General features: G+C 44.4%; 1 protein-coding gene and 1 long non-coding RNA gene across 2 annotated transcripts; both read right to left on the reverse strand.

Annotated features, from left to right (window-relative positions):
* Positions 1–29,893: 29,893 nt before the first annotated feature.
* Positions 29,894–115,825, reverse strand: CYYR1 (cysteine and tyrosine rich 1). The gene is given in 4 exon segments (XM_048293636.1): positions 29,894–32,158; positions 46,171–46,328; positions 113,075–113,177; positions 115,478–115,825. Coding segments are annotated over 4 exon segments (492 nt in total). The 5' UTR covers positions 115,566–115,825; the 3' UTR covers positions 29,894–32,015.
* On the reverse strand, positions 35,571–42,455 carry LOC125321210. The gene is made up of 2 exons (XR_007201480.1): positions 42,096–42,455; positions 35,571–35,627 (listed from the first exon to the last, which is right to left on the reverse strand). It is a non-coding gene; the product is annotated as an uncharacterized LOC125321210 (long non-coding RNA).
* Positions 115,826–144,179: the final 28,354 nt, after the last annotated feature.

Here is a 144,179-nt window from a genome sequence, read left to right on the forward strand (position 1 = left end):
TGCAAACACAGCTTCAGTGTAGGCAATGCCCCACGCAGCAGAGTTTTTCGTGGTTTAACCTTCATGCAGCATAAACATACAACTAAACCATTAAATGATGTTCAGGTTAGTGAGGATCCAAAAGAGGAGGAAGAAGTTGGCTTCTTTCCTAGTTTTATGGGGAAGATAGCCTTTGGCAAGGAAAGGATAGGGCAGACCTGCACTGGGAAGGGATTTAGCTGTGGGGACATCAGCTGACCTGCACAGGTCAGGGACGAGGAAGAACATTTTGTCTTCTTCTGAAAAAAAACGGATAAAACTAGCAGGAACACAAACTTGTGGAACCCCAGGAAAGAAACATTTATGGAAATATAAGCCATGTTTTACTTACAATTAAGCTTCTGCAATTATTCGCTCCCTGCTTAAACTGTGGGAAGCATTATGGCAATTAAACAGAATACACTGTAAGACATAACTTTCCTGTCACAGTCTTTTTTCTGGGGGCTGCTTGTGGCAGGAGCATTTCAGGTATTTGCACATTTTAAAAAGGACTTTTGTTCATTTGTTCTTTATTTCAGTCTCAGCAATCTTCAGTTGAGGGCAAATGGGAGGCCAAGGATACATGGATGCATAATGATCACAAGCTTCCAGGAAAGCATCAACTTTATCACTTTTGGTAGGGAAGGCAGAAAACAACCCTTTATTTTTACCAAGACAGATATAATTTTTGCAGTTCTGTTTGTACAGTTTTATTGGAGATTCTTTTGAAAATCTCAATAGGAAGGAGAGGAAAAGATGGCTTTTCCCCAGAAGCTAGGAGAACCTGAAAAAACCTGCATAAAAAGGAATGCACTGTTCAAGAGAAGTCTGCAAGCTGGCCTCCCACCTCTTTGAGCCTAATTCAGTTGCAGAGAAACAGAAAAATAGTGGTCCTTGAAAACTCGAAAGAGTTCAGACAATTACACCAGTTCTGCCAACCTTCCACAATTTCAGACTTCTTAGCAAGAACAGTCTCCTTGGAAATGAGCTCCCAAGGAAGTTATGCCAACCTGCATGGCCATATGACATATGTGCCCTGCCTGTGACACACCTCAGCAGCATTACCTCTGTCCAATCTCTCCTCTCCACCAAGCAGCTAAGATCTGCTCCTTGAGCATCCTCACACTTGTGACCACTTTGGCTGTGGCCTTGACACAAGTGTGGGGTGTATTCACTGTGCTAATCCTGCATGAGTTCAGGCACAACCTGGTCTCCTCTACAATAATCCCTGTACAGTGTGGTATGTAACTCAGTAAATCCTGAAAAGCAGGACCAAGACACTTTGATATGTGGAAAAAGGTCTTGAGAACAAATCATCCACATGAATTAGTCTCTTACCTTTAGAGGCTCATCACCAGGTGAGACACCAGTCAGGTCTGGACTTTATCTGACTACTTTCCTTGAGGAAAGATGAACTTTAGCCTCTGTCAGAGTCATCATATTCTCCCCTGCTTCTGTTCTCTGGACCACAAAGACTTGAGTTCCTGCAGGTTCAAATGGAGACAGAAAAAAAATCTAGAGGCGTTTTTCCCCCCTTTTCTGCCTGCATCTTCAGACTTTTTGGTGATTTAAGCCAACACAGTCATGTGGCAAACAATTTTACAGTGCTAATACACAGATACAGAGCAATCCCCAGTTCATGAAAGTGTATGTGCCACAAAATACAGTTTTACTGTTATTTGCCCTGTCATCATTTTTGCAGAATGCTTTGGCTCTAAAGGAAGATTATAGACAATACTAAAATTAAACAGCAACAGGATTAAAATAATGCTGCAGAACTAGAGAAAGGAGGAAAAAAATTGCCTGAGTAGGATTGTTAAACAAAACAAGGATATATCTGGTTGCCCTCCAAGTGAGTGCCCTCCAAAATGCCCATAGAGCTATACCATCTTTTGTTTAAACCACTTATCTTTGCCCTGAACAGTAATTTATTCCTGGACTGGCTGAAATATTAAGTCCCGGGTGTTGCCCCTGTGATGTTTAGGCAGAACATACTGCAAATGCAGAACAACTGCTTGTGTGTGCAGGTCTGAGTGTCAGAAGTGCTGAGGAGGGTTTTATGAGAGGCATGCAACTGTATCAATCTAGAGTGAAGCAGGAGGACAATTCACTGTGACAGGGCTTCACCTGGTCCAGGGAGCTGACCAGCCTTGCTGGTGATGGGTTTCCTTAGGCTATGAGCTCTACTCATCTTTTCACCAGGGGAGTCTCTTCCAACACCAGTACTCACATTTTTCATTTTACTAAGCATGGGCAGCCAAGGCAAGCCTTTCTATACCCAGGCCCTCTGGTCTTCTAACACTCCTTTGGGTGAGAAATGTCCATCCTAGAGGGAGTGCCTTGGGGCAAGAGATAAAGCTTTAGGAGAGCTTTAAGGGGGCTTGCAGAGTGCTCAGTTTTTGCTGGGGATCATAATTTCTTCTGCCTTCCACCATCCATAAGTCAGGTTTGGGGTGATGCCTTTTCAGCCCTAAAATCACAACCCAAACAAGATTAAAATGATCAAAAGCAGTTACCATTTATTGAAGGTCCTCCAGGTGCACTTCTGGCAGAGCGCACAAATGATAATAGGGTTCTGACACTTTTATAAGTTTAGCAAATTAACATAATTGACAAGAATCCCCAGTTAGAAGTACGGTTAATGAAGCAATTCCCTCTCTTGGTTTGGCCCCCTGCTGAAGCCTCCCCCGTGCTTCTAGCCCTACATTGTTTATGTCTAAATACATGGGAAAGTGACATGGCCTTATTCAAAGAAGAAGCAAGATTAGAATAGGATTCCAGGAATGTGTTTGTCTAACAAAGTACTAAAGTTAGGTAAGAAACTATATATACAATAATAGTCTACAGAGCTATGAATATATGAAAAGTATATAAAAAGCAAAAATCTTTTGGCATCATGAGAAAACTCACAATTTTTTTTTTGTCAAAAGCAATTGTTTAAACACACACACACAAACACACACACAACTCCTCAGCCCTTTTCCCTGGTTGTTACAGGTAATGTAAGTCCAAGTGATGTGAGTGGCAAAGCATTTTGGCTAGAAGACAGGGGCACAGCATTTCATTAATCTGTTAAGGTTATTTAAGGGCCTCCCCAAAACTGTACCTGAGCCACTCAATGACTTCAAGTGGTTCTGTTTTACAATACTCCTGTATGTCATGGTTTTGACACTGGGAAAACACCAGGCATCCACGACAGCCACTCACTTGCCCTCCCCTGCTACAGCTGGGCAGAGGAGAGAAAAAAAATACTAAATGAAGGGTTCATGAGTTGAGGTAAGGACTGGGAGAAAACACTCCAAGAGCAAAACAGGCTCAGCTTAGAAGTACAAAGTGAATTTATAACTAACAAAGTCAGAGGACGATAGTAAGAAGTAAAATAAGCCCTTATAAACACCTTTTTCCCCCCAACCCCTCCCTCCTTCCCATTGACAGCACAGGGAGATGGGGGGTGGGGACTTTGGTCAGTTCATCACCCGAGATCTTCTTCCACTACTCAGGGAGAGGAGTCCTTCCCTTAGCTGTGCCATGAGGTCCCTTTCCACTGGAGACAGTTCTCTGTGAGCTTCTGCTGTGTGGTTCCAATCTCACAAGCAGCAGTCCTCCCAGGACTGCTGCAACATGAATCCCTCTTAAGGGCAGACAATCCTCCCAAAACTGCTGCAGTGTGGGTCACTCTTCCATGGGATGCAGTCCTCCAAGGACAGGCTGCTCCAGACTGGAAGCAGGGCCTCCCCCTCTCTCCACTGGATCACAGCCTCCTCCAGGCATCCACCCGCTCTGGCATGGGCACCTCCCCCACAGGCTGTGGGTGATGCCTTAGGTTTTAAATTTTATATTTTTCAAATCCTGTACTGCTTGGTGTGTAACTCTGAAGTTTCTTGTAGCCTGTTAATTTCTGTTCTCTCATGCTAGGTAGACATAACAAAGCCTCTCCGGGCCTGCTCTTCAAGGACACCTAGACTGTCCTAGGCCCAAAAAGTATAAACCAAAGAGCCTCTAAGAGGGGGGCAAGCTGAGGGGAATTACATCATTAAACAGAGGCTTTAATTGGAGAATTAACCATGATATGCAAATGAACCAAACCTATAAAAGTGTGAATAACTTGTGACCTGTCATCCATCTTGGGGTCCATCTTGGCAATAGCTTCTGGCTCCCCAGAGGGTACCTTTGAAGGCCTTTCAAATAAATACCTACCTTATTCCCTTACTCCCGTCTAGTCTCTGTTTCTAGGAGGCCTCTCAAGGCATCATGAGTGGATTTCTGCATCTCCCGTGGACCCTCATGGGCTGCAAGGGCCAGCTTGCTTCACCTTGATCATCACCGCGGCCTACAGAGGAATCTCAGCTCTGGTGCCTGGAGCACCTCCTCCCCCTCCTTCTCCACTGACCTTGGTGGCTCCATGTTGTTTCCCTCACATGTTCTCACCTCCTCTTCTCTGAAAAAAACTGTGCCCCACTTCATTTTGATTTTCTTCTTAAATATGTTATCACAGAGGCATTACCACCATCTCTAATTGGCCCAGTCTTGGCCAGTGGCATGTCCATCTTTGGAGCCATCAGGGATTGGCTCTGCCGGACATGGTGGAAGCTTCCAGCAGATTCTCACAGAAGCCACCTCTGTGCCCCCCACCACTACCGAAAACCAGGCTGTACAAAGCCAACACACTGTAATATGGAGAAATGCCATCCCTCCCAGGGATGGCAAAGATTAGTTGTTGAAAATCACAGCTGCAGCAGAATTATGAGAAAAAGCAAAGCACATTCCAGGTGATTGTCGTATTCATTCAACTATCCTATTAAAAATCACATATTTGGAGAGGAAAATGGGGGTAAAATAATGAGGGAAGGAGATATTAATAAAAAGAAAGGGACCATGGGAAAGAAAGATTTATCAACTGATTTTACTGTGTAACCAGGCAATTGCTTTCCATTTTGCCTGCTTGAGAGTGTCCCCTGATGCATAACTAAACTGGCATTTGGGGCATGTTTTCATATTTCATTACTGCTGCTGTGAATGTGGGATATTTGGGAACGAGAAGTGCTATTTGATGAGGGAGAAACACCTGACACAGAGGACAGTGAGACTAAAACCTCTGGTTACTGTTTTGAGAACTTGTCCTGTAAATAGGTTAAGCACTGATCCCTGGGCAGCTGCTTCTGAACACTGTGAGCATATGTAGCTCCAGGCACTGTTTAAATTAAACTGAGGCACTGGGACTCAGATTTTTGTTCTGGGGAAATGGCTCACAGCTTCAGGCACTTGGGTTTCAGAAACCCAGGCCAACTCAAATTGAACACACACACACAAAAAAAAAACCAGAACAGAAAAGTAAGAAAAGGAAAACCAGCCATCCTGCAAAGTGAACTAGCACTACAGTGTCGCAGTACGGTCGCGAGACAGTCGGCGATGAAAGAGACGGGGCAGATTGCTTGGATGCAATAAGCCGATTTTATTGATACAGGGTCGGGTTTTTATACCTTTCAGTTATATAAGCAGTTATATAAGCAGCAATCACTATAACAACCATATCTATGTTTCTTAATAACATTGCAAAACTAAAAGCTAGCACTAACTATCACAGGTACATACCAAGCATACCTTTTATGCTGACTGTTTCATTATAGGCCTTACTGCCTGCCACGGTTTGCGGCCTAGCAGCGTTAGCGCGTCTACTTCTGACATGAGTTTAGCAGCGCTCTCACTTCTGCTTTCTAGCTGTATCTCCACATCTCCCCCTTTCTTATCCACAAGTAAAATTTTCTTTGTTGACTTATCGATCAGTCTCTGAACACATTGCAAAACACATGGCAGACAAATCATTATAAGCAATAGCGCGGCTAAAATATAAATTCCTGCTTTAGCTAAATGCTTAAGCCGGCCAGTGAGTCCCCATCCTCCAAGTATGCTTCCAAGCCAGTCGTTATCATTCATAACTCTCAATTTGTTAACACTATTCCGAAGGGCTTGGATGTTAGCATGGATAGACAGGGAGTGATCAGACGGGTTCATGCAGCATAAGCTTCAAATTCATCACAGCCGTGTCCATGCGCTAAAAGCAAAAAATCAATTGCAGCTCTATTCTGCAGTGTAGCATGTCTTACGCTATCTACGTCTGTTAATAAGCCTGTTAAAGCAGAGCTAGTAGCATTAGTTTGTTTTGCAAGCCAGCAGCCAAGGTTATTCAACGTTTTCAAAGCATGAGCCGTTCCGATGCATGGAATGATAGATGCAAACACTCGGGCTCCCAAGTTCCAAGATTGAACATTATCATCACAATCTTGGCTATATGTGTGTGTGCTGCGTTTTGCTCGCACCAGTTTATGCAAGGAAGGCAAGTTCCTTTGAAAAGAGTGAAACATAGTTAGTCGTCCAAAAGTACAGGGACCTCCTATAGCTTTGCCTGGTATTCCCTTCCATGCTCTGTTTCCACATATCAAAAATATATTGTCTAGCAGTCCAATAGCATCACTTCCAGGAGTGACTGGTTGGGGCAATGTATGATTACACCAGGCAGAAGCATTGGTGTAAATTCCTGTTCCTGAAACATCTAAGCCAAATTTTCTGCTGGGGCGGTTAGTATAGTTTAGATAAAAACATGCAAAAGACTGCATAGACCCAAAAATGTCCAATTCTTGGGGCTGCATAGGGAGAGAGGGAAAATTAAGGACCTTATTTACTCCTAAACCCCTGTTGTTAGAAAAGTACCATCCGGCTGATTCTCCAGCCCTTTTTCGCCAACTTTCTTGGCACCACCAGGTTGGCTCAATTCGGCCTATGGCAGTACACTCCCTTCGAACTGTCAAATTGAATAAAGTATCCCATTCACTTTTCACTAAGGGCATAGCCACCAAACAGGTCTGGAAGGGGTCACCAGGGGAGGTCATAGATAGGCACAGCGTAGACTCATTTAAAGATTCAGCAAGTGTAAGCCAAACATTACGTTCTGGGAGGGCTGGCATTGCGGCCACTTCTCCATCGTCGAGAAGGAGCCCTACTAAGAGAGCTAGTCTGAGAAGGCATGTCTGTCTCCCAAAGATACCATTGTGGAGGCCAGCCATAACCATATCCACACACAAATTTTAAAACAAGACAGTTACTATAAGATTGGCATAAAGGATCACAACGTGGACAATTGCTACGGCGGCGATGCGATATGCAATACTACCGCTTTTGACACTTTCGACACTGACACAAAACCCACACTTGATGAAAGTAATTTTTACAAATAAAACAGGGAATAGGATTGCTCTCAAGTCCGAGTTTCTCCTTAAACCATTCCCAGTACTGTTCACGGAGAGAGACTTGACCTGCAATTATATTTTGTACTTCTATTGGAGTGGGTCGTCCCTGGAAGTCAAAAAGAGGTGTGAAGTCAATAAGTCCTCTGGAATTAAGTAGAAGCTGACCGAGCTGATGATCGGAGAAATCAGGAAGAGGCGTAACTCGAGGCAGAGGCTGGGATGGCCGGGGTCTCTGCTGATAGTGTGCCAGGGTGATCGAGATCTTCAAAGTCCTCAGGAGAAGCTTTTAAGGATTCTCTGAAGGGTCTCACACTCTTGGCTGGGATCCACCTCGGGCCACTCTCTGTAGAAACACAGGCAAAACCCCTTCCCCATGTGATGAGGGGATAAGGTCCCAGGATCTTACCTGTTTCTGGGTCCTTAACAAGGACTGGGGCCTTCTGTTTGACTTCTAACTGTCGGTTACTGCCGAAGTGCCTTACAATTGGGGGGTTGGGATCCATCAGGGAGCAATTTAAAAAGTTGAATACATACAATGCTTTCTGCAAGCGTTCAGCTGGGGTAGCATTCCCCATTCCCCCTTTCTGTTGTAATAAAAGACGTTTAAGTGAACTGTGGGCTCGCTCAATAATAGCTTGGCCCGTGGAGGAATGAGGAATCCCCGTTTTGTGTGTAACTCCCCAAAGGGCAAGGAAATTTGCAACTCTCTGCGAAATAGACGCTGGACCATTATCAGTTTTAATCTGTGAAGGAATTCCCAAGACTGCAAAGGCACTAGAAAAATGACGGCAAACATCTCTTGCTGATTCTCCTGTATGACAGGATGCAAACAGAACACCTGAAAAGGTGTCTATAGAAGAGTGTATATATTTAAGTCTGCCAAATTCAGGAAAATGAGTAACATCTGTTTGCCAAATTTCGAGGCTCTGGAGTCCTCTAGGGTTAACACCTCCAGCTAGAGAAGGAAAGGAGTGCCTTTGGCAGTCTGGGCACACAGCCACAATGTTAGAGGCTTGGCGAGAAGACAAAGCAAAAGTTCTCGCAAGTGCAGCAGCATTTTGATGAAAAAATGAGTGGCTGATTTTTGCTTGGGAAAAGCGATCAGGGACTACTTGCGCAGGTAGCGTAAGTAAATCCGCTTGGCGTTTCCCTTCTGCAATGAAACCAGGTAAGGTAGTGTGAGATCTAACATGCATCACAAAATATGATTCTTGCCTGTTATCTAAAAGAAAAACAAGCTGTTGTAACCAATAAAACAAATCTGCATTAGGCACATCTTTCAACACAGCAGCTTCAGCTCTTTCCACTAGTCCTGCAACATAAGCAGAATCAGTTATTAGGTTAAAAGGAATAGACCAGCGTTCGAAGGCTCGTACAACGGCCGCTAATTCAGCAATTTGAGGAGATCCTGAAACAGTGGTGACATCTGAGTCCCATCGGTTGAGATTCGAATTCCACCACAACATCACAGATTTGTGGCTGCGACCTGAACCATCCGTAAAAACAGTTAATGCTTGCAAGGGAATTTCGCTTCTTTTGGGTCGTGTTAGAAGATTGAATCCTGCTGCTACAAGCTTGTGTTTCGGGGGGTGTGTGGAAAGTTGTCCAGAAAAGTCGGTAAGAGCCATCTGAAACACTTCGGACTGTTGATAAAGCCATTGTAAATAAACAACAGTAACAGGCAAATAAATCAAACAGAAATCAACACCTGCAAGTGTAACAAGTCTCTGTCTAGCTTTTACAATAAGCAGAGCAAACATTTCATGTTGAGTACTGACAGTTTTGGACATGTGATGTGGCAGAAAAATCCATTCAATAATTAATAGAGGGTCTGGCAAGTTAGGGTCCCACTGAAAAATTAAAGCATGGGGTTGCTTAGCTGGATTTAAAATGATTAAGGAAAAAGGCAACTCCGGAGCCCAACGAGCCGCTTGCCGATTTGAGATAGCATCAGCTACCTTTTGCAATGCCTGGCAAGCTTCCAATGTAAGCTGCCGAGGTGATAGTAAATCAGGCTCTCCTTTTAACAGAGCAAACAGAGGGCTCAAGTCTGTGTTTGAGATTCCTAACAGGGGACGAACCCGATTAATTGTCCCCAAAAGTTTCTGAGCATCATGCAAAGTAGAAATGTTTGTTTGAATTTGTAAAGGCTGAGGAGAAATACTCTGGGTCCTAATTCGCCAGCCCAGGTATTTCCAAGGGGGTTGATGCTGAATTTTTTCAGGAGCAACACAAAGTCCTGCTTGAGTTACAGCCTTACTGACAAGGGCTAAGGCTTTCTCCATGACTTCTTGTTTTTCTGCAGCAATTAAAATGTCATCCATATAGTGATACAAAAGAGTATCAGGCATATCTAAACGAATGGGACTGAGGAGCTTTGCAACAAACCACTGGCAAATAGTGGGGCTATTTTTCATGCCTTGGGGCAGGACAACCCAGTGATACCTTTGCAAGGGTGCCTGCATATTAATGCTTGGGACAGAAAAGGCAAATTTCGGTGCATCATCAGGATGCAAGGGAATGTCAAAAAAGCAGTCTTTTAGATCAATGACTGTCAAGTGCCAATCACGGGGTATCATGGTAGGAGATGGGAGACCAGGCTGAAGGGCTCCCATGTCCTCCATAGCAGCATTAATTTTGCGGAGATCATGGAGCAAACGCCACTTGCCAGATTGTTTTTTAATAACAAACACAGATGAATTCCAAGGACTGGTAGAGGGGACTATGTGTCCCTTTTGAAGCTGTTCCTGGACCAATTCAGTGAGTGCACGCAGTTTAGGCAATGGTAGGGACCATTGATCCACCCAAATGGGTGTCTCTGTTTTCCAGGTTAATTTCAGGGTGTTCCGTGCCTCAATGGTCCCTATTAAAAATCCGATTGAATTCTGAAACCCCATTGTGAGAGTACATCCCATCCCCATAATACTATAGGCACAGGTAGAACAAATGGCCTTACAGAGGCTGTGTGGTTTTCTGGTCCTGTTATTTGAATCAAATGGCGACTTTGATAACTGCGACTACTGCCTCCTATTCCAGTGAGGGCCATAGGCACCTCCATAAGGGCCCAGTTAGGGGGCCACTTATCTTGAGAAATGACAGTAACATCAGCTCCAGTATCTAGAATACCAGTGAGTGTTATTCGCTGTCCCTGCAATGACAGGGTGCACTGACAGGTAGGACGCTTATCAGAAATTGTTTGTGCCCATAGTATTTGCGGGGTCATTACAAAACCAGGCTCTCTCACCTTGGTATTACATTTTTCTACAATGGATGGTGAATCACATGGGAGAGGAATTAGTTTAGCGACACAGGTACCCTGTGGAATAAAACATGGAGGATTAGAGGTCCAAGCTATGATCTTAAGTTCATCTTTAAAATTTAAGTCTATAACTACAGGGAAAACAGAAAGTCCTAAAAGGCTGTCAGAGGACTTTCCTAAAAGTAGGGCACTCTTTTGTGGTCCTAGTGGTCCAAAAATTTCTGTAGGAAGCAAATGAATAGAAGAATTGTTTAACGTTACTGTGGTTGAGGTGTGTAGGTCCAATCCGGCACTCTCTGCGGTTGCTGGGCGAAGACTTGAGGGACACTGCTGCTGGACATCTGCGAGGCTGGCATCTGAGGAGCAGGCATCTGCAGGGCAGGCATTTGCGGGGCAGGCATCTGCAGGGCAGGCATCTGCGGGGCAGGCATCTGCAGGGGCGGCTGAGGCATCCGTGTCAGAGCGTGGCGCCGCCGTCCCACGCCCTGGTTCCAGTTTCCCTGGTATCCTTGGAGCAGGTGACCTTCGGAATCATACTTAGAGCGACATTGGTTAGGGAAATGTGGGCCTCTACAGCACCGGGTGCACATCCTGCTAACCATCGTCACCCCAGGTTTATCTCTTTTTGGAGCAGGACAGTCTCTTTTCAAATGACCGGGTTTGCCGCAGCTGAAACAGACTCCTGAAGTTGCAGGGGGCCCTTTCATGGCTGCAAGGGCTGCAGCCATGGCTGAACATTGGTGTTCCAGGATGCCAACACGATTGCATGCCTCAATCATTTCGACTAGAGTGGGATTCTGGTTAGGCAGAGACTGAAGGAGTTTTTTACAGTCTGCGTTGGCATTTTCAACACCAAGCTTCAACAGCAAAATTTCACGAGCTGCTGCGTTATCAATTTGGCGTTCGAGCGCCTGTTTAAGTCGGTCGATAAACTGCATATAGGATTCTTGGGGCCCCTGGACAACGGTCGTAAATGATTTCTGAGGCGTCTTTGCATCAGGGACCTTCAGGAAAGCTTGGCGAGCCGTGTTTCGGACTCCTTCAAGAGCTTCCTAAGGAATGTCTCGGGCTTGGACATTAGGGTCGATATACGGTCCTGTTCCCATAAGCTGTCTAATTGTAAGGGCTGCCAGGGTCTGATTAGCATGACCCACATAAGTTAGAAGCAGATCTTGTAGACCTTTTTCCCACTCCTTTTCCCATAAAGTGTTTTGAGCGGGAGACAGCAGCAGCCGTGCCAAAGTTTTAAAATCATATGGTGTCATAATATGAGCTGCAAGCACAGAATCTAGCAAAGTCACAAAATACGGTGAACTGATGCCGTGCTCTGTGGCTGCCCGCCGAAGCTCTTTGATCTCTGAGAAAGATATCTGTTCCCAATGGGCATTCCGTTTTCTCGGTCCCTTATACAAGACCGGTGTCACAATCTTGTCTGCAAAGTCTAAGTCCCCTTCTTTTAATGCTTGTTGTTTCAAGCGAACCCAGGTCTCGTGAGGGTCAGGGGGAAATGGCTCTTTTTCAGGGTCAATGGATCCGGGGTCAAAAGGATCCTCTCCTTCATCCTCGCTGCTGTCAGCTGGACCATAACCAGTGGCAAATGCTCTTACAGGTCGCGAGGAGCCCTTCTCCTCAGGAACTACAAAAGCTCCCGCCGCTGTTTTTGTTGCAAGGGGGGCTGAAGCTTTTGGTGAAGAAGGCAGAGTCTTTTCAGATTGTAAAAAGTTCTGAGGCTCCGCTTCTGCAGAGGGGGGACAAAGGGCATCCCCATTACCTTTAGCAAGAGATTTTTCATGAGCTTTTAAAGCTTCAAAAATTATTTTCCAGGAGGAAATCATTTGTGCTGCATTTTTATCACCATTAGCCGCAGCATTCCAAAGTTCCACTCCTACTTTATCCCATAAATCTGCCATAAAAATCGTGGACTGGGTTACTCCTTCTAATTTAGAAGCAGTCCATTGAAGTATAGTTTTTAAATCGTGCGCAGGCAAAAATTTGCCTTGCTTGTCAAGCAGCGTAGATATAAGCACAAGCACGTCTCTTTCTGGGGTGGTTGTCCCCTGACCCTGGCCCATAGTTCCCTGCAGCGACTCACCTCTTTTCCAGAGGATCAATTGCCGGCCGGCGTGGCTCCCGCTTCTCCCCGCGGCTTAACCACAGTTCCGAAGGCTCCCGCTCCCCTGCGGCTTAACCTTCGGCGAAGTTACTGAAGTTCTGCAGGGCGTTGCCAACTGTCCCGTAGGAGTAGCCCAGTCCTCACACGGAGGCACCAGTTGTCGCGGTACGGTCGCGAGACAGTCGGCGATGAAAGAGACGGGGCAGATTGCTTGGATGCAATAAGCCGATTTTATTGATACAGGGTCGGGTTTTTATACCTTTCAGTTATATAAGCAGTTATATAAGCAGCAATCACTATAACAACCATATCTATGTTTCTTAATAACATTGCAAAACTAAAAGCTAGCACTAACTATCACAGGTACATACCAAGCATACCTTTTATGCTGACTGTTTCATTATAGGCCTTACTGCCTGCCACGGTTTGCGGCCTAGCAGCGTTAGCGCGTCTACTTCTGACATGAGTTTAGCAGCGCTCTCACTTCTGCTTTCTAGCTGTATCTCCACACTACAGTCCCTTTGGTATCTCATAAATAGGGTTATCAGCAGACACCTTTGAAACTCAAGCAAAAGCCATGTTTAAATGACTATATTAATTATACTTCCCAAGTATGTTCCTGCTCCCATTTTAACCAAGTTTTCTTTTGCAATAAACCCTAAAAATCTAGACATTTAACTACCATCTTTCAAGACAACACTCATTATTATATAGGAAAAGCAGATTTAGAGAGCTAATAATAATGCATAGATTGTTTTCTTAAGCAAAAAGAATAACTTCATAATGTGTTGCTCGCAATAAAGAGTAAGTTTCCAATTTTGTGCAGCAGTATTAATTACTGAGGAGAGAGAATGAAAACAATCACGTGAGATTAAGATTCTTCTGAATCATGGCAGAGAAGATAGAATGCATCTCCTGGATAAAGAAATTATGTTACAGGTAGTAAAATGAGCAGGCAATCTTCAGTGATGCCTGCCTCTAACAGTTCTCCATATGACTCCTTGTGGGCAGGCCCAGGGGAGAGCCACTTATGGCAGAGTGATTATTTCAGCTTCCCAGGTTATTATTGCACAACTTTTCCTGGAGTGAGGGGATATTAACTATTCCACCTCTTCTCTGTGCTGCAGAGAAATTAGGCTTCGCGTCACCATGTAATATATGCATAACAAATATTTTTTTATTGCAAAAGCTTATTTGATCGGAAAGGATGAAAAATGGCATGCAGAAGAGAAAGGATGTAGTGTATTACTGCTGGGAGAATGATACATTTCAAATAATTGATGTGAAATAAGATTGCCATCAAGAAAGCAATGCAAGAACCACAGATTCTCATAGATGAAAGACCAAGGTGAGAGCTCTGCATGTTGCAGTGAGAGTATTTTCACCAATTTTGGTGATTCTGCCATTTTCCTGGGCAGATCAAGACAGAGCCCCCAACAGGGTAGCACAAGCCAGTGTTACCAGGGCTGGGCCATTCTGCTCTTTGGCTAATACTGCCTATTAGGAGCCAGTTCTTTAATTAACATACACACATTTTGCCCATAATGGAAACAGTTTGTGAAGGCCCTGGGATCTTGAGGAATATGCTGCAGGTTGCCTCAAGATAGTTGTCTTCTCTGAGGTGGCAAGAAACCCATGTCCATAGTGCTGACACCTGCCAGTCATCCATATTAAAAAAAAAAAAATTAAAAAGAAGGTTCTGAAATACTAACTTTCTCTTTAAAATGCAGGGAGGTGACACAACCTCATGCTTACGTGGCATTCACAGAAATATCTCTCCTTTTTTCATCAGCTGAAAAACTTTCTTCTGCCAGGCTCTGCAGAGATCCCAAAATGCGCCATTGTTATTAAGTGACAAGAACAGGGTCAAGCAGGAGAGAAGCTCTTCATACTCTAAATTTTAGAAATGCTTTTTTAAAGTCATGGAGCTAACTGTCCCTCCTAGAAAGATTACTAAAGCAAACATGCTGGGTTTTTATTCAGAGCTGGGAGGTAGACTCTGCCATACAGCATCTGTTTCCTGCCCTACGAAAGGCACTCCTTCCGTGCCCTATGGGGCGCAAGGCTTGCCCATGCCCACTTACAGCACAGAGCTTCTGTTAGGAGCTTCTATTTAGCTGTCTTGGTTTGAAAGGGGCTGTGGGGCAGGATCTCTAGTGTCTGGGGCTGTGTCAGGCTCTGGGGCTGTGTCAGGCTCTAGGGTAGGAACTCTACTCTCTGGGGCCATGTCAGGTTCTGGGGCAGGATCAGGCTCTGGGGTAGGATCTCTAGTCTCTGGGGCTGGTGTCTGGGTAGTTATCCAAACCAATGTCAGCTTATCCCTGAGTGCTAAGTAGAGTAGGCCTACCAGCACCAGTTGGTTAGTACTCAGAGGGATTCTAAACCCTTCGAAAATTGGTGGGGTGGGCCCAAAGAACTGGTTGAGGGGTTGGGAGAAAACTTCCCCTGGTGTCATTTCCTCACAGAAGGTACCATTTTTAACACAACCCCGAAAACATGCACTTAGTGTGTGATAGCCCTTTATCCATGTACCACATTCTGGAGGAAGTTAAAAACCCATGAATTCCTCACCTTCTCGACCCATAACGCAAGCTGGATAACAGCAATGGTAGCCTTAGTCAGAGGACCCATATTCAAGTAAGGAGCTGCAAAGGGGAAGAATATAGCCACGACCACCTGCCACCCGAACCAGGGTAAAGTAGACCACATAGTGCTGCCTAACAAGGTTCCTATATCCAGAACACAAAATTAAGTTATCCAGGAACTGTTATTCCTTTTTCACCTCTCTCTCTTAATGCCCTCAGGCCCCACGGTTGGGCGCCAAGATCTGTCTTGGTTTGAAAGACAGGTGTCTGCTAAGGAAGGCAGAAGCCTTCCTTGGAGTGGCAGATGTAACCCCTTTCCCTCTGAGTTATTATAATTTTGAAATCAAGGGCTTTTAGGCAAAGATGTGGGAAATAGGAATAAGTTCTTTACTATTATATATATAACCAGTCAAACAAACAACAACTATGGCAGTAACAGCAAACAATCACAAACTCAGTCCCAGCCTTCTCGGCTGTCAGGACCTTTCCCCTTGGGTGCAGTTCTGCTCGCAGCCGGCAGGGGCGCTGGCGGCTCCCGGTGAGCAGGGCAGGTGCGATGGTTTCCCCACGGCTGCAGGGGGCGCTCCGGAGCGAGCTCGGGGAGCACGCGGCACCAGTGCCCTGGGATCCCGGGAAAAGGATGGAACAAAGGCTTCACGAACCCCTGGGCAGGTGGCCCCAGTGTCCGGCCGGACCCTCGGGAACAGCTGGCTGGAACGGCAGGCTGGAACGGCAGGGATGAGTGCAAATCCCGGGTGGCAGACATGATGTATCCAAGCGGGGAACCCCCCGGAGGTCTGGGCAGGCAGGGCGAGCACGACTACAACGTAGCGAAGGCTGGAAGCAGTGGCAGGGCAGGGCGGCCACGACCTGGCTCTGACTGGGGCAGGGAAGGCGGCTTTGGGACCCCAGTGTTTTCTCCAGCAGAAAGAAAAGCAGCCGTAGGAAAACCAGCTTCCTCTCTCTCTGGACGCCGAGACCCAACTGCCCACACTCCCAGGTGAAACAAAAAAGAGCAGCCAGGTCCTTTGTCTTTCCTTAAGCACTCAGCGATCAGCGATTTGTTCCTTTAGCAACATGTATAGGGGGGGAAAATTCCTTTAACAGAAAAAAAACCTAGGACTAAACTAAAACCCCAACATTAACCTTGGTGTTTCTCCGAAGTTTCATACAACAGAGAAACAGCTGCTGCCTAGAGGTAATGACATAACATCTTGCCCTTTGGAAAATACCAGCTAATAAGAATGTATGTACTCATTGAAAAATGTTAAGAGAACATTCTTGTTATTAAGAAAAAAAGATATAAAATATACAATGATTACATTTAAATCCTTATATTATGCTTGTGGTGGTGCCTTAACTTGTATTTGGGGACAAGATCTCATCTGTCGTATCAAGTCAAAGCCACTGGAGGCTGAGCTGACTCTGGAAGAAGACATCATAGAATCATAGAATGGCCTGGGTTGGAATGCACCTTAAACATCATCTAGTTCCAATAATCATGTGAATTTGAACTTTAAACAAGACAAGTATCTCTCCAGAGGAACAGAGGGATTCTACCCAGTACTTGCCTTTTGCTCTGGCACCACTGAGCCTCACCAAACTCCTCACAGCACTGGGAATGGGGAGCTTACACAAAAAAAAAGCAGCAACAAATTGCTATTAGTGACAACAAACACAGTCCTTTATTTCCAAAATTCTGTGCTTGTTCTTCACTAGAAGAGCCAAACAACCTTTAAGGCAATGAATCATAGAACCATAGAATGACCTGGGCTGGAAGTGACTGTAAAGCTCATCGTGTTCCAATCCCCCCTGCCATGGGCAGGGACACTTTCCACCAGACCAGGTTGCTCGTAATATCCAATCCAAACCTACTGTTTGTCAGTTTGAAGCCATTCCCCCTTGCCCTGTCACTCCAGGCTCTTGTAAGTAGGCTCTCTCCATCTTTCCTGTTGGCTCCCTTCCAGTACTGGAAAGCCACAATTAGGTCACCCCAAAGCCTTCTCTTCTCCAGGCTGAACAGTCCCAATTCTCCCAGGCATTCCTCATAGGAGAGGTGTTCCAATCCTCTGATCTACCTGGTAGCCTCCTCTGGACTGGTTCCAACAGGTCCATGTCCTTCCTGTGCTGAGGCCCCAGAGCTGGATGCAGCACTGCAGGTGGGGTCTCAGCAGAGTGGAGCAGAGGGGCAGAATCCCCTCCTCTCCCCTGCTGCCCACAGGGCTTTGGATGCAGCCGAGCACATGGCGGGTTTCTGGGCTCCCAATGCACACAGCTGGAGCATGTCCACCCACCAGCACCCCCAAGTCCTTCTTGTAGGGCTGCTCTGGATCTGTTCATTCCGCAGCCTGGATTGGCATGAGGGGTTGCCCTGACCCAGGTGCAGCACCTTCCACTTGGTTTGTTAAACCTCATGAGATTCCTATGGGCCACTTCTTGAGCTCATCCACATCCCTCTGGATGACATCCCATCCTTCATGTGTGCCACATGCACCACTCAAGTTGGTGTTATCAACAAATTTGCTGGGGGTGCACTTGATCTCTTTGTCTGTCATTAACAAAGATATTAAACAGCACTGGTCCCAGTATAGACCCCTGAGGGATGCCACTGGTCACTGATGGCCACTGGGACTCTCAGCCATTGACTACAACCCTGTGAATGTGACCATCCAGCCTCTTTTATATCCATCTAACAGTCCACCCATTGAATCCAACTCTCTCCAATTTAGAAAGAAGGATGTTGTGGGGGACCAAGTCAAAGGCCTTACAGAAGTCCAGATAAATGACATTCAGCTTTTGTCCTAGCTTGGGTCTTCTTAGGTTTGTGTCTGAAATCTCCCCAAAAGGAGAGTAATGTAAGAGCGATGTACAGAGTTTCCTTGACTTTCTGGGAAGCATTTTTAAGTATTAGACAGTGCATGTGAAGCAGTACCACTTTCCTTTGGTGTAACTACAGTATAAGGTCCTGAAGCCTCATACAGTTACTTCCACCCAGGAAGAACGCTGCATTGTAGCTAAATGAGGCCAGTAGAAGCCCTAATTATATGCTAAGGAGTGGAGAAAGGATGAAAAAGATCTGTTATTAATGCAGTTATTAACATAAAATAGGAATGTTTCAACTCAGGTTGAAGCATGAAATCAGAAAGAAGATACTTGGTGGCATGGAGAACTGAATGCTGCATGATGGGTAGCCCCCAAATCACACACCATTGGTCCCTGATTGAGAAAAGAGGAAGGTTCTTTTCTAGAGCAGATGTGTTGGATAAGGTTTCTTACGGAGTATGCCACAACCTGGGCTTGGGCACCTGACTTGGGCAAACTGACTGCCCAGTGACAGCAAATGAGCATAGGTCTCACCGCATACTATTTACATCTGCAAGGGTTTTTTATGGTGTTTTCTTGTGCTTGCTTTGATGTGACACAATGAAGGACTGTATTTGTGGATGATCCAGCCAGCTTTTGCTGGGATTTTACCTGTCAGAGCATTCACATTCCTCTCTGCTCACCTTCTGGAGAGGAGAAATTACACTCATATCAGAAGAGTTGGGGTGAAGGGACTTTTACTCTTGTACTCATACTTTAGCTCAACTGGCAGCTTTCAGAGGAGAGGGAGACGGAATTGATGTGTGAAAATCAACTACGGACATAAAAAGATAATTTGCCAAACTGCCTGCTGATTCAGTCTCATTAACCTCACATTTCTGTCAATGTTTCATGAAGAAGCTGGCATATCCCAGCTGGATAAGAGGTGACAGCCACCAGGGATGGAGGTAGTCCAACAAGTGGGGCTGGCCTGGGCACCCATAGTGTGTGATGGCCATGCAGACTGGGCCCACCATCTCCCCATGCCCCAGAGTCCCTAGTGCACAGGGTCCTCACCAAACACAAGTGACACCGTCACAGGGTGTGAGGCACTCAGTGCTGTGCTGTGTTGCAACTGTGCAGCCATCAGGATCCATGCCATTCACTGCATAAAAATTGAAATTGCAGCTTTGGTTCAAGTTTAGATGGAAAAGGAGCTCTTCCTTTCTTCAGCTCAGCTAATTGTAAAAGACTGTGTCTTTGCTCTGTGAAAAATGGGAATTTGCCTATGTTTTTTAATCTGTGAGATGGCTAATTATTCCACTGAAAAATTTTGTGTGGGGGAGTAACTCCTGTTGTTGCAAAGCGTGGTTCAGGAAAGGGAAGTTGCTGTCAGTATTGTAACAAACAACTCTGACTGTTTATTTCCACTTGATTCTGCACTAGGACTTGTTATTAGCTTAGCCTGTGGTAAAACAACTTACTTTTTCCCTTCCTTTTTTTCATCAACATTTATTCTAGTCTGGAGATTTCCTGAACAGATGTATTACACAATAAATCTCAATTTTCTGGAAAGCTCTGCGAAGATGCAGTAGATCTCATTCAATGGCAAAATTAATTTACCACAAAGAGCAGACAATCTGATCTGAGCTGAAGACCCCTCTGCCCCTTCCCAGACCCAGTAGTTCTGTGAGATGTGCAGGCAGACATGTGGCAGGATTTCCTGCCTCTGACTCTTGCATGGTGCCTCAGTGGGTCTGCTGCAAATTCCCAGGAAAACTATGGAAGATCCTCAAAATCTGCCTTGGAAGAACCCTCTGGGTGGATAAGGAAGGTAACAGGAAAAAACTGTGAAAGCTTGGACATGAGTTCATCTCAGCTCAATCAGGCCACAAGTCCAAAGTAGGTGGAAAAGTCTACTGTATTTAGTGATTAAGTACTTTTACCTCCAGGTGTTGAAAGTTTATTCAGCATTCAACAATCACAAAAAATACAGGGGGAAAAAAATCACTTATTTTCCCCAAACCACAGTCCAACTGTTCATTTCTGGGTAAACAAACCAAATAAAACTGTCCTTTTCAACTGGTATTCACCCTTCATTTATCAAAAGACAACCTTCTTGTGGACTGTCTGTTGGATAGCCTACAGCATCAAGTACAAAGCAGTGGTTTTAAATTCCTTCTGGTCTTGATAACTCCCCTGCAGCATAACAGGGGTAACAACCCTTCCTCCCACAAGGGGGCTTAGGGCAGGTTTGGTGGCCTGCGGTCATCACAACAACTGGTTCTGTGGCATGGTCTTGGCAAAAGGTTTAGATAGTTTCTGTATCACACTGCAGTCCAGGAAAAAATTAAATTTCAAGATCAGAGTCAAGCTCAGAAATATTGCACAGGTCACAGGTAACATGTTAGTTGCTAGTGGAGCCAAATACACCTTGAGGGTGTTTCATTTCCGTGCTAGTGGATGCCAGGGGCAGTGGTCCCACCATGTGGTGCTGTGTCCACAGAGCCTCTGCAGAACTCCCATCATGGGTCTGACTGCCCTGTCCTCTCTGCCACCCTGCCACAGATACAGCATGTGGAAATCACACTTCCACATTGCCATGCAGACCTCTCCTGAAGTCTTGTCAGCACACTTCAATGAATGATGCTAGCAAGAGACTTTCACCTGTCAATCTTGTATTCAATATTACTGCAGGCAGATCTGAATATTTTGTCATGTCTGATGACATTTCCAAGTTCAAGTCTTCACTCAGACCCTAACTGATGCTGAGTAATTTTCTTCCTGAATTACACAGACTACCAAATCATATGTAAAGGAAACCATTGGGAAAAAACCCCCTATTTTTGATTGCATTGTCTCTAATAAATAGAGACTGTGAAAAGGTACTATGTTCAATATCAATTATTTGTATTTCCAACAAGTAACTGACAGATCCTCAAGTTATGACTTCCATCCATACTGGCTATAAAATACGGTTTTCACTGATTGTAATGTCTGTTACTGGCTGTCAATTTAAATATATATATCATGTACCATGCAATAGAAGCTGACAATAGTAAGAAACAACACTTGACAGACGCTTGGGAAATACATAAGCAAGAGAAGACTGAAAATTGTTGCAGATCTTTATCTGTGGCTTCTTGCTTTTAAACACTGACCTCCAAGATATGCAGAAAGATTTATCTGCACTTGAAAATTTCCAATACCTCCTGTTGTGTTTCCTTTTCATACCCAGGATAAATTAAACGTCTCTAAATTTTAGATCACATTATCATATTTTAAAGAAGCAGCATTCAAGTCACTCTTGCTTCCCAGCATGAGAAATTCCCTGTAGCAGAAATCCTTGGCTGTCATTTTTCAGCCCTTGTACTCAGGGTAGACTCAAGCCAATGACTTGAAATGAGGAAGTTTTCAGATGAAGCCCAGGGTAGATTTATAATTTTGTTTGTTTAGCCCATAGAGCCACTGAAATTGGCCTCTCATAGCAATGTATCATTCATAAAGGAAGGAGGATTTTGGGGGTTTTTTTCAGAAGCCAGGAAGTCAAAGAAACTATATCAACTCTTTGGTAGGCAGGCAGATATGGACAACTTAGGCAAAGTAACTATACTGTCTCAAAAATTTACAATCTAGAGATTGCAGAGCTGACCATTTGATGCCCTAGCAGTTCCCAAAGCATTTAAGCAGATGCTCAGAGCTGTGTCCATTCCTTTCGGGCTCCATCTACACTGTCACCAGACTCTGCAGGAGAGCAAGGATAGGCAGAACCGCTGCCAGAGGTCGGCCTGCACTCCCCTTTCTTACTTTTGGGCATTGAAGAAGCAAATGGTAGACTTAATTGCCTTTTTAAATTGCAAAGGTTGAAAATACCTGCTCATCAAATTGATATAAAATGAGTAAGCATATTTCTGAAGATTTTTTTATTCTGTAGATCCCACTTTGTTTAACCCAACTTCATCATGCTCACAAGTCTTATGTGAGAATCATGCTGAACAAGGGTGAAGGAAAAACAGACATGTTGCCCTCCCCAGGCCAGAATTATTGTTCAGTTGCAGACAGAACCAATCACAGTTGTCCTATTTTCTTTATGAAAACTCTCATCAAGTATCATGAGATATCTCTCACCATAACTCTCGTCTGAACTATCAAGATCAAAAAGACTCTATTTTACTACCCATGGATGGAGAAGCGCTTTAAAACTTCAGTGAATCTTGAGTTTCAACTAGCGAGATGCTTTTTTTCCTCATTTCCCACAAAGCTAAGATCTAAGCTCTCAATCAGCCCCTTTTATTATCCTTATTCATGTCAGAAGGATCACCATCCAAGCTTACCACTGAGTAGATCAGGTTTCAAAAGGAACTGTCTTCAACAGCTTTCAAAAGGAACTGTCTTCAGCAGCTAGAGAAAGAACAAACATAGGTTGGGCTCCTGATCTTTTTTTAAATGAATATGACAGGTGTGGAAGGGATAGGAACATCATGATGCTACTCTTCTGGCTTCAAAGATAAGCATCAATAAACCTGCATGTGTATGTTCTGACTCTTCCCAGGCTTCCAGATGAATAGGTCAATCTTACCTTTTTGCAGGATTCCAATCCCTGGGACACTCAGCATTCTCTCTCTGCACCACATCACCAGTCTCACTTTGTCTCCAAATTCACTCACAGAAGCTAACCAGAAATTAGGCTGAACAATGAACACCAGCAACCAAAGGGAAATACTGATTTTAACTTTAGATTTTTCAGTGGAAGTAAGTATTGATTCTTGCCAACTTGTCTCACTGCCATGTCCCCCATTCATTTTGCCATCCTATGGCTGCCACACACCAACCTCAGCAGAACCAGGGAGCAGCCACTGGTGCCTTGGGGAGGACTCATGGCTGGGGAGAGGGAGACCACTCTAGTAGGGAAGGCTTCCTCAACTGCCCTAGTTTGATTGTATCACATAGTGAGAGCTGGTGGAAATTTTGTTTTACTCTCACTGTCTCCCAGATATGTCAGTGTCCTGGGGTGACTGCATGATACCATATTCCCTATCATCTGCCCTATGCCAAACATGAATCCCGTGCCTTTCTGTACCTTTATGAGAGAGAGGGGAGAGTTGGTGGAATTCCTTCGGCGCTGTGTGCAAAATACAGATAAGCTCGCTGGCTTCTCCTGCCTGGCTGCTCCACTTCTGCAGCAGGGAAGAGTTATATTCCTTTGCTTTTTTAGTTAGCTTCTCGTACATAAGCTGAGGAAAAAATGGGTTTTCCTGGGACTTTGGCTTCTTCTTCTTCTCTTCTGGACTGTTCAGCAACACCAGAACATCATGTAGGAGACCCTACACCTTCATCTGGAGGGCCCCATGCTGAAACCCAGCTCCGGAGAGGAGAAATCCACACCCACAAAGGACTCAGAAATCTACCCAGGTTCTCTCCACAGCGAGAGGTTTTATTATTTAGCATTATTTTTTTTTCCTGTGCCTGTGTGCACTTTACTTGTTAAATAAATAGGGTTTTTTTCATTTTCCTCTGAGGAACATTCTTTCCGAACCTGATGGGGAGGGATGGCTGTAACCTGCCTTCTATCAGAGGATGTTCATTTTGGACGTTCCTCTGAATTTGTCTCAAACTGGGACCATTTATACCACTACAGCCTCTTGTAGATGAAGGGGAATATACTGCAATAGCATAGCTGTGGCAGGTATCTTACACAAAGGTCCAGAGTCTGTTGTTAAGAAGCCTGTTGTGGTTTATCTCCAGGTTCATTATGTGCACACACCTATCAGCTGATTTCCCAATCCTGAATCAGAGGCCTGATCCCCCACCCTCCACCTCAGGGAAAGAGCATTACCAAACAAGGAATAATGCAGCACATACGTATTTATTTTCATTCCTAAATCTCAAGAATTTAGCTGATAAGGTCTCAGCTAAGGCTTTGTAGTGGAGACTGCTCTACCACAGCAGTTCTTTGATGAATGCCTGCAAGAACTATGCCTTGTTTTTTAAACACAGAAATAATGATGACAACAATTGACAAGGGCAGCCTGAGGTAATTCCATAGATTCTCATTATGTGAGGTAGGAGGTGTAGAAGCAACCTATTAACTGTCAATAAACGGCAGGTACTATGGCATCCCTTTGTGTCCTGGCAAGTACTCAAGTACCCAAGCCCATCACCGTAACAAAGCAGCTCACTGCTATGATAGTTGGCCTCAACTACGGCCAGTCACAAGTATTCAGTTTTATTGCACATGTATGTGCTGTATATCCTGCTGTACAATCTATAATCTATAATCTATCTGTATAATCTGTAGCTATTGATTTGTTGTTCAAGTTACAGGGTATAATGAGTCTTATTACATGGGTTTGCTGGATTCCCAGCATGCATTACCATTTTCTTTAGGCACAGCCCAGTCATCAGCAGCTCACCATCTGTGTAAGACCAGGGGACATTAAATATCTAAAAGTTAAGCCAGGAAGAGTATTATACCTCAACAAAAGGATAAAAACATTTTTCCAGTTGAGCCATTGTTCATAATGGTCCAGATGTAAAGGAGGGGGCTATAGGTACCGAAATCACATGGCAGCCTCATGGAATATCTGGGCTTTGCAGTTGCACAGATGCCCATAACACACCCTCCCCTCCTCTTAAAGATGCTCTACAATGAAGGGAAAGATGAGCATCCAAAAAAGAGGAGACATGCTGTCAACTCCAGAGCTGGCAATACACAGGGAAAAAGCTAAACCAGAAAGCAGATGTGGGCTGACATTTTTTTCCATTTCCCTTTCTTCTTTCTAAACTTACTGAGCACATTTGGATTCCTGGAAACAGAGGAAGCATCACAGAGTTTCATCACAATCCAAACTTGAGCTGAGGGTGATCTTGGGATGGCTGCCAAACAGCTGTCCTCCCTCCCCTGCAGAGGAGGCAATGTTTAACACCAGAGTATAGATTATTTGATGAACCAAGCCTCCACATAGTGGTGATGCAAGGGGCAGGGGTCTGCTTGGAAGATATTCTACCGTCCAAGGTAGATCAACAAAAATAAAAGAAGAAAGAAAAGAAACTAAAGAAAAAGCTCTTTGGCAAGCAGCAGTAAGGATGCAGCCCTGAAGGATCTGGAGGGAGCATGTAAATAAGGGCAATGAGATGAGCCACTGGTAAATATGTTGTAATACAACAAAGATGGGACAACCAGAATAAACTGGGGAAAGGTAGTACCTAGATTAGTTCCTGTAATGGACAAGTTCTCGTCAATATAATGTGAGATCTATTGAGAGAAATCTGGAGATTGCTTACTGGCCACGAAAAAATGTTTTTGCCCATGCTCCTGAAAATGAACGTGACATTGATATATTGCAAAGCTTATGAGCTAATGTGGCCAGTTTGGCAGTAATGCCAGAAAGGAGGACTGCCTTGAAATCTCCCACAAGGCACGTTTCCTGTGGGTGAGCAGAGGGATCAGGTGAAGTTGCAGGCTGGGGAAAGATCGGCATTACACAGTTTCCAATGTAGCCTCCCTCCTGCAGGTTTCAGCTGTCTAAAATCAGCTGCCTTTGCTGGCAGCAGGCCAACTCACCTCCGTGAAGGAACCAGCTCCATATGCTAGTCTGACAAAAAATGGCCACTATCTTCAGAAATACCTAAGTCTTTGGCTTTCCTTTTGTTTCTGGTGGCTTTAGTCCCGTCTTAGTTATCATTGTGGTAGCAATGGCATCCAAAGCCTGCCCTTTTCTACTCTTCACTAAGGATGTGAATACTAATGGTACATAGCATAACAAAAATAATGTTTCCCATTTCCAGAGCTGTGTGAATATTGACTGTCTAATCTTCACCGCAGACCAGACAGATAAACACTTCTGCTCTAGTTATTGCCTCCAGAACCTTAACTGACATGGTCCCGAAGCTGGAGCTCCCCAGATCCTTCTCTGGGCTGTTCTCCTGGCTGCATGGCAGCTCTTCAACACATTCCCAGCTCATTGCTCCCTTCATACAGTGACAGTGAGCTGTCCGATGAAGCTCATACAGAACAAAAAAAGTCTTGGCCATTTTGTTTTTCTGCATTTCTCTTTCCCTTTTTGAAGTCATGGACCATCACATCTCTTTTTTTCAGTCCTCTGCTTGCTGTACACCATTGTCACAACAGAGTGGGAACAGGATTTACAATGGGTGCACCACAAGTCAGGCTTGGACAAGGGCTCTGCTTTTTGGATCTCATACATTGCTGCAATATAAAAACTATGACTACTGTTCTGGGTGTAATCATAGGAGCTGCTTGATATGAAGTCCTGGTCATTTTTTTCTAACATTGATGTCTTAGTAAAGCACAAGAAATAAATTCAACTTCCCTTAATTCTTTTGTGCAATTTCTGCCTCAGGGTGTTAGACAATATTACTGTGTGCTGTTAAATACCTGTTGTGTTTTATTCCATGGTGACTAAAATAATTATTTTTATAGTTACTAAAGCATTTGGAGAATTCCCAGGTGTCAGAGACTGAAATGTTATAATTTATAACTTAAACATCTTCATGAAGGACTTCTGCCTATTATAGCAAAACTGTATAAAAGAACTGCAGAGAAGACTACCACGCCCTAAGACTCCAGACTGCACTTTGATGGAGATAAGGTGACTCAGATCTGGGCTGGGGGAAGAATACATTCACAGAGGGATCAAGCTTAGCACCTTCAGGGTGGAGACCGCAGCCCAGGGGCTATCAGCTGCCAGGCTTGAACAGACCCTCACACCAATGGGTGGGGGGAGGAGAGGTTTTGGGTGTGTGGTAAAAAGCCTCTGGTCAAAGGCAATGAACGCCCATCCTCTGCTGTGTAGACCAGCTCAGCTGTAGGGCCCTTCACCCCAGGAAAAGCCGCACCCATGTGAAGGACAGCAGAGGGGGTGTCGTGGCCCATTAAAGGCCCCCCACAAAGGGGTCCCCAGAACCAGCACCAGAGCACTGCAACACGATGCAACAGATCCACAGTGTTGCAAGGGACAGTGTCAAACTTGTCCTCCCCAGGGGAGGCACCTGGTCATTCCCACCTGGCCCAAACGTAAATTAATCCACAAGATTCTACACTTTTCGGTGGCTGGGGACCCTCACCACTAAGAAGACCAGACGGAGGGAAGCCATGAGACATCGTTGGGACCCTCAGAAGGGTGATACGTTTCTACCTAACCCCTGTCACTCTCCCCGTTTCCCCACCCACGCACACTTCTTTTACTATTTATTTCTTTTCTTTTTCTTTCTCTTTGCCTCTTTTACTATTAAATAAAATATATCAAGTTTTTTGGCACCAACATCTAAACTCGTTTGGTTTTAATCATGTTTTTTGGGTATATTTAGTACCTCTCTGGGTTTGATCTGTTTTATTCACAGAGGCTTAGTTTCCTTTGGTTTTCTGTGTTAAACTGGTTTGTAACACCAGGATGAAAGTGAATACAGAAATGCCAGATGTTTACTGTTCTAATAGACAGCCATCAGTGCTTTACAAACTATCCCCTTACATCCAAAAAAATAGCACTGTGATTTCACAAATGGTCTTGAGAACATTTGCTATAAATTGAAAGACTCTATTTCTGCTATATCAAGAACACTGTTAATATTGACCAAGGTGCTTTATGGAGCAAACTAATATTTTCATTTTGGTACTACTGAAAATCCAGTCTACTGTACTACACTGGTAAAACTACATCTTTCAAAGCTACCAACAGTAAAAAAGCAAATTGTTACATTTTTCATTAATTAAAAATGGCTTATAATAACATTAATGATCCTTTCATCGTCATATGTAGTTTAGGCAATGGCAGCCTACCACATTAACTTCCCCTGGCATTGCCTCGGCCTTCTAACTCCTCCAACTGATCATTACCTAATTTGTAAAGTCTCCCAAATGGGTCATTAGATCTTTAACAGGCATGTCCTCCTATTTGGTATATACCCTAGAAACAGTAGACTGTCAGAGAGAGAACTGGTTTTGAAGTAGCTCTTCCTGGGGGGGGAAAAAGTTAAAGAAATGCCAGATTAAATCAAGTTTGTGAAATGCATCGTGGCTTGAAATATCCCTCATACATGACTAAATAAGACATCACACAGATTTTTTTTTCCCCCACAAACAGGACTGGCATCAAAGCATGTGCCAGCATATGCCCTTGTATGCACCTGCAACTCCTGCTGCTCCCAATCTCTAACAGAAATCCTGTAACCAGGCAGACATCTAGTGTGCTAAACTAGGAACCAAGGAGAAAGGCTCATGGGACCAGGCCCTATATTCCTCACATGGAGACCTTCGCTCTCTGCTTCCCCAGTGCAGTCTAGAAATTATGAACCAAAGTCAGGGCAACCTGAGACCACAAGAAAACCAGCAGCATTTGGTCCAAGTCCACAAACTGCCCAGGGTAATGCTACATTCACCAGCCAAATTTGTGCTAATATCCACTGCCAAATGAGAGAAGCAAAGGATCCTCTGGCCTTTCTCAGCTATAGGTTACATTTTCAGGTTTGTTTTATTATTTTTTTTCTTATTTTACAGTACAATGTCTGGCATGAGACTGAAAAAAGTCAATGTGACTAAGTAAAGACTCTTTGTACTAATGCATTCATCTGCAAGCTATTCATATGAAACAGAATAAATGACCACTGGCCGGCAATTTCTGCACTGCAGAACTTTGAATATGGAGATGTTCTTTGCACACAAAGAATCATGGCACCACAGAGTGGTTTGGGTTGTAAAGGACCTTAGAAATCATACTGTTCCATCCCACTGCCATGGGCAGAGACGCCTTCCACTAGCCTAGGTTGCTCAAAGCCCTGTCAAACCTGGCATTGGACAATTCCAGAGATGGGGCATCCACAGCTTCTATGGGCAACCTGTGCCAGTGTCTAACCATCCTCACAGGGAGGAATTTCTTCCTAGTATCTAATCTAACTCTATCCTCTGAAACCATTCCCCCTTTTCTCCTACATGCTCTTGTAAATACAAGTGCCACTCCAGTCTTCTTGCAGCCCCCTTCAGGTATTGGAACACTGATTTTTTTCAACTAAACTCAAATAATAGAACTTTACTATTGGCAAATGCTTCCATTTGTTTCACAGCAACTTTTTTGTTCTATTCTTTGTTTTATAAATCACTCAGACTCCATCCTGCTCTCTGTTTCTCTCAGTTCTACTTCTTTTCAATGCAATCATCACCTCTTTTAGGCTTCTCCATACTAGTTTTGCTGGGTTTGCTGAAAGACCAATACTTTTATGTTTTACATTCTTAGCAAGAAAAAGAGATGTGCTGTCCTTTGAGATTAAAATTACTGTCTGGCATGCCCCAGTATATGTGGATATGCAGAATATTAACTATACAAAACTGAACATTCCCAGCACTGTTTTAATAGCAAACAAATAGCTCTCGAGTACTACTAAATTCTCAACTTCCCATTTCCACAATTTTCCCTGGAATAAGTCATGTAAACCTTGTAGGTACTTTGGTCACTATGTCCTTTATGCAACATCATCAGAGGAAACATGTAATCGCAAAGCTGAAAACCAGAAAACTCTGTGATCAAAGACTTTTAGTAATTTTCCAGAAATTTCTTTTTATGCAAGAAATTTGTTTCCTAACTTGTTCTAGAGTAGGATTTACAATCTATAGGATAATTTTCTTCCTCTGTATTTTTCAGAAGACTGGATTCATCAAATACAAACTGCTCTTTGATTTGTGTGTCTCCATGTTCAGCACAAAGAAATGAAATATGAGAATGGGAAAGTGACAATACTCATTATCTATAGGTAACTTTTTGGCACCAAAATATTATCCAGATCAACTAAAACGTGCTGAGGTACTACCATAAAATGATGCAGTAGGAACTGGGTTCTCTGCAGGAAAAGCTATGTTTATTCTGTTCTTCATGTAGGTCACCATGTTGGCAGACACATCAATACCCCAGCACGTGGTTTTGAGTAGGGACTGCCAAAACACCGCACACAGAGGATTGCTCTTCGTGGGAGGATTTCAACTGGGATCTCTTGAGAGGTCAGGGTAACAGCTGAAATGTCACAGGATGTACCCAGAGCAGAACTAATTGTAAGGATAAGCCAGTTCAGGACTTGTCACCTCTGAACAGCAAAATAGAAATGAGAATGTAACTCTCCTTTCTCAGAGAAGACTCCAAGGAAACAGCAGCAACCAAACATCTGAGATGCAGCTCAGTTTTCCTCTGACCGGGTCACAAGCACCTTGGTAGCTTCTGGACTCGGCATGGCCAATGGCCACTGACCACAACACAGATCTTCTGAACTTACACTGGCAGGGACTGATGCCATTTGCACTTCAAAGTGGAATTTCAAGGGGTAAGTTTAGTCAGCCTGGAAAGGACAAATACAACTGCAAAATCTGAGCAAGAACAGTCAGTAAGGTCTTGTTCCAAGAATGTCTCTGAATAAATTTTATGCTCAGTTAAAGGTTGCTTCAGTTCTTCCCTGAATCAGTACTGAATACCAAAACCACCAGACTTAGGGGATGATGAGAGTTTGATTTTACTGGGATACAGTATCTCCTTTTTGCAAGCTGCTTTTTTATTTGTTACTACATGGATACACTTGAAAAGAACAGACAGGCTACACTGGAAGATATTTAAATACATTCTGATCTCTGTGAATCAGCAGTAACCTGCAGCTGATGCCACAGCTGTAGCACTCTCAAACTCCTCAGACACCCAACTCAAACTAAGAGCATTCAGTACTTTTAAATCCTTGAAGAGACCCACTCCTTGTGGTTTGCATATAAACCCGAGAAAAATAATAGTCTTAATGCTGAAAGATTATGCTTTAGGTAATGGAATACTCTATTCTGAAGTCAAATAGCTGCTGCAGAATTACAGTTAGCTTCGTAAGTACATGGAACATTTTAAATCATAAAGATCTGGACTGCATATAGTAGAGAATAAGTAAGGTTGAACAACATGCATGACAAATACAAAAAGTATTACTTGGTCACCTAAAGTTTTAAAATGCCCAAGACAATATTCAAAAGTAAGCAGATGCTCACAGTCTCTACCCTCATCTCTTTGCTAAGGCTGAACATCCTCATTACTGATACATAATATGATTTTAAAACCCTGGTTTTATGCAATTGAACTGAAGTAAAATCTATGATGTTTTAATATTTCTTTTGCATTTCTTCTCCCACTTGTGAGTTTTGCTGATTCAGTATTTTTATACTAAAATCAAAGTATCATTTGCTGATATAAAAGGCATTTTAGCATATTTCCAATGTATAGAGTATTAAAGTCCAGGTAAAAGTTAATCAGCTATAAATTAGAGTATTTCACATACAAAAATTTTCCTTATGTTAACATTTTAGTTCATAAACTAGTCACAAACTGCTTAAAAATAGGCACTTAAAAAAACTGCACTTGGCCAAAAATAATACCCATCATTTTTTAGTTACTAAATAACTCTAATAGCACTTCTCCTTGTAACATGATTATCAGACCAATATGCACAGTGATCATTGGGTATTACCAGCTGTAAGTAGAAACAGAAAACAGTTTCAATCTTCCTTGTTCTTGCTTATTGCCCCCATTTCAAGGAAAGGCAGAGCAGTTACCTCAGGACAACAGTTGCTGTTTTCCCCCAGAATAAGCCCCAGCAGCTGCCTCTTGCTCTTTTGAAACAGCTTGTTGAACCATTTGCACCACTTACACATTCCTACATGGGAAGAGCCCCACTTCTATGTGCTGCAGCTGAAGCTAAGAACTGGTGTTAAGCGCTACTCATCAGACATTAACTTATAGGAACTGTTTCTTTGGTCACATGTTGTTTAATCATGAAACATGATGGCCCAGAGTGGACAGTATTTTTATTCATCCTGAGCCATGGCAACCTTTGCAAGTTATTTCAATACCTGGCCACATATGTTGATGCAAAACCCAGTCTTATTTGTCCCTGAGCCAATAACATTGTCCCAATAGTGCTGGCTGTTTCAACAGGCAGTCAATATCCATGTGAAGTCATGTTAATTATTTCCCTGAATATCCAGGGATATTGGGTATGGAGGGGGGTGGGGGATACTGTATCACAGTCTGTGAGGTTGGAGTATAAGGTGGAGGTAGGTCAGCTCAGTACTCCATTTCATATTCATAACTGTATGGTGGTGGAGGCACTGCAATGGGAGAAAAAAGAAGACATAGTTAAAAACCTGTTTTTCAGATGCAGCCTTCAAGTATTTTCTTGCTGACATCCATCCATGCAGACTTGCATGCAACTGATATAAAACCTCCTGGCAATGCATTCTTTTTTTTTCAGGCTGCCATTATACAGTCAATTCATATCAATGTGAGTCATTGTTTATTGCCCTTTCCTTCACTCCTTAGCTGTTTGCCCACCAACAGGCTCTGCTAGTTACAGTGTTTGAGTACCTGTAATGGCAGATGATACCAGGCAAATGTGGCAGAGCTAAACTTTGTCAGGGTGTAGTGGTTTTGGTTCAAAATATTCATTACTTACTTATTTTCCTTCTGTGAGATAAGAATTAGGAGAAAGCAAAGCAGGCACAAACCTTAAACAGTTGCAGTACAACGAAAGAGTTTTATTACTAATAGAATTAAAAGTAAAGAGAAATAACAAGAAATTAAAGTGAATCCCCCCTCCCCCTTTCCAGCACTTCTCTCCTTTTACCCAACTCACACAAAGGATAACAGAACATGGGATGTTAGTCAGTGTTCCAGTTCTTGAAAAGTCTCTCTCGTATGCTTAAGGAAAAAAGGGTTTTCTTCAGTTGCATGTGGTTCCCAAACTGCCACTAACAGCAGACCCACCCGGAAACAATCAATCTGCTGTGGTGTAAAACATCTCTCCCATGAAAAATCTCACAGTTCCTTCACACTGCAAGACATGGGACATCACATGGGGTTATTAATCTTTTTAAGGATGAGTTATTTTGGGCCTGCACACAAAGGCTTTCTTCGCCACAAGTCTCTAAAAGCCTCTCACTGCTTCTATATAGCCTGGCATAGGCACTCTTCACAATCTTCACAGGCCACACGTGAATTCTTCATCCCCCCATGTACTTCAAATGGATTAAAGAGACAAACAGTTTGTGATATTACAGTTTCTTACCACGCCACGCAAGAAGGTTTTTAAGCCACGCGCAAGAATCGCGGCACCGCCCTCTTTTCTCCCGTCGCCATTTTCAGCTTCATCTCACATGACTCACTTTCTCTGACTCTGAAGATGCCATGTTGAAGAGTGTTCTTGTTCAGGCTTTATGGTAGAAAAAGCCTCGGTCCCTCTGTGCTGCTGGCTGCATGGTGTCCTCTTCAGTTCAGCACAAAGTGTGCTGGCTGCAGAATGGAGGATACGCCGGCTCCCGTTGACTCCGCCAGCTCTGCATGGAGAGGAGAAGGACCCGCCTGTCCCCAGAAGCCGCGCTGGATGGGTTTAGCTGTGAGCAGTCCATGGCTGGTTTTAGCTGCCTGCGGCTCTGGGACAGTCCCCCCCAAGCGACCCAGGGTCCGTGCCGCGGCGTTGGGAAAGGGGGTGTCTTGGTTTCGAAAGACGGGTGCCTGCTAAGGAAGGCAGAAGCCCCCCTTGAAGTGGCAGATATAACCCCTTTCCCTCTGAGTTATTATATTTTGAAATCAAGGGCCTTTAGGCAAAGATGTGGGAAATAGGAATAACAGTTCTTTACTATATATATTTTTATATATATATGTATATAACCAGTCAAACAAAACAACAACAACTATGGCAGTAACAGCAAACACAAACCCAGTCCCAGCCTTCTCGGCTGTCAGGCCCTTTCCCCTCGGGTGCAGTTCCGCTCGCAGCCGGCAGGGGCGCTGGCGGCTCCCGGTGAGCAGGGCAGGTGCGATGGTTCCCCCGCGGCTGCAGGGGGCGCTCCGGAGCGAGCTCGGGGAGCACGCGGCACCAGTGCCCTGGGATCCCGGGAAGGGATGGAACAAAGGCTTCACAAACCCCTGGGCAGCCGATCCCAGACTCTCGGGAACAGCAGGCTGGAACGGCAGGCTAGAGCGGCAGGGAGAAGCGGCAGGCACAAACACAAATCCCGGGTGGCAGATGAGATGTATCCAAAAGGGGAACCCCCCGGAGGTCCACGCAGGCAGGGAGAGCAGGGCTACAACCCAGCGAAAGCTCGAAGCAGCAGCGGGGCAGGGCAGCCACAGCCCGGCCTCCAGCAGGGCAGGGAAAACGGCTTTGGGATCCCGGCGTTGTTTCCCGCAGAAAAAGAAAAAAACGGCCAAGACGAGGAAACCGCAGCTCCTTTCTCTGCAGCTCCTCTCTCCCGATGCTCAGAGCGAACTGACCCCACACCCAGGTGTAGACAAAGGGGTAGCCAGGCACGCCCCACCCCCCTTTTTGTCTTTCTTAAGTACAGCTATTTGTCCCCTAGCAACATGCCTATGGGAGAAAATTCCTTTAACAGGAAAAAAACTAAAACTAAACTAAAACCCCAACAGGGGAGAAGGGGCAGTGGCCCCGGCCCGGCCCGGCGGGGCCTGGAGGCTCAGAGCCCCCCCACCTTCCAGCAGGTGAGCTTGGACAAAAGGGAATTCCCGCCCTTCCGTGCGGTTTAAATATGTAAATTGTGAGAAGTGTCATTAGTCTAAAAGACTGTCCATTAACTCAGGTTCAACCCACTACACAGGGAAAAAAGGCTGGGTGTTTATCAGATCCATTCCCTTCCAGCAGCAGCAGGGATTTATGTCATGTCAAAATTATGGCAGTCAAGGTTCTTCATCTCCACAGACACCTCAAACACCTTCTGGATCTCCAGGTGTGTGATGTGCCATGCCATGGCAAACACATCAGCATCCTGCCTCCCAGGGCAAATGCCAGATTTCTTAACATAGCTTGGGCTGAGGAAGAACAAAGCTTTCACCTTGTTCATACCAATGGAGACATCTGAGGAGAGCCCAGCATTTGTAAACTGGGTTAGGCATTTAGGATACAAGAAAAATATTCAGAAGTAGCTGAAAACTTTTTCTCAACTACTTCTAATAACTTTAAAGAAAAAGGATTCATTCAGTGACTAAAGAGACAGTAAGCGATGCAGAATGATAGCATGGTAGGAACTAAAGGCTCTGTATCAACATCCAATTAGAGTAGTCTCTACAAATTTTAAGGTCCAGAGTCTGCTCATGTCTCCATTTATGTCACCGGAGATCCTTTCCTGTCCCATCCGTAGGTGTCTCAGGCAGACTGGCAGTGAAATAGCACTAGTATAGAGTGGAAACAGAAACCTAGGATGTTTGTGATGGGGGAGAGAGACTCAAATCCCAGAGTGCCATGAAAAGCTTGCCATGCTCTCTTGAACACTGGGCTATTACAGCTGGGGTGGGGTCAGTAGCTCTGACCGAGGAAGCTGTGACTGGTCCGGAGAGATGGTCCCAAAAGGAATCACCTTCTCGAGGCCCGGTGTCTTCCCTCAGCTGCTAGCTAGGAGGGCCTGTGCAGAAGCTGTCAGCTCTTTAGTGATTGTCAGCTCATGATTTCAGCTTAGCTCTGCAGGGCAGCCTCCACGTCAGACCAGGGAGAGAGATGAGAGGCTCGTGTAGCTGGTTCCACACAAAGTAGCTTTATTGTTGGTTTGTACTCCAGCGAAGGGGAGGCTAGGGATAACAACGTAGGAGGCAAGAGAACATAAGTAACACAATAATAATTTCAATGAATGCCCACAAAGCTCCCTTAATCAAAGATGCAATTCATCCTGTTATTCCCATCATCCAAAAAGGTCAACGTGGATAAATTTCATCTTTGGACAGGGATGGGGCTTCTGAGAGGGAGTATAAGCAAGATTTGCTAGCTTTGTGGTGAGAGGGGAGGTTTTGGGGTTTAAGGAGGTTTGACAAGGGTTGAGGGAAATGGGGGTATTTTGGGGTAAAAGGGGCGGTAACATATAAACTAAGGATCAGTTTTTCAGGCTGTGTCTGGCCTACGGCTTGACTTTTGCTGTAGCTTCTTGTTCAGCTTTCTGTTTCGTCTGCTGCTGTGTGGTGGAACGATCTTTTCTCTGGTTGGTGGGCATTTGGTGACGTTTTCATCTCCATGCAGAGCTGGTCTGGTTTTTGTATTTGACTCAGGAGAGTTCTTGTTGGTGTTTGTGGAAGCAGTGTTCGTAGGGCCTAGGTATGGTTCTATATTTTTTCCTGGGAACCACTTCGGGCCAGATGGTAGCTGGACACAGGCATAGCCTCTCCCCCAGGTAATCAATTGGAAAGGCCCAGAGACCTGGTGTGATTCTGGGTCCTTCACCAGCACTGGTGGCTTCTCTGTGAGCTTAGCCTGGGTTGAATTTGAGAAGTGGTGGAGTACTGGGGGGTCAGGCTCTGATGAGGTACCATTTAGAAAGTTAATGACGTAGAGAGCCTTACAGAGTCTTTCAACAGGAGACAAAATTTCGGTTTCTCTCCGTTGCTGATTGAGGACTCTTTTGAGTGTTTGGTGGGTCCTTTCTACGATGGATTGTCCTGTGGGATTGCCAGGTATGCCTGTCTAGTGTTTTATCCCCCACTGGTTGAAGAAATCTTCTAACCTGTGAGAGGTGTAGGCAGGCCCATTATCTGTTTTGATTTCTTCAGGGACTCCCAGGGTGGCAAAGGCAAGGAGAAAATAGTTGATGACATGGACTGCATTTTCCCCTGCGTGGGCTGATGCAAACGCTGCCCCAGAAAATGTGTCGACTGACACGTGCACGTATTTGGATCTCCCAAAGGATGGGAAGTGGGTTACATCGGTTTGCCACAATTGGCAGCTGTTCAGACCATGGGGGTTGACTCCGGTACCCATAGATGGTATTTGGTAGTTCTGGCAGTTCAGGCACATTGCAATGATAGCTTTTCCTTGATCTTTTGAGAGCCTGAACATCTGACGAGGGCAGGAATGTTTTGGTGAAAAAATGCATGTGACAACTTCGCCTGGGCAAAGATGTCAGAGACGTTTGCAGTCTCTGCTGGCATGGCCAGTGCATCTGCTCTCCTGTTCCCTTCGGCAATGGGACCAGAGAGGTCGGTGTGTGACCTCACATGCATAATGTAGTAAGGCTGTTTTCTGTGGGAGATTAAATGAATTAATGTAGAAACCGATTGGTATAATTTTTGGTTGGAGACCTCTTTTAGAAAAGCATGTTCAGCCCTCATAGCTATGCCAGCGACATAAGCTGAATCTGTGACCAAATTAAAAGGTTCATCTTTAAACTTCTCAAAGGCTCTGACAACACCTGCTAACTCGGCAATCTGTGGAGATCCCTCTACTATTTGGATATCAGACTCCCATTTTTGAGTATTGGGTTGCCTCCAAGTCATGACAGACCGATAGGACGAGCCAGAGCCATCTGTAAAGACAGTCAGAACTTTGAGAGGTTTTCTACTTTGGATTAATTTTGGAATCAATTTAAAAGCTGCATCACGGTAGAAAAATCTATGTTTTGGCATGTGAATGGAAATTTGGCCTGTGTAGCTATCTAGGGCAAACTGGAGGCTCTCATTGGTCTGGAGCAACTGCTTTAGATCTCCAGTGGTCAAGGGCAAGTATATGCATGTGAACTCACACCCTGCGAGAGAGCGGAGACAAGTTCTGGCCTTTTTTATTAAATGTGCCATTACTTCTTGGAAGGTGGTTAATGTCTTTGTAGGTTGATTGCTTGTGAAGACCCATTCAAGTATCAGCAAAGGGTCTCTGAGTTGAGGGTCCCATTGGAAGATCAGTCCGTGTAAATGGGAAGCCTTACCCAAAACTGCAAACTGGAGAGGCAAGCTGGGTTCGACACAATGGGCTTGGCGTGAAGACAGAGCTTCTTGGACTTTGGTGATGGTATCTCGGGCTTCAGATGTGAGGGCATGTGGAGAGTCCAAGTCTCCGCTGCTGCTGAGGAGGTTGAAGAGGGGAGTAAGGTCTTCTGTTGTGACTCCTAGTAAGGGGCATATCCAATTTATGGATCCGCACAGGCTGTGTAAGTCCCTTAGGGTTTTGGGATCCTCTTTGATGGGGAGTTGCTGGGGTATGATGGTGCTCTCACAGATCTGGAGGCCAAGGTAAGTCCATGGGCTGGAGTGCTCCACTTTGTCCTCACGGATCTCGAACTCTGCTTCTTCTATGGCTTCAATTGTCTTTTTAAGAGTTCTGCCCAAATAAGTTTTTTTCTGATGCACAGATTAGGATGTCATCCATATAGTGGTGGATGATTGCTTCCAGGAACAGGCTTCTGATAGGGGACAGAATGTGGGCAACGTACCACTGGCAGATGGTCGGGCTGTTCTTTATGTGTTGTGGGAGGACGAGCCGGTGGTATCTTCTGAGTGGGGCTTGTTCGTTAAGAGAGGGGATGGAGAAGGCAAACCGTGGTGCGTCCTGGGGATGGAGCAGGATGTTAAAGAAACAGTCTTTTATGTCTATGATGCCTAGCATCCAGTCTCGGGGCAGCATCAATGGGGATGGCAGGCCGGGTTGGAGGGGGCCCATGTCTTCAACGACCTCATTGATCTTCCGTAGGTCATGGAGTAGTCTCCATTTGTCTTTGCCGGGCTTTTTCAGCACAAAGACAGGGGAATTCCAAGGGCTCGTGGTCTCGGTGATGTGACCTTTGGCAAGTTGCTCTTCCACCAGGGCTTCCAACGCGTGGAGTTTTTCTTCTTCAAGGGGCCACTGTCTTATCCACTTTGGGTTGTCAGTCTTCCAGGTGAGCGGGGGAGTAGATGCTAGCACACGTTTTTCAGTGGCCCCAGTCGGAAATCCTGGCTGGGAATGGTGAGGGTGGCACTCAACTGGGAGAGAAGGTCTCTGCCCCATAGGGTGATGGGGGCCCTTACCACGAATGGTCGGGTGGTCGCTGTCTTGCCCTCGGGTCCTTCAATGATGACATTTCGTTTGCTTCTCATGGATACTGCAACTCCACCAATCCCAGAGATCATACCTGCCACTGGCTCCAGTTCCCAATTCCCTGGACACTCGGAGGGGGCGATGATGGTCACATCTGCTCCAGTGTCCAGCATCCCTGGACGGTAGATCCTCTCTCCTTTACAGAACAAGCTGCACTCTATAGTCGGTTTGTTTGAGCCTGCAATCTCTATCCACATTGCTGTTGGATTGAGAGGGAGCTGTTCTGGGCAGTTCTGTGAAAGTAAAAAGGCTTGTGCAATCGGTGTTCCCTGTGGGAGAAAGAAAGGTGTGTCCGTGCAGCAAAGCTGGACAAGAATCTCTTGTCCAGGGTGCACTGTTTGTATCTCTGGTAATACAAAGAGTTGTTCTGGACCATGGAGGGTATCGCTTAGGATAAGAATGTCCCATGGGCCGTTCTGCGGTCCGTACTTTTCTGTGGGGATACAGTAAAAACTCTTGTCAATAAAGTTAAGTGGCAGTGATGTTACCAGTTGACATCTGGTTCTGATTGGTAGCACTCCGTGTGTTGGATCCTTCTCATGTGTTCTGGGATCGCCTGGGATGATGGTGCCGGCTGAGGTCCAGTTGTCTGCTCTCAGTGATCCGATGTGGGTGGGGTAGTATGGCCTTTGATTTGTTATCTGAGCGCGGGGCCTTGATACCGCACTTCGATGGAAGTTTTTTGAATGCTGCTGGTGCTGTTGCTGTCTCTGGTGCCTTTGGTACGCGGCACAACGGTCCTGGGTGGGTGACCTTTGTGGGCAGTCCTTTATAAAGTATCCAAGTTCACCACAATAGAAACAGTGGGCATTCTCCTTAGAGACTGCTGCAGCAAATGCACCAGAAACTCCCTCTGTGATGCCCTTTACAACTGCTTGGGTCATTGTGTTTTCTGTGGATGTGTGTCTGGTACAGGTCTCTACCATTTGGTCTATTGTGGATTCTGTGTCCATGGGTAGGGCCGTCAAAATATTCTTACATTGTTCATTAGCATTTGCCATGGCAAGTTTATCTAAAAGTTCCTTTCGTCCATCTGGACTCTCTATCTGTTTCTCTAAGCTAGCTTTTAAACGATCAACGAACTTAATGAAACTTTCATTTGCTGACTGTTTGATGTTAGAGAAATATTGTGTAGGAACAGAATCATCTAGAGTAAGGAGCAGCGATGTCTTTGCTGCAATAGCTATGTCTTGTAATGCTACTTCAGATAAGGTTGTAGCTTGATCTGAGGGTTTTTGGAGGTCACCTTCTCCAGCCAGTTGTTCTATTGTCCAATCTGTCTGGTTTGCATCTTTGGCATAAGAGTCAGACAATGTTTTTAAATGTCTCTTCCAATGCCTTTCCTATAACATATATTCGGCAGGGGAAAGGATGCAATTAATAATGTTTTTAATATCATGTGGTAGTAATGTATAGGCAGAGAAGGTGGCTTCTAATAAGTTTCTAAAGAAATGTGACCCTCTCCCATGTTCTTTTGCTGCCTCGCAAAGCTCTTTGACTTCTTTGTATGCGATAGGTTCCCATGTTTTTGTAGTTGATGGACCACCCCTCCTCCCTTTCCCTATAATGACTGGGAAGGCTGAGATTTTCTGGGCTAGCTCCCAGTCTCCCTCCCGGTTCGCCTCCCTGCGTGTCTGTGCCCAGTGGTCCTCTGATTCAGAATTAGAGCTGCTGCTACTGTCATCTGAAAATGAGGGCTTGGCTGTTGCAGGGCGGGGCTGTGATACAGGGGCCGTAGCGCGGCATTTTTGAAATGCCAGCTTTGCTTTAGCCAGGGCAGGAGTAGCGGGGGGTCGGGGGTGTTTTGAGGGATGGGAAGGGGGTCTGTTGTGGCAACATGGGGCTGGAGAGGCTGTACAGCAGCAGGTCGTTTGGGGGGAGGTTGGGTTGCAGGTGATGCCGGTTTCTCAATTTCATGTGGAGTCAGCATGGGCTGCAGGAGGGTGTGGGGCGGTGGTGGGCTTTAGGGCAGGAGCGGAGATGGGGATTTTGCAAGAACCCGTGGTAGGGGGAGGGGGGAGTGTAGGAAGAGAGGGATTAGTAGCAGGGATTGCGTAAGATGTAGCTGTGGGGGGAGAGAGCGGGTCTGGCGGCGTTTGCCAGGGTGGCAGGGCTATTGGCGGTGGGGGGAGGGGGGAGGGAGAGTCTGCTCCATGTGCGGCAGCCTGGGGCAGTGGCGTGGATAGCTGCATTCCACCAGCGGCGAGAGGGACAGACGCTGGCGGGGGCTGTGACGCTTGTTCCATGCCCCTCAGTGCGTGCGCAAGGCTGTGTGGGACCAGCCCCGTGTTGTACCATGCCTGCTCTGTGGGTGCAGGGAGGGGCAGCGGCGGCGGAACGCATTGCTGGGACGGGGCCGCCATGGTTAGGCCCGCGGGAAGCAGGGACGCGGCAGGGAGCAGAGACACGGCGGGGTGCAGAGACGCAGTGGGGTGGGGGGGGTCAGAGGCACCGTGAGCCGGTGCAAGAGGGGGAAGTGTGGTGTCGTGTGCGAAGGATTGCGAAATACCAGGGGGATTGGGCTGGGGGTGGCTCAGAGCCGTCCATCCCGGGGAGGGGGGATGGGTCTGGGGGTCTCGTGTGCACTGCCTGGGGGGTGGCAGCAGGACCGAGGGGGCAAGCAGGGGGGTTTGGGTATGGGAGAACTGCTGGGAATACAGGATTGGGGTAGGGAAGTGGGGCGGCCGGCGCCCCAGCCGGGCCAGGGCCGGGGCGGCAGGCGGGCTGGCCATTGCCGGAGGTGGAGAGGGGGAGTGGGAGGGGGGAAGGGCAGAGAACGGGTTTGGCTGGGGTGGGTTAGTCGCACAACACGTTTTAACCATTAAATGAAATAAAGGAATGAATTTGGAACCAGAGAGGTTTCCAGTTGCTTGAGAGGAATAGAGTTTCTTCCCCACTTTGTCCCAGAACGGATCAGAAAGGACAGAGTCTTTGGTGGCATCAGGAAAACTTTGAGATATCCAATTAGTGAAAGATTTGAGATTTTTCTTAGAAAGAACACCTTTAGAGAATTTAAAGTTGGATTTTAAGAAAAAGGTTAGAAGAAAGGGGTATAGGTCTCTCTCAAATTGGGAAAGGCTGGGTTTAGCTTGCCTATTTCCCATTTAAGTTCCTCCCTCAGCAGAAAAAAGAGAAAAAAACCCAAAAAGGACTTAAAAGTTTTTGCGTGCAAGAAAGAGAGGAGAGCCTGATTTGAAACTCACAAATTCCGTCTTCTGCTGGGGCTGGCTCCTGTTGAAGTCCAAAAACAGTCTGCTGGGGGGATGGTCCGGCCAGTTCGATCCTCAGGGGTTTCTTCCCCAGGTGAGAGAAGCGAGTGTCTCGAACTGTCCCCCTCCAAAAGGCCATGCTTAAACGTAGGTCCTTTTTTCAGAGGATCAGCACACGAACAGCTGGTTCTGTCTTGGCGTGGTCAAGACGCAGCTCAGGCCAGGAATCCAAGGTCCGGGGTCCAATGGCTGTTTGGACGCCAGTTATTACAGCTGGGGTGGGGTCAGTAGCTCTGACCGAGGAAGCTGTGACCGGTCCTGAGAGATGGTCCCAAAAGGAATCACCCTCCTGAGGCCCGGTGTCTTCCCTCAGCTGCTAGCTAGGAGGGCCTGTGCAGAAGCTGTCAGCTCTTTAGTGATTGTCAGCTCATGATTTCAGCTTAGCTCTGCAGGGCAGCCTCCACGTCAGACCAGGGAGAGAGATGAGAGGCTCATGTAGCTGGTTCCACACAAAGTAGCTTTATTGTTGGTCCGTACTCTGGTGAAGGGGAGGCTAGGGATAAGCTCTCTCTGCCCTCGCAGGGGCAGAGGGCTAGCTTTATAGGGATACAGGGGGTGGGTGTCAGAGGGTAAAGGCCAATGGATTACAAAGGATCTGCATAGGGTTTCACAGAGGATTCTGGGTCTGTCTTCTTCTCTCCATAACTGAAGAGTAGCTGCCTTCCCAGGGGGGTCCTTCTGGGAGATTGCTCAATCTCCTTATCTCAGCAGACGTCCCTCCAGGGCAGTGGCTGGGCATACCCTACACTGGGCTGCTGCTGTGCCTGAGGCAGAAGGATGAGCATCCCCACACCTGCTGTTCCTGTCCAAAACAGGTAATGACAGGGGCAGTGTTGGCCACAAGCCATGCAGCCAAACCAGGTCAGTCATTACTCCAGAAGTGTTCATGACAGCAAGGAACACAGAAAATATTTCCAAGCTTCCCCATCCTCCAAAACCTGCTGCTGCTGCTAAGAGGAAGAAGTAGTCAAACTGATATTTGCACTAGAGACCTTGAGCGTGTAGCATCAAACTGCCTAGAGATTGAGATATAAGGGTGAGTCATTGCAGGAGCAGACTTGGGGAGGAAAAAGTTACAGCCCTGGAGTTTTCATTTTGTTTTTACAGCTTTCAGCAACTATTCATTTTTGAAGTAGCTCTTCAGCGATTCATGGTTGAGAGTAATGCCATTTTCTTTCATACTCATCTCTCTACGCAAAACAATGTTGAAATGATAAGGATGATTATAGATGCTCTCAGTCTAACTGGAACATAAGGGTGTGAGGGAGAAAACAGATATTAAGACTGGTATGATAAAGAAATGCATTAAAAATATTGCATAGCTTGCCTATAAGTATACGTAATGCACCTGAGGTTTGCCATAACCTTTGCAACAGGAGGGAATATAAAGGCAGGGGATCTCTAAGAGTGGGATGACAAGGCTTCATGCAGTAAACACATTTGTGTTTTATTACAATGAACTCCCAAAGTTATCCCAAGGCAATTGCTCCTGGATTTGTAATTAACAATGTCACTGAATTGCATAAACACCATTATGCTGCATCCAGGATCTGCTTTTCTCTTCAACAATGTGGCCACTTTCACATGGTAGGTGCGGAATCAAGGCAAATGAGCCTTGCAGACCCCAACTGGCTTGGTGCCACCTCCTTTGGTGCTCCTAGAGTAGTGCAAGTTTGAAGCAGCCGGGATGGGGTCTGTGGCTCAGACCCAGGAAGCCATGACAGCTCCAGAGAGAGCTCCAGAGAGAGCTCCAGAAGGAGAGCAAGGGACAGTCCCCCAGAGGTCTGTGGCGATCCCTTGACCGCCGGGGAGCCTTTGCAGGGGGTGCCTGTCTCAGCAGGCTGTCAGCTCTTTAGTGATTCAGCGGGAGCGATTTCAGCTCTTGTCCTGTGAGGCAAACCCCAGGCCGGACCAGGAGGAGAGAGACGAGAGGCCCGTATAGCAGTTCCGCATGGGGCAGCTTTATTAGCCTGCACCCTGCGAAGGGAGGCTAGGGAAGAGCTCTCTGATCCCACAGGGGCAGAGGGCTAGATCTTATAGGGGTACAGGGGTGGGTGTGAGAGGGTAAAAGCCAGTGGGTTACAAAGGATCTGCATAGGTCTCAAAGAGGATCATGGGTCTGTGTCCTCTCTTGCCATAGCTGAAAGGTGGCTGCCTTTTCCACGGGGATTCTGCTGGGAGGTTGTGCAATCTCCCTGTCTCAGCAGGCCTCCCTCCAGGGCAGAAGCTGGGCATACCCTACACAAGTTGAGAAGTGTGATGCAGTGGGTGGCTCTACACCAAGCTGGCTCATACATAGCCCTGTGTACCAGCTTGCACTCACTTCAGACACAACTGCACTGCCCCATAGGCAAAAGGGGTCCCTACTGTCCCCTGGGATGCCCCAGACCCTGTGACAGCTCTGGCTTAGACCCTGTGCCTTCCCTGCTGCTCCCTGCACCTAAATAAACATTACATCAAAACAATTTTATCCCACAGACAAGCTTGCATTGAGCACGTCCAACACTCGGCTAACTTTGACCAAGGCACAAACATGGCCTCTGCACCGTGTCCCTGCCTGGGCTGGCTAGATGATCTCCAAGGTCCACTCTGTAGGAACCCAGAGTGCTGAGAATATTTCTCTGTCTGTTTTTAAGGGTTCTTACCCCCCCAAACAACACTGTTTTAGCTTCAAACCTTGGAAAAAATTACCGACAGTCAGACAACAACTAGAAAATACAGTGGTGTGAATTAGGTGATAGACTACTATGTAAGATTGTCACAGGGTGAAAAATTTAGAGGTTTTAGGCTTCTCTTTGTAGTAAATAGATAAAAGTAAAAAATATCAAAATGGAGGATTGTTGTTGTTCTCTAAACCTTCTTCTTCTTCTTCTACTACTCCATATTCTGCAGTAAAAGTGCTTTGGAATGATTGGATAGAAAATTCCGCAGTTCCTAGTCGTGTTACTGAATAATTGGTAAGAAAGTGAAAATAATGTACATTTTTAGTAACTATTGGCTAAAATATCTTTAAAAGGCTATGTAAATCTTGATAATTGGGCTCATTCCTACTTTTCTTCCTTCTATGCTGTTCCTCTGATAAGACTTAATAAACAACTATCTGGAAGCACTGAAACTAAAGGAGACATCTCGGTTTATCTTTGAAACTCTTTGCAAGGACTTTCAGCAAATTCTCTCCCATCAGGAGAGACTTAATTTATGGCATGGTAAAGTGTCACACTCAAACCCAAAGCATTCTAAGATTCTATAACCATGGTCCAAATTCATATTCCAAGTTCCAGTTCAGGCATGGTACCAGGTGGACGCAGAGATGCAGCACTGCGTCCTAGCCACCAGTCCCTCCTGGGACACACACTATGGAACACCCTGCAGAGATGCCTGTGTGCTTTTGCAGAAGTTACCTGGGATCCTGCAGCACCCAGCAGTGCTTGTGATCTCTGGCCGAAAACTAGTCAGCTCAGGTTGCATTAGACTCCACATCACCACTCAAAGCCTTTGCACCATGGTCCACAGACCTTAATGTCCAGGTTTTCCCATCTGTGATATGCCTGGTCCCCATTATATTGGACAATGCAAAGGAGCTGGCTGTACATGAACAAGAACAAATACAGAAACCAGAACACAAAAGAAGAACAACTGATCTATTGCCAGAGAGCCTCTGGCACAGGGAGAAGGTTTGTCCTGCACAGTGCAGCACTGCCCTGAGCAAGGACTTGACATGCTCCTGTAGGCACCATGAGCCACCCAGCTATGAAGTGTGTCACCTGGCCAGATCTCCTTAGCCTACTCAGCAGCTGAATAAACCTGCCCAGGCAGAGCTGCGCTGCCAGACACTGTGCACTGAGCTGTCCTGCCTTTCTCAGCAGGACTTGTGCTGTTCCATCCGGACTGAGAAGAGCCTCCTGCTGCAGTCACATTCCCCATTTACTGTGGAGCCGTAACTACCCAAGGATAACACTCCTGCCATGAGCACAGGCACTCTTGCAGGACTGCCACTTTGCTTCCTTACTTGGGTATGTGTTGATGGTATTGATGTGCATTGTTCTGATAACCTCTACTCGAGTCCCATGGCTGCTCTTCATGCACATGCAGATGCAGATGGCAATCCCAGCAATCACTCCCATTATAAATACTATGCCGAAAACAATTCCGGCTATTGCTGTGCCTCTGCAAGGGGAATGGAAACATGCAGTCAGACTCAGAAAAATAATGTTTACAAAACATAATTCTTTTCTCAAGAGAAGCCCCTATTTGAGAAAAAAAACCAACATATTAATTACTGAAAATGCTGCAAATTTTGATCCATTGAGGCATGTGAATAGAAAAAAATTAAAGATCTGAAACCAAAATGAGAAACTCTTTCAAAGTCACCTTTGCAATTGTGCCAGATCACTCTGCTGATTTACCATATATTAAATCCTCCCGTTCCAGGGCCATCTGAATTTATCTACTTTTAAACACTATGAGGAAAAATTCCTTCCCTTTCTCCACATAAGATCTTTTATTTTTTTCTGAAAGGTATTGGTATGATTTTCTTTTGAAAAGAAAGCCTAAGTTATCCCTAGCAATATATTTCAGAAGCATCCATGTGCATGATGTACTTCTGTAGAGTATTGTCATTGTTTTATCTAAGTCAAAAAGTCTTTCTGCTGTGCTTCTGAGCCCACAGATTAAGGAGAGCCTCCTCTTCTCAAGGCTAAGCAGCATGAAGCAAAGCAACACCCATCCTTTCACACTGCTGCTGCTGCAGCCAGCACACATATTTGAGGCTTAAACAATTTCTTTTAAAATGGTCCAGAGGAAGGAATTTAACTCAGCCCTGGAAGTAATGAATCAGACTTTCCTTGAAATTTTAATATGGAGAAAGGAAAGAAAGCCTTATTGCACTCTCACATTGGAGAACACCCTTGAAAAACCTCCAAAAATGTCACTAAGAGACACTGAAGAGCTTCCAATAATACTAAGAGCAAAATCAGCCTGTTGGGGTCTCCCCCTCTGCCATGAAGCCCTGGGAGAGGGGCCCTGGGGGGGAGACACGGGGTTTCCCTGCCCCTAGTCAGCCTCATTCCCGGTTGGTTGGTTTGTGTTCCCCTTTGTGGGAAGGACCCTGGGGTCCCGTGACTGGGGGAGTTCCTGAGCACAGCTCCGGCCATGCGGCTGGAGAAATAAACATATCTGAAACATCTACCAAGAATCTGTCCACGTATACTTCTTTTCCAGGGGACTCCTGGTTTGATATATGCGTGTTACAGTAGTCCCCACTGTAACATCAGCCTTTCTGATGAACCCTGTTTCATGCAGGTTTGCTGTCAGCTACAGGCAGTGAAGCATATGTTCTATGAAAGATGGTATTTATAGCCTACCCTTTAATGAAAAAAGCCCAGTGACTTGCCAGAAATATTCTTACTCTGTGCATGTCTTCATCTTTCAGCAAAGACTTAAAATTGCAACCTTGCTGGCAACCTTTCTACTGGATATTTTAATCAATCCAAATTGATAGTTTGTCAGCATGAAATAAGCCTCACTAGGAATTATTGCAATGTAGAGAATAAAACAGGCACTGCAATACCACAAATATTAAGAGGAGTCTAAACAACATAGTTTAGATTTCCAGTACAAGCATGGGAAAACATAGCAGGCCCAATTTTCAAAACGTTGATAGTCTGCTTGCTTCAAAAAACTCAGCAAAGAGTCAGGATGGGCTCAATACCTGAAAAATGAGACCTTCTATTTAGGACCTAAAATGAATTTAAGAGCTTGTTTTTAGGCCCCAGCTATTCAGGAACTTGGCCATGATTTGCAGTACAATCACTTAATTGTACAGCCTAAGTAAACACAGACCATATGGTTTCATAATAAATACACTGCCAGAGAGCTAAATTGTTTTCTGCTGTTCTGTAGCAAAGAATGAAGAGTATGCAGGGAGAGCAAATCTGTTAATATTTTGCAGAATGTATGAAGATCTAATTAACAAAACCCTAACTCATGACAGCAAGCACCTGGCCATAAAACCAATACTTCAAAACACTGATGAGATCAAGTGCTTTGTATTAACTACCATGAGTAACTGAGAAACACAGCCACAATAATTTGCATCTAACAAAAAGGAGTTCTGATGCTCTTGGAAGATGTGACCAACATTATCACTACCTTGAGAGAAACTGTCTTAGGAGACAATAGTTTGATTCAGAAGACACTTTAAAACTATACTCTTTTCATTCCAGAAGGTTCTCTAATAGTATCACAATTTAAAAACTATGGTACCCTTTTTATAAACAAGGGATTCACTACTACTTTTGCTACATTCACTTAGTGAATGAAGCACTGTGAGCACTGCATTAGAGTTGCAGGGCACTCCCTTATGCAGAAATAATCCCTCTCCCAGCTGGATTCCCAGCAGCAGAACCAGTCACTGCTGACCACTGGCCTCCAGTCCTGCACTGCTTTGTTCATGGCTCACTGCTGCCCAGCTCCTGCATCCCTGGTGCACTCTGCCTGACTGATCTGCTCAAATCCCAGAAACCACAACATTTTCTTGTGCTTCCAATCAGCTGCACCCTGAGAAAAACTCAACCTCCATCCTTAAAACTCACAGAAGCATGTAACACACAGCACATGTTACCTTCCCAGTGCTAAATTAAAATTCCTGGATTAATAAAGCCCATTGTAAACACCGTTTAAATAGTTTGCCTCCACTGTTTTCAAAGGTAAAGGCATCCTAGTTGCTCCAGAAGTGCTCAGCCAGATTCCATACTCCATCTGTGCTGAGAAACAGGTTGCACTCTTCATGGGCAAGATGCAGCTGCAGAAAGCCCCTCTGCATCTGCCTCCACCTGAAACTCAAAATGGGCTGAAGTCCACTGTTGGAAAAGGCCTCTCAGCCTGAGCACAACTATACTGTTTCAGAGGACTTAGGGAGATGTACTCTTTCAAATGTATATAACAAAATACATTTAACTCCATACCACTCTCTAATGGTGAGTCAAAATGTAAACTCACCCTGACTCAGAAACCTGCCCTTAAAGCCCCTCACAATGACCCCAGTGAAACCAGGAGCACATTGCCTCCACATATCAGGCTGCATCTTCTCAGCATCAAATCCTGGCAAGACAATGGTCATGTAGCAGCTTTTCTGGGCACACAGCACAAAAATAAATGTTTGCTCATTTTGTGGAAAGCCTATGACTAGAATGTATGAAGAAGAATAAGCATGTGTTTTTTATGAAATGGTAAGGTTTCTCTTTGCCCTGTTACAGAATTTTTGAAAATAAATATCCTATAAGCAAATATGCTCTATTATTAAAGTCTGCTTGCCTTGTCCCTCTTTCGTTCACTGATGTTCTAAATATTAGTATAGAGACACGGAGGGATACAGTGGTTTTAGAGCTGTTCAAGGGAAAGTGCCTAAAGAAAAAAGGGACACTGTAAAGCAAAAGAAGACCTAGAAACTACACAACAGAGTCACAGAGCAACTAGGAAGTTTGAAAAAAAGGGATGATTTTGAAATTGAACAGTTTTAAGGAAAAACATTACGCAAAATCCTTCACAGAAACAAAGCTGTGGATACAAAATGCTGCTAGCAAGGATTTTCTTGCTATTTTCTAAGTCCGTGAGAGACTTTTCTCTCTCACAGAAGAGGTAGCAAGAGTTATGTAAACAATGAAATGCCTGCAACCTTGAGAAGTCTTGTTGATAGTATAGTAGAAAAATATTTTGACAATGGATGTTTTAGGATTCTAGCCAATCACCCCCAAGGGGTGGCTGATCCTTTGTCCAATTAGACTATGAAGAAAAAAGTCTATAAAAGAGCTTGTAAAATAATTAAATCAATCAATCTTGCTGCACAATTCCTGCCTGCTGGATCTTCTCTCCTCCTCCTCCCTACGGCTGCGGGACACGGTAATATACCCTAGGGCTTTTTAATATCTGGTGCCGCTGACGTGGCCTGCACGCTGCGATGTGTCCTGATGCTGCGAGCCAAGCTGAATTTCTCTAGAGGTACACTGTTCCCCCTCTCACCCCCATCCACAGGCTGTGCCAGAAATTCAGGATAGTAGTGACTCCCCAAAAGGGGAGATCCAAGCCTTCCCAGTGTATGAGGCTCTCCCAAATTCAGGGGAGCATGACAAGCATGAGGTGATTGCTTGGAAGGTTGCCCAGGATCTGCAATCCAAGGTGGCACAACATGGGCTAGGTTCTGCTGAGGTTGTGCAGATAATAAGGGTGATAAATACAGATTTGCTTTCTCCATCTGATATTAGACACTTAGGTCAAATTCTATTTCAATCTATACCATTTACAGTTTTTGAGAATACCTGGAGAAAGCTGGATGACAAGGCTACATTAGGGAATATGCAGCTCTCTGCTACTGATCCTAGACAGACAGTGGGGACGGATGCTTTGATGGGGACTGGTCCCTTCTCTGACCCCAGCCTACAGGGTACTTTGTCCTCTAGCGTCCTGCAGCAAGCTCAACAGGTCGGCATGGCTGCTGTGTTGAAAACCATAGAGTTGTCTGCTCCTAGAAAGCGATATACTGAAATAGTTCAAGGGAAATCAGAGTCTCTCTTTTGTAGAGGAAGTTGCTGCTTCTCTCAAGAAGCAGGTTGAAGATGACAGGTTAAGGCAGATGGTGTTAAGGCAGTTAGTGAGAGATAATGCAAATGAAGAGTGCAGAAAAATCATAAATGCCTTAGCACGGGACCCTGACGTAACAGACATGGTCGAAGCCTGCGCTAAGGTGGGATCTGGGAACCAGAAAAGGTCTGCTTTGGCTGCATTCCTGCATCTTCTGGTCGTGAACCAAAGCAACCAAAACAGGTGAAAAAATGGAAGCGGCCTAAGCCGAGCCAAAAAGAAAACACACCAATCCCCCAGTGCAAGAGGTGTGGCAGGCCAGGGCATTGCTCAGACTACTGTAGATCCCTGACTCATGCCGATGGTCAGCCTTTGTCGGGAAACTTCCGCCAGGGTGCAAGGAGGGGGAATTGCTCTCCGATGCAGTCGCTCCCCCAGAGAGTGGCACAGGTACAGGCACAGGCCTACCCAGCCACCCTAGAGACAGCACCCACGGATCAGATGGGTTTGACGTCCACACCGCAGTCGTCTTAGACTCTAGCGGTATTTATAAGGTTCCCTTGGATGCATATGGACCTCTAGCCCAGGGATCCAGTGCGATGCTGGGGGGAAAACCTGATGTTGCCCATCAAGGAATCTTAGTGCACTCAGGAGTTATTGATGCTGACTTTAAAGGTCAGATTTGCGCTATGGTCTCCACGCAAAAACCCCCTGTAACTATTCCTGAAAAGACCTGCCTTGCTAAAATAGTGCCTTTTAAGTCTTGTGTTCCCAGGATAGAACAAACCCACGAAGATAACGGCAGTGGATCTATGGGACTTCCGCAGGCCTTCTGGACTGCAGACATCTCTGACCAAAGGCCACAGATGACATGTACCCTGATCCTGCCGAACGCCCGTCCACCCCGGACTCAGCTTCGAGGTTTGATTGATACGGCTGCTGATGTAACGATCATCTCCTTCTCTGCATGGCCTCCCTCATGGCCTTTAGCCCCGGTGGGATCGGCCATCGCAGGATTAGGAGGATCCACACAGAGCTATTTAAGCAAACGGCCTGTGGTGGTGAAGGACTCAGAGGGGCACACAGCTATGATTAGGCCTTATGTTACTGCCACTTCCCTTAACCTTTGGGGGCGGGATGTGTTGGCAGCTTGGGGGGTATGGATTGGGACAAATTTTTAGCAGGGGTCACTGTGCGTAAAGGTGCACAATATCCTACACTGCCTTTGCGGTGGCTGACTAACATACCAATTCGAGTCAGGCTCTACGTAGTTGGTTGAATTAAGGGCTGTTATCATGGCTTTTCAACAATTCTCACAGGAACCTTTGAATTTGGTTACTGAAGACGACTAGAAAAAGCTTTGTATACAATCAATCACCTTACAGTACCACAAAATTCAAATAATCCTGTTATTCTGAATCATTTTCTCTCATTGAAGTCTTCAGGCGAGACACAACTGCCCCGGGCAAAAGTCTGGGCACGGAATTTACTTACTAACCAGCGGGAAGACCCGCATGAGCTTATCGTTTGGGGTTGTGGGTATGCTTGCGTTTCCACAGATACTGGGGTACGATGGTTACCTGCAAAATGTGTTCGCCCTGAGGCAGAACAGGCAACCTCCAAATGATGACCAGAGCACCAACCATCCAAATGGCAACCAGAATGTAGATCATCAGCCTAATGACTCTTCTGATGTGACCAAGATGTCAACCATCAGGCAGATGGTCCTTCTACAAGCAGAGACTGGGATGGTCCTTCTACAAGCAGAGACTGAACTTTAAATTTCTTGTTATGGAGTCAGATAGTTAAAGCCTTAAGGATATATTTAGAATTAACAACGGACATAAATTTCTATTTCGCATTAATAGTAGAGTTGTTATCTTATCAAACAAAAAGGGGGAACTGTGGATACAAAATGCTGCTAGCAAGGATTTTCTTGCTATTTTCTAAGTCCGTGAGGGACTTTTCTCTCTCACAGAAGAGGTAGCAGAGTTATGTAAACAATGAAATGCCTGCAACCTTGAGAAGTCTTGTTGATAGTATAGTAGAAAAATATTTTGACAATGGATGTTTTAGGATTCTAGCCAATCACCCCCAAGGGGTGGCTGATCCTTTGTCCAATTAGACTATGAAGAAAAAAGTCTATAAAAGAGCTTGTAAAATAATTAAATCAATCAATCTTGCTGCACAATTCCTGCCTGCTGGATCTTCTCTCCTCCTCCCTACGGCTGCGGGACATGGTAATATACCCTAGAGCTTTTTAATACAACGCCAATGAAGAGAAGAGAAGAGAAGAGAACTGCCACAGAAAAATAATGCATGGAAAAATAAAGACTGAGAGAGGGAAAAGTAATTTTAAAGCTGTGGAAAAGTCAAGAGACACTGTCAAGATAAAAATCAGATATTTAAAGAAGAAGCTTTCCTTCTGTTTTTAGCAACATCCCACTGGAAAGAATAAAAATCTCATTCCCAGCTTAACATTTCTGGCCCAGACTAGTTCATTCATTTTTTAACTATATCACTTGGTGGATTTCTTTTCTGAAGATCTGTCCAGCCTTGACCTAATCTCAGGTAAATTTTAGCATCCACAGCCTCACATGGCAAAGAGTTCCCCAGCTTAATTATAAAAGAATCATATAGCCACAGAATGGTTTAGGTTGGAAGGGACCTCAAAGACCACCTAGTTCCAACCTCCCTGCTATTGGCAGGGATGTCTTTTACTAGACCATGTAGCTCCAAGCCCATCCAAGTTGGCCTTGAACACCTCCATGGATGGGACATCTCTGGACAACCTGTTCTATTGCTTTGCCACCCTCTCAGTAAAGAATTTTTCCTAACATCTAATCTAAACCTGCTCTCTGTCAGTTTAAAACCATTATGTATCTGACAAACTGTCTCCTCTGCGACTATTCTTAACTGAATGCCCAACAGTTTTCTCTGAGACTCCTAGCCCTCAGCTCATCATCCAGAGCCCTCAGCTTTTCACCCACAACCCTCAGCTCATCACCTACCAGCTACCCCTTTCTTCACTGCCCATGATTTTACCGACCTTTAGAATCATGCCCAGCAGCCAACTCTTCCCCTGCAGAAACTCGGTTCCTCTTGGCTGTTCTGCCTACAGGGATTGCTTCATGCCTTGAAGCCCTGGCCACTCCTCACTGCACTTTTTCTCAACCTCTTTTGTTGTTTTCTGAGAGCATGGTATTAGATTTGTTTTTTCTTGACCGTCAAACAGTCAGGTTTTATGGCACTATTTACCATAGTACCAAGTCTCATTTCTGAGAGTAATGTCAGTCCAGAGCCTACCAAGTTCTCTGGGAGCTTGGGTTGTTTTCCCCTGGATGCAAGATACAGTGTTTGTGGGCCCTAGATTTTCTGTCTCAATGCCTGGACTCCTGTCCTCTGCTGCAGGACATAGGCTCAAGCACAGGTGAGCTTGAGCCACCAGTTTTGCTGAAACCCAGCTCACTCTGTAATACTGTATCAATCAAGAAGGGACAGTGCTCTGCACCAGAGATGCATTTATATTGTTATAAAGGTCTTTTCAACTTGTTATTGCTAATGTTAGCAATTTTACAGCAATTTGATCAAGTATGGCAAGTTGTGAGAAGTATGTGAGGATCAATATTCACGCTCTGTCTTCACAAGTTTCATTACGATATCACTGCAAGAAAGATGTGCCATTCTCAGACTTTTGTTTGCTCAGCTGATCTCTTACATCTCATCATCTTTCCTAATTTCCAATACCTTATTAATTCTCCAACTAATTTATTGCCAACTCCCTGTATCTATGATTTGCTGGCACTGCATCTCTAGAATAATGTTAATAATAATGTGTGCAATACTTCGGAAAATTACTGCTAGTATTAATAAATGCCTTTTAATTTTTTCCCCCTTTAAGGCATTTGAAAAGAAGCTGATAAGTGATTTTTAAAAACTCACTCTCTGAGATAAAATAAAACAAAAAAAATCAATGATCTTTGGTATTCTGATGCAGACATTCCTTTTTGGGGAAAAATACTCTTTGGACTCTTAATCAGACTAAATGTGATTTGGAGGGAGGCAGTGTTGGACTATTTATTTAATTTGGTTGGCAAACCCCTTGGTTACTTGGACCGATAACAGAATTGCAGCAGCATCACATGCTATTTTCTCTGGCCTCCACCAGAGCAGGCAGACTTGTTCTGGGGCATTTGCGCCTCCCCACTCCCCTTATTTTCATAAGGATAAAACCACGTAGTGAGTGATCCTCTAAGAGACTGGTTTTGCTGTCCAGATTATTTTGGCTGGGGTACCTTGAGAACCTCATAGCAAAAGATGGTGGAGGAGTGACTGAAGCAGTTGGGGTACCCCATGGCTGAGCAAGCAGCCTTCTCAGCAGAGTTTTACAGCCCTGGAAAAAGGGGTACACGAGGGTAACGTGGACTGAAAAATCAACCAACTTGGAAATCAGTTAAGTAGTCAAGCTAGCTGCTGCTTACTGTTTTAAATTAAATAATTAGTTTACAGAGTGGCAACAGAAATGGACCAGGCTTGCCTTTGAGGCTTTACTTTGCAAGGCGTATTTATACAAAATTCCATCTAGTACTTCTTTTAAATATGCTTTTTATCACAGTGAGGAAGGCAATGATTGTCTGCTTCCATAAACAAATCCTGTACACCTATGTTAAAACTGGGTACAGAGTACACTTGGACAATATTTCCCTTCTTTTGCTCCTATGTGGTTGTATTTAAGGTGTGTTGTTAATATTTAATTCCTTCCAAATAGTTTCCTCTGTGCCATTCCCTCTCTGCCTTGCTACATTTGCTGAACTCAAGCACCAATATACCCAGAGCAGGAGCTGTCCAAGGAAAAGATAGTGGGTAATCATCCTGGTTCCTCAGCTTCTTCCCCCAGCTCCATGTGGACAGATCACCACTCTGAGACTGCTCCATAAGCTACATAATCTTACAAAGGGTTAAAGGACATACTGCCCATCAGTACTGCCAGGCCTGAGCAATAGGATACCTTCTACAGCTTGTTAAAAGGCTGCTGAGTCACTGATGCATAACTGTTGCACAGTTGCAAAACTAGAGAAATATCATATAATCTGTAAACCAAAAGGATATGTAATTACAGCTTGTTCTGGTTTGTGCTATCATCAGACAGACTTTGCAGAAAATTTGCCCTTTGAAAAATATGTAGACAGTTTATCCTTACTTCCTTTATGCCAAACCATATGCTTTTCTCCCCAACACACTGCCAGATGTGCTGCTTGCCTGCAGTGCTGCAATGTGCTTCAAGTAAGCAATCCTGGAAAAGCCATGGTATCTCCTACAGTAAAGTGAGTAGAGACTTCCTCTAGCTGGCTCCCAAGCTGCTTTCCCTGCCTGAGATCTTCCTGCACCCCTGGACAGAGGGGTTAGATGGAGGGATGCCATCTCTTCCACCCTGCTTATGACTCAGTGTAGGCCTGGCCCAGAAATAATTTTATGGATAGAGGGAATGATGCATGAAACATAGTTGGGAGGAGCATGCTGCAATACAGCAGCACAATACTTACTATACAGGAGTGTTCTTAACAGATCAGGCTAAGCAAATACATTTTAATCAGCCCATCCTGTCCAGCATTTTCATCCAACATGTGCACACATGCAGATGCTGGCTTTGAAACACAGAGTCTATCTGTCTGGCAGTTCCAAAATTTCAGAACATTGCTGCAATGGGGAAAAACCCAACCCAAAATTTTGAATTAAAACAAGAGATTAAAAGAGGGCAGAAATACACAAGTAATGAATAAGAAACTTTTTTTTTCACCTTTCATGTGAAAGAACACTGTTTAGGGTATTGCAAAATTTCCAGTTACCACTTTTCACCCTCATGCTCTCCTCTGTCCGTTTATTGCAGCAGCTCCTGTCACCTTCTCAGACATCCTGTTCCCTGCAGTCATGACCTCCCCTCACTCTTTAATGTGCTTTACATGCTTCCCTAGAAAGGAAATAGAAGCCATAATGCAATTCCCACTTTCCAACATATTCCTTGCTGTACTCACAAATTCAAGGCCCAACCTGATATTTCCTTAAATAGAAAAATATGGCTCAGCTATACCTAATACAGCATTTGCTTTAATTTAGGGATTTTTATTTTTTATTATTGCAGTTTGCACTGCTGGCTGGCCCTGCCATATAAAATACTTCCTGAATCAACAGCAACAGGAGAATCTGAAATCACTGCCCAATTTCCACCCCTCTAAGCATCAAAGCACGAGAGAGGTCAGGATGATATAGTGGGCTTCCAAGAAGACTAAAAAGTTATTAAACCCCGGTTACAGATAACTTTTGGCTGTTGGGTTACCGCATATAGATATCTAGGAGAATCACAGGATCATGGTATTTCTAATAATTCTTAACATGCTCTTTCTGACACTGATTTTACTTCTAGTAGCTTCTACAAACTCCATGAGCTGAGTGCAGGTGAATCCTGCAGCTCCCCCCCTGGGGAATTCTTGCTGGAGGAGCCTAAGCTACTATTGTGACTTCTGAACATCTTACCAGTTAGATCCTGAAATCTCTGACCTATCGACAGCCAAACCTGCATGGTTTTACCCAGGAGTATATCTACATGGTATTTTTACCCAGCCTGAAGCCAAACCTGTAGAGTCACAGTTGCCAGAAAGGTTGATAGTTCAGCACCTTTTGGTGTATCTGCTGCCTGCTTTGTGCTGTAACAAATCCCCAGAACAGCCACCCAATGTGATTTTGATGTGCCAGGGAACATTCTGCACAGAGATGACTGATTTTTGGTCAGTGAAACAGCTGTGCAGACACTAAAGGAAAGGGTCAAGAGATGGAGCTTTTAACATTTGCACCAAGGCAGAATATAAGTGACACACACAATAACTGATTTTTAAAAAAGGAAGAACTGCAATGGCTGTAATCAGTAAGAGCGATTCTTCAGTATTTCAAAGTCAATGGGCTAAACAAGGAAAGTAAACGCTAGATATGGAAACCAACAGAATGCTCTGCCATGCTCCAGGACATCTTCAGAGCCCTCCCTATATTTCCTTGCTGCGCCAACAAGCAAGCTATCTTATCTTGTTTCACAGCACTCTATCCATTCTAATCAACTTCAGCTGCAAAGTTTTGCATAACAAAGGCCGGTCCTTCCTGTATTTAATTTTCTCCACATAAAACCATTTTCTTTGCAGCCTTTTGTGTGCCATCCAGCCGCTACCACAAGCATTGCAGCATGAGCTGTTGGTGATGCCAAATGATTTTTGCCTTTTCCTTTTATATATTCTCTGTATTCTTTAGACATGTATTTGCAGCTCTGTAGCTTATTCTTGTATCTGTGGCTGGTTTTCCCAGTACTTTTCCCTACCTCTTCCCTAGGCAGAAAGACAAAACATATTTCAGAGCTCCAAGCCCCAGGGGCTACAAGGCCCCTATCCTCTCTTGGTTCTTTCTGGGAACCAAGGCCAAAAACCAGCTCTTCGAGACACATTTTCATAAACAAAGTTTAGTTTCCATCTGAGGGGGGAGGGTTCAGAGAAGGTTGAATAGGGGGAAATTGCATGATGACTTACGTCTCTAATTGGTGATTTTTGTCAATTATGCTAATTTGCTGAACTTATAAAACTGTATTCACCCCATGGGGGGGTGGGCATTTTGTGGACATTTTCCGTATCTGCCCCTAGAGGCCTCCAATAAAGACCAACCTTATATTACCTCCTAAACTAATATTATCTCGAAAGTGTGTTGTTTTATTTCTAGGTTTGTTAAGGCATCACTGGCAGAGTTGAGAGATAACCATCCTCTGCTGCCATATTTCCTTCAGCTGGAACATCTTTGTTTCATTGGTTTCTTAGTTAATGAAAGAGTATTAAATGGTTGGTTGCAGAAAACCTCCCAGCTCTTAACATGACAATCATACCTATTTATTGCAGCTTCTGAAAAATAACAACAAAATAAAAAAAAAAATAGCTGCAGCACTCTCCATTTCATTTAGGGGGCACAGTGAAAAAGGATAAACTTTTCTCAGTTGTTAAGAGCTAGTCCCCAGACAGGGCATCCTCCAGGCATTTCAGAAATGCTTGTGCTAGCACAACAGAAGCCAGGTGGCTTAGAAGGGCAGCACTGGAGAAAACTTCCGCTGCCCATTCAGGGGGCAGCACTAACTCATACCAAACTCAACTGACCATGTATCTCTGGCTAAAATGCACCACTGAGTGAATCAAGATAAAAACATATTATTTCCCTGACAGTTAAATCCTTTCCATAACTGGGTTGTCTTTGAGAAGCAAAATGCCACTAAATATAACTCCAGAAGATGCAGCTCTTCTAGGCTGTGACCTTGGACTTTCTTGGTTTCCCTTAGGGTTTCCGAAAGAAGGCTATGTTTCAAGGCTTCATTCTCAAAATACTCTTAACAGAGGCAAAAGCCCAAACTTGGCATTCAGTCCATGTTTCATTTAAAATTGCATGCTTCTGTGTTTCTGGCTGAAGATCTCTTTCTTGATTTTGGAAAAGTTGAGCCCAACAGAAATACATTTTTCCTTCTTGGTGGTCAGCTCTGAAGACTAAAGTAGCCTAGAAGCTAATCTAGTATCTTATGTAAATTGCTAAGACACATTTTTAATATAGAAAGATTCTGCCTAAATGCAACATAGCCCCTAAATAAACACTTAGTGAATCATTGCAAGGAAGTGCACTGTCAGCTCCCAACAGAGAGAGCACAAGCCGAATGTGAGAGAAATGAACACCACACTGTTCAGAGGGACAAACCACCAAGCAAATGCCACAGACCATATATTACAAAACCAATTGAAGCTCTTTCTTGTGTGAACTGAAATGGAAGAGCATCATAGAGACACTCATCCCTGAAACGCTCCCTGCTCATTCACCCCATTTTTCTTGAATGCATAATTTTCCTTCAAGGGGGATTACAGATCTTCCTCTGGCATCTTAGGTTATATCCTCATCATCTATTTAGAAGTGGCATGGGACCTAAGATCATCCAGAGCGGGTTCTTTCCAGGAATACATGCTTTTTCATAAAATGCTTCATTCTGAAATAAGTACTGTCCTCTGAGGGATGAGGAGACACCTGAGTGCAGCAGTGCCAGGAATGCAAACCATTTTTATCCACATCATCACTGGAAAAGTATTGGAGTGAAAGCTCCTCTGGACCTAGGCCCAGAGGAAAGCCAAAGCACAGGGGTTGAATTAAAACCTGTGGATAAGCCAAGGTACATGAAGTCACACCAAAGTGAAATAGAAATATAGATTTTTAACTTTTAGTAGAAATATATACTAAGTGCTTTAAACATCGAAAAGCTGCAGCAAAGAGATCAGTTTTTACTACAGCAGTGTTACCTTTTCACAGAATTTCTTTACTTTAGACAAAACATAGATAGAACTATACTGTTCACATTTTTCAGATAGAGTGTTCACATAAACAATACGAGCTGATAGAAACTATATATGCGAATCTGTGTAATACCTATGTAACACTTGTGTAAGTCTTACGACTGTTAGACCAGGATAGGTTAAGAAAAGAAAAACTAGAATCATGTGTTAATCTTATTGGTCAATTAACAAATATAATCCACACTTTTGTAAGTTTAGATAATAGAAGAAGAAGCTTTTTTCTACTTGCTGTTGGCCTGCTGCTGCTGCTGTTACTGCTTGGCCTTATCATGTAACCCCTTTGAACTCTACCTTCAGAAAACTGTGAGACTATGAAATAAAGAACTTAGCAGGACAGCAGCCTCCTCTGCTCTTTCACTCTCATCAGAAAAGGAAGCTCAACAGAAAAGCATCCAAGGAGTATAAACAACTTGGAGGTTTTAGCTTGTCTTACACCTTCTGGAAAGATCAGCAATGCTCCTGCTCGTTTTAATGGAATGTTGTGTGGAGACCAGCATGGTGAGGGAGGGAGGGAGGACAGAGACCCACTTGCTAAAGTAGTGTCAGGGCTGTTTCCAGTTCCCTGGTGGCAACACCTGCACATGGAAAACAGATTTGATTGCAAAGGAGCCAACCCCCATCCAATTCTGCAAAGCTCAACACACATGACATGTGTTAAGCTTTGCAGGAACTGGAATTCATGGTCCTTTCCTAACTCTTAGCATTGGACTCTTTCACTGACATTAATGAGCTATAAATCACTCCTGAAGCAGAAGGTTAGTAACTTTTTTTTTTTAAAGTTATTGGAGAATGGGGGAAGATAAGAGAATTTCACCATTTAATGCAACAAAGGAGAGGCAAAGTGTAACCAAAAATCCTTTTTCACAACAACAAAGTTAAAATAACATTGAATAAGACAAAGTAATAAAATACCTGAAAATGAACAGCTTCCTGCAACCAACACTACCTTATGGAGAAGAAAAAAATGCCTTTTGACCTTTTCAGAAATCTGATTCTCAGAATCTACACTGTTCTTCCAAAATCCAGTAATTAAATGCATTTATTAAATTTCAATTCAAATTAGAAGATTTTACTGCTTTTAGAATCCTGTGTGTTAGATGAATGAAAAAGATTTAGGGTTTTCTTTTTTACATTGAAAAATCTGGAGTGGTTCTGGGATGATCTGGGAGAAAAAGTCTGAATTAAGACACTAAAAACCTAACATCATAAATGATTTGATTCCATTTTAAAAAGAAAGTCATAAAATATGTGCATTGCTTGAGCAACCATGCAATAGCTTTTTAAAAGTGCAGTGCTAGATAGAAATGTATATTTTGAGTCTAAATAAATCTGAGCTTTGAATTACCCAGCAAAGGGATTTTTCCCTCATATCTTCCAACAAAAATAAAAAGACACTGAGAGTTTAATTTTAGAAATTCTAAAGCAGATTGAAATAAAAAATGTTTTTCATCTTCTCTTTCCATCTCCTTTTTTTAATGTATTTTAATATTTAAATCTTACCTCGTGAAAGCAATAAAAGAGCCTCTTCTGCATTCTTTTCTTTCTGTCAGATTTATAGCACCAATTCCATTTTTCTTTCCCATTCTCTCTTCCCAGGTGCTGTGTCAGAGCTTATGAGTGCCACAAAGACCAACTGAGATTAAGCCAGAGGACATTCTAGTTCTAGATCACCATTTGCAAAAACCTACAATGAACTTTAAAGTATTTACGTAAGTCTTTGCTGGATTCAAACCTTATTATGTAGAATAAACAAATTACAGTTTTAGTGGTTTGGAATACCCTCATTAAGCATGCATGAAGTGCCATTTACAAATGGAAAAGGTGTTAAGTGCTTGGTTATATGAATCATTTTATGTTTCTGGAGGACTATGAATCAGGAAACTAAAAAACCCCTGAAAATTAAACTATAGTTACAAAAACATGCTGTAGCTCTTACAGGTTCCATAAAATGGTGAAAGTTGCTTTATCTGAAGGCAGCTACACAGAGGATGCAGAAGTCACTGCAAGGTAAAGACATGTGCACACACATTAAGTAATGTCAACTAGGCTAGGCTTGACCTCCTCCACCTCAGTTGATCATTGGGGGCTGGAGAAGAGCCAGTTACTGATAAGTCAGCAATAACTTCCCTTGCAAGTGCATGACATCCTGGCTCATCTGCCTGCATGGCCCAGATGGAGGATACAGAAACCCCACAGAGCAATGAGGTAACGCAAACAGAGGATCCAGTCCCTTCCTCCCCTTTCCCAGGAGATGGGACACTGCTTTCTCCTGTGGAGCTGTGCAGAAGAGACACCCCTGCACCCTGGTCCCTTCCTCACAGTTTTGGTGATAGTTTACCTTGCTTTTTATGCTAATGATATGTAGTAAATAACATGCCCTGATTTATATAGGCACAGAGCACAATGTCTTTTCCCCTCTCACTCATGGAAGGTGAAAAGCACTTTCCCTAAGGGCCTTGCTTGGAAACCTCAGAACAAACTTAAGCATATGCTAGGTTTAAATATCACACTCCCAATGAAATCAACAGACAACTGTGCTTTGCTGAAAAAAAAGCCTAAATTCACTGCCTGTCAGACAATTAAAATGTTACCCTTCCACTCTAGTTTTGCCTAAGTAAACAGCTTTGACGCTTGCTTGACTATTTGAAAAAAAAACCCTCTCTGCTCCCTCCTCTTTAAAGCACAAGGAAGCCTGGCAGAAGGCTCTTCCATGCTGTGATGATCACATTTGACAGTAGTTAAACACAACCGGAAACACCAAAGTGCAACCAACCTTCAGGTGTTCTTTGCCATCCTGCACGCTCTACTAAGTCCATGCACTTTACCAGAGCTGGTGTTCCTCATGGTTCTGGGAAAAAACAATAGCATCCACAAGCCAGAAGACCTATCCATGAAAATATCTCTGGTGACAATACCAGATGGAGTGACAATCTGAGCTATTTTGACAGAATCATCTGTAAACACAACATTTTGTGAAGTTTCCCTTGAGATAAACCCTACTGTTACATCACAACCTGTTACTAATCTAAATCTGACACCATTTTGCAACAGCATGAAGGAGGTGACTGAAGGCGGTTACATGGCTTGCCAAATATTCAAAACATCAAAAGCATCCACAACCACTAAACAACATATTAATACAGTTTTCATTAAGATATGTGCTCAAGAGGTTCATTTTTTTTCCCCCCAAGTATCAGTCCATTATAGTCCATTATAGTCACTTCAGACACGTGTAACTGTTGGAAAGAGCAGGCAGGTTGGTCAACAGCACAGTCAAGTAACACAAAGAAATGTTTACCCAGGAAAGCAGACAATCCTTTCCCTTGTATGTATATGCAAAACACACATCCCACTGACTAAACAAGAGTTACACTTTTGAATCAAGAAATATACTTTAATATACACAGTTAACTAATACACTGAACAGGAATCACAGAATCACAGAATACGTTGAGTTGGAAGGGACCCGTCAGGATCATTGAGTCTAACTCCTGGCCTTACACAGGACACCCCAAGAATCACATGTGATACATACAATGGATGTATAGTCTGCCATACAGCAGCTCCCCAAAACAAACCCAGTCCGCAATCCATCACTTAGAGAAGGGATGAAAAAAGTTATGTGTTGGGGTTTTAGGAGCTCTCCTGTTTTGTTTTGTTTTGTTTTTTCTGTTAAAGGAATTTCCCCCATACATGTTGCTGGGGGGACAAATAGCTGAGTATCTAAGAAAAACAAAAGAGCTGGCTACTCTTTTGTTTCTCCTGGGTGTGTGGGCAGTTGGCCTCCGGCATTTGGACAGAGAGGGAGGCTGCTTTCTTTGGCTGCTTTTCTTTCTGCTGGAGAAGCCCCGGAATTCCAAAGCCCTCCTTCCCAGCCCCGCTGGGAGCCAGGCTGTGGCCGCCCTGCCCCAGCTGTTGCTTCGAGCCTTTGCTATGTTGTAGCTGTGCTTGCCCTGCCTGCCCAGACCTCTGGGGGGTTCTCCGTTTGGATACATCTCGTCTGCCACCCGGGATTTGCGCTCATCCCTGCCGTTCCAGCCTGCCATTCCAGCCTGCCATTCCAGCCTTGTAGCGGGTTGGGTTTGTAACCGGGCGGAAACACCAATTTAATGTAGTGGTTTGGCCCAAAATACTCATTACTGTTTATCTTCTGTGAGATAAGAATTAGGAGAAATGCGAAGCAGGCACCAAACTTGAAAGAATATAAAGAAGTTTATTAACAGACCTAAAAGAAGGAAAGAAAAAAAATTATACCACCTTCAGAGCTCTCCTCCTCCCCCCACCTACCTCCCTTCTCCCACTGACAATGTAAAAAGACAACCCTTAAGATGTTCAGTCTGTTTACCACTTCCATAATAACCTTGTTCAGTTCATTTAGAAAGAGAAGTCTCTTGCTTGTTCTATGAAAACATTATCACAACGAGACAGCCGCCCACTTCCAAATATTTTTCAGTCCATTTAGGAAGAGGTCTCTCTGTTTGTATGTGAGTCCCTTCCCCCAACTTGCAGCTTTTCCCGCAACTGCTTTTGAGGGTCCACTCTTGAAGTTTTTTGGGGTACAATTTTAAGGTTGAGCCATTCAGAAACAAAAAACAGAGGCCCTTCTCCTTCCCTGGGAGCAAAGGGTCTTCCTCATCTTCATCGTTAGGACTATCTCTGGGAGCATCTCTAGGAGCTGAGGTTTTCTCCTTTCCCATTTGGAGCAAAAGTCCTCATCTGGTCCATCTCTAGGAACTGAGGTTTTCTCCTTTCCCGTTTGGAGCAAAAGTCCTCATCTGGTCCATCTCTCCCTGTCCAAACTTCTCATGAAATTACAGCTGCGTCAGCATCTGCCTATCTCAGCACAGGTGCTTTTGCTTACGAGCTGAACACTCCACCCCCCATATCTTCATGAAATTACAATGGGATACTCTGATATATCATAGCTTCACAACAGAATTTCAGCTTTAAGCATCTCCTCTCTCTCTTCCCTCAGGTTTTCAGCTCTTCACAGCAATAAAAGGGTTAATCTCACCTCGGCCTTGCAGCTGTGTGGCTTATCGCTGTTGGTCACCTGACCTCTGCCGGACAGAGGTGCCGCTTTTGCTGAAATCTTTGCCACAGTGGAGGAAGGGGGGGTGGTTTCCGAGCCACTCTGACTGCCCACAGTCCTGCTGGGGGGGTCATCCTGGAGCCGTGGCCCCGCAGCCACCTGTCCCAGTGCTGGAAACGAGAGAGAGCTTGGGGGGGAGTTTGTCTATTCTTAAGTGTGTATCACAGAGGCGGTCACAACTTTAAGTGGCTTAAAGAATTGTCCATATTCAAACTGGCCAGCTGATAGGTTCTATCAGGTCCCAGAGGAAGCTGTAAGCACCCCTTAGCAAGGACATCCCTTCTGGGACTATGCTTGTATTACCGCTGGCCTGGTTCCTACAGTATATCACCGTGTCCCGCAGCCATAGGGAGGAGGAGGAGAAGATCCAGCAGGCAGGAATTGTGCAGCAAGATTGATTGATTTAATTATTTTACAAGCTCTTTTATAGACTTTTTTCTTCATAGTCTAATTGGACAAAGGACCAGCCACCCCTTGGGGGTGATTGGCCAAAATCCTAAAACATCCATTATCAAGATATTTTCTACTATACCATAAACAAGACTTTCCAAGGTTGCAGGTGGCTTGGTTGTTTACATTCCCTGCTACCTCTTCTGTGAGAGAGAAGAGTCTCTCACGGACTTAGAAAATAACAAGAAGATCCTCACTAACAGCATTTTTGTACCTACAATTCCCCCTTTTTGTTTTATAAGATAACAACTCTACTATTAATCCTGAATAGAAATCTACATCAATTATTAATTCTAAATATGTCCTTAAGGCTTTAACTATCTGACTCCATAACAAGAAATTTAAAATTCAGTCTCTGCTTGTGGAAGGACCATCCCAGTCTCTGCTTGTAGAAGGACCATCCGCCTGATGGTTGACATCCTGGTCATCATCAGAAGAGTCATTAGGCTGATGATCTACATTCTGGTCGCCATTTGGGTGGTTGGCGTTCTGGTCATCATTTGGAGGTTGCCTGTTCTGCCTCTGGTGCCGTAGTCAGGGCGAACGCGTTTTGCAGGTTGCCACCGTATCCCAGTATCTGTGGAAACGCAAGCATACCCACGACCCCAAATGATAAGCTCATGAGGGCCTTCCCACTGGTTAGTGAGTAAATTCCGTACCCAGACTTTTGCCCGGGGCAGCTGTGTGTCGCCTGCAGACTGCAATGAGAGAAAATGATTCAGAATAACAGGATTATTTGAATTTTGTGGTACTGTAAGGTGATTAATTGTATACAAAGCTTTTGCTAGTCGGCTCTGTGGGGTTTCTCCATGCATTCCCCTTTTCTGTTTGTCCAAAACACGCTTCAAGGTACCATGAGCGCGTTTGACAATGGCTTGGCCAGTAGGAGAATGTGAGATACCAAAGGTATGGTCTACACCCCATAGGTGTAAAAACTGCCGCATCTTCTCCGAGGCGTAGGCAGGACCATTATCGGTTTTCACAGTAGCTGGCACGCCCAGGACTGAGAAAGCCAATTTCCAATGGGCAATGACATCACGTCCCTTCTCTCCAGTGTGAGCAGTAGCCCACATAGCCGAGGAGAAAGTGTCAATAGACACGTGCACATATTTCAGCCGACCAAATTCTGGGATGTGAGTTACATCCGTTTGCCAAATCTGCAAGGCTTTTAGCCCTCTGGGGTTTACCCCCGCTGGCAAAGGTGCAGCGAATCCGTGACAGTCAGCACAAGCGCTGACAATGTCACGCGCCTTGGTTGGCGTTAAATTAAACTGCTTCTGCAGGGTATGTGCACTTTGATGGAAGAAACCGTGCGATGCCTTGGCTTGTGCAATTTTGTGAGGCTGAGGCCCTACCCACGCAGGGTTGGCCAGCATGTCAGCCCTGGCACTGCCTTCTGTTAGAAACCCTGGTAAATTGGTGTGGCTTCAAATGTGCAGAATGTAATACGGATGCACTCGAGCCTGAATTGCAGACCACGAGGTTTGCAACAGTGAAAACAGAGCCGCATTGTTCACCTCCTTCAGAAGTGAACAATCTAAGCGTTGGGTGATATCTGCTACATAAGCAGAGTCAGTAACCAAATTCAAAGGTTCCTGTGAGAATCGCTGAAAAGCCATGGTAACAGCCCTTAATTCAACTAACTGAGCAGAGTCTGACTCGGATTGGTGTGTTAATGAGCCACCGCAAAGGCAGTGTAGGATCCTGTGCACCCTTACACACAGTGACCCCTGCTAAAATTTTGTCCCAATCCGTACGCCCCAAGCTGCCAACACATCCCGTCCCCAAAGGTTAAGGGAAGTGGTAGCAACATAAGGCCTAATTGTAGCTGTGTGCCCCTCTGAATCTTTCACCACCACAGGCCGTTTGCTTAAATAGCTCTGTGTGGATCCTCCTAATCCTGTGATGGCCGATCCCACCGGGGCTAAAGGCCATGAGGGAGGCCATGCAGAGAAGGAGATGATCGTTACATCAGCACCTGTATCAATCAAACCTCGAAGCTGAGTCCGGGGTGGACGGGCGTTCGGCAGGATCAGGGTACATGTCATCTGTGGCCTTTGGTCAGAGATGTCTGCAGTCCAGAAGGCCTGCGGAAGTCCCATAGATCCACTGCCGTTATCTTCGTGGGTTTGTTCTATCCTGGGAACACAAGACTTAAAAGGCACTATTTTAGCAAGGCAGGTCTTTTCAGGAATAGTTACAGGGGGTTTTTGCGTGGAGACCATAGCGCAAATCTGACCTTTAAAGTCAGCATCAATAACTCCTGAGTGCACTAAGATTTCTTGATGGGCAACATCAGGTTTTCCCCCCAGCATCGCACTGGATCCCTGGGCTAAGGGTCCATATGCGTCCAAGGGAACCTTATAAATACCGCTAGAGTCTAAGACGACTGCGGCTGCGGTGTGGACGTCAAACCCGTCTGATCCGTGGGTGCTGTCTCTAGGGTGGCTGGGTAGGCCTGTGCCTGTACCTGTGCCACTCTCTGGGGGAGCGACTGCATCGGAGAGCAATTCCCCCTCCTTGCACCCCGGCGGAAGTTTCCCGTCAAAGGCTGACCATCGGCATGAGTCCGGGATCTACAATAGTCTGAGCAATGCCCTGGCCTGCCACACCTCTTGCACTGGGGGATCGGTGTGTTTTCTTTTTGGCTCGGCTTAGGCTGCTTCCGTTTTTTCACCTGTTTTGGTTGCTTTGGTTCACGACCAGAGGATGCGTGAACAAGCTGCAGGAACGCAGCCAAAGCAGACCTTCTCTGGTTCCCAGATCCCACCTTAGCGCAGGCTTCAACCATGTCTGTTACCTCAGGATCCCCTGGTAAGGCATCTATGATTTTTCTGCACTCCTCGTTTGCGTTATCTCTCACTAACTGCCTTAACAACATCTGCCTTAACCTGTCATCCTCAACCTGCTTCTCGAGAGAAGCAGCGACTTCCTCTACAAAAGAGAGGAATGACTCTAATTTGCCTTGAACTATTTCAGTATATGGTTTTCAACAGGGCAGCCATGCCGACCTGTTGAGCTTGCTGCAGGACGCTAGAGGACAAGTTACCCTGTAGACCGGGATCAGAGAAGGGACCAGTCCCCATCAAAGCATCCACTCCTGCTGTCCGTCTAGGATCAGCAGCAGGGAGCTGCAAATTTGCTAATGCAGTCTTGCCGGCCAGCTTTCTCCAGGTTTTCTCAAAAACCGTAAATTGTACAGGTTGAAATAGAATTTGACCTAAGTGTCTGATATCAAATGGAGAAAGCAAATCTGTATTTATCACCCTTATTATTTGCATAGCCTCAGCAGAACCTAGCCCATATTGTGCCACCTTGGATTGGAGGTCCTGGGCAACTTTCCAAGCAATTACCTCATGCTTGTCATGCTCCCCTGAATCTGGGAGAGCCTTATACACTGGGAAAGCTTGGATCTCTTTTTGGGGAACCAGTACCATCCTGAACTACTGGCACAGCCTGGAGATGGAATGTCACAGCTCCCCAGTTACCCCCAGAATCCTCAGATATATGTGGCATTCCAAGGATTTCTAATGACCTCCAGTCATCGTCCCCCAATGCTTGCATCTTAAGAAACTCCAGGAAGTGATTATAATGCGTCGGACACACTGTTACCGTGCAGTCCGGAAAAGTCCAGGGGCGAGACCGGCACAGCCTTTTTCTTCGCCACACGGCTACAGCCGCCTGACGACCTGGGGCCAGAACCTCATCTGCCTCACTGCCTGACGAGGAATCATCAGGCAAAGGCAACTCTGGGGTGCTGGGAGGGAACAGAAATGTATGGGGAGGGGGGCCACTTTGGCGAAGTTCGCCAGAGCCAGAACAGACAGGACAGACTGCAGCTGGCTGTGTGGCAGTTTTTACAGCAGTTTCTTTACAGGAGGCTGTCTCGGCCAGTTCCGACCGAGTCGGTACTGAAGCTGCAGCCGACTCTGGGGCTATGGCTGTGCTCGGCGCCGCGGCCGGCGCTGCGCTCGTCTCTCGCACAGCAGCCGCGTTCGGCGTGGTCGCCGCTTCCACTGCTGTTTCGTGCTCCCCAGGCGCGCTCGGCGCCGCCGTCTCTGGCTGGCGCACCGCGGACGCGCCCGGTGCCGCTGCTGGCCCATTCTCTGCGGACGCGCCTGGCGCCGCCGCCTCTGCCCGCTGCTCCGCAGCCACTGCCACTTCCGGGTTTCCCCGCGGCAGCGCTGTTCCTGGTTTCGCCGCCGGCCGCGCCGTTTCTCGGCTCGGAGTCGTATCTCCCGCTTCTGGCGGGGGGGCGCGGGCGGCGCGGACGGCACGGGCTCGGGCATTCGCCGCTCTAACAGGCTGAGCAAGTCCTCCATCCTTCGGGATAGATTTGGTAGCTCTGACAGAAAGAGCAGATGCTGCATGAAAAAGTCCATGGCTTGGTTCTGCGACTGTGCAGAACAGTCCAGTGCCAGGGAGGGCAGCGGACCATAACCAGGCAGTCCTGGGGGGGGGCACACCCGGAACTACGCCTGCTAAGTTAGATCCAGGTGCATATGGAACCGAACTAGGAGGCTCTCTGGGTGGCCAAGTTGCTAAGCCGCTGATCTGCGGCCCTGGATAAGCCGTGGCCGCCGTCCAGCCGAACGGCAAGACAGGCTGTGCACCCTGCCTCTGCCCTGACTCCACCGCCTCTGGTGGCGCGGGGTCCCTGGGGGCTGTGGAGTCCTGCGATTGTGCAGGGTGAGGTGGCGCAGGCTCTGCCTGTGGAGCCGGGGGAGTTTTTCCAAATCCACCATCACTTGCCCCGGAAGCCCAGTCAGCGGGGCCCCCCTCGGACATTCCTCCGTCACTCATCACCGAGATAGGTGATCCAGCCCTGCTATCACAGTCAAGGTCTGTCAGCAGGATAAATAACGACCGCCAGGTTTTGTATAATTCTAACGCTGCTGGGTCCCCTGTCGGGAGCTCGTGTCGGACAGTGCATCCGAGTTCTTGCCATAAGGAAAAGTCCAGGGCAGTATCTCAGTCCATGGAAATCCCTTTTAAAGTAGCCCAGTCTAATAATTCCCGAACTGAGTTTTCAGGAATGGAGGTGCGCAATATGCTAAACACACCTTTCCAGACCAGTACGACAGTGTCGTTCTGTGAGCCGCTGTTCGCCATTTCTCAGTTCTGTCGGACCTCCCGGTCCTGGGGGGGAAGGGGAACAGCGTACCTCTAGAGAAATTCAGCTTGGCTCGCTGTAGCAGGACACGTCAGAGAGTGCAAATCATGTCGGGCAGCACCAAATATTACCGCTGGCCTGGTTCCTATGGTATATCACCGTGTCCCGCAGCCATAGGGAGGAGGAGGAGAAGATCCAGCAGGCAGGAATTGTGCAGCAAGATTGATTGATTTAATTATTTTACAAACTCTTTCATTGACTTTTTTCTTCATAGTCTAATTGGACAAAGGACCAGCCACCCCTTGGGGGTGATTGGCCAAAATCCTAAAACATCCATTATCAAGATATTTTCTACTATACCATAAACAAGACTTTCCAAGGTTGCAGGTGGCTTGGTTGTTTACATTCCCTGCTACCTCTTCTGTGAGAGAGAAGAGTCTCTCACGGACTTAGAAAATAACAAGAAGATCCTCACTAACAGCATTTTTGTACCTACATGCTTGCTAACCTATGACAAGTCTGCTGTTCCCGAGGGTCCGGCCAGACACTGGGATCACCTGCTCAGGGGTTTGTGAAGCTTTTTTGTTCCATCCCTTCCCGGGATCCCAGGCCACCGGTGCCGCGTGCTCCCCGAGCTCGCTCCGGAGCGCCCCCTGCAGCCGCGGGGGAACCATTGCACCTGCCCTGCTCACCGGGAGCCGCCAGCGCCCCTGCCGGCTGCGAGCAGAACTGCACCCGAGGGGAAAGGGCCTGACAGCCGAGAAAGCTGGGACTGGGTTTGTGATTGTTTGCTGTTACTGCCATAGTTACTGTTGTTTGTTTGACTGCTTATACACATATAGATATATAATAGTAAAGAACTGTTATTCCTATTTCCCACATCTTTGCCTAAAAGCCCCTTGATTTGAAAATTATAATAACTCGGAGGGAAGGGGGTTGCATCTGCCATTCCAAGGGAGGCTTCTGCCTTCCTTAGCAGACACCTGTCTTTCAAACCAAGACATTATGTCACAATTCCAAATCAAAATGAAGGGTCATTTTAAAATATGTTACTAGAATTAACACACTTGAAGCTTGCGAAAGAAAAGATTCTCAGTGATCAGAAGAATATGGGTCTGGAAGAGCATTCCAGTAGATGCAGCAGTGGTGAGCTATGAAGAACTGTGAACATTGATCTTGGCACATTTATGGGCTGCCTCTGATAGTGGGAGCCTGGTTGCACTGACCTAGGAGTGCAACGCAAGCAAAAGCTCTGAATTCAGAGCCAAGCTGCAGTAGGTATGAAAAAAAATACCCAGACATCAAAAGGATTCATGTCCCTCTCATTCAGCACTAAGTCACCAAAGCTCTGGGAAAGCTCTGGGCTCAGAGATTGAGAGAGGGATTAGCAGCCTTCATTCCAAACTTCTCTAAATTTTAAATTTTTTTTTTTTTTGGAAGCAACTGCATGCATCAGCTATTCCCATAAAAAACACAGGAACACTCTTGTCTTAAGCAAATATTTACTCTAGTAAAGATATTTTTGTCCCATCAGGACCAATGGAGGTGAGATAGTACCCTTAGACAGGTTTCATGGCATAGGAGTGGCATTCTTGGTGATATCAGAAGTGTGTCATAGATCAGCCAGTCTGAACTGCAAACTCAATGAAAATAATTGGACTGTATAGCAAATTTTCTGAGGTACAAAGTAGAACTACGCTTTCCCACTCTGGGGAAGGCAAGTGGTAAATGAAAGAATAGAGTGATGTGAAGCAAAAAGGCAAATGGTACAATAAGGCAAAGAAAGTAAAAAAGGAGAATCTAAGAGCAAGTACATTGAGGAACCAAAGAGGCTAATAAAAGAAAGAATTAATTGGTCCTCTCCGTGCTGCTGAGAATTACTCCTTGTGCTTCTCAAACTTCAAAGGCTAGTCACATTCAAAGGCCAAGCTGAATGCAAATGTCCTGACTCAACAAAACACTTCATCACTAAGAGTTGAACATATGTTTAAATGCTTTGTGGCACGGGGACTCCAGCACTGTCTTGGGGTGGTTTTCTATTCCCATGATCGTCTGTTCTATGCCCAGAAATGGTTGCTGTAGCTTTAAGGTGGGTCCGGGGAAGGGGGAAGTCTTGGGGCTCTTGCGCGGGCTTTTTCAAAGCCTCACTCCCCAGGCGTCTGTGGTGCAGTGGGGAGGGTGGTTACTTTGTTGCTTAGCTAGCTTGGGTTTTTGTTAGCTTTAGCAAGAAGGTTTTGTTTTTTCCCTTTCCCTGGCCTTGGAGACTGTGGCAGCAATCCTTCAGCTGCCTGTTGTTGTTTGGTTGGGTTTTTTTTCCTGAACTGTTCAGTTTGGTTTTGTCCGAGGCCAGAGGGAGCTATCGACGGGAGACAAATTGGCTGGGACCGGTGGGGAGCCACGGGGCTGCTCCATCTCGGCCCCAGACCTTGGAAAAGCCAACCCAGCGAAAGAAAGGACACTAAATCCACCAGATTCATCTGCTGTGAAGAGACGACCAGCATCAGAGATCCACCAGGTTCCCATCCGCTTTAGCCCGAGCTGCCGCGTGAACTTTTTGGTTTTTTTCCTTCCCTGCAACAAAAGCCGGTGCCATTTTGTTCCTCCTCACCACATGGTCGGCCATTGTTTTTACTTTCTCTGGAATTTTGGGGGGTTTTTTGTTTCGGTGTGGGTGGGGGGAGCGTAAGGTTCTGACAGTTCAATATCTAGCATTTATTCATTCTTTTTCCTGTGCCATGTGGGCACTTTGTCAATAAACAGTTGGGTTTTTTTTCACTTTCATCCACTAATATTTATTTCTTATTGGCAGGAAATTCTTATTGCTGAAACCCTTTTCTTTAGAGAAAACACTCATTCTAGAGTGGTTTTCTCCAAAACTTGTCTCTATACTGAGGCAAGCACTTAAGGGGAGCAAGGAAAGCAGGAAAATAAGTGGCAGTATGTTGGACTTGCCAGAAGCAGCAGAACACCCTGAGTCTGATATGTGACATGAGCTGAAACAGAGCCAGGGAGAGAGGTAAGAATTAACAGGGTTTTAGGAACCAACAGTCTAGATGACACAATGGCCGAGAAGGTCTAATCCTGATGTCAAGCTAATGAGGCACAGTGACGTCTCTAGAGCGGATTAGAGTTTTATGAGCAGTGGTGCCCTACGTCTGGATTGTGCCTCGCTTTTCAAGCAATAACCTCACTATTTCTCATCCTTTATGTGAATAGTGAACATTCCAAACAGACTGGAAGTTTGGGACAGGCATGGTTTAGGAACAGGACAGCAATGTGGGGGTGATAGGAGTCGGTTCTGGATGCCTGACACAAGAGCATCCAGAAGTGTGAGAAACGCACCAGAATGCCATCACATGAAACCACTATATTCTGGCCACATGATGAAGACACATCCAGGCACAGACTGAAAAAAGACTAATGGAGAATAGGAACACCAGTTTAGTAATGTGTCAGCTGTATTAATTAGCAAATAAGCCACTCTCATTTATGAAGAATTTTAATCAATGCACATTGAATTTATGAAGAATTTTAATCAAAGCAAAGTACCACCAGAACACTAAAAAAAATTTAAGACTTCAAAAAAATGGAGGAAAGCAAAACATTACTGTGTATAATGAAGAAACTACAAAAACCAGAAAACTATGAAGGTGTTTCATCATACAGTTCGATTTTTAAAATTTTTGGACAATTGGATCCAATGGACAGCTTACACTCTGGCTTTTTTGCAGTTTTGCTATTACATACTTCAACTACATATGTCTGTCTGAACAAAAAAACCATGATTTATCAATCTGGGAAAGGCATTTTTACCTGACTGTTTCCAGTAGTACCCTCTTGTCTACAGCAATGAACAGAAGGTAAAGTCCATACAAAACCCACAGATAAAGAGAATACAATGACTGGTGTATAAGAATTAATGGAGTAATTTAATGGATGTGTTTCCTGCCACAAAAATGCACTTCTGCATTTCTTACAACCTGCCAGCTTGCGAATAATGAAGTGTGTGATCTTCTAGCTATTTAATTATTGTAATGTTTCTATAGTTGGGTTTTGCTTAGGAGTTATTTAATAATCCTATTTTCCACATTCTATTTCTACCCTCTTTTATCACATAGATAAGAAAGAGATAACAAAGAGATTTACAGCTTCTCCTTTTCTGCTCACAGAACTCATGTGGATAAAGTAACATACATGTCGTCAGGTTTTATAAGCTGTTAATTTCAAACAACAGGATATCACTTGATTTTCATCTCCTTCATCTTCTGCACTCACCAAAAACAACAAAGCTATTAGAATAGGACTGCATCAAGGACAAACCACCACCATTTTTAAGAAGCATTTTGCATTTTTTAAAAGGAATATAAGAAAGTAAAATGAAAAGTAGTCTGTATTTCTGAGTTAGTTATTTTGTAACTACTGGACAGTACATGCCACATAATACAGTCACCACAGTAAGACATAAACACAGCAGCTACCAAAAAAGTGGCAAAAAGTATCCATGGAATAATTTCAGTCACACTGTGCTTTTGCTTTCCATTATCGGCAACTTATCTTGAAAGGTGTTTCATTTATTTCAAAATGTTTTTACAACCCCCTCATTTCTCTAATGTGTTTGGGCATTACAAACAGACCCTCTCAACACGAGGAAATCAGATAATGCTCAGATAAACATCTATTTAGAAACTGAAGGTTGTGCTAGACCCATTACCAGATTAGTGTGGTATGAAGATCCTGTTGTAAACATCAGCTTTTGGGATGCAGAGAAACAGATAAATTAAATCCTTCCATTTCAAAAGAGCAGTTTAACGAAGTTCTTTTTCCTATTTTTCTCCCTTCAAAAACAGGGTTCAGGAGATTTCAGAGGTAGAGGTTTTCATTAATAATGAGCAGCTTAGTGGGAAGCTCATAGATTTAAAGCAGAGCGTTCCTTTGTTCCTCTTTAATTATCAAAGGGAACAGCCATGTTTTAATTTTGTCTTTTCCTCATTTACTAATGGCACAGAGAGCTGTTTCATTTAGCATGTTTACATTACAGAATCAAATTCTACAAAATCAAAATCGAGCACTGACAGCTCAGAATTCTGGCAAGCAGTTAGGTCTGAATTTAAATTCATATCCAGCACAGAACTCATGATCACATAATCTGCTTTTCCTAGCCTTGTAGCTGTGCTGGATTTCCACAGAGGCACACCAAAGCTACATTTTGAATTGCCTTTGACTGGCATTTTGCACTGTGCTTCTGCTCAACCTCAGTGAACACGCTGTCTAAGGGTGACAGAAAGCAGGAGGCAGAGAAGATTTCTAAAGAGCCTCACATCTTTTTAATTAATCAACACCACGCATGTGTGACAATATTCACAATACAGAAAACAGCTTCTCCTTTTTTTCCAGCGGACAAAAAAATATTTTAGATCCCCAGCTGGCTTGAGAGAATGTAGGTCTATGAAAGTCAACAATTATTAACCCAGATATTTGCCAGCCAACCACAGAGTTTCAAAATAATTTCTTCTCAGTAGCATTCAAATGACCCTTACTGTACTTTGTTCATGTAAAACTGTGATAAGTCAGAGAAGAAACAGTTTCTCCAACTCTTCCAGCAGTGTACCAAGGAGGTAACCACACTGCAGCCCAGCACAGACTGAAGCAAGGAAAAGCGTGAGGAGCAGTGGAGATGGGCTGTGATGGACTGACCATACTCACATTCCCCACTCCCCGTGCTGCTCAGAGTGGGGAGGAAGAGGAGCTGGGGATGGAGGAGTGAAGTTGAGCCTGGGATAAAGCCTGAGGGGAGGAGAGGAGGGAAGGGGAAGGTTTTAGTCTTTGTTTCTCAGCCTCTGACTCTATATTTAGTTGGCAATAAATTGAATAAATTTTCCCCTGGTTGAGCCTCTTTTGCCTATGATGGTGATGCCTGGACATGGCTACCTAAAAACAGAGGCTAGACAAGAATAAGAGAATAAAAGTAGGTATTTATTCGAAGGGCCTTCAAAGGTAGACCCTGGGCAGTCAAAAGGCTGCACCCAAGATGGACACTGGGTCATGGGTTCTTCATACTTTTATAAGTTTGGTCCATTTGCATATCTGGGTTAATTCTCAAATTATAGCCTTAGTTAATGATGTAATTACCCCAAGTTTGCCCCCCTCTTCAGAGGCTTTTAGTTTACACATTTTGGGGCCTGGGACAGTCAAAGTGTCCTTGGAGAGCAAACCTAGAGAGGCTTTGTTATATCTAACCAGCATGAGAGAACTGTTGCTAACAGGCCACACGAGACTTCAGATTTACACACTAGGCAGTACAGGATTTGAACAATATAAAAGTTAAAACCTAAGGCATCAATGGCAACTGGTAAGTGATTTCCTGTCCGTGTCTCAACCCACAGGCTTTGCCATCTTATTTTCTTTCCCTATCATATTCAGGAGGGGGAATGAGAAAGCAGCTGGGAAGGCATCTGGCAGCCATTCAAGATCAAACCATCACAAGCAGATAAATAATCTAGAGCCCTAAATCCGACATTCTTCAGTGATTCAGCCTCTCACAGGGAGATGTTCCAAGATATCCAAGTAACCAGCACTTATGTCAGGAGGAGTCAGGTTTCCAGCTGATGAGAAGGGAGAATCTGTCTTAAAAACCCCCAGGACTGGGTCCTAGCTGCCTTCTCCATCTCCTCCTCAAAGATTCCCATCCACACTTCAGGGAGCACTCAAGTTTGCTGCTTACTTACTCAACTGTCCCAAATAACATGCCAATGTTTTAAGAAAACACAAAATTGGAGCAAGTTTACCTTGATTACTGCGATTTTAAGATGGGCAACATAGTTTTTCATTGAATGCCTGGCATATTTTGTTTTTGCTTTGATGATGCTAATGTGACTTCCAAATCAGGGCAGTAGAAAGTTCTGCCTCTTACAAAAATTTTCTGCTTGGTGAGAGCAAATACAAAGGAATTCACCATGGAGGTATCATAACTGGCATAGACAAGCAAAGAATACATTATATTTTAAAATGTAACACACAGCTGCTCAGAAGTTAAGCTCACCTATTCTGGTCTCAAGCTGACATGACTTAAAAATCAGTGGTAGAACAGCTTCTGTGAACCAAACTGAAGGAACAAGCCATTCATTAAAATGTCATACTGAAACACTGGAGGTAAGTGACAATAGTTTCAATAGAAAGCAAAAGCAGAATTGAGGGGCAAATGCAGTAACATTTACAAAGTTTTGATAGTAGCTGCTTAACCGTCATTTCAAGAAAAAAAAAATTAAAATCCATGACAAAGGAGAAAAGAGGAAATAAAGACAACCCCAACACAACAAAAGGAAAGCATTATTATTATTATTATATATATTATTATATATAATATTATTCTCCATCTATAAGGCTAAACTCAGCAAACACATGTATCACCTAAATTTATGAACATAAAGTCAGATACTTCTGCCCAACATGCTAACCTTCCACCTAAGGAAACCTTAGGTGTTTTCTCTAGTATGTGTGCAGCATCCAATTATATGGAGCTGTAAAGGAAACAGTGCTAGAAGGGCAAACCTGAGAAATGCAGCTAAGAAAATCATAGCCTAAAAGTTACAGTGATGACAGAAAGAAGATTTACTGCTGTCCTGCAGCTAAATAGGGAGAGGTAGATGATATTTAGTCCTTTTCTACCCTATCAGTCTCCACTCCAATCCTGAGTAAGATTGACTGAAGCAGTCAAATAAAATGGAGATGTTACACTGGAAGGGAAAGCATGGCTGGACAAACGAGAGGTGACAGACTGGATTGTGCCTGAAGTGCTTGTTAACTCTTCACTGTTTGAAGAGACAAATTGATTCTTTATATATTCAACTCCTATGTAGCAGGTTTGCGTTGCCAAGTTAAGCACTAGAAATCACATTTTTTAAGTTGTTGAAGTTGATGCTGGTGTCCCTCACTGCGTTTTACAGATCTTGCCTAGGACAGTGAATTAGCTTTATAAAATAAAATAAAAAATACTACAAGGCAAGTAAACAACAATAACCCTGTTTTATGAAAGAAGAGGCACAACAGGTTGAACTGCAGCTGTTTGTGAAAACCCAGGATTTCGGGTCCTTGCACATATTAGCTGATTCCCACAAGCATCTATTCCCTTACTGCAAAATAAAGCTTTACAATTTCCAAGTGTTTTGCTGCGTTGCTGTGAAGATACTGAAAAGCAGGGCTAGAGGCTTCCTCAGCAGTCAGAGCACTAAGATCTGCACTGACATGCAGAGTCCGATGGCAGGCTGTAGGATCTTTTCCTTTCCTCATGCATAGTATTCAAAGGGTCTAACACATCAAGAATGTGCTCCAGAAGAGCTGAAGAACCATCCAGTGATGCGATCTGACTCCAGGCTTGAATTTCCTTCATTTGCAAGGAGTTCTCACCTGAAGAGGCTGGCAGTCATGAATAAACATAAATACCGAAGTTTCTGGTTACCAGCAAATTTCCATGATTCTTTAGCTTGGATCTGGGTTAAATATGAAACCAAACTGAAGAAGTTATGGGTCAGGGCACAGATGTATAAGCACGGCTTGCAATAAATGGAAAAGTGCAGCCTCAGAACTTACTACAGGTCATTTCAATCTCATCCAGGCCTCTCTGTTCAATAACAGACTTCAGGTTTATTGGGTGCTTCTCCTGCCTCAGGTACTGTGGCAAACAGGACAATACTGAAACACTAACTCTTGATGTGCTCAGTACAAAAGCATCCATGGCAACAGATAAGCTACTGTCGGTGCTGGAAGTAATAAACTTCAGGCATTTCCCCCTCTTTTGTTCAGTAACCCTTAGATTTTGACTGGAGGATGAATGGAACTAAACCAAAGAAGCAGGCTGTAAGTTTGCTTGTTGCATAAAAGGAGGGGGAAAGACCTCATTTTAAAGCTTTCCTGAGGTCCAAATAAATACAGAATACTCTTTTTTCAAGGCACTAAGTCATGGGGCAAGAAGCTGTGTGGAATGGAGTCACTTCCCAGCAGAAAAGACACAGGTCTTCTCACCCATCTGTTAACAAGCAGGGAAAAAACCTGGCAGCACATTCCTTTCCTCATTGTGTTTTGTAGTTTGGTGTGGCCATGTCTTTGAAATGACGTAAGATGTCTGCAAATAAGAAGGGTGGGAGATGGCACTCCCTTTGCTCTGGTATAAACATGCACAATGAAAAGCAGTGTGGGGTGGGGGGAAGAAGTAAATTGCTATTCATGATAGAAATGGTAGGGAAAAAAGAGACTGTAATGCTTCCATGAAATTCTCATGGCAGATTGTAGAAGAGCCTCTTAAGCACAGCACGAGACCATCCTGTGCTGGGATCCCATCATGCCTTATGGGCTATTCATGGCTCTAAGACCCTGCCAATCTCTGTGATGCTCCCTCTTTCACACAACTAGTGCTGTAGCAAATCATGAGTCATTTGACAAGAAACACGCGTTTCTCAGAGCATTTTTCCATGCTTAGACTTTATAAACCAGGAGTGAAATGGGGGCACAAATGCAATACAAGAAAACAGTGCTCCCCTGGGAATCTTAATGGCACTGCCATGCACTTTTGAACCAGGGAGAAAAGTCAAGAATAAAATGTAATAAATGTAATGTAATAAAATATATGTGAGCTTTTGTAGAACAAGTGTGATCAAAATCATCCCCATCAATGTGTTCCCCCCCTTCAACATTTCAGTTCTTTTAATCTTTGTGTCAACTTCCCCATGTTCCAAATAAAGCAGGAATTACTAAGGCATTTTCTTTCACTTCAGGAACCAGGCAAGCTCTTGGCTCAGGACTTGGTGATTGAAAACAGCTATTTTGCCTCACCATCAAGTCTGCATGAACACAAAGTTCTTCGGAAGCCACAATGGCATTGGCAACATAATTCCTTCAATGTGGTGTAAATCCAACCTTTTCTGAAAAGCATTGCCTGTCAGGCAAAACTATTAATGCATTATACATATCTTGAAGCTGGACACAAGATTGCTGACATTGTATTACTTTTTATTTCCTTCATGGTGGAAGCTCTGCCTTCCTGGCAAACAGAAAAAAAATTGTACATCTCTCATAAAGAAGGACTGTTGGAGAGGATGAAAGTTTGGTAAGAAAGTTTCACAGGTATGTAGGCTTGGCAGAAAGATCTCTGAATGTAGAAACTGAGGATGAGATAGAAATGAAAGCAAGTTTTGATATAGAGTAAAAGATGTTTTGCTGAAACACTGATCACTGAATAACTGAAAAGGCAAAGGTTGGAGATGAGTTGGAAGGAGATTTTTATGATTAGGACAAAGGTATGTGACCACAAACAAAGACATGTTTTTCACCAAGTAAATAAGTCTCAAGAAGAACATAAGTAAATAGAAAACGTTTTTACCAAAAAGAGCTATCGCAGGCGAACAAGAAATGTCGATGTAGCAAGAAGAAGAGAGGTCTGAGAATTTTTCACTGTAAGCTTAAATTGTAACTTACTCTTGTGATTGGATAATAATGACTATAATATGGTAATGGTAGTAGTTATGATAGGCTATAGGCAAATGTAAAGGTATTGTGTATAGTGTTTATTGGTTGTTATGTATTAAGATACTCTGCAAAGAAAAGTATATAATGCTTTGCAACTTGAACAGAAAGGAGCTTCAGGTATGCCTACAAGCTGGAGCTGACAGCTGTAGGGCTGGCTCTGGATACCCACTCTCTGAAATGCTGTAACTTCGCCTATGCAATAAACAGCTTTCAAAAGAGCCGCCTGAAGTCCAGACATCCCTCGTGAAAGTTTCTCCTATAAAGGACCTCTCAACTACGCTTTTATTTGGCATTTCTGAGCACTTACTCAAAGTCTGGCATACGTACAAGAGTTGTTCCTGTTCTTCTTTTTCAAAAAGTTACAAATTTTTTGGCATAGTTCATAAACTACCTTCAAAGTGACACAAAGAGAGAACATCCCTCACACCAAGCACAACCACAGAACAACAGCATGGGTTATAAAGAAGGTACATACCAGTAATTCCTGAGGTAATTCTAACTGTAACAAAATAAAAAGCAAAGCAACTCTGAGATAAGTGCATTAAGCTTCCTCTGAAATCTGTACGCCTAAATTTTGCTAATATTCTTCACATTTTTATAGGGCAAGACAGTGTCACATTTGAGCTTTGTTTTGCCAGCTTTTTGAACCCAAGCCTCTCATTAATCACCTTGAAAACAAATACTTGTTCCTAGGAAGAAATATGTGCATGTGTACTGTGTTGCATACATGTGGTAAGGGCAGTGTATCTTGGACAGAACAGAGCTACAGATGTCCAGGAAAAACAACTTAAACCCAAGCCAGGCTAACTGTCTTTGGGTCAATGACATAATGTCTGCCCTTGAGTTCTGCAGATTATGGAAATTTTTGTCTTACTGTGTGCAGTTCTTACTTCTGGGCACAGATGACCAGAGTCTGACCATGGAGCGTTCACAATGGAAATCCTCCTGGTGATGTGAAGTCCTTGGCTATCAGGTCTGCACTAAGATGGCCTATCCCTGTCCCTCATTTCCATAAGCATGACAGAAGAATGACCAAAGATGGGTTTGACAGATCACACAATCAAAGAATAGTTTAGGTTGGAAGGGACCTAGATGCAACTGGATTAGGTTGCTCAGAGCTGTGTCCAATCTAGCCTTAAATGTTTCCAGGGATAAGTCCTCTACAACCTCCATAGGCAACTTGTTCCAGTGTTTCACCACCCTCATTGTAAAAAAGCTCTCTTATATCTTCTCTGAATACACTCTTCTACTTTAAAACCATGAAAATAATTTTTATGTGCTAGCAGTGGGTCAAATGTAAAAAATGTCAGCTTTTGAGAGAGCTAAAGACATGCTTCTAAGTTGTCCCACTGGCCACTTGGGAATATGCCTATTCACTGATCAAAGTTATTTTTAGGGGCTTTCCAATAAGTTGTTTTTTGAGGAAGGTAGTATGATTTAAGCTTTTGGCTTTGTACTAGATAATAGTACAGTGAGCATGATAAATATGCAGGATACAGTTGTGGAGCAGAAGTCAAGCTGGCAACACCTGCTGGCATGAACCTACCTAGCATTTAATCCTCTGACCCAGGTGTATCATATTCTCCTACCACTGTTCATCACATCCCAGTCCATATTTCTTTTGAATGGAGCACAATGACAGTACAAGGAGTACAATGACAAGATCTGTACCAGCAAATTATGCAAAATATCACATAACAATTTCTTAGAAGTTGAAAAAAATAGAGCTAAGAACATCTTTAAGGTAGCATCTCATTACTGACAATATGTCCACTGACTGAAGGAAGTATTTGTTTTTCCCATCTCACCACTGTGATTTTTTTAAGCAGAGTAATTGTCAGAGTAATGCTGTGAAAGCATCTATTCTGGTGTAGGGATAGCCTGCAATAAAAGTCACTGCTGACTGAGGCATGGCCACCTCTGCCACACCTCTGGGAACAGTCTCATGAAGAAAATCTCTGCAGCTGGTCCAGAAAGTTACTCAAGTTTTTCAATACAGGGAGCACAGCCACTGTCAAGCCAGTAGCCCCAGCCATGTCAGCCAAGCTGGCACAGCACCTGGTCTGTGGGGGGCAAACTTCTGCAAGGAAAACAGGTAAGATGGACCCCTGTACAAGACCAGCTAAGAAGCTTCAGTGCAGTGGTTGAAAATACCTTGCACATTTATGTTTTCTTCTCACTTTGTCAGGACCTAAACAACATTCCTGGGGCTGCAAGGAGGAAGAAAGACAGTGGAGAAGATGGAGTCCAGGGCAGTCTGCAGGAAAACACAAAAATAATTGCCAGAAGAGGAGAAACGAGCTTCTTACATGTAAAAGTTATTTTCCATTCTATTCAGAAGTAAATTCAGTCTTGTGTCAGAAAGAATTTTAAATACATGTCAGTCTCTGCTACCATTTTGGCAAAAGTGACTTCTCCTTCTGAGCAGCCTTTCGGGATTATTTTTGTCCTGATGGTTTCTGGATTTCACCAGATTGATCTGCCAAGGGCTGCTGCTGAGTTCCCCATCCCTCTGATCCTCAAAGGACCTCCACAAATCCTGCTTCTCCTCTCAGGAGCAGGAGCAAGAGGGTGGCCTGGACAGTCAGCCCTGGGAGAAGCTGATTTCTAAATGCATCAACCATGCCACTGCTAAGAACGGGCAGCAACAAAGCATATTCCATTGCCTCTCATGTAGTCATTTAAAGTCTCCAGAGAAAGAAAAAAACCTTTCCTTCCTACCATGTTTAGTAGGACACTTCTTACTGATGACCCAGGCTGAAATAAAACACCAAGACCTATGTCAGAGCATGCAGAAGTATAGACAGATACCAACCACGTACTGTTCTTCCAGGGATAAAGTGACACAAAACCCAGAAAATCAAGACCAGAATTTTAAATTTTAAAAATTATGCCAGGATTAGTAAACCTGGTAGAACCATGGGATTTTTACCATTCTAATTCATAAACCAGTAATTTTCATCCCAAGGGAAAAGAAAGGATTTGTAATTAAAGTGCATTTAGGATTTATTGGCAGGATTTGTACTGTAAAGGCATGGAAGGACTTGTGCACCTAATTTCTGACTTATAAAAGGTTTTGAGGATTTTTGTGCGGTAAATCCAATTAAAGTAAGTTTAATGTCATGATTTAAAATCAAGAAACCCTGCCTCCCACATTTTGAACCATGTCAACTCCTCATGAGTGCAATAGTGAGGGTGCCCTGCCATTGAGTGAGGTTGTCTGGAAAAGACTCAGCTACCTGTCATGGAGACAGTGAAGACAAGGAGCACAGCTTCCAGCCAGATGGTTGGTGGAGAAGACGAAACACTGATGGCACAGAGATCTTCAACCTTTTTTCAGTTTCAACAGCACCTCCCAACGCTTTGACTTTGATGGAGCACCTTCTCCATCTCTCTCTGCCTGGGTCAGGGCACCCAAAACATGGAGGGAGGCAGCACAGTTTTACTGTGCCTGTGTTGGACACAGTTTCACTAGCTGTGGCAGTGCCTTGGGGACAGCCTGGTGAGGGGAACTGTGAGAGAGACAGCCCCGAGAGCCCCTAAGGGATAGAGAGGCTCCAGGTGCCCCAGCAGGGAGCCTCTGCAGCCCCCGGAGAGCCCATGCTGGGGCAGGTATCTACATTGCAGCTGTGCAGGAGCCCATGCTGGAGCAGGATATGCCCTGAAGGAAGTGAAGCCTATGGGCAGGACCCATTCTGGAGCAGGTTTGTCTGAAAGGACTGCAGCTCATAGAAAGCCTAAACTGAACCCTGGGAAAAGTGTGCAGAGGAAGGTCAGAGAGGAGCTTCTATGGACCAACTGCAATTCCTCCCATCCCCCTGCACTGCTCAGACGAGCTGGGGAAGAAGGAGTGATGTTGAGCCTGGGAAAAAGGGAGATGGCAGAGGTAAGGTGTTTTAGTTTTTGTCTTTGTCACCATCCAACCCTATTCTAACCAGCAATATATTAATTTTCCCCAGTTCAAGTCTGTTTTGCCCATGATGGTAACTGGTAAGTGATCTCTTTGTTCTCATGTTAACCCAAGAGCTTTTTCATGTTATTTTCTTCCACCTGTCACCTGTTGAAGAGTGGGAGTGAGAGAGCAGCTGGGTGGGCATCTGGCAGCTGGTCAAAGTCAAGCCACCATGGAAATACAGGAGGTATGGGCACAATTCAGGCTGCTGAAGTTGCAGCACCCAGGCTATCATTTTTCCCTGACTGAAGTTTCACACTGCATAATTCTTCCTTTCCAGTCTGTCAGTATTTTTTCTTGCTAAGCTAAATATGAGTTTATGTTTCAGAGAAAAACAACAACCCCTCTATTTCTGATGTTTGAAAGAACTAATATAAGCCGAAAGAAGTCAAAGTACTTAATTATCTACAAGAAATGAGTTGACTACAATAATGTTAAAAGTAACTGGTATCACTTGGATTTTAACTGGAGTCTGTTTTCTGCATTCAAATTTGCCAATCCATTTCTAAGTCTCCAGTTTCAAACAATGAAAATGACCTTTAGAGAAACCGAATTCCAACTTCAGGGCCAACTGTCTGCAGGGTAAAATCAGGGATGGAGTCCATTAGCTGTGCCAGGCCCTGCTAATCTGCATCTGATAAAGATTTGCATAGAAATGCAGTTAGTGAAGCAAGGGACCAAATATCAGAAGAAATGGGTTGTGAGTGGTGATATAGTTCCAAACCTTGCTCACTTAAAATGTCAGGACAACTCACTGCATCTCATGGTGCCTCACTGCAAATGCACCAGGGGTAGAAATTATTTTCTGCCGTTTCCAAAAGGAGCTATAAAGCAGTACCTGGTTCCTAGCAGCTATGGGATTGGGAGCAGCATTAAATGTGGAGGCAATTCCAATTTAATTGCACTCTTAAATTCTGTCAAAGTGCATCCAGTAAACAGGGAATATTCTTTATTAAGACTAACAGTACCATGGTGTTTCAGCTAAGACTATGAACCTACTCAACCAGGAAAAAAGAAAATAAAAAAGACTGTACACACACACAGATGTGAAAGTACGTGATTCCTTCACTGTATTTATAGGCTGAGTTGATAACAGCTTGCCCAAGGCTGCTTGGGACTGACATCAGTGCCAGAGTCAAGGATTTACCTGTGACTTTCACTAGGCCTCATCCAGCACTTCAACCTGAATTCTCTCTTTGATACTTTCACAAAATGAACCGAAGGAGGAAATCCCAGTATCAGCTGAGATAATTCTGATGAATCACAAAAACTATAGTCTGGCTGGAACGTTTCTTTCCCATGCATCAGATATGGTGACAGTGTAGATAATCCTCAACAAACCACTGGCTCAGTGAAACAATTAATTACTGACCTTATAAATATTTAACAGGATTAAAAGTCCTGCTGACAGATGTACAATTGTACAATTCACAGTTGTACAATTAAGTTTTATCTTTCAACAAAGAAACTTCATTTGTACTAAAATATTGGGTGAGTTGTATTTTCTCTTTCAATGGATTGTTTAACAGATTGCTGAATTAATTTTTTAAATATGCAAATCACCTGGGCATTTTATAATATTTCTCCAAGGGCTTCTTCCCAGTAGTTCTTACCAGATCATGCAAATTACAAGTGATTCAGAAAAGGAAGCATTATAATATTTTAATTGTCAGAGTGTTTATTTCAGCTCCAGTTCTTTTACATTTTCTCTCTCAGATAACTAGAAACACATGACCTCCAGGAATCCCCATATTTGGGGAGTTCATGACAAAATCGTATATTAGGAGAGACGGAGTGCAGGAAATTAAGTGGTTTATATAGATAAAATTAGCTGACTTGGGGAATTCAAATAGTCCTCAATTACACTCTACCCCTGCACACATAATTTCCATGATAAATTATGAGCTGTAATGGACATAACGCACTTCTTGCACAGCATCCCCAGATTTTGCCCCTCCCCACAGTCTTCTTGGAAGCCTCTCAGGGGCCTGGGGGCAGCATCAGGCTGGCCACCACCTCTGGGTCAGGGGCAGCCAAACCTCGTTTCCATGAAGCACTCCTGACTTGATGCTCAGCAAATCTACCTTTCCACCCCAAAGCCACAAAAAGGAAAGGAAGTTTTCTCTTTCTTTGCCATGACTGGCTCCTGAGAGTGACTCTTTAACTACCCCACTTAACAACTAGCTGCCCAAAATCTGATCTTCTGGGCCAGGAAAGGGGAAATAAGAAAGAAAAAAGAAGGGGAAAAATAGGCAGCTTTTTCCTTAATTAGTTACATATTTACCTGGTGAAAAGGGCAATGAATGTGTAACTGCATTGCAGAGTAATATTAAACACAACATTACTTTTTCCCCCATTTTCTTTAAGCTCAAACAGCTTCCTTCAGACGCTTCTGTGACAAGCAAACCCTGAAGGGGCATATTTGGATACACTGCCTTCAGCTCCCCTGCATTTCACTTCAATCAGAATCTAAAAAGAGCAGTTCTAACCCTGCAGCGTGGTGTGAGTTCTGCTACCTCATGCATTATTTCAGCACGAAATATTCATAAATTGGACACTAGGGGCAATCTTATTCTTTAAAGAGTGTAATAGATTTTTTTAAAATGTATGAGTGCAACATGTAAGAATCTGCAATTTGTTTGACATCCTGGATTTAACAGCCCAGTTCCCACTCCTCATCCACACAGAAGGAGCTGAAATTTCACCTTTTAACCAATTTCTTTCTAAAAACTGAACTTAGACAAAGCAAGTATTTTTCTCTCTTTTGCTTTCCTTACCATTAACTTGCAACACCACATCTTTACATTTTTGTTGCAGGAAAGAAAAAATTACAGCATTTGTATCATAATTATCTTCCACCTGGCACTAGTGTGTATTCTGACATTAAAATGGTGGTCACAGTTTACAGTGACACACTGTTACAAAATTGGTCCTCAGAAAGCCAGAAGGGACTGACAGTGGCATCACAGTAGTCCCATCACACAAAGCTATCAGTGGAGAAAGCCACTGACAGGAAGATTTCCTTGTTCTACCAGATGTGTTACTCCTGTTTTAGCTGGAAGCCAGAAGATGGGACTTCTGGTAAACTGGTCCCCTGTGGGCACTGGGGCTCTCAGCACGTACAGAAGTCTTACAGTTTGGAGGACTTGGGGCTGAGGAGCACAAATATCTGCAAATAAACCTTTTGCTTTGACATGTTACTTTGCTAATGAATTCTGCAGGAAGTTACAAAATTGACCTATTCTCTGAAGCACTGATGAAGCTTTATCATTTTTTACCTACAGATTCAGAAATATTTACCAGCAGAGAACTAACTGGCTCTCTGGAGAACAAACCTAATTTTACTTTCTTCGAAAAACATCAGGAAAATAAAGCTAGATGTCCCCCACCTCGCAAGCAGTAATACAGCAGTTCTTACTCTCTAGCATTTCTGAAGTAATTTGATTACAGAATAACTAATCACTTTTACTTTTCATGAAAGATGGAACAATTTTATATGGGTTTTTTGTATTTCCTATTTGACAAAACAACGGTTAACTGACCTGCCTTCTACACAGCCCTAAAACATGTCCTATCTCTGCCACTTGCTAGCATATGTCTTAATTTATATTTCCTTCAAGCATGAGCTATAAATAGACTTCTACAGAGGTACTTCATGTGCAGAGATCCTTATAAACACCAGCCTCTGCAAGCTTTCAGAGGGAGTGGGCAATTCTTAATTGTCTGGGTTTAAACAGAACACAAAAAAAGATTCAGTTCAATGACAGAACACTAATAATTAGCTATAATTTGGATCATCTGAGGAATTAAATTCCTGCTTTGGAAAAAACAGGACAGATGCAACACAAGTAGGTTAGCAGATGCAAATCCTCTGAAGCAAGACATTTGCAATCCCTTACTAAAGTGATAATAGTGAGAGTACTAAAGTGAACTGTAAAAGGATTACATTTTCACTTCATAAAGTGTAGCTCATCTGGCTTTAATCATTTATCTCAGTACAAGGAATCTTCCAGGAAACCAACCATTTGCTCAAGTTGGTAACTTTTTTCCCACCTGGGGTCATCGCTCCCCTTTAGTCATTCATTCCTACAGAGCATCATCTGCTTCCCTGGAAGATACTTCAATGAAAAGTACTACGCAGGGAACGAAACGCTGTACTTCATCTATCTTGCCAAACATATCCTTATCAGCACCAACACAAAAGGCTCCATTTCACCCCATGCAGCACAGGCCAGTGGTGCAGACACACACAGTACCTTTGTAAATTCAGAGAGCAGTTCCAGCAGGACCTGCAGACCAAGGCAGTTGATATTCATGTCTGAGCAACATTATGTGCTTCCATTATTACCCTGCCTTCCAAATGGATCCCTAAAGCTGACAGCACATCATCTATTTTTGCATTATCCCTGCTACACACCACCTTCTTCATCAGGAAATTTGCTGGTGACACCAAGTTGAGTGTGCGGTTGACATACGGGGATGACAGGTGGACCATCCAGAGGGACCTGGACAAGTTCAGGAAGTGGCCCATGGGAATCTCATGAGGGTTAACAAGACCAAGTGTAAGATACTGCACCTGGGTCAGGGCAACCCCTCATACCAATCCAGGCTGGGGAATGAAGAGATCCAGAGCAGCCCTACAAGAAGGACTTGGGGGTGCTGGTGGGTGAGAGGCTGGACATGCCCCAGCCTTGTGCACTGGGAGTCCAGAAACCCCCCGTGTGCTGGGCTGCATCCAAAGCCCCGTGGGTAGCTATTACAGCTGGTGGTGGGGTCAGTGGCTGTGACCCAGGAAGAGGTGACCGGTCCGGGGAGATGGTCCCGAAAGGAATCGCCTTCCTGAGGCCCGGTGTCTTCCCTCAGCTGCTGGCAGGAGGGCCCTTGCAGAGGCTGTCAGCTCTTTAGTGATTATCAGTTCATGATTTCAGCTCAGCTCTGCAGGGCAGTCTCCAGGCCAAGCCAGACCAGAGAGAGAGAAGAGAGGCTCGTGTGGCTGGTTCCGCATGGAAGGTAGCTTTATTGTTGGTCCCCTCCGGCGAAGGGGAAAGCCAGGGATGAGAACTCTCTCTGACTCCCACAGGGCCAGAGGGCTTGCTTTTATAGGGATACAGGGGATGGGTGAAAGCCAATGGGTTACAAAGGATCTGCATAGGGTCTCCTAAAGGATTGTGGGTCTGTCTTTTCTCGCCGTGACCAAAGAAGTGGTTGCCTTTCCAGGGAGTACTGCTGGGCGATTGCGAAATCTCTTATCTCAGCAGAGATCCCTCCAAGGCAGGGGCTGGGCATACCCCACAGGTAGCAGGGGAGGGAGGAGATTCTGCCCCTCTGCCCCACTCTGCTGAGACCCCACTGCAGTGCTGCATCCAGTTCTGGGGTCCCAGCACAGGAAGGACATGGACCTGTTGAAGCCAGTCCAGAGGAAGCCACCAGGTAGATCAGAGGATTGGAACACCTCTCCTATGAGGAATGCCTGGGAGAATTGGGACTGTTCAGCCTGGAGAAGAGAAGGCTTTGGGGTGACCTAATTGTGGCCTTTCAGTACCTGAAGGGAGCCAACAGGAAAGATGGAGAGAGACTACTTACAAGAGCCTGGAGTGACAGGGCAAGGGGGAATGGCTTCAAACTGAGAGAGAGTAGGGTTAGGTTAGATATGAAGAAGAAATTGTTCCCTGTGAGTGTGGTGAGGTACTGGCCCAGGCTGCCCAGGGAAGCTGTGGACATTGCATCTCTGGAAGTGTTCAAGGCCAGGCGGTATGGGGCTCTGAGCAACCCGGTCTAGTGAAAAGTGTCCCTGACCATGGCAGGGGAACTACAAGGTCTTTAATGTCTATTCCAACCCAAACCATTCTATGATTCTATGTAGCCAATTCACTGGAAACTGCCAGATGTGGGTTATGTATTACAATTTTAACTGTTCTGCATCCTGGAATTAATGGATAGACTCCAAACTGTACCACCTTTACATCAAAGTACCTCTCTTGGACCCAAACTCTGTAGTCTTGTGTTAAGTGTATGACTTTGCTTCAGGTTCTAAATGAAGATTACACTGATTTGTAAATGCATGGTTTGAGAGCTTAAGACATCCACGGGAGCTACAATAAAATTTATATCCACATGATCAGTTCCAAAATACTGCTGCAAGACCAGCAGTGAAATGATTTGATAGCTTTGGTCCATTTTCCAAACTGAAACAGATCCAGCTCTCAATAGCTGTAAGTGGACATTGAGCCACCATAACCAATGCCAACCTTGATGCTGACTGGTCGAGTTAGCAGAAAAACTGAAAAGCAAACACCATATCTGCTCAGCTGGAGGAAAGGATGGCATTACCACTAGGAAGGTCTAGACAGTCCCCCAATCTCCTCCACCACAGTTCATGAAATACAGCATAAAACTTACCACTGATTCCCTGGTAGTTGAACTGGGACCCAGGTTATAAACCAAGCAGATTTTAAAAGTTCACTACAAATGAAACAGCAGAAAAACCCCTAACAAACAACAACAAAAATACCCCTCCACATGGTTCACAGCAAATCCATACAGTCACAGTGCAATCACTTGTACTTACAAAATGAACAGTATTTTGAACAACACTTTGGTCCTCGTAAAACAATTCAAGAAATATTACAATATGCCTCAGCATAAAAGTACTCTGGCTCCCACTAAACACAAAGGCTTTGAGAAACTTGTACCATGTTGGAAAGTTCTTCAGGTTCAGACATCACACTATTTCACAGTAGATGTTTCTTTCCTATGCCCTGTTCCTTATGAAACCCTGCCCAGCAGATTATCTGAAATCGTATTCCCTCCTGACATGCTGACCACACTGGAGTAAAATGCTGCCTTGTCTTCCTCCTCGCTGCCCTTATGAAGTGGGGTGTGAGACCTTGGGGATGGGTGGTCACCTCCACATGGGGCATGGATGAGCCAGGCACACAGAGGGGTGACCTTCCTTTCCATGATCTGTTCAAGCTGGATGATGACAGAAGAAAGATCCCTGGAAACCGGCTCATATTTCACAGAATCACAGAATGGGTCAGGTTGGAATAGACCACAGTGGATCACCTGGTCCTACCTCCCTGCTCAAGCAGGGTCATCCCAGAGCACATGGCACAGGATTGCGTCCAGATGGTTCTGGAACATCTCCAGTGAGGGAGACTCCATGCCCTTTCTGGGTGATCTGTTCCAGTGTGTGGTCTCTGCAAGGAAAGAAGCTGTTCAGGTGGAAGTTCCTGTGCATCCATTTCTTCCCCATTGCCTCTTGTCCTATTGCTGGGCACCACCAAGCACAGCTTGGTCCATCCTCTGACCCCTCCCTGCAGACACTGACAGACACTGATGAGGTCCCCTCTCAGTTGTCTCTTCTTGAGGCTGAATAGGCCCAGCTCCCTCAGCCTTTCCTCACAAGAGAGATGCTCCATCCCTTCATCATCTCTGCAACCTCCACAGGACCTGCTCCAGAAGCTCCATGTCTCTCTTGTCCTGAGGAGTCCAAAACTGGACAAAGCACTCCAGATGAGCCTCACCAGGGCTGAGTAGAAGGGTGGGATGGCAACCTCTGCTAGCCCTTTCCTGCCCCTCCTCAAACACAAAACACCCCTGGAGGGGGCAGACACACTTCACCATCACTCCTCATTTCTCCTATCTGCCTGCTGAGCCCTACTGTCACCTGCCACCTTCATGAGCTCCTCCAGACAGAGAGGTCATCATGAACTAATACCATTATGTAAATTAAACCAAGCCAAACACTAGGCAGAGCTCTAAATGGCAAAATGCTGGCACGACTGATTTGCCTGGGAGTAATTAAATACTTTGAAAATTCAAAAAGAAGCAGAACAGTAAATTCACCTCAATCTGGGTGGGAGAGGCTTTAAATCAAGGCAATATCTTCTTAAAGTTACTAAATCCGTGATGTTTTCTGAACAAATCTCTAGGGCTCATTTACTGTATGAAGTTGGGTGTTACAATATCTTGGTTCAAGAAGAGATAGAAGAATGCCACAAGGATTCTACACTGATTTTGCTACAGTGATGGGGCCCCACCGATCATTTCCATCTATTTTATTTCAGAGATTAAAATGGCATGCATGAACCATTGCTCTGCACATGGACCAGAGGCATTGATTACCAGTCCAGTTCCACAGCATCAACAAGATTCCTATTGACTTCAAGAAAGGAAGAGAGATAAAGTCGTCATTTTCATGACCATTGGAAATCTGTTCTCAGACTGTACAAACTAAGCCTGAGACATAGATAGAAAAGCAGATTTAAACAATACTTTTTAAAGACAGTCTTGAAAATACCTTTCCAAAAATACAACTAAAGAACCCCATTTCACAGATTAAATATAACTCTTCTATGAAAAAAATACACAAAGTACCTTAAGATAATGAATATATTGTTAATGAAATATATTCCAAACAGGATAGAACTTATTTTCACTCTCTTCTTGACCTTTATGTGAGAAGATGCCCTGAAATGCAATATATTTTGTATTACATCTGATGGCACTAATTCAAATGAGTTTTCAGCCTATTTTCAACCTGTATTTCAAACTCTATCAGAGATAACAGCGCAATCCAAACCCCTCTTCCCTCCCCAATTTAATTCTCCATTTTGGATGGCTTTCAAAAGTAGAAATGCAGTCACATCTGATGAAGAGTTATAAAGATGTCAGAAGGAAGCATAGAAGGCTCAAGAATCAGAGTAATTCAGCAAGCAGAGAATGCAAGGACTTTTTGAGTTGATTGTGTACATTTTTTTGTTGTTCTGTTTGGTTTTTATAAGGTAAAGAGGCATGATGCCAAGACTGGAAAGTCAGGAATTAAGTGCCCTGAAGTCAGTATACATAAAGACATGCCATTTTTCAATACAGGGGGTAAAATTTTGGTCATAAGAGAGTGTCCCAGGGGTGACTCCACAGAAAAAGCCTGGGGTGACTCCACAGGAGACCTCCTGCAGAAAGTCTGAGTCATTTGAGGCCTCCTGAAACCTTTCCTCTGGAAGTAAGCCTCGTGCTGAATACCTGAAAATGGGATCTGGCATCCCTAAACACTTTTGAACACAGGGGCTAGAAAGCACTTTATGTTTTTAAATAGATCATGTCTCCTTGTATTGTCATTGAATTCCTGAAACACCACAATAGAAATTACAATTAGTGTGCTGATTTCTTTTAGTATCTTAATACTACAGAAGAACACATCTTGTTTGTGTTCAGGCAAGTTATGCCACAGAAAAAAAAGAAAAAAGCATCCCTGCAGTGCCTTACTAGTTGTCATTTGTCCTGGCCAGAAGGCATTGCCTGTCAAAGGAGAGGGCACACTCAGTTCTCTGGCCCTGGGCTTCTGGTTTGAGCTATCCAACTAATATTTCACCTGGCACCAAGCTGTGATGAATTTCAGTTTAAATCAGTAACAGCTGGCATGAGGCCAGCAACACGTTTTATATGAGCTGGTAAAGAGGCCATCAGAGGCAAGAACAGAGAGGGGCTTTTGCACTACTCCATGCGAAAGGCCAAGTTTAAATCTGTATAGAGATGTACATGCCCTTACACATTGAAAACATCTTGTGGGAAGACATATGGGAGTATTACAAACTGAATGCGCAGTGAAATCATGTAATCAAAGGCAGTGCCACAAAGTACACAACAAAGGAACAAATTAAGGTCACAGAAACATCTTAAATCTGTCATCTGAGAACTTCCAAAGTGCATTAATTTAAAAATGTATCTATCTTTCTCACACACACACATTTACAAACAGAGTTTCTGCGTTTACCTCCTGGGTTCTGACTGGAACTGGACAATTTTCCGTACTAGTACTAATCCCCAAAGAACCTCACTGCAAGCAACCCTCATTACTCAATAATTCTTTGCTGCCTCTACTTTTTGACATCTCAGCCAGTTCTTAATGCTTTTAACTTCTTAATGGAAGAGTAGTTACACACAATGGTGTCCTGTGGAAGATCCCTTATCTGTCCCTTCAGAGTGCTTCCCTGGCATGACACTGAGAAAAGGGCTGGGATCCAGCTCACAGGGACAGGACCATCTGAAGAACTACGAAGATGGGGAAATGCCTTGAGGGGAAGCCATATGAGGTCACTGGTTTGTTCAGCCTGAAGAAGAGGAGACTGAGGGGAGACCTCATTGCAGCCTACAACTTCTTTCTTAGGGGAAGTCGAGGGGCAGACACTGATCCCTGCTCTGTGGTGACCAGTGACAGAACCTGAGGGAATGGCATGAAGCTGAGTCAGGGGAAGTTTAGGTTATATTGGAAAAATATCTAACTCCTAGGAATTACAGCCTGACCCACTCAGGGGCTGCAGTCTGACATTTTCTCAGGAAGGCTGCACATACCCGTATAGCACCAGAGGCACAGCATCACCTGCTTGGGCAACAGCAGCACTGACGCTGAGCCTGTGTGAAAAAGAGAAAGGAGAACTTTTTCCTTCAAATAGTTAAGGTCCTACAGTGGATACACTGCCCTTTCTATCCCAGATTGTTTTTACTTCACCTTCTACGCCTGTTTGGAGCTGGAGTGTGAGAGCAAACGCCAGGTGAGTGGAACTCTTCCAAGGGATGTGCTTGTGAGCAAGGTTTTTGTGTTGCTGCAATCATCACGAGGGCTTTCCAAGTCCACGTCAGGCCAGGCAGGTGGGACAGAGACAAAAAGTAAAATCAGCTGGCTATTTTTGGAGGAAGAACCTACAAAATAGGGGCCAGTTTGAAGTTCTGCCTGAAGCACAAAATCCACAGCTGAAGATTTGAATTCACAGGGGGAGAAACCTTCAATCCCAGTTTTCTGGCACAGGCCCCTGGACAGAAAGTTTTATGATGTTCTTGCAAAGCCAATATGAGGATTTTGCAGACACTAGCTAGGAAAAAGGTACTTCTTGCACATGAGAACAACCAGAGAAGCACAGGAAACCCTTACAGCAGCAGAGCTCCTGCAGTGTTCTTCTGGATAGGCCATAGACAGCCTGAAAGAATTTGTTCACCAGTTTCAGAGAAAAATCTCATAACTCTTCTTACACTGTGCCATATGTTCAGTCAGTGTATGTCCGTTTAAATCAAGTGACTTGAGGATTTTGCCCTCCTAATTGAGTTTGTATCTCAGAACACAAGTTGGAAAAAAAAAAGTGATAAAAATACTGCAGATGGAAAGTATAGAAGATATATAGAAAATATAGAAACTGCTATCCCCATTTAGGAAGGAGCTGATAGTCATGGCACTTATTAAAACCATTCAACACAAGTCACAGATAACAGTAATAAATCAGCTGACTTGTTTGACATATCCCCACATCCTGTGGTTTTTTTGTGAGTACTTCAAGTATTCAGTCTGGAAAAACAAGGGCATCTCATTAAAAAGCCCTATCAGCAACTGCAACATATGTTAAATTACTGACACATAACAAAGTCAAAATGAAAAGCCTCATTGAGGGATAGGTCCTTCAGATTTAAATAAGGGCTGCTAACTAGTAACTGTCTACCAGTGATGGGCAACAGGGTCAGATGCTTGGGGGAAGAGCTCACAGTGCAACCTGTCCTCTCCCTTCATTTATGGAGCACAAATGCCCTGAACAATTCTCCTTAACCCCAGCATACAATGAGCCATAGAAAGAGAGTACCCAGCAGCAGTTTTCCATCTGCAATACAGTCCTGCTCTCAAAGGGTTCTAACTGTACATGTACCTGACAGATTTCAAATGACATGGAGATGAACTATAGATGTTATTTTTCTCCTAAAAGTATCTGATGATTGTGGACACTGAGAAGAGAGCCCAGGTAGAAGCCCTGGGCTGGCAATCCCAACAACCTCCCTGCAACTTCCCAAGTGGGATCCCCCAGCAAGGCTTCCCAACCCTTCAGAGGGGATTGCAGGGCTCTTTAGGTGCCTATTGAGGCATCTTTCTTAGTAACAACTCACATATACACAGAAGAAAAGAGCCTCCATCCTTTAAAAAAGGATCCACAGCTCAGAAACCAAAACGAAGTTGCTTTGTAACTTTCTAAGTTGGGGTGATGCAAACCAGGGCTGTTTTTGTGGCAGTGCACAGCCAGCTCATCTGCAGAGGTGACTGTCCCCACTGGATAAGCAATACTGGGCACGGTCTGCTGTGCAAATGCCAGCCTGGAGGTCAGCCTGTAAGCAGCTGTTGTCAGCTGGTGACTGCAGAGAACAGGAGGGAGACCCCAAATCCCAACTTGCTGAGATATTCAAAATGTTTGATCTGCCTAGGCCCAAACCAGAACAAATTCTTATTTCTGTGGCTAATGTGAAATAACCTTCCTAGGTCATCAAATCCATCCCCTGCTAGCATAAGCAGCCACACCATAGAGGCCATTTCATCCCCACAAACTTCTGAAGAAAGGATGACTGGGAAAGGTGCATAACAAGCAAGTAAAATTTCTTCTCTTGCTATGGAATTTTAATGCAAATAAATTATGTTAGGAGACAGAAACAATGTAAGCTTACCTAATACAGACATTAAATACAACAGCTCCCCTCCTAATCTCAGCACGTTGTCTTAATGTAGCATGTTATTTGAGACACAAAGCAGATGTGCTGCTATATTTGCAGTGCCCCTGTCATGTAGCAATTCTGAAAGCATTACTGTCAAACTGACATTTTATTACATTTCTGGATATATGCTAATTTCATCATTACATTTTCCTCATCAACTGTGAAGGTTCAGGAACAAAGATGAATTGTGCTTTACTTCAGACAATTTTAAATGTGGTTGAAACTGGAGAATGAGGACCATAACTTCTAATTCTACCTACATGCCTCGAAGCCCTCTTCTTTTGCTCTTCACTGGCATTTAGTATCAAATTATCCCTGCAAGGGGCCACTGGAGGAAAGCAGTACAAGGTAAGCAGACTGGTAATCCTGTCATCCATTTTCATAATTTCATTTCATGTAAACAGGCAATTTATTTCCAAGCCAAACACAGGATTACTGCTGTGGACTAAACAAAAATATTAGTTTTCAGCCATGTAAGTACATTAGCTACCATGTGACACAGCTTCATCAGGGTCTTTGAGGACCTGTCCTGGGTCACATTATGGGGTATAACCAAAGTATGTATTCTACCACCATCCACGTTACCTTCTGATGAATTGTTAAAATGGGTGTTTTCTTATCTTTGCCATGACTCAAGCGTGATAACACCCTCTATGGAAGCAGCAGCACCACCCACCCTGAGGGGGTCATCTCTGCTAATGGGCTATCAAGGACTCCCCACAATGACTCACATAATTACATCATCTGTCTTGGTTTGAAAGACAGGTGTCTGCCAAGGAAGGCAGGAGTCTCCCTTGGAATGGAAGAAAAAAAATTGCAACCCCCTTCCCTCCGAATTATTACAATTTTGAAATTAAGGGGCTTTTAGGCAAAGATATGAGAAAAATAGGAATAACAATTCTTTACTATATATATATGTGTGTATAACAAGGTAAACAAACAGCAATAACTATGGCAGTAACAGCAAACAATCACAAACCCAGTCCCAGCCTTCTCGGCTGTCGGGCCCTTTCCCCTCGGGTGCAGTTCCGCTCGCAGCCGGCAGGGGCGCTGGCGGCTCCCGGTGAGCAGGGCAGGTGCGATGGTTCCCCCGCGGCTGCAGGGGGCGCTCCGGAGCGAGCTCGGGGAGCACGCGGCACCGGTGGCCTGCGATCCCGGGAAGAGGTGGAACAAAGGCTTCACAAACCCCTGGGCAGCCGATCCCGGTGTCCGGCCAGACTCTTGGGAACAGCAGGCTGGAACAGCAGGGACGAGCACAAATCCCGGGTGGTAGATGAGATGTATCAAAACTCCAGAGCTGTGGTGGGAACCCCCTGGAGGTCTGGGCAGGCAGGGTGAGCAGGGCTACAGAGTAGCGAAGGCTCAAAGCAACAGCAGGGGCAGGGCGGCCGCAGCCCAGCTCCCAGCTGGGCAGGGAAAGGCGGGCTTGGGAATTCCAGGGTCTCTCCAGTAGAAGGAAGGCAACTGAAGAAGCAGCCTCTCTCTCTGTCCAAACGCTGGGAACTGCCTACCCACAAACCCAGGTGAAAGAGTAGCCAGATGCACCCCACTCCTATGGCCAGATCTTTTGTTTTTCTTAAGCACCCAGTAATTTGTCCCCCTGGCAACATGTATGTGGAAAATTCCTTTGAGAGAAAAAGAAAACAGGAGGAGAACTAAAACCCCAACATCATCTCATTGTGAAATTCCCTGCCCTGAAGGAGATGCCGAACATTTCTGCCTGTATATAATCTGGGGCTTGGGACACCACAACATCCACCATCGGACCTCCAGAGAAGGACCAGGCCTTTCCACGGGACAGCTGTTTTTGACAACACCACATCCATCACTCCAATGGCACTGCAACCAGTGTTTAATTAGACTGCTACCATCACCCTGACCAACAGGGTGTCAGGTTGTATTCCAGCTTTGTTGGCTTAAGCCAGTGTTTCTGTACTGTTGCCTTTATTGTAATTTTCCTATTAAATTGTAACTCTGACTTGAAATCTCTCGCAAGGTATTTGTGTGGAGTTAATTCCTCCTGCTGGTTTACCTTCAAACTAGCACAGGACCACACAGCATAGCAAGGGGTTATCACACTGCAGTGAGGGAAAACCCATGGCCCATAGCAGGGATGTTGGCAAACAGAAAGATAGACAAAAATAACTCATCTTAAAAGAATGCAACATTTGCACATGACGGAATAAGTCTGTAGGTAGGTTAATAATTACTTAAACTACATTAACACTGTGGAGGCTGGTGGGCCTGTTGACAGAAGGACTATGAAGGTCCCCTGGAGGGAAGAACCCTAAGTGGCACCCCCAGGTTAGGGAGACAGAAAAGGCCTCTCCCAGAATTCCTTAGTTACATTATGCTAATGTACCCCAGTTTTGCTTCCTCGATTGGCCCGTTGGCCTCCCTGCCCCTTGTTACTAACATGTCCCTGATCCAGAAGATTGTCCCTTCCCCGTTCTCCCATTGGCCCTTGCTCCCTCACCACTGCCTCAGAGTTCCCCTATTGGTTCCCATACCCTGGTCCCACCTGTGTACCGCCCCTGTGCCCTCAGATTATTGGTCCCTGATGCTCTCTCTCTCTCTGCCCCATATGTAAACTTGGACCCTCCCACGTTCTTGGTCTTCATCCCTGGACCCCTTCACATGTGTGGTTGCAATAAACTTCTCCCGTGGAACCCTACATGAAGACCCTTCCTTGTCTCTTTGCTGTCGACTTGTTGAAGAAGCTATCTGGTGTGTGTGTGTTTGTGTGAGTGTAGTGGCCTTGCCAAGCGGCTTCCTACTGGAGATGCTTTTGGAAGGTCGCGGCACCCTACTATCCGTCACCACTGCTGCAACGTAACACCAAGGCTTCTCACTCAGCTGAGAGCATTTTTGTGCTGGACATGGCATATGATGACTCTTTACACACAAGTCTTCTCCATCCCAAGACGTTTTCATCTGAATGTGATTATCTATGGCATATTCAGTGTCTATATTCAAAATATAATCCTACACAAGTGGAAAGCAAAGATGGTTACAGAAAAGATGTGGTTTTTTAATGCAAATTATTGCACTACCAAAATTCTTGTTAGTCTTCCAGGAATATCTGTAAGATTCCAAGAGACATATTTCAACAAGGTCTGGTACAAAATACTCTTGGAGTTGCCTTAGTCCCAAAAATTAAAAGTGATGCGTTAAACTTATGCTAACTGCGTTTTTTCTCTCCCCTTAGTTTATATCTCCAAAGCAGGAGATGAGAGGTCTGAAATTGCAGGGACTTGAAGGATTTGATCCAAACAAAAGAATTAAGAGCTGCCGTCATGCACCACTTAAAACACCATCATACTGTAAGTGTTACTTTTATGTAAGTAGTTAATTTTGTGTCTCTCCACTGCTTGTCTTCCATTGCAGAATTCTCCTCAGTACGCTACCAGAATATTTCTGCTTCTCTTTCTCCCCAGATCTATTGCAGAGGCATCAGTGCAGCACTCCTCCCTACTCACCCTGACCCTGCCAGTCACATTCTTAGCTGGCCTGGAGCACTCCTGAAAAAAGAAGTCTTACGAGCTCTACAGCACAGAGAACTCCCAACCTGTGGATACTGAAAAGCTAGAAACAGAGAAATTCTCCAGCTTCCTGAGTATTCTGTGAAAGTTCTGCTTTCTCACACAGGCTAGCCGAAAACAGTTTCAGGTTTTCGTAAACCAAGACTTTATCTAACACCTGCAGCTTGTTATGCACAGTCTTGTTATGGTACATTGGAAAAATATTTTGAAATGGGTGTTGTAAGGTCTTAAACAATCATCCTGGGAGGTGTATGGTCAAAGGACCAATAGCTTTGGCCATTCTAGCGAACCAAGTTATATAAACGAGTTTGTAATTAATTAAATAAGTCCATTTTCCTTGGACCCAAACTCTATGTCGTTATTCTTGCCGTCCCTGCTACAACAGTGACACCAACCTTAAGTGCTGATGACAGGCACCATCGAAGTGGTGCTTCAACAACACAGATACCAGAACCGGATCATAATGCCAGCTGGCATTATGTGGTGTTAGTGTCGTAAGAAAATGATAAAGCAGAATTTCAGGGGAAAATACATTATAAGACAATAATTCCATATATGCATACACACATATATAGATGTGTATACACACATACATCATGTAAGTGAAGATAACAAGCAGTGGCTGCAATCCCCTGCCCTCTTTTTGACAACCTTCCCGTTCTCTGAAGTTTGCATTGCCTTGCCTGGAGGTGCAAACTGCTCTGGGGTGTACTCTGTTTTCTGAAGAGCAAGGCATCTGCTGGTAAAGCTGGTGCCTCCCCCTCCATGGAGAGACATGCCACTCTCCTGTGGGAGGCTGACTGCCTCCCTCCTGTTTCAAATCATTACTTCTATTCTCCTTTTACTGGAATGAGGAGGAAGCACCAGTGGTGAGCAGAGGAAAGGGACACTGTTTACATCCAGGCTCTCTCTTACCCTGCTATTGGAAGGGAAAACTCAAATGCACAGGCACAACAGGAGTAAGCAGTGTAGAGTACCACAACCAAAATTGCTGATATGATAGCATAAGCACACACATTAGGGGCTGCACTTCATATGTTTTTCCTAGTTTACAAACAATTGTGCCCTATGGGCTGCTCAGCTACAGGGCAGAAGCACCCTAATTATACCTTCATTAGATCATCTTGACCATGGATTATACGAAGGACTGGAGTAGTTTGCACAATCCCTTTACGTTTCAACAGCAGCACAGCAAGTCCACAAGGCACCTTATTTTTATAAGGTTTAGTGCATCTTAGCCAATGAACAGATATTTCAACAATAGCTGCAGATCCTTAGTACTACTTGTGCCAAAGTGTACCACAGGCCTCAAAAAAGAGAGAGAAGCTGGAATATTCAGCATTAAAAACAGTGCCTCTTGGGGGTTAAAGGAATAACTCCATGTAATGATAGCAGTAAAAATCTCTTATCTGTGTGGATGAGCCAACAGAGCAGATAAAGTGATGATAGTAGGCCTGGTCGGTTTGTGGTATTAGTGCCTCTCCACCCCATACTAAATGCTTACATACAGAGTGAGTCCCAGGAGCAATATTGTATTTTACAAAATTAATTCATTACAGGGAAAAACAAAAAAAGGTCTTTATGATAGCAGAAGTGATTCTGAGAGCAAACATCACAACCATTTTCTTTTTTAAAGAGAGAAAAATCATTGAGAAAACTTCATTGGATTTCTAAAGATTGTATTAACTATGGAATTTCTACTGGGCTGTGGTTATAAATCTCTGTATTAGTTTGAAAACAAACCAGTGGGAGGCACCAAGTCAGAATAACAATTTAATAGGGAAATCAACAAAATAAAGGCAGAAAACACTGGGTTAAACTGACAGAGTCAGGATACAACCTGACACCCTGTTAGTCAGGGTGGCGGTAGCAGTCCAATAAAATGGTGGCTGCAGTCCTTCTGAAGTGATGGATGTGGTTCTGTCGAAACAGTGATCCTGTAGAGGGGTCTGCTCTTCCTCGGAAGGTCCAGTGGTGGCTATGTAGCTCCTGTCCTCTGGGGACAGTTGTCTCTGGTGTTCGGAATCTCAGATTATATCCAGGATGGAATGCTTGGTTCCTCCTTCTGGATGGAGCATCTCACAATGGGATGATGAGTCATGAGGCCAGGCATTGATGGGCTCATTAAGAGAAGATAGTCTGGAGGGAGTTATCTCTGAGTCATGCGGCAGGGCATTGATGGGCCAATTAACAGAAGATAGTCTGAAAGGAAGGAGGCAAGGAAACACTGCCCCACCTGGTTTCAACAGCTCATGAGGATGGTAATAGAATACACTGCAGCCCAGGACAATCTCAAAGGAAATTGTGGCTGCCTTGTGAATTAATAGTTCATTCCCTTTAATTTTTAATAACTCACTTTTATATGCCTCTGGCAGGATATCCTCCTCTTTCTTATGGCTGGGGCATTTGGAAGAGATAACACAGGCCAGATTAATAGCCCGGCAAGGGCTAAAGAAGAGGCACCCTGTGTTTTAATTCTGGTGCTGACAAGTGTTTCCTCTGCAGCCCTCATCAGGAGCAGATATTGCTATGGTTGTAAATCTGATCGCATATTCTTCATTAAAGGATATGAACTGGGACAATAGGCATGGAACAAAAAACAACTGGTAATTCAAACACTGGGAAAGGTCACATTTTGAATACCCATTCTCACTCCAGCAGATCTTGCAATGAAAACGTGGTCCTAGATTTTTCTCTAAACTACATATACCTCTCTCGCAGAGGTTTTTCTAGGCTGAAGCACGGATAGCATGATTCCATGGGTAGTCCAGATGCTGAAGACCAAGGAATAAAAGGCTGAACTGCTATTCACCTTTTAGACAGAATGAAAGGGAAACAGTTAATTATCAGTTTTGGCCTTTCCAATGACACATTTATAGCCAGCCCCCTGTATTCAGCACAAGCATACTCTTGTATGTTCTCTGTTCCATGTATGTATGGCTCTGTCCCATGTGCCCATTCAGGAAGACTCTCCTAATCAGAAGTCAAGCCAAATGGAAAAAATAATTACCAAACTTCAGCAGACCTCTGGCATAGTATCAAAGTCCCAGAGCCAGAGGCATGAAATGTGAAACACCAAGTAAATTGTAGTTTTTACATACTGTCCCAAAGTGGTTTAATAATGGAAAATTTTGAACATCGCCATTGATGAAGAGGAAAACAATTTTATTTTACGTAGAGTCCCATACAACTGTCATGGAGACACAGAACCATCCTCAACCTATTGTTGCTACACATATTTACTCCAGGATGCCTGAGTATGTCTAGTTTTAATTATTTGGAATCTTCAGTGAATGCCATGCTTCCTGAATTTCTTTTATTCACTATGAACTCCAGAGGCTACCTCACTATATTCCTAACTCTTAAAATGTTAATCGTATCCTTAGGTGCACTACTCCTTCATACCCACTCTCAATATTCCCATATCAAATGAATCAGCTTAAGGAACATTCTTCACTTCAGGAACAGCAGTCAGATGCTTTTCTCAAAGGTACTATTGGATATAAAGTACTCCACGTCAAATGCCACACACTACACACACGTTTGTCCTTAGTTTTGCAGGCCAAGATACACACATGATTTTTATGCTAAATGTGTTCTCTGCCTCTTTTCTTCCCATTCCCTCTGTCTGCCTTCCATCCTGGCTGCATTATACATCCTCTAGACTTAAAAAAACCAGCCCAAAACCCACCCAAAAAGCTCACCTCCTCCAACGTACATTAGGTTCATGCAGATAACACCTGCTAATTCAGACATAACTAAACAGACTGTTGCATCCTCAGTGTCACTGGTAAGATTTTTCCCTCTACCCTCTCACAAACCACCATCTCACTACATGTAATGAGATTACAGTTCTCTCAAGTATTTATTAACTTTTTCCTCAAGTTACTTTTGAAGTTCTTGCAATCAGGTGTTTTGTTTCCTTTTGTGCTGTTTTTCTAAATCAAAGCTGCCTTAGAGTAAGACATTTCTGAAGACAAAGTTTATGAAGAAACTTTGCAATGTAATGTAGTAGGCTAGCTTTCTTCTTCTGTTAAGCCAATATTCCAGTTTACTCCCCTTAAAGACTTACCCAGGGAAATACTGACCAATCACATGGGCTGAATATTTTATCAACAGATGTTCTTAAATCTGGTGGGCCAAATCCATGTGTAGGTCCTCTCATTGCCACTGAACATTCAGCTGGCCCAGCAATGTTTGAAAGAACAGGTGGACTATTTGTCTTCTTTGCTCCTTTATTTATCTAAAATCTGGAATTATTTCACACCAACTCAGAGCTGCTGGCCATGAAGTATTGTGGAAGAGCAAAAGCAGCACTCAGAACTAACCGTGACAGCATGCTGATGCTGAATCAATTTTTGCCTTTTTCTTTCATATATTCTCTGTATTCTTTACACATATATTTGTAGCTCTATTACTGTATTCCTAGCCTAGCTCCAGTACTTTACCTTACCCTACCCGATAGGCAGAAAGACAAAACACATTCCAAAAGATTTCAGGCTGGGGGTCTGTGGCTCCTATCCTATCTTGGCTCTTGCTGGCAACCAAGGCTGAGACCAGCTCTTCAAGACGTATTTTTATAAACAAAGTTTAGTTCCTATCTAGAGAAGGGAGGATTTGAAAAAGGGATGAACTGAGGGAATCACCTGACCAATTATATATAATCGGTGATTTTTGTCCGATATGCTAATTTGCAAAACCTATAAAAACTGTATATGTGTTATGCTGTGTGTGCATCTTCAGCATTTTCCACCTGGCAAATTGTGCACCTAAGGCTCCTTACAAAGGTAACCCCTTTTTATCCCCCTGGGTCTGGCTTGCGATTTTAGGAACAGCGAGAAGGCATCTGACATCCTACTACTGACATCCCTGCCCAAAGAGCTAGCTGTGGCTCGAAAGCTACCTGTGTGCCAAGACAAACACAAGGCACAATGTGGTGGAAAAAACTTAGCTGTAAATTAGCTCACAGAAAATCCACCAGGATAAGCATGAGGGTCAGACAATCTGAAGCCTCTTCAAAGTAAATACAAAAAGCACTGCCAGAAACACTCAAAATTGGGTCCCGCAGAAGAAACTCCTTTTGTCCTGACAACCATCTCTGAGGACCTCTTGGGTTTGCGGCTGCAAGTAATAACCAGATGTCTCCAACATCTCAGAGTGTCCTGGTTTGAGACGAATTCAGAAGAACATCTGAAATGAACGTCCTCTGATAGAAGGCAGGTTACAACCATCCCTCCCCCACCAGGTTCGGAAAGAATTTTTCCTCAGAGGAAAGTGAAAGGAAAAAAACTATTTAGCAAACACAGTGCATGCAGGCATGGGAAAAGAATATCCTAAATAATAAAACCTCTCGCTGTAGAGAGAACCTGGTAAGTCCTTTCTGTGGGTGTGGCTTTCTCCTCATCGGAGCTGGGTCAGCTTGAGCCCCTCTGGGCCTTGGTGGAAAGGCCTCCCAGTGAGATTCTGATGTTTTGGTGTTCTGAACAGTCCAGAAGAGAAAAAGAAGAAACCAAAGTTCCAGGAAAACTCCTTGCTTTAGCTAATGAACAAAAAGCTAGCTAGAAAGTGGGAGAATGCCACTCTCTTTCCTGCTGCAGAGCTGCAGAGCTGAACTGAGCAGCCAGGCAGGAGAAGCCAGCGAACTTATCTGTTTTGAACACAGCGCTGAAGGAATTCCACTGGCTCTCCCCCCTCCCCCTTAGCTAGCTTTAAAGGCACAGAGAGGCACAGGATTCATATCTGGGCATAGAGCAGGCGATAGAGGATACACATCATGGAATCACCCCAAGACACAGAGAAAGAAGGCAAAATGCTGGCTGGTTAGGTTGGGAGATACTGTTGTGGCAGACCTGGAGCATCTACCACAGAGGAAACATGCTGCAGTCACCTTAGTCCTTAGCCTGGTAGAAAAGTGCAGCAGCACAGGAAAACTACTAAAAGGTCAGTCAGAAGCGATTCAATAACTTAGAAACTAGCTTCTGAGAAGAAGGACAGCCTGAGTTTCTTGACTCTAAGGGCTGGGATGATGCTGAAGGCTGGGAAGGGTGTCTCCAAGCTTGTGCTTCTGGTAGGGAGTGGAAAGATGGGCAGGAGAAACAGCTGGAGCACTCAAGCATCCCTGTTCCTTTTCCTTCATCTCATAGACACAGCCTTGTTATGTTGCACAGGTCCAAACAAATCTGTAATTTTCCCAAGGAAAAAAAATGTGTAGAAGACCTAACTACTAAGCGCTAGCTATCAAACAAACAAACAGGAGGAAATGCTTATGTCTCAGGAAATGCTGACAGGGTGTAGCTATTGAAAACTTGTAGGAAAGGAAATACAGCTGCAACATTAACACTGTAACAGCTTGCTCTGAATGGGTATCATGAAGGGAGAGAGGAGGAGGAATGTATTATTTTGCATTAGAGATGCTCATGAGATAACAGGTGTCTCAATCACAGACCTTGAACGCCTACAGATTATACCTGTAGTCCAACCAGAGATGGAGTTACTGGAACATCTCATACAGGCCCTGAAACCCCAATAACTAGAGTGAGTTGATAAATCTGCATCTGTTCTTCATGCATAGAAATTAAAACACACTAATCACAGATGCACACAGCCTGGAAGATGTTTGCTGAAAATATCTTCTAACTTAAAAAAAATCCCTGGTGTCCTAAAAAGATAATGATTTCTTAAAAGAGAAAATTCTAAAACCCTACATGTAATATCTCAATGTTGAAACTTGTTTTAATGAGTGAAAAGAGTTAATTAAACACTTAAAAGGTACAACCTAAGTGTTAATGATCGCAATCTAGTCACACTGACTTTGTTTCAAAATCAGTATATACATTATTGCCTGGTGTTTATAGTCTGTACAACTGCTGGCATATGGACCTAAAAAAAAGAAGAGTGAGAGGCATGAAACAAAACAGACAATTGTTTAAAAGGAACCCATTGCATGCCAAAAGGATTTTCTAAAACTGTAAGAAAGAGTTACACTTGTGAAAAAACAAACCCAAAACCATCTTAAAGAAGATAAAGAGCAGAAACATTAGAAAGACATGCAGATTTATTAAGAATAGAGAGAGCATAGAAACTAGTGATAAGCAAATGAGGAAGCATAAGCAACCTCTAAAGAAGCAGAGACAAGAGAACACTGAGCACTATATAGTGTTTCACACAGTAAAAAGGCACCCCTGGAAGCAACCACACAGCTCATGTCCATTGTTTGGTGCAGAAAGTAGGATCAAAAATTATGATGCTGAAAGACATAAAAGATATTAAAGAACATTACACAGAATTATCAGGACACAGAGTGTCTTGGATTAAATTTGCTTCTTTTAAAGATTTCAATACACAGTTGTCAACAGAAAAACACAAGCAGAAAGGTCACTAGTGACCATTTCCAAATTCTAATGTAATTTTATCCGATTGTTATTTGGGAGTGAGCAACATGAAACTTCTTGCACATAATTAAAGAAAGACCAATATAGTGCCCAGTAGTGAAATGGGAAGATTATTCTTATGGAGCATAGCTAAAGCCATAAAAAAATCTTTTACAATGCAACTAAATCCAAGGTAGTAGCCTAAGCAAAGAACAGTTTGCAGGCTTAAAGCAGCAGACATGCTTTGAAGGCTTTTACTTACAGATTTAGAGATGGAACAAACTGCTGAGTTCATTTGTCTTCTGTGATCATCACAGATAGCTGCTTCAAAATAGGTACTCAAAGAGAGGTACAGGAAAAAATTGTCCTACCAAGGCTTCTGTCAAACCCTGTGCTCAGCCCTGCCAGCCACACTTAAAGAAGGAAGTGAATATATGAGATGAAGTTCAAAAGAAGGCCGAAGAATTGATCCCTGAGCTGGGCAAAATAAAACAAAGCAAATGTTACATGTGAGGCTGACAGAGTTCACCATATCAGCTCAGAGATATGGTTGGGAGCTGTCATGATGACCATTTAAGGCCATGTTCCAAACTTGCAGACAAGAGTTGACAGTAGGAATTTCAACCTTCACTTCCCAGCAAAATTTCCCAGTGATGTTAGTAAATGAACTATAGAACAGTTTACCAGGACAGATGGTCAACTCATTAATGTCTGAAGTTTTTAAAATGAGAGTACATGTTTAAAGAAGACATGCCCTGATCTGCTTTCAGGAAAAAAACCATATCTGTGACTTAATCATGCAAAATGTCAGGTCAAAGAAGTATAACAACTGCTGACTGATCTTCATGTCTATGAATTGGACTATTTAACCAAAAAAAATTAGACAGATCAAATGCCTCCTTCAAGACGTGTTGTGGCAAACAGCTCTTGCAAGAGCCTCCTTCAGTATTCAAACCCACCCAGATATACACAAACCCTTCCAAATGTGTCAGAGCCACTCACACTCAGGTCTAATTCAATACCTGTTTACATCTGTTAAACAAACATACCAAAGACAAGGTGTCAACCTGGTGCTGAATGCATGGTTTGAACATTTCAGCAGTCACTCTAAAGAACCCCCTGGTCAAGGCTTCACAAAGCACAGTTCCAACATTAGGCTAGACAAATGCCAGCTATGTTCATGTGGAAGTGAGAGGTTAAATCCACTTGCTCTACGGGAAGCCTCCTTCTTATAATGGGATGTCCTATGCTCTTGTGTTCATCATGCCTAAGCACATGTGATCTGGAACAACGTATTCAAAATGAGCACCTCCTTTGATGCTTGTAAATGGAAAACCAATTTTGTAATGAAAAAATACAAAAAAAAAAAATCAAAGGAAACATTCACTGGGTAAGCAGGAAAAAAATTCACTTGTCATTCTTCAACAGTAATCGATCTTAAATACATGCTCTGTCATTGTCTTGGGGTGACTTTATGATATGTGTCCCCTATCTCTGCTCTATGCCCAGAAATTAATTTTGTGCCTTTCTGTGCCTTTAAACTGAGCCTGAGAGGGGGGAGAGGATAAAAAACCTAGCAAAACTTTCAAAGCAGTTTACAGTTTGTTTTCAAGGACACAGATACACAGACTCCTCTCTGCATCCTGCAATAGAGAGCAGAGGAAGCACACTGCTTGCTTTCCAACCAGCTTTTGGCCTTTTTTCTCCGGACAGAGACAGAGAGTTGAACTTTTGTTTTCCTGGGACTTAGTTTTTTTTCCCTTTTTCTCCGCTGAACTGTTTCAACATCAGAATACATTGGGAGGACTTTCCACTGAGGCCTTGGCCCTGGAGGTGGGCTCACCACCCCATCCCAGCTCCAAGGAGGGGGAGAGAGAGATCTACGGAAAGACTCTGAAATTTTTCCCAGGTTTTCTCTCCACAGTGAGAGGTTTTATTAATTAGCATTATTATCATTTTCCTGTGTGTTTGTTAAATAAATAGTTTTTATCTCTTTCACTTTCCATCGAGGAAAAATTCTTTTTTTTCCCCCAAACCTGGTGGGGGAGGGCTGGTTTTAACTTTCCTTCTATCAGGGGATATTTTCCTCCAAATTTGTCCAAACTGGCACAGTCATTTCCAGATGAACGAAGGATTCTGGTGTTCTACCATAATTTTATTTACTTTAGCCCAGGAAGCATTTGATCTGCTTTAAAAACTGTGGATCAGTTCTGTATTAAAATACCATCACTCTGCCTACTCCTTCAAAGTGTGATAAAATATACTGATGGGAACACTGGAATATTCCTCAGGTACCACAGCTGAAACAAAAACTGCATCAGAGGAGTCCTTCTAGAAAAAAGCAACTACTACCTTCCCATTCACTCTTCCCCAAGTACCAGGCAGTCCATATACCATGTCATTTTTATCTTCTCTGGTTTTAGTCAAGAATATAAGCCAAAAATACGTCACATCTTTAGCATACACAGACTGCATGCTAAAGGTTAAAGAAATTACTACTGGAATTATGAAAGAGAAAATAAGATGCTCTATCACGAAGAACCGCATTTTATGTTTCATTTAGGTTTGCCCTTGCACATGAATGTAAGATTTGTGAGTTGTGACTTAAGTAAAGGTCAGACTCAGGTCCATTAGCAGGCAAGCTTCTCTTCTCCCTCACTAATGCAAAGACGAACAGCTGCACCGGAACCTATGTTTTTAATCAACTGTTTACTCCTGTATTTTTCTCTACATAAAAAATATTTGTAACCATTTCATCTGCTGTGTTTTTTTAAAGCACTCTGAAACATTTTATTCATACAGCAGTGTTAAAGGGTCAGATTACACTCACCCAGAATCTGTTTAATAAATTCCCCCAACAGCCAAAACACTATCTAACAAAAACAAACAAGCCAATTGTCTTGGGGTGATTTTATGGTAATACTGTATTTCCCTACCATCTGCTTTATGCCCAGAAATGGGTCCCACAGCTTTAAGCTGGGTCCGAGGAAAACAGGAAGGGGGGACAAGGTGGGCAAATTCTTCAGTGTGGCTTGTGTTCAAGGACTCACACTCCCCCATATTGCTTGGCTCTGCTTGCAGCGGGAGAGAGTTTTTTTTCCAGCCAGCTTGTGAGGTGAGGCAAGAGGTTTTTTCCCAGGACTGCATATGGCATACCAAAATCCTCTGGTAACTTCTTCTTCTGGAACTGTTCAGCCTAGCTGTGATCCGAGAACCAGTTCATCGGACCCCGTGGACCAGCAGGGAGGCTGTGGAGACGTCACATCCCGGCCTCAGACCTTGGGAGGGGCCAAACCAGCTACAAAGGGAACTCTAAATCCACCAGCTTTCTCCGCAACAAGGGGGTTTAATATCTAACATTATTCATTTTTTCCTGTGCCTTGCGGGCATTTTGTTTGTTAAATAAATAGTTTTTTTCACTTTCATCCAAGAAATTCCTTTCACATTGGTGGGGGAGGGAGTGCCGAAAACCTGTCTTTGGGGGAGATGTTCATTCCAGAGCATTTTCCTTCTACATTTGTCTCAAACCGAGGCATCAATAAAAGTGAAAATGAAAAAAATAAACACTCAAAGCAATATGAATTTCAAATCTAAGTAATTTGAATCACTACTCAATCACTATTGACTCCGTGTGAGAAAGCATTTCAACAAAACCCGCAAGATTTCTATTCACAGATGTTTTCAGCTCAAGAGCTTGAAACAAAGTTCTCACTATGTAGAGAAATGGCTGAGTGAACAGGGACATGTGTACGTGCACAATCCAAGCTATATTAGTGAACTGTCCTTGACTAGGGAAAAAAGAGAGGAGCAATGCTGATGTGGCAAGCCGACAGGATGTTGGGGAGGGGGATGCTGACCATAGAAAGATAAAAACTTATGTTAGTTAGGTCGCATGCATATTAATCTGTAACCAATCGCTTGCTATTAAAGGCCATGTGAACAGTAGCTGTAACCCAATAGTAGGGAGCTTGCTTATGCGTGCTTGGGGAATTAGGGTATAACTACGGGTCTGACAATAGAATAAACGGAGTTCCATCATATCTCTATGAGAAGTGTGGTTCATCCCGGCAGATCTCTGGCTATTTCACTATCTCTAAAACTCACCTCCAGAAATTATATTATTGTACACAAACTAAGGGTAGAACCCCCAGTTTTAGCAAGCTTTCTGGTATGCTTCAAAAGGACATGCAACATGAGACCTCAAAGGAATACTGAAGATTGTTACCAGCAAGGAAAAAAACAAACCAAACTAAAACAAGAAAACCCAAACCCTGTCTCAGTTTATTGCCAAAACATAGCTTGCCACAGCAAATTAACACTGAGCTCATGAACACAGCACATAATTTTTTTTAAAGTGCAAATATACTCACAAAAGGACATTCCCCATGTAGGCATAATATGAACAGCAGTAGGCAGTAGTCCCATCACAGCAGTAAGCTTTGCAGTCATTATCACACTGAGCCAAACAATATTCTGCTGAATAAAAATAACACTCATGAGGTCAAACATCAGCAACATCAAAATCTTGTACAGCACAGCTTTGAAGAAAATGCAGTCTAACCATTTCATATAATCACAGGATCTGTGACCTGACTGTAATCCTAATGGCAGCTAATTCCCACACTCCTTCTGCATTTCAGATATAGGTGCTTGCCATATGGGTATTTTGTAGCTGGCCATATCAGTTCCTTTTTATACTTAATCCTTTAAAATGAAAAAGAGCATTTTGAAATGTCAAGACACCACAGACCAACTTTTTCCATTCCAGCAAGGAGTCCAGAAGGAAACCTGAGTCTGGGCTGCCCATCTTACTGATCTGGAGGGTGGCAGGAGAGGAGAAGGAAGCTGTCTGGGAACAGGCTACCACCCCCAGTCCCAGCCTGGGGTGCAAATCAGAGCTGCCTGGGGCTCCCTTGCCCCCTGCCATCTGGCAGCTTCTCCCCTGGCTGTGCTCCAGCATCAGGGCCATGGCCAGTGTGGCATGGCAGTGCCTGGCACAGGAGCCAGCAGTGCCCTCTCTGCCCCACTGAGTTCCCAGCCACAATGCCCTGCTGGACAAAGCAAACTGTGAAACAACAGTAAGAGAGCTCTTTATTAAGAAGCATGGAAGAGCATTTATCTTTTTATTCCTGTGAAAAGCTATTTTAATAGCATCAACCTCTTGTGCTGTCATGACATTTAGTGTTTTCAAAATCAGGTTCCCCCAAGAAGATAACACTGTACTGCCACTGCCCTGTAAAAACATTCTCAGGGATCACCTTCCCCACTGTCAAGGCTGCAGCTGCAGCCCAGATGAATTCAAACAGACTCCATGTTCCATACACCATCATCCTTGGTGACATATTTGGTCACATACTGCAGTGGCAGAGACTTGAAGATTGCAAACCATGCTTCTGCATTCCCAATGCACTGTAGCTTCCGCTTTCCAGGCTGCAACTCACCTGGGAGGTTCTCACTCTCCCATTGCCATTATTGCCTTTCATCTGTACTGACCCTTTTGGTTGGTGTGCAAGGATCCAGGCAACCCCACCTCATCTCAGCTTCTGCCATGCTGCCATTCCTGCCCCAAGTGGGTGAAAGTTCCCACCTTGCACTGAAACTCCTTTGCTCACTGACTCATGCTTCTGACTCATCTCACAGCCTGATTGGTTCACAGGATTTTAGCAAGTCAGCTCTCTGAACCTGCTCACACTTGGTTTCTGCTTGAAAATAAGCACCAAGCAAGGGCCAGAGAGGGCTGTGCAATGCAGCACGTGGGTCAGCCTGGGAAACTGCACCCTAACGCTGTGAGATGACCCCTGGATTAAAGAAACACATGAAAAAACTGAAAAACCAAACCATCATTCTGCCAACCAGCCCCACCAACAAGTGAATCAGGGTAGTCAGCAAGACACCCATCTCCACAAGGAGAGCAGCAGCTCATGGGCAGTACAGGCACTGCTATAGGGAACAGCAGTGCAGGACAACCCCCGCATAGGACACCCCATACCAAGGCTTTGGCAAGGGGCTGCCCTCCCCGGACACCCCATGACAAGGCTTTGGCACACCCCCGTGCCAGCAGCTACAGGCTTTTGCAATGTCACCTCTTTTTTGGTATTTGTGGCTCCAGCTGTGCCAGGCCAGTACATCGTCTGGCTCTGTCCTGGTGGGAGAGTGCCAAGGTGCCTTCACCCTGCACATCACAGGTTTATCCCACACAGGTGGGTTCACAGAATCATAGAATGGGTCAGGTGGGAAGGGACCACAGTGGGTCATCTGGTCCAACCTCACTGCTCAAGCTGAGTCATCCTAGAGCATATGTGGTACGGGATTGCATCCAGAGGGTTCCTGAGTATCTCTATTGAGGGAGACTTCACAACCACTCTGGGCTATCTGTTCCAGTGTGTGGACACCCTCACAGTAAAGTTCTTCCTCATAATCAGGTGTAACTCCTTGTGCATCAGTTTCTGCACGTTGCCCCCCGTTCCATTGCTCAATACCACCGAGCCTCTGCTCCATGCTCTTGGCACACCCCCTTCAGATATTTATACACGTTAATGAGGTCCTCTCTCAGTCCTGTCTTCTCAAAATTTACTCTCCCTGCAGCCAGAGAGGGGCTTCCGCACACCACACCCCTCCCGGGAGCGCTCTGCTGGGACACCCCGGGGAACCCCTTCTAACTCCGGATGCAATTCAATCGCCGACGAGGAAAAGCTCCCACATCTGTCCTAAACCGCCGGCCCCGTACACACCCGCTGTCCGCGGCTTTGCGCCCGTCCCCCGCCCCCGCTGACCTGCCAGAAGGAGGAGGAGGAAAGAGAGAAGCAGTACACCCCAGGCGGGGTACCCCTCCGTCCGGCCGCACCGCCTCACTCGCTCCATCCTGGCTGCACGCGCAGAGCCACCGTCCGCCTCATAGCGGGGGCGGGTCAGTATGGGGAGGGGGGCAGGCGGGATCTGGGCCGAGCCCCCTGCCCCCCGCGACCGTCCCCAAGCCGGGCCGGCAGCTCTCTTTTCCCCGCCTCCCGGTGCATTTACCCTGCTCGGCAGGCGCAGGGAGACCCGGAGTGGTGTGAAAGACAGAACCGGTGTTGTTTGCGCCGCCTTGGCCAGTGCAGTGTTCGAGGGGATTCCTACCGTGGTTAAAGTCGAGATTGTCTGTAAAGTGGGATTGCAATTGTGATCGTTTGTAAACTGAGATCAGAGCCATGGTCTGTAAACGCAGGCGAGCGGTGGTGCGAGGGTGGCTGCCGTGGAGCCATGGCGTGTTTCCAAACCTCAGACGGGTTTGTCCGTGCTGCCCAGCAAAAAGTATTTTCCGTGACCAGGCCAGAACAATGCTCTTAACTGTTCTTCAAGAGTGATTTTTTTATAACTATTTAAATGCTGCCATAACTCAGCCCGTGTGAGAATTTCCACAGATGGGGCCGAGAGGCCAAAATATTTGCCTTGTGGTCGCACAGAAGAGAAGGGTTAGCTCTGACTTTACATGAAGAGCTGTAGGTCTAGGAATGTGCTTTGGAAGGCTGAAATATGCACACAAAAAAATGAGAAACATCCACAGGTGTTTCTGCTCATAAAAGGTCTCCTGCTGTTGGCAGCTCAGAGGGGAAGGCTGACACAGAAACATACAATGAATTTCTTTTTTCAGGATTTCACTATTCTACAATGACAACAACAAAACCCCAAACCACCACACCAAATCACTTGAAAGCCAGTGGTTTTATTTATCAACACACAGCTGACTGGTATTTTTTCAAATGTATGCCAGAACCTGCCTGTCAACAAAGAAAAACAACTTTACATGTTTTTAACTACCCTGCAGTGTGTATCTCGTAGTTTATACAACAGCCCAAATGAAACATACAAAAGGAAATTTCTGTTATATGTAGCTGCTGAGAGTAAAACTTTGCATCTGCTTCCTGTGTCTTACTCCAGTCACAGGCCACAGATGTGTCTGAAAAAAGGCTTGCAAAAATAATACAGTTTTGCCAATAGATAGTATTGGTAGTAAAGGAACAAAAAATAGCAGATAAAGGAGACTATGATCTGTAGACAACTCCCAGAAATTCTGACATTTCCAGGGTTTTGATTTTAATCATGTTTGATCACCATGCCAGCCTGTCTCTAGACAAGCCTTTTGTTGGTATTTATGTTCTTCAGGTTTTGTTGTTGATTCCTTCCCTTGCAGTCCCCTCCCCTTCCCATATGTCTTGGCAAGTCATATTTCAGTATTTCCCAAAAATTTTGAGTAAAATTGCCCCAGAGTTGTTGGCCAGCATGCTTGAATTCCATGCTGATTTGCACTTAACAACTTTATGGATCTTCTGTAGTACTTTTTTTTTTTTTCTGTCTGCAAGGGATAAGTTGATTGAACCTTTCTAAAACTCCTCAACCCTAATTGTTATTTCCCGAGTACTGCCCCTTGGACAAAGCACTGAAAGGTGCAGCTGACAAAGGGAAATACATCTTCATGTTAATGTTTAAAACAATCCACAAGAAGCTTTCAATCCAAGGTTTTACCTTCTTCCTCCTGTGGATTTTCCTTTGAAGAGAGAGGGGTGGAGGTGGGGAAATATAAAATTTATCCTCTGGCATTGGGTTATCAGCCTTTAACCAACTTGCACAGGTAAGCAGAGCCTGTTACAGGTTGTCACAGGCTGCTCTTATCCCCTGCCCACGTAAAAACACCCAGAAGAGGAAGTGTAGTCGTGGGCCTGCCTGTCATTCCAGCTCTACTGTCTGCTCTGAAAATGAAGAAATCTGCTGGAAGAACATGTGCTTGTCTCCTACTCTTCCCAGCATCATGGAACACTTTTGTAGAAAGCTGAGAAGGAGAACAATGTCAGGGCAGTGTCATCTGGTTCTGCTGGGCTGAGGTCCTTCTGGGACCAAAAACCATTTAGTTTTCTCAGAAGGATGTTTTGAAGGAAGACTAATTCATAGCAAAGAACATCAAGAGATTGGAGCTAAGGTTCTAGCCACAATGATACTCCTTATAAAACTCCATAACAGCACCACATCATGCCCAAATAATCTCTTATCAGAAATGGTTTGAAAGATGGTTTTCAAAAGCATGCAGGATTGGTAACATCCTGTTGAGTATACAAGCTCTCAAGTGCTAATCTTCAGGCACAGTTCAAGAAGAAAATCCTGCTCCCAGTGCACTAGTATTTTGAAACTCACTATAATCAGGCATCTCTGTCTCCAGAAGCTTAGTTAGCAGTTTAGAAACAGTAATTATCATACACAGACCACTAGAGAAAACTTAATAGAGGAAAGGGCACATACTTAAGCATTTAAACCTCTTTACCTCTAAATTACCTCTAGAGAAATCACTTCAAAGCAATTAACAGGATATCTTATGCACATGCTAAAGACTGTCTCTTGTTGAACTCTAGCTGCTAATTGGCTCAACACGAGGAATGATAAGTCTTCTACATGTTTTCCAGTGTATATCAAGCCAATCAACTTTTGAGCTTCTCCAAAAGAGCCTTGAGTGCTCTTTGCAGCATCAGGGCAGCTGCTGAGATGGGCAAACCCCTGGTTCTAGAAAAACAGGCAGCCAGACGTTGTCTGTTCAATTCTGCTCCATGTTGTCCTGCAATGGCATGGAGGGGTAGTCTCATCTTCTGAGTATTTGTCACCTCTGAGCACCACCTATCTTCTGTCTCTCAGTCAGAAGCAGTGCCTATATGTGCTCTTGTACACAGCAAAAATATAAACATCACCCTTCTTTTTCTGTGGGTTCTTTGTATCAGTGTCCAGAGCTAGAGAGTACAACATATATATTGTACTTCCAGTGGCACATTGTGGCAGTGCAGGTGGCTCCAGCCACTCTGTCTCCTGAAGAGAACTCAGGCAACCAGCTGTGGTGGTCAGCAACCCAAGTGTAGCCTGTAACTTACAGTCATGGTGAGAACCCATGATTCCCTTCTTTTGTGCCTTTTGCATGTTTTCTCCCAACTGGTTAATGTTTTCCCCTCCCTGATTTATGTATGATATTATGTATATTCATTTCCCTTCTTTAATATGTATCAATTCTAGAAAGTTCTTTGTTCCTCGACGCCCCATTGGATCCTTCCCTAAGTCCCTCCTATGTGTTGTTCCCATTGGTTCCCTTGCTGTCAACCCCGCCTACTTGCCTCTATCCCATTGGCTGTGATTCCTTTCCCTGCCTATTCTGTACCCAGTCTAAGATCCCTGGACCCTCCTACCAATTGCCCTTTTCGTCCCTGTCATTTCACCAGAGTAAACCTGCATGGTACACATATGGAGAGTCCCCTCTCTTTCTTCTTTGCCTTCACCTGCGTGCCTGCTTAACAGTGACAGGAAGATACAGCCCCTTCTGGGTGAGGAGCTCTACCCCTTTTTCATTGCTTCATGGGCGCTGAGTGCCACCTTCCAGAGGGGTTTCAGCATTGACCTCCAGGCATCCTTGTGTCAGCACGCAAGGGGTAAAACCCCCTTTCTGCCAGCTCCCAGTGGCTGTTATCCCCTCAGCACATATAACTTCATTGCATATCATTCAGTATCTTCTCTTTTCCTACACTATGACAGAAAAAACAGGATTAGCTGACAGAGGGCGTACTCCAACTACTGCTGAAATTAATGAAAGGCTTCCCAGTGGCAATGCTCTTAGCTGGACTGGGTTTTTAACTTCTGATTCCCTTCTGTCTCCCTTTACTTATTCTACCACTAGTCAAAAGTGACTCTATCTTTTCTCCTCTGTTAAACTGAAAATTTTTTGCACTTCTAATCAGTAACATTTCCACTTCAAGATACTCTTTCTGCTAAATCTTTTTCTGAGGATGGCCTGAATACTAATGCAATATTTAAATGGATTCTTAATATCAAACTCTATCCTCCTTTGACAGAGTACCATGTCTTTTCCTGACTACTGCATTAGTATGAGGTCTATTTTAGTATTGGCATAGTTACACATACGCTATTATTGACTATAATAAGAAAAATATACAGTATTTTTAAATACATTTTTGCTTTCTCTCGTTCAAAAATATTCTCTATGATTACACTGCCATTTATCTCCACATAAACTACTTTTTATGTCATTCGGGTTTTCTGATCTCTGACAGTATCTTTGGCGCTGGGGAATTTATCACTGAACTCCTAGAAGGCTACAAGACAGTCTTGTTCCTCTCTGCACAGACTGCAGGTCTCTGTCACATGAGGAATGTACTCAACACTCCTGCCTGTTGCTGAGTAAAGCTGGCAAAAAGCTTCATATAGGAATGCCATTAATCCTAGGCAGCAAAGAACATCAGTTATGGACCCCTCACTTATATCTACCATTCAAGGTAGATGAAATGTCTACAGTATAGCAGTTACATTCTACAAAATTATTCTAAATCTACAGGTAGAAAAGCATTATTTTTGTAGACTTGCATGAAAGCTTTATCTACAAAATCTTTACCTACATTTTGTCTCCAGAAAAGATCAAAGCAGCAGAGAAGGTGGAAGGGATTTTAAAAATTATTTGCAAGACAGAAGTTTCCCTGTTCTATCATCTGCATGCATTTGTTTACAGGAAGGGAAATAAATAGTGGAACATCTTTGGCATTATTTATTTTAAGAACAAGGAGAGTTTCAGAAATGTTGTATCCTTTCTGGTAGAGAACCAGAGAGTGATTTATAAACCTATGCTAACTGTAGGCATCTGCTGACTTGATAAACAGTATTTAAAAATACCGTTCTGTGTATTTTTACAAACACAAAACTTGGGACTTGTGTGCTTTATTGGTTTCATTAATGAAACATTTGTTTAATAAACTAATCAGTAGTCTTTGGTGAAGCTTAGCAAACAGTAGAAACACCTGGAAAAAATTCTGAAATCTTGGGTTAAGGCATTAGCATTGATGTTTTTTCTCTTCCAAACCCTCTCCCTCCCAATCAATCAATCAATCAATTTCTTTTTTCATCATTTGGTATGAGAGTTTGGAATCTGAGTAATTAAATGGTCTTTCTTAAATGTTTATATTGCTTTTGAAGAAGTATGAATCAAAATCAAAAAAACTTCATTCGAACAAGACTTTTATTTCCTTTTTCAAACTAAGCATTAGCCATTAAGCAGTCATGACATCAAATTCTTGGTTGAAGTGAGTTAACTGTCAACATACAAGGTACCAGGACAGCTACAGCTAGCTTATAATAGTCTTTTTTTTAAATATCATTTAAATTTCAGGGCATTCATTTTGAAAATTTTATTTTGATCATTGTTTTAGGACACAATAGGTAATGTTTTTGTGAACATCATCGTTTTTTATTATGACAGCCAGTGAGGCATGTATGCAAGGGGATGAGCAACAAGCTGGATATTACTAAGCTAGAATGTTTTATCAGTGTGCTGGTATCTGTTGTTTTTCACATTCCTGCTACAGAGCATTTTAAATGATCAGCCAAACCTTCAGTTTTGCTGGGAAGAATTGAAACAGTATGGAGAGCTCTGTACCAAAGTATCTTATCACTCTCTACAACTCCCTAAAAGGAGTGTAGCCAAGTGGAGGTCAGGCTCTGCTTCCAGGCAACCAGCAACAGGACAAGAGGAAATAGTCTCGAGTTGCACCAGGGGATGTTCAGGTTGCACATCAGAAGGAATTTTTTTCACAGAGAGGGTTATAAGGCATTGAAACAGGCTGCCTAGGGAGATGGCAAAGTCACCATACCCGGAGGTGTTCAAGACACGACTGGACATGGCATTCAGTGCTCTGGCCTGGTTGACAAAGTGAAGATTGGTCACAGGTTGCATCTGATGATCTTGGAGGTCTTTTCCAACATCCATGACTCTGATGTCAGAGCCAGGAAAAGTCATGTACCCAAGAAACCAGTAAATCCCCATAGTTTGTCAAAGCCTATTACTAGCAGCCAAGATTTAGTATTATTCTAATACTTGGTTTCATGCCTTCATTAAAATCCAGCAGCCCAGGAGTCAGGGAACCATGAATATGACCTAAAGATCTTTCTCTCACATTGATTCAGGGATCCCACACCAAAGAATTTCATGGACTTATAAAATTATATAGTATATTTGTATAAAATATTTAGAAAATACTAAATTTTAATCTCCTCTTCAAGTTGATTTTTTACAAGTATATATTCCTGTTCTGTGAACTTCATAGGAAGTATTAACCTGTGTCAGATTCGATTCAAACAAAGCAAGACATCTGAAGACATGGTAGAGAGTAACTTTAAAGGACTATTTCTGAGAAGCAGATGAATAGCCTCAGTTAAGCAATGAACTCAGTGAACTTCTGGTCCAAACAGAATTCTTTAGTTTAAAGCAGAATCATTCAGAGCACAGTCGTGATGTCTCCACCATTCAATGCTGAGTGGAATTTTGTTACAGTGGGGATACTGCGACACATGTATCAGACAATGAGGCCCATGGAAAGAATATATATGGACCGATTCTTGGTAGATATTTTCAGAGAGGTTTCTTTTCCCACCGCATGACTGAGGATGCTGAGGAAAACTGCTGCAATCATGGGACTCGAGGGTCCTTCCCCTCGCAGGGGAACACAAAACAACCAATGGGGAAACGAGGTTGACCAGAGGCTAGGGAAATCCTGTGTCTCCCCCCCAGCACCCCTCTCCCAGGACCACATGGCAGGGGGGAAGGGACCCCAACAGAATTTTAAAAGCTTATGTTGAGGATGGCTAAAAGAAGGCTTCATTGTACCAGCAGTTGCTGGTGAAGGATGCATTAAAGTCCAAAGAACTCTGGTATGGTACATTTTTCTCTCACAAGGTCTGCTCTAGCTTGTTCCTTCCCAATACATTGTGTAATATCTCAGTTTGGTTTTTGTAATTTAGCATCTATGATAAGAGCGGAATGGTGGGGTAGTAGGAAGGTCTCTGGATTTTGGGATTTTTTTCCTCCTTATATAATGAACCTACTGAAATTATTTTTCCAGAGGAATGTACAGTGAAAACAGCCAAATGTCACCTTTTCCTGCAGTATCCTGCACTGAGCAAGTAGCCTCAAGTTCCTGTTTGTTGTAATTACTGATGCTTGGCTGGTATTTGTGACTTTCAGAGAACTTTGTGAAAAACATCACTAAATTTAGTTTTCTTCTTTGCTAAGATCTATATAGGAAAATGTTTTAGAGAAAAAAACACCATACTATAGATTATACATTGCAGTCTGCTGGTAAACTGGACTACAAATTAATACGCAGAATCACATAATCAACTATGTTGGAAAAGACCTTTGAGATCATTGAGTCCGATCTATGACCTAACCCCATCTTGTTAACTAGACCATGGCACTAAGTGCCACATCCAATGAAACTTACTTACATGAATAAAGATGAAATAGCAAGTAACAGAAACCAGCTAAGTCTGGTGGCAAATGAAGAGGAGCACATGGGTGTGAATTGTAGTTTGTAGTATTTAGGAAGGAGGAAATAGTTATTCTATATATAGGAGGGAGAAAATAGTTACTCTATATTTAGGAGGGAGAAAATAGTTATTCTGCTGATCCTTTAGTCCCTGGTCTATAGTTATAAGGGTTAGAATACATAGACATTTGTAGTGCTATGTTCTTAAATATTTGCCTCGGCAAAGATAGCTTTTTGCTGTTTTTGAAAGACCATCTTTTGTATAACAGCCTTTTAATCCTCAAAAAAATATATGTGACTCCCAGTCTCAGCATTGCATGACTGGAGAGGAACCACTGCATCAGAGAAAGTTTAATTTTTCCTTTTGAAGCCTAGGGGCTTCAGTCCAGTATGCTGCTCATGGAAACAGTGGTGGAATTGATGCCCAAAAACTAGGCAAGAAAATAAAACTCCAGAGTCTAGTGGCTATAGAGCAGGTATTTGTTCATTCAGTGCTGGGAGTGAGGGGGATCACTCCCCAAGCTCAATCATCCATCCCTTGCACAGCAATAGCTTTTATGCATTCTCTATTCAATTGGCATATTAAAACTTCATAATCTTCATATTGCAACATATTTACTAATCACATCATTATGTAAGTCATTGTAACACATGCACAGTTCCTGCACACCCACCTCCTGACGAAATGGTCATCAGCCTCCTGGTCGTTTGATGAAGGCTCTAGCAGTCTTCCTCAGGCTTGAACTTTTTACCTTTGCTTTTTGCACATTCTTTATGAAATTGTTTGCTCGAATAGGCAGTTTTATCTGGTTCTACTTCTTTGTAGTTAGCTTGTTCTACTAAGCTTGCTGATTTCTAAAAAGTGTTTCATTTACAAATCCTGTTACAAAGTAACTACTTCTTTCTGCATAGCTCAAGTAGCTTCTTTTTGCTTAGCTCAAGCATATTTCTTTGCCTAGGCATCAGAATGTAACTAGTCCAACAGATAGTCCAACAGATATCCTAATGAGCCCTGGTCATTCCCTTCAGTATCCTATTTCCATATATTTAAACAGGAGAGTGATATTTGATAACATTATTTTTTTTAACTCCCACAAGAAAGAACACAACCCCTATTAACTGGACTCAGTGCCTTGCCTTTCAAAATTCATTTCATCTATATGTCTACACCTCAAATTCTTACATAAATTGATATGAGAGACACCTGTGGTAGATGAGAAGTTGGTGAGCTAGAGAAAAGAAAGATAGTGAACTATAATAATCACAATTCCCTCTCGTTAGCCATTCAGGTGCTAGGTGGGGCTTCGTCCGGCCATCAGAGGTGATTTTAAAAGGGAGCTGAGCAGGTGGTTCCCTTCCTCTCATTAGGCATTCAGGCGCTGGGAGGGGCTTCCTCTGACTATCAGAGGTGATTTTAAAGAAGGCTCTAGGGAGAGTGGTGACTCGAAGTGGGCAAATAGGGGTATGACATGGCAGTTTGCATGGCAGTTTGCATGGGCAAGGCAAGCAGGAGCGGTTGCAGCCGTCCTCCTGCTAGTGGGGTTTTTATTTGGTGTTGGGGTTTGGTTGGTTTGTTCGTTTTTGGGGGTTTTTTCAGCGATGGTCTCCAAATGACCAAAAGGTACAGCTAGTAAAAGTGTACCAACCCAAACAGAACCCCCCAAGAAGGATGCATCTGCCCAGATCCCTTCCTGGAAGGAGTGTTCAAGACTGTCAGTAGTACCAGGGGATGGTGCAAAAGACACCTGCATGAGGTGCAAACAGGTGAATGATCTCCTCTGTCTGGTGGCCGAGCTTAAGGACAAAATAGAAAGACTAAGGAGTATTAGGGAAAGTGAAAGGGAAATAGACTGGTGGAGTTTCACACTTCCATCCCTGAGAGAAGCCCACCAGGAGTCAGAAGACTCCCATGCCTCCTACCAGCAGGCAGAAGGAGGAGACCTGGTCGATGAAGGGGAATGGAAATGGGTCCGTACTCCAGGAGTTAATAAAAATTCCTCCTGACCCCCATCACCTATCCAGGTGCCACTTCAGAATAGGTATGAGGCTCTGGATCCAGAGGGCCAGCCAGATGACACAGAAGAAAATGATCTGCCCAGAGAGCCTCCCAATTCTACTTTGTTTGTCAGACAGATCACTACCTCTAGCATTAAAAAAGAAAAGAAGGGTATTCATAGTAGGTTACTCCCTTCTGAGGGGAAGAGAGGGCCCCATATGCTGACTGGACCCATCCCACAGGGAGGTCTGCTGCTTCCCTGGATCCCAAGTATGGGAATATCACTAGGAGACTCCCTGGGCTGATTCAGCCCTCTGATTATTACCCATTGTTGATACTCCAGTCTGGCAGTGATGAAATTGAAAAGAAGAGCGCCAGGGCAATTAAAAGGGACTTCAGGGCTCTGGGTTGATTGGTTGATGGGGCAGGAGCACAGGTGGTGTTCTGCTCAGTCCCTTCAGTGGCAGGGACAAATGATGAAAGGAACAGGAGAACCCACATTATCAACAAGTGGCTTGAGGGTTGGTGTCATTGGTAGAATTTTGGGTTCTTTGATCATGGGGCAATTTTCACGGCACCTGACCTGCTGGAGCCAGACAGGCTCCATCTATCTGTTAAAGGCAAAAGGATTTTAGCACATCAACTGGCAGAACTCATTGAGAGGACTTTAAACCAGGTTTGAAGGGGGAAGAGGATGCAACTGGGCTCTCCAGAAACAAGCCCAAGGGTGGTAAGCCAGAATCAGGGGTGAAATCAGCAGCCCAGTTGAAGTGTGTGTATGCTAATGCATGCAGCAGGGGTAACAAACCAGACGAGCTGGAAGCCATGGTACAGCAAATCACCATCACAGTAACGTGGTGGGATGACTTGCATAACTGGAATGCTGCAATGGATGGCTACAAGCTCTTCAGAAGAGACGAGAGGGAGAAGAGGTGGAGGGGTGGCTCTGTATATTAGGGAGTCTCTTGATGCCATGGAAATTAAGATTAATGATGATAAGGTGAGTGCCTATGGGTAAGAATCAGGGGGAAGGCCAACAAGGCTGACATCCTGGTGGGATTCTGTTATAGACCACCTAACCAGGATGAAGAGGTGGATGACTTATTCTACAAGCAGATGGAGGATGTTTCAAGATCGCCAGCACTTGTTCTTGTAGGTGACTTTAACCTGCCAGATGTCTGCTGGGAACTTAACACAGCAGAGAAGAGGCAGTCCAGGAGGTTCTTAGTGTGGAGGACAACTTCTTGTCACAGCTGGTAAGCAAGCCTACCAGGGGAGGGACTACACTTGACCTACAGTTTGTAAACAGAGAAGGGCTGGTGGGAGATGTGGTGGTTGGAGGCCATCTAGGGCATAGTGACCATGAAATTACAGAGTTTTCAATATTTGGTGAAACAAGGAGGGGCATCAGTAAAACTTCCACACTGGATTTCCAGAGGGCAGACTTTGGCCTGTTCAAGAGACTCATTTGGAGAGTACCTTGGGAAGCAGCCCTTAAAAACAAAGGAGTCCAGGAAGGATGAGCGTCTTCAAAACAGAAATCTTGAAGGCACAGGAACAGACTGTCCCTATGTGCCGAAAGATGAGCCAGTGAAGAAAACGATCGGCCTGGATGGGCAAGGAACTTTTAAAGGAACTAAGGAAAAAAAGAGGGTGTATCATCTTTGTAACGAGGGTCAGGTATCTCAGGAAATGCTTAAGGGAGTTGCTAGGTCATGTGGGAAAAAAAACTAGAGAGGCAAAAACCCAGTTAGAACTCAATCTGGCCACTTCTGTGAAGGACAATAAAAAATATTTTTAAGAATACATTAATGGCAAAAGGAGGGGCAAGAACAACCTCCTTTCTTTATTGGGTGCAGGAGGGAATTTAGTAACTGAAGATGAGGAAAAGGCAGAGGTACTTAACACCTTTTTGCCTAAATTTTCAACAGAAAGGTTGTCCTCAGGACGACTGTCCTCCTGTGCTGGTAGATGGTGTCAGGGAGCAGAATAGCCCTCCTATTATCCAGGAGGAAGCAGTCAGAGACCTGCTGAGGCACTTGGATCCTCACAAATCTATGGGACCAGATGGGATCCCTCCTAGGGTAATGAGGGAGCTGGCAGATGAGCTTACAAAGATGCTCTCCATCATTTATCATCAGTCTTGGCTCACTGGTGAGGTCCCAGATGACTGGAAGCTGGCCAGTGTGACACCCATCCACAAGAAGGGCCGGAAGGAGGATCCAGAAAACTACAGGCTTGTCAGTCCGACCTCAGTGCCTGGCAAGATTACAGAACAGATCATGTTGAGTGCTGTCACACAGCACCTACAGGATGGCCAGGGGATCAGACCAGCCAGCATGGGTTTAGGAGGGGCAGGTCATGCTTGATAAACCTGCTCTCCTTTTATGACCAGGTGACCCACCTGGTGGATGTGGGGAAGGCTGTGGATGTTGTCTACCTGGACGTCAGCAAAGCCTTTTGACATCTCCACAGCATACTCCTGGAAAAGCTGTCAGCCCATGGCTTGGAGAGGTGTACTTATTACTGCCGTCCTAGGCCCTAGGGTATATTACCATGTCCTGCAGCCATAGGGAGGAGGAGGAGAGAAGATCGAGCAGGCAGGAATTGTACAGCAAGATGGATTAATTATTTTACAAACTCTTTCATTGACTTTTTTCTTCATAGTCTAATTGGACAAAGGATCAGCCACCCCTTGGGGGTGATTGGCTAGAATCCTAAAACATCCATTGTCAAAATATTTTTATACTATACTATCAACAAGACTTCTCAAGGCTGCAGGTGTTTGGTTGTTTACATAACTCTGCTACCTCTTCTGTGAGAGCGAAAAGTCTCTCACAGACTTAGAAAATAGCAAGAAAATCCTTGCTAGCAGCATTTTTGTATCTACAATTCCCCCTTTTTGTTTGATAAGATAACAACTCTATTATTAATCCAAAATAGAAATTTACATCAGTTATTAATTCTAAATATGTCCTTAAGGCTTTAACTATCTGACTCCATAACAAGAAATTTAAAATTCAGTCTCTGCTTGTAGAAGGACCATCTGCCTGATGGTTGACATCTTGGTCATCATCAGAAGAGTCATTAGGCTGATGATCTACATTCTGGTCGCCATTTGGATGGTTGGCGTTCTGGTCATCATTTGGAGGTTGCCTGTTCTGCCTCTGGTGCCGTAGGTCAGGGCGAACGCATTTTGCAGGTAGCCACCATCCCCCAGTATCTGTGGAAATGCAGGTATACCCACGACCCCAAATGATAAGCTCATGCGGGTCTTCCCACTGGTTAGTAAGTAAATTCTTTACCCAGACTTTTGCCCGGGGCAGTTGTGTCTTGCCTGAAGACTGCAATGAGAGAAAATGATTCAGAATAACAGGATTATTTGAATTTTGTGGTACTGTAAGGTGATTGATTGTATACAAAGCTTTTTCTAGTTGTCTTCAGTAACCAAATTCAAAGGTTCCTGTGAGAATTGTTGAAAAGCCATGATAACAGCCCTTAATTCAACTAACTAAGCAGAGCCTGACTCGGATTGGTATGTTAGTCAGCCACCGCAAAGGCAGTGTAGGATATTGTGCGCCTTTACGCACAGTGACCCCTGCTAAAAATTTGTCCCAATCCATACCCCCCAAGCTGCCAACACATCCCGCCCCCAAAGGTTAAGGGAAGTGGCAGTAACATAAAGCCTAATTGTAGCTGTGTGCCCCTCTGAGTCCTTCACCATCACAGGCCGTTTGCTTAAATAGCTCTGTGTGGATCCTCCTAATCCTGCGATGGCCGATCCCACCGGGGCTAAAGGCCATGAGGGAGGCCATGCAGAGAAGGAGATGATCGTTACATCAGCAGCCGTATCAATCAAACCTCGAAGCTGAGTCCGGGGTGGACGGGTGTTCGGCAGGATCAGGGTACATGTCATCTGTGGCCTTTGGTCAGAGATGTCTGCAGTCCAGAAGGCCTGCGGAAGTCCCGTAGATTCACTGCCGTTATCTCAGTGAGTTTGTTGTTCTATCCTGGGGACACAAATCTTAAAAGGCACTATTTTAGCAAGGCAGGTCTTTTCAGGAATGGTTACAAGGGGTTTTTGCGTGGAGACCGCAGTGCAAATTTGACCTTTAAAGTCAGCGTCAATAACTCCTGAGTGCACTAAGATTCCTTGATGGGCAACATCAGGTTTTCCCCCCAGCATCGCACTGGATCCCTGGGCTAGAGGTCCATATGCATCCAAGGGAACCTTATAAATACCGCTAGAGTCTAAGACGACTGCGGTGTGGACGTCAAACCCATCTGATCCGTGGGTGCTGTCTCTAGGGTGGCTGAGTAAGCCTGTGCCTGTACCTGTGCCACTCTCTAGGGGAGCAACTGCATCGGAGAGCAATTCCCCCTCCTTGCACCCCGGCGGAAGTTTCCCGACAAAGGCCGACCATCGGCATGAGTCAGGGATCTACAATAGTCTGAGCAATGCCCTGGCCTGCCACACCTCTTGCACTGGGGGATTGGTGTGTTTTCTTTTTGGCTCGGCTTAGGCCGCTTCCGTTTTTTCACCTGTTTTGGTTGCTTTGGTTCACAACCAGAAGATGCAGGAATGCAGCCAAAGCAGACCTTTTCTGGTTCCCAGATCCCACCTTAGCGCAGGCTTCGACCATGTCTGTTACGTCAGGGTCCCGTGCTAAGGCATTTATGATTTTTCTGCACTCTTCATTTGCATTATCTCTCACTAACTGCCTTAACACCATCTGTCTTAACCTGTCATCTTCAACCTGCTTCTCGAGAGAAGCAGCAACTTCCTCTACATAAGAGAGACTCTGATTTCCCTTGAACTATTTCAGTATATTGCTTTCTAGGAGCAGACAACTCTATGGTTTTCAACACAGCAGCCATGCCGACCTGTTGAGCTTGCTGCAGGACGCTAGAGGACAAAGTACCCTGTAGGCTGGGGTCAGAGAAGGGACCAGTCCGCATCAAAGCATCCGTCCCCACTGTCTGTCTAGGATCAGCAGCAGGGAGCTGCATATTCCCTAATGTAGCCTTGTCATCCAGCTTTCTCCAGGTAGTCTCAAAAACTGTAAATGGTATAGATTGAAATAGAATTTGACCTAAGTGCCTGATATCAAATGGAGAAAGCAAATCTGTATTTATCACCCTTATTATCTGCACAACCTCAGCAGAACCAAGCCCATGTTGTGCCACCTTGGATTGCAGATCCTGGGCAACCTTCCAAGCAATCACCTCATGGTTGTCATGCTCCCCTGAATTTGGGAGATCCTTATACACTGGGAAAGCTTGGATCTCCTCTTCTGGGGAGTCACTACCATCCTGAATTTCTGGCATAGCCTGTGGATGGAGTATAACAGCTTCCCGATTACCCCTAGAATCCTCAGATCTATTTGGCATCCCAGGTGTTTCCAATAACCTCCAAAACTCGCATCTTAACTGACTCTAAGAAGCAATTGTAGTGGGTCAGATGCACAGTTACCATGCAGTCCTGAAAGGTCCAGGGGCGAGACCGGAGCAGCCTTTTCCTTCGCTGCCCGGCTATGGCAGCTTTACGCCCCGGCGCCAGAACTTCATCTGCCTCACTTCCCAACGAGGAATCATCAGGCAAGGGCAACTCTGAGACACTGGGAGCGAACAGAGGTAGGTGGAGAGGGGCAGATTGGCTAGGTTGGCTAGCGGCAGAACAGACAGCACAGACTAGAGCTGGCTCCGCTGCAGTTTGAACAGCAGCCTCTTTACGGGATGCCGTCTCGGCCGGTCCCACCTGAACTGGTACTGGAGCTGCTGCAGCCATCTCCGGGGCTGCAGCCGTGCCCAGTGCTGCGCTCGTCTCTTGCACTGCGGCAGCGTTTGGTGCCACTGGCCCTTGCACTGCAGCTGCGCCTGGCACCGCGCTCGTCTCTTCCACCACACCGGCACCCGGTGCCACTGCTGGCCCTTGCTCTGCGGCCACGTTTGGCACCGCCGCCGGCCAGAGCGCGGCCACTGCTGCCGCCACTTCTGGATTTTCTCATGACAGTGCTACTTCCGGGTTTGCTGCTGGCTGCACTGCTTCCTGGTTCGGAGCCGCGTCTCCTGTGGGCGGCGTGGGCCCGGCGCACCCCGCACGGCGGGGTGCCTCTGGCATCTGCAGTAGCTGCTTTTGCAAGCTGAGCATTTCCTCCAGCTTCTGTGATATGTTTAGCAGCTCTGTCAGCAAAGGCAGATGCTGTATTAAAAGGTCAGTGGCTCAGTTCTGCAGCGGTGCAGAACAGTCCAGCATCAAGGAGGGCAGCAGACCACACCCACCCAGTCTCGGTGCAGTCACGCCTGGCACTACGCCGGCCAAGAAGGGACATCTGGGCGGTTTTGACTCTGCTGGCGTATACACAAATGGGCTAGGAGCCACCACGGTCCAATTCATTAAATCGCTAATTCGTGGCCCTGGATAAGTCATGGCCGCCGCCGAGCCAAGCGGCAAGGCATACTGCGTGTCTTCCCGCTGCCCCAACACCCCCGCCACTGCTGGCGCGGGGTCCCTGCGACTGTGCAGGGTGAGGTGGCGCAGGTTCTGCCTGTGGAGACGAGGGTGTTTTTTTGGATTCACCATCACTTGCCCCTGGAGCCCGGTCAGTGGGGTCCCCCTCGGACATTCCTCCGTCACTCATTACCAAAACAGGCGAGCCAGCTCTGCTGCCACAGTCAAGGTCGGTTAGCAGAATAAATAACGAGCGCCAGGTTCAGTATAATTTTAACACTGCTGGGTCCCCAGAAGGGAGCTCGTGCCGGACAGCACAGCCAAGTTCCTGCCATAAGGCAAAGTCCAGGGCAGTGTCTCTGTCCATGGAAATCCCTTGCAAGGCAGCCCAAGTTAATAATTCCTGAAGTGAGTTTTCAGGAATGGAGGTGTGCAATATACTGAAAACACCTTTCCAGACCATTACCAGAGCGTCAGTTTGTGAGCCGCTGTTCGCCATTTCTCAGTCCCGTCGGATCTCCTGGTCCCGGGGGTGGGAAGGGGAACAGCGTACCTCTAGAGAAATTTGGCTTGGCTTGCAGCAGCAGGACACATCGCAGCATGCAGATCACGTAGGGGTCACCAAATATTACCGCTGCCCTAGGCCCTAGGGTATATCACCATGTCCCGCAGCCGTAGGGAGGAGGAGGAGAGAAGATCCAGCAGGTAGGAATTGTACAGCAAGATTGATTGATTTAATTATTTTACAAACTTTTTTATAGACTTTTTCTTCATAGTCTAATTGGACAAAGGATCAGCCACCCCTTGGGGGTGATTGGCCAGAATCCTAAAACATCTATTGTCAAAATATTTTTCTACTATACTATAAACAAGACTTCTCAAGGTTGCAGGCATTTCATTGTTTACATAACTCTGCTACCTCTTCTCTGTGAGAGAAAAGTCTCTCACGGACTTAGAAAATAGCAAGAAAACCCTTGCTAGCAGCATTTTTGTATGTACAGTGTACTCTTTGCTGCGTTAAGAACTGGCTGGATGGCCAGGCCCAGAGAGTGGTGGTGAGTGGTGCTACATCCAGTTGGTGGCCATTCACTAGTGACCCAGAGGTCAGTGCTGGGTCCAGTCCTGTTCAATATCTTCGTTGATGATCCTGATGAGGGGATTGAGTCCACCATCACTAAATTTGCAGATGATACCAAGCTGGGAGCATGTGTCGATCTGCTGGAGAGTAGGAGGGCTCTGCAGAAGGATATGGACAGGCTGGATAGATGGGCCTCCAAATCCAACGTTATACAGTTTAACAAGACCAAGTGCTGGGTCGTGCACTTTGGTCACAACAATCCCCTGCAGTGCTACAGGCTGGGGACAGAGTATCTGGACAGCAGCCAGGCAGAAAGAGACCTAGGGGTACTGAATAGCCAACTGAACATGAGCCAGCAGTGTGCCCATGTGGCCAAGAAGGCCAAAGGCATCCTGGCCTGCATCAGGAATAGTGTGACCAATAGTGGTCACTAATGAAGTGATTCTTCCCCTGTACTCAGCACTGGTTAGGACACACCTTGAGTACTGTGTTCAGTTTTGGGCCCCTCAATTTAGGAAGGCTGTTGAGATGCTCAAATGCATTGTCTTAGGTTACAATGTAAGATGTAACCAAAATGTATTCTATTACCATGTACATAGGCAGTGTTCTTTATCCTCGCCATGACTCATCCCTGATAACTCCTTCTAGAGTGCTATCTCCGCTAATGAGCCATCAAGGTCTTCCAGCATGACTCATAGAATCATCTCACATCATCTCATTGTGAGATGCTCCACCCAGGGGGAGGAGCCAAACATTCCTACCCATATATAATCTGAGGCCTGGAACACCAGAGGAGCGTCTACCACTGGATTCCCAGAAGATAAGAGCTTGACAATCACCACTGGAGAAGCACCAGATCTTTCTACAGGATCACGGCTTTGACAGCACCTCTGTCAAACCACTTGTTAGAGTGATGTCCAAGACCAGGACTGTAGCCACCATTTAATTGGACTGCTACCACCACCCTGACTGACAGGGTGTCAGGTTGTATTCTGACTGTCAATGTTTCTGTACTATTGCATTTATTTTAATTTTCTTAATAAATTGTAGTTCTGACTTGGAATCTTTCACTGGTTGCTTTCAAACTAGTACATGCATCCATAGAAGGGCAACAAGGCTACTGAAGAGCCTGGAGAACAAGTCCTATGAGAAGCAGCTGAAGAAGCTGGAGTTGTTTAGCCTGGAGACAAGGAAGCTCAGGGGAGACCTTATCACTATCTACAACTACCTGAAAGGAGATTGTAGACAGGTGAGGGTCTCTTCTCTCAGGCAACCAGTGACAGGACACAGTTTTAAGCTGCACCAGGGGAGATTTAAGCTGGACATTAGGAAGAAGTTCTTCACAGAAGGAGTGACTGGTCATTGGAATGGGCTGCCTAGGGAGGTGGTGAAGGTATTTAAGAAATGAAGGTATTTAAGAAATGACTGGATGTGCATGGTCTAGTTGGCAAGGTGGTGTTAGGTCATAGGTTGGACTTGATGATCTCAGTCATAGGTTGGACTTGATGATCTCAAAGGACTTTTCCAACCTAGTTGATTATGTGGTTCTGTGAGGATCACTTCAGGGAAATCAACTGGAAAATTGAAGGGACAAAAGGTCATTCTTTATTTCTTCTTCTCCTGAAGATCTCCAATGGTCTCTTAATTTTGGTTGTACACTCAGCTAGTAATGCAACGCTGATTAATAAAAAAGCTAGCAATCAGTAAAAATAATCTCAAATATGATTCAGAGACTATGCATAAATTTACATGTCATTAGTTACAGTAAAGTGATTGCCAATGAAAATTCAGGTTCCCAGACAATTGTCACACAATGACTGCTATTTTCTCTATTCAAAAGAGAAAATATTTCTACCTCTATAAAAAGCTGACTACTTCATTTTAACCACTCTGTTACGTCACTTAGCCACAATCAGCCTTACTAAAACATTAAAAAGTAAGTTGGCACATTTAATATATATGTGCTCACAACCATAATTCACAAAAGAAATACTGTTTTTCCTTCCTAAAGGCAATAGTGTTGGTACATAGTATCTGTGTCTGTATCACAAGCAGTCAAGGAGTGACCCCTTCAGGAAGCAGTAATATTCTAACTTCTGTTTAGCGGGGGGGGGGGGGGGAGGGTCCCAGGTGCAGGAGAGCCAGCCGGAGTCACGAACACTGATACAATTTGAGCATTGTGCTTCAGTTTTATTGTTTACCTTCACCAAGTTATACTTTGCAAAGTTCACACCTCTTTCCCATGAGAAAGCCTCTAAGCAGCAGGGGAGCTGACCAGTGTATACCTTTTCCCAAGGCTGTTCAAGGCTGCCGGCTAGCAGGTGCCTTGCAAGCCTATCTTCAGCCTGAGGCCCTGTCAGGGGTACTTCTGCAACAGCTCTGGGATGCCCAAGCTCTCCTGGGGTATCCTATGCCCCCATTCCACAAGGAATTCCTCTACATATCCCTCGTTTTCTTTTTGGGCAACCCAGGTCTGGTCGATGATTTTTCTCAGCCCTGCTTTAAGGCAAGAAAAAATACACCCAACTATTATTAAGCCTAATATAACTACAAATAGCAATTGGCAGCCTTCTACTACCAAGGTACGTAGTCATCGGGTGATACCCAGACCCTTAAGCCAATCTCCAATAGGGTCATCTGTCTCCCAAAGGTTGTGTAGGCCCCTCTGAAGGTCAGAGAGGTGCTTTTGAATGGAGACAGAGTGGTCAGAAAGATTCATACAGCACATACCCTGGAACTCTTCACAGCCGTGGCCGTGAGCTAGTAGTAGAAAATCACTGGCTGCCCGATTTTGTAATACTGCATGTCTAACACTAGCAACATCTGCGCTTAGCTTGTCAAGCGTCTGCAAAGTTATGTTTAACTCATCCCTCGCCCAGCAAGCAAGTTTATGCAAAATAGTGTGAGCCCTGGCTGCTGAAGCACCAGGTAAAAACATAGATGCTAGCCAAATTAACTGCCTTCACTCGATCTAAATGGGCGGACAGCCGATAGAAGATGTCCGCCAATGCTCTTGTCTCAAGACAGTCAAAAAACAATTCCCCACTCTGTGTCTGGTGCTATACCCAAAAATTTATGCAACTCTCCTTCTTGGTTTTGCCTTTGGAGAGGGTTCCCCGACACCCGCCACAAGTCACTAGCAACCACCCACGGCAGCTGTTACATTCGCCCCAGGGTCTTGCTATTTCTCCTGCTACGGAGAGTGGTGGATCTGGCAAGTCCTCAGCCCCCTCACTCAGCTACATCTGCAGCCTCTCCCAAGGCTTCTCGGGACGGAGGTCCCAGAGTTCCAGCTGTTATGGTAGTGGCGTCACTTTCCTCAGGAGCTGATGCTGACTGCGCCTTCTTGCTTCGGGGTCCTGTATGCGTAGCATGGCACCACTTGCTGGGCACCCCTCTGGTCAGTGCTGCGGCGATGACTTGACCCTGTTGTTGCAGGACGTTCTGCAGCGTTGCAGTAAAGGCAGCTGTTTTAGATGACTGTTCTGCACGGGTAGCACGCACGAGCATCTTGTCTACTCCTGCTCCCTGGGGCAGAATAGCAAGAATTGTCTTAGTTTGCCTATTAGCATTTTCAAAGGCAAGGGTCCAGAACATTTGCTCTTGGAGCTCTTCAGAGAGCTCAGTTGCATCCTTTAAGGCTGCTGACAAACTGACCATATGGCTCTGACAGCCCCTGTCGGACTGCTGCATACAGGGGAGACTTCTTCTTTTCAGGTACTGACAACAAGGCTTTGTGGGCAAGAGTCTGTGACAACTGATGAATGACTATAGGCATAGTCAGCTGTGTCACCGTCGCTCCATAAGCCCCGCTCCCAGTTAGCATGTCAGCTTGGAGCGCATACAGTGGGTCTTGTGTGTCACCTTGGTGTTTGCTAGCTTCTTCTTGTGCTAGCCGCTTCCACGTTCGCTCCCAGAGCAGGAACTGTGAAGGGGTTAATAACAATTGCGTGATACTGATGCAATGCTTCGTGCAGCTTCAGACCGCAAGCCATGCATGGTGACCGTTTGCTTGGCTTGCTGCAAGAGCTTCCAGTCATGGGGTTCCCACTTTGCAGTGCCCCCTTGTATCTGTACAGGGCAAGCAAGGGCATCCACTGCTTGCCAATCACCCTCGATGATTGCATCACGGATAACTCCATTCCATCTCCTTCGCAATGGGTCAGTCCTCCCCATCGGGGCTGATGGAAATGACGGCTGCACCTCCCCTTGTGAGAAGGGAGGGGCTGTAGGCACTGTGCCCGATTCTCCCGATGGGAATGTAGGAGCTCTAGGTGCTAACTTGACCGGTGGGGCCATGGGACGCCACGGTGCTGATGGTGTAATATCACAAGCCTTGGACTCCAGCGCGTCCTGCCATGTAGATAAGTCAGCAAGCCTTTTGATTACTTCTTGCATCATCTCTCTGTGGTTCTCCCCCTCTTGGGGCTGACCCCCGGCAGCCCTGGCTGGCTCTGGCTCTGCAGGCGACGAGACCGCAGAAGCTGCTTCGCTGCCGGACATTGCTCTGCTGTCCGGCAGAGGGGGGTTGCGCTCTGCCACTTTCGACCAGGCATTAGGACCGCTGGTTTGCACCGCCTCTTTCGGCCAGGCACTAGGACCGCCTGTTTCTTCTTCGCCCGCCTGTGTCCCGCCTCCTGAGTTGGGAGGCTCTGCTTCCGCCTTTGCAGCCATTTCTCCCTCAGACGTCGGAGGGGTAACTTCCTTCCCCGCCAAGTCCAGCAACTCCCGCAGCGAGCGGACGGGTGCTGCTGTGCCTTTAATTGGCCTTCTCGTGGCCAGCCCGAAGAACCGTGCAACCCTGGACTCCGCCCTGGTCTCTGGCCACCGCTCTTTAAGACCCTTGTCTGTTCCCTTCCCGGAGCCACCACACCCAGAGCTGCCACTTTCTAAAGCCTCCATGGAGGCCGCGGCCACTGTCCTCTCTGCTTTCATCTCTGCGAGAGTGCCAGTTACTGCTCTCCAGGTTAAGCTGGGAGCTTTAGCTTCTTTAGCTTCCTTTCTTCCCTCAATCGTGGACAGCTACAATTTGTTTCCAACTTCCCCCCATGCTTCGGTTGAGAACAAAAGCGAAGTGTATTTCACACACCCATGTTCCTGGGCCCACGTAACGAGGGCATTCAGATCTCGGTCTTTCACAATCTCACCTCTCTTAGAGAGAATACTAGCTAGGAGTCGAGTCCTCGCCTCGTAATCCATAGCTGCTTTGCTGTGGGTACGCGCTTAGCCACGTGAAATCGTGGTCTCCAGCCACTCGGCTTTGAGGTTTAGCTCCCGGCTTTACTCGACTTTGGGGCTTATCCTCCGGCCTTCTATTCAAATTCGAGACCGGGCCCCCAGCTTTACTCGGCTTTGGGGCCACCCGCTCTTCCTCCCCTGGCTCCGCCGCACCAATATGATGAAATTCAGAGTCTTACCACATTTAAGCAAACCTGCATGTAGCAAAACTCACTCGGGTCCCTGTCGTTCGGGCGCCAGACTTAGCAGGGGAGGGGTCCCGGGTGCAGGAGAGCCAGCCGGAGTCACGACACGAACACTGATACAATTTGAGCATCGTGCTTCAGTTTTATTGTTTACCTTCACCAAGTTATACTTTGCAAAGTTCACACCTCTTTCCCACGAGAAAGCCTCTAAGCAGCGGGGGAGCTGACCAATGTATACCTTTTCCCAAGGCTGTTCAAGGCTGCCGGCTAGCAGGTGCCTTGCAAGCCTATCTTCAGCCTGAGGCCCTGTCAGGGGTACTTCTGCAACAGCTCTGGGATGCCCAAGCTCTCCTGGGGTATCCTATGCCCCCATTCCATAAGGAATTCCTCTACACTCCTGCTTGACAAAGACTTTCTTACAGACCATGATGCCTCTTGGGATAATGAAAAAAAAAAGAAAAAAAAAGAATATTCCCATTAAAAAAATCAGTGTTGTTGAGGATTATATAAATCCTGCTTTAGCATTCAGATTTTAAAAACCCACTAAATTAATGGATGATATTTGAAAGATGCCGTTTATATTTGGAATTCATGACTAGAGCCTTTGCTGTTGCAAACTGCTGTTGTGTAGAGGGATTCCTTGTGGAACAGGGGCATATGATGCCCCAGGACAGTCTGGGCAGTCTGGGCACCCCAGGGCTGCTAGGGAAGAACCCCTGAAGGTGCCTCAGGCTGCAGACAGGCCTGAAAGACACCTGGCAGCAGGCAGCCTTGAGAACCCTTGGCAAAGTTACACACTGGTTGGCTCCCCCGCTGCTTAGAGGCTGTCCTGTGGGAATAGGGCGTGAATCTTTGTAAAGTAGATATAAGTGAGTGTAAGTAAACAATAAGGGAAGCACGATGCTCAAATTGTATCAGTGTTTGTGTCGTGACTTCGGCCGGCTCCCCTGCACTCGGACCCCCCCCACCCCCCCCCCTCGCTAAACTGTTGAGCCACTGGAATTTGAGCAGTTAGACCAGTCTGCAGCAAATAGGAATCGGATTCATCATGTTTATGCACAAAGCTTGTAGAAGAGGCAATTTCACAAAAATACAAATGAAAACTCATAAACTAGGAAGGTATTGAATCACAGGATCAAAGCCCAATTATTTTTTGGAAGCCACAATGAGAAACAAAAGTAATATCTGAAACAGAGGAATGAAAGAAGGAAGTGGGAGTTATTTTTAGAAGTGGCAAGGAGTTCCTTCGTAAGCTTCCTAGCCTTTGTGCTTCTTGTTTATAAAACCATAAATTAAACTGGACAATAACAGCTATCCACACAGAGTTTAGTTCACTATTGTTTTGCGAGTTACATTGAACACCATCAACAGAAGCTGCAATAGAAGGGAATTTATAGCATCTACGGTTATAGTAAGGTTTAAATTCTACAGGTATAATAAACGAAAAAGTAGTAAATTTAAATGTAAAATATTTTTGCTGTGTCAATGATGGTAAAAGAAAGACTTCTTTTTTATAATACAAAGATTGCTGATAAAATCACACTATAGTAAGAAATATCATAACCAAAATTCACTGAAGAAAAATCTTAATCACTTGCCACCAGAGAATGTGGGGAAAAAAGCTTTTTAAATTTTCCTTGATTTTTTTCCCCATTATTATACCAGGATGAAAGAAGTATTTATTAATATGCTTCACACATGAATGCATAGATCATGGTAGCATCCACATCTGAAGGCTGGAACATAGTTGAATGTATCCAAGACTTAGAGGAAGGAGAATCAGCATTGTGGGAACAGTGCCAAACACCTGGCATCCTGACCAAGATTATAACAAGAAAATGTTAACCCTAAGGGCCCTGCTAAATTGTGTGCTTGATGAAGTATGCTATGGAATCTCATTTCTCAGCGGAACACCGCCGTGTGAGTGTGACCATGTGGCTTATTGTGATTGAAAATGATTGAAAATGAATGAAAATTAAAATGAAACTTTACTAATTGTTGTAAGCCATTTACAGGTATCTGGGATATGATGAAGTGGGCACTTGTCAGTTTGGGCTTACTCTGCTGTACAAAACTAAAATTATAAAAACCTCATTTTTTGTATTTCTATGAATAGTCTCATCGCATCATCTAGTATGGGAATAGTTGTGTCGTAAAGTTTACCATGTGCATAGAAGCATTTCTGGATCGAAACCTAAAAGTTAGAACTTCCACTGGATTGTTTACTTTTACAGAGCACTGCTCCTGGACCAATTGATTTACATGGTGGTCTGGGATATTTTATAGAAAATTACACTATTTAAGTTGCATGTTAAGGCATTTTTTAATTGCATGCATAGCACACAAAATTAAATAAAAACTTTTTAGAAATCTCTAGAAATTATTCAGAAGAGATCACTTGTTAGTGTTGATGTTTTTAAAATTGGTAAGACTGAGAACATGCTTAAGCAGGGCTCTTAAGCCCATCCTTAATCACAGAATCTGGAATGGTTTGGGTTGGAAGGAATCTTAAAGACCTTCTTGTTCTACCCCTCCTGCCATGGGCAGTGTCAGCCTCCACTAAACCAGGTTTCTCCAAGACTTATTCATCCCAGTCTTGAACGCTTCCAGGAATGGGGCAGCCTGTGCCTATTGTTGGTTCACTTCAAAGGAAGAAAACATGTGCAAGTATTTGCTGGATAAGAATTAATTTCATTCCTATGGGATTCCATGAAATGGCCCTAAAAGCAAATGGAAAACCTGGGATGTTTTTTATAGTGTAAAGCTTTCACATCCAACTACTATGAGCTGTATGAGTAGTATAGCTATTGTGTATTTATCTTGTCATTAGTCAGGATGGAAATACCATATACTTATATATCATTCTCATTAAGGCAAATTATTTTTGTAGCAGATTTTTATAACTGTCGAAATGCTGATTTAGTTTTCATGGTAGGGGTTTGGGAAGCTTGGAGCAGTCTCAAGAATGGCAGCAACAGGCAGAAGGTAAGTGATGTATCCTAGATGCAATTTTTTTTATTATTAAGACTTTTATGCCATGATGGATAACATATATTTCTTTATGCACACCCCACTAACATAACGCGTGGGAACATTGTATGATTTTAATGCGGAGTCACACTCACCCTTTGTTTGTTGTTGCGTGCTTGGCATGGAACATGCTGCTTTGAAGAGGGAAGTGCCTACCAGGCATTCTGCTTTACAAACACATATGCTGCCCTATTCTTCTGAGACCTCAGCATGGAGCCCTTATTCCCATGGTTAGCCCTTATTCCTTCTGTTAGAAGGGAAACTCATATTGCCAGGCTTCATTGCCCCCTGCTTCTTTTGGGGTAGTTCTTGGAAGAAAGTAGATAGCAATTTTTCCACTCCACACTAATAATTTCTGATTTGTCTTCCTAATGTACTGCTTTTCAGGGAACAAGGTATCAATTCTCCACTGATTCTATGAAAAGGTATGAATCCATTAACTAAATTCCCATAGTATAATAAGGAATCAAAGTATTTTGTGCCTACAAACATGCCTTTACATTATGAAAAGCATGGATGGTCAAGGATAGAAGAAGATCTGTGTGAAAAGGGAGAAAACCCAGAAGCATGAAGGGCTTTTTAGGTATGAAAGGGAAAATGACATTATATTGTTGATGGAAAGAAATTGTTACCTTTGAAGAGGGAGGAGGAGGCACAAGCTGCCTTTGAAGCAGCTGACACAAGGACAGTCAGCCTCATAAGCAAGAGAAACTTCACAACAATCTCATAAAAAACTTAGTGGACAGATGTGTAAGCCCTTTTGTTCATTTATTCTGTGTATAACTATGCTGTTTATTCAGACGGAATTATCAGGTAACAAGCTAATGCATGGCACCAGGCGTCAATGGTGTATTGGAAATGGCCGACATGCAGAACATGTTTTATCCTAAACACCACCATAATAGAATCACAGAATCATAGAATGTCCAGGGTTGAAAAGGACCTTAAAGGCCATCTAGTTCCAACCTGCTGACATGACACCTTCTACTTGCCCAGGTTGCCCATCCAACCATGCCTTTAACACAGGCTTGGGGTGTCCATAACTTCTCTGGGCAACCTGTGCCAGTGCCTTACCACCCTCACAGGGAAGAATTTCTTCCTAGTATCTAATTTAAATCTGCCTTCTTTCAGTTTGAAGCCATTCGCCATTGTCCTGTCTCTACAGTTCCTAATGAAGAGTCCCTCTCCTGCTTCCTTTCAGATACTGGAAGGTATTGTAGGGTCTCCATGCAACCTTCTCTTCACCAGGCTGAGCAGCCCCAATTCTCTCAGCCTGTGAGAGGTGCTCTAGTCCTGAATACTGAATTGCAGTGTTGAATTAAGATTTTTAAAATCCTTTTAAGATATTTTAATTGCTTTTCAGCCTTAAATTAGGGTAAATATCTTTTATTTGTGGGTATTGCAAGTGAGCATCGGAAATCACTGTCCTGACTTGCCTTTTCTACAGCTCTTTTCCATGGGAGGCTTGGTGCAAACATCATAGGTGGTGAAATAGTGGGCACACTATAATTCTGAAAGAGCTTTGCACAGCAAACATAGAGAAGGATTAAATATTGAAATGCACATGAAAGAGACTGCCCAATGGACTGTCCTGGTAGAAATAAAATACTAGTCTAGTATTTTGAATCCAAGTAATTCCTCCCTATGAGCCCAGCGAGGATTGTTTGCCTTCAAATCTGAGCACGTGGACAGTAGTGTATGGGCCACCGGTTGAAAACAGTGTTGATACTTCTCATTAATGGCTCAGAGACTAAAAAGGCAGCTACAAAATGGTAAATACATCCCTACAGATTCAAAAATTTTTATTATTATGCATCTCCCCCATAACAACAGATTGTTAGACCACTAAAATACAGATGAGAATTTCATAGCTTCTCAGAAAAGAAGCAGGAATAGGCCAATGGGCCTTAACAATAGCTACAAGTTTTTCAGCACCAGGCATCTCAAAAGTACTTTAACCTTATAATACCTTTCAGAGTTATGCTTTAATATCTCAAGGAAGCATGCAAAAAAAAGGAAGCAGCAAGTATTACATGACTGAGATAATAAGCAAAATCAGTAACATATCTAGAAACAGAACCCAGGGTTTGTAACTTTTAACCTTGTCTTCTCAATGCATACTCTAAAATGGAATTGTTTCCCTATCTCCCATGCAACATTTTCAGCACAAAGCACTCTAAGGTCCTGATAAGTGTTTTGTTCAAAAATCACTTGTTCTGGTTTTCTTGTCCTTAAGTGGAGTAACACGTGTCTGCATTGGTAGCTGGCCAAATGAGGTAGGAAGAGTAATCATCATCCGCAGCACTGGGGCTAAAGAAATTTCCACTGAAAATTGTCTGCCCTATTATTTTTTTATGTGTTGGGTTGAAAGTTCAGAATCTGTTTCCATTTTTTTCCATCACTAGAATGGTGTATTTCACAGAATTAGAACCATGCAAACATCAGTCCTGCCAGAACACCCCTCCATGTGCTATCAAAGGGGATCTGCTGATGCCCACTGACTCTTTACCAATATAGTGCTTGTCACTGCTGCAGATCAAGAAGTTCTGAATAGTTTTCATTAATGCTCTTTGAGTGGTTGAAAACAAGAAAAGAATGACTATACATTTTTATGATCAAATACCCTGATGGAATAAAAATAGGAGCAAAATAAATGCATTAATTGTCATAAGAAGAGAGATGAAGAATCCAAAATATTACTTGCGTACTTATTGTTCTAAATCTCTTGACATCTGGCAAATTGCAGAAGATTCCAGGCTTTCACCAAAATGCAAGTCAGATTAAAATGTGAAGTCTTACAGTTTACTGGATATAAAACTTCATAATCTAACTTTAAGAGTTAGAGATTAATTGTTATGTATTTCCTATTAATATCCTGAGGTATAGAGCTGTAATCCAGAGAGAAAAGAATGGTATTTTGAATTCATTATATTAAATCATCTTGTCTGGACTCTCTCCTCTTGGTTTTCAGTTCTGAAACTCTGTATAACAAAGACATAAAATTCTAGATTAATTATTTTCCACATTTTAGTTCCCCTGTAATTCTTCTTTTAAGGCCAACCTATTAAAAAATACAGTTTCTTACCCCACCACTTCTGAAATCCTTTTGAGAAGCAAAAAAAAACCCACCAAACAACCAAATCTCTGTTCCAATTTGTATA

The sequence above is a fragment of the Corvus hawaiiensis genome, chromosome 2, assembly GCF_020740725.1.
Source record: "Corvus hawaiiensis isolate bCorHaw1 chromosome 2, bCorHaw1.pri.cur, whole genome shotgun sequence".
In the NCBI taxonomy this organism is placed as follows: domain Eukaryota; kingdom Metazoa; phylum Chordata; class Aves; order Passeriformes; family Corvidae; genus Corvus; species Corvus hawaiiensis.